Consider the following 144,179-nt stretch of genomic DNA (forward strand, 5'->3'; position numbering starts at 1 on the left):
GAAATCACAAGGGTAACTAGAAAATACTTTGAGAAGAATAAAAATAAAAACCATGAAAAAGTGTATATCAACAAAATAGATAACTTAGATGAAACGGACAAATTCCTAGAAAGATACAAATTACTGAAACTGACTCAAATAAAAACTGAAGATCTGAATAGATCTATAACAAGATATTGCATTAGTTATCAAAAAAATCCTCACAAAGAAAAGTATAGGGGCTTCCCTGGTGGTGCAGTGGTTAAGAATCCACCTGCCAATGCAGGGTACACAGGTTCGAGCCCTGGTCTGGGAAGATCCCACATGCTGTGGAGCAACTAAGCCTGTGTGCCACAACTACTGAGCCTGCATTCTGGAGCCCACGAGCCACAACTACTGAAGCCCGTGCAACCTAGAGCCTACCCACCACAACTACTGAGCCCATGTGCTGCAACTACTGAAGCCTGCACACCTAGAGCCCATGCTCCGTAACAAGAGAAGCCACTGCAATGAGAAGCTCATGCACCACAATGAAGGGTAGCCCCCACTCGCTGCAACTAGAGAAAGCCTGCATGCAACAATGAAGACCCAACATAGCCAAAAATAAATAAATAAATGAATAGAAAAGAAAAATCTAGAACCAGATAGCTTCTCTGGTGAATTCTACCAAATATTTAAAGAATTAATGATAATGCCTCATATACACTTCCAAAAAAAGAATACAAGGGAACTTGTTCCAAATCATTCTATGAGACCAATATTAACCTGATACCAAACTGAGATGAAGATATTTCACAAAAAGAAAACTACCTATCAATATCCCTTAAGAATATAAACACAAAAATCCTCAACAAAATATCAGCAAACCAAATCCAGTGACATATAAAAAGGATTACACTCCGTGACCAAGTTAGATTTATTCCAGGAATGGTTGGTTTAACATTTGAATATCAATTAGTGTAAAGCACAATAGCAATAGAGCAAAGGACAAAAATCAAACAATCATCTCATAGATGCAGAAAAAGCATTTGACAAAATCAACATCTTTTAATGATAAAACATTCAACAAACTTGTATTAGAAGGGAACTTCCTCAACTTGATAAAGGGCATCTAAAAATATCATACTAAGGTTAGGAAAAAGACAAGGTTGTCTACTCCTGCCACTTACATTAATCATTGTACTGGAGGTTCTAGACAAAACAATTAGGCAAGAAAAAGAAATCCACATTGGACAGGAAGAAGTAAAACTATCTCTTTTCTTTTTTTTTTATTAGTTTCTGCTTTATAACAAAGTGAATCAGTTATACATATACATCTGTTCCCATATCCCTTCCCTCTTGCGTCTCCCTCCCTCCCACAACTATTTCTATTTTCATATCACATGATATTAAATGTAGAAAATCTTATGGAATCCATTAAGAGACTCTTAGAATTAATAAGTTTAATAGGTATACTCTTCCAATACCCTGACATAAACTGAGTGTCCAAGAATTAAATTCAATGCTGACACTAACCACCCAGAGTTAGTACAGACCCCAAAAGTTACAGCTCCGTCCCACAAGACTGCCCCCACTTTAGACACCAGCTTCAAGTGGGATACCCTGGCTATCCACACTTCTGCCCAGCTGACTAAAAATTTGGGGGTTACTATGACTCCCTCAGATTTGGTAATTTGCTAGAACAACTCACATAACTCAGAAAAGCGCTATACTTACAATTATATTTTTAAAATAAAGTTTTAAATAAACTCAGGAACAGACGAATGGAAAACATGCATAGGACAAAGTATGGAAGTGGTGATGCAGAGCTTCCATGCTCTCTCCAGGAGCACAACATGCCCAGCACATCAATGTGTTCATGAATCCAGAAGCTGCCCAAACCTCATTGTTCAAGAGTTTTTATCAAGGCTTCATTATGTAGGCATGGTTGATTAAATCACTGGCCACATGACTGAACTCAATCTCCAGCCCCCTCCCCCCTCCAGAGGTCAGGGGCTATGGCTGAAGGTTCTAACCCTCTAATCACTGTGTGGCCAGCTCCTTCCTTGAAACTATCTGAGGGTCCACCATGAGTCACCTTGTTATCAAAACTCAGTTATGGTAATGAATAACAAAAGACACTCCTATCACTCAGGAAATTCCAAGCATTTTTGAGCTCTATGCCAGGAACTGGGGGAAAGGACTATACATAGTCCTTATTATTATTGTTTTTTTTTTCAATTATACTACAGGTAAGGAATCCGCTAAAAGACTACTAGACTTAATAGACAAGTTTAGTGGAGTTGAAGGATACAAGATTAATATTCAAAAGTTAATTGTATTTTATATGGTATAAATAAGCAATCTGAAAATGAAATTAAGAAAAGAATTCCATGTACAATAACATTCATAACAATAAAATAGGTAAAAATTTAACAAAATTAAGTACTCGTACACTGAAAACTACAAAACATTGTTGAAAGAAATTAAAGAATATCTTAATAAATGTAGACACCTCATTTTCATGGATTGTAAAAAATATTATTGTTAAAATTGCACTACTGGGCTTCCATGGTGGCGCAGTGGTTGAGAATCCATCTGCCAAGGCAGGGGACACACGTTCGAGCTCTGGTCTGGGAAGATCACACATGCCACAGAGCAACTAAACCCATGTGCCACAGCTACTGAGCCTGCGCTCCAGAGCCCATGAGCCACAACTACTGAGCCCATGTGCCACAACTACTAAAGCCTGTGCACCTAGAGCCTGTACTCCACAACAAGAGAAGCCACCGCAATGAGAAGCCCACGCACCACAACGAAGAGTAACCCCCACTCACCACAACTAGAGAAAGCCCATGTGCAGCAACGAAGACCCAACACAGCCAAAAATAAATAAATAAATAAATAAAATTTTTTTTAAAAAATTGCACTACTTTCCAAATTATCTACAGATTCAATGCAACCCCTATCAAAATCCCAACTAGATTTCATGGAGAAATTGACAGGCTGACTCTAAAATTCATATGGAAATTCAAGAGACCCCAGAATAATCAAAGCAGTTTTGAGAAGGAGGGACAAAGTTAGAGGACATAATACAAAGCTGCAGTAATCAAGACAGTGTGGCATTAAGTTAGAAATATAGATCATTGGAATAGAAGTGAGAGTCCAGAAATTAAATTATTGTCAATTTATTTTTGACAAGCATGCCAAGACAATTCAATGGGGAAAGAATAATCTTTTCAACAAATGGTGTTAGGACAACTGGATATCCACAAATAAAAGAAAGAAGTTGGACTCTTACCTCACAATTATATACAAAAATTAACTCAAAATGGACCAACAAACTAAATTAAGTGCTAAAACTATAAAACTCTTACAAAAAACACAGGAATAAATCTTAGTGACCTTGAATTTGGCAATGATTTCTTATATATGACTCCAAAAGCACAAGCAACAAAACATAAAATAGATAAGTTGTATCTTATCAAAACTAAAATCTTTTGTACATGAAAAGATACTGTCAAGTAAGTGAAAAGATAACCCACAGAATGGAAGAAAATATTTGCAAATCATATACATGATAAGGATTATATCCAGAATATATTAAAAAAAAACCTCTGAAAATGCAACAAAAAGAAGACAAATAATCCAATTTAAAAATGAACAAAGGACCTGAATAGACATTTCTCCAGTGAAGATACAAAAATGATCAATAAGTACATGAAAACATGCTCGATATTATTAGTCGTAGGAAATGCAAATCAAAGCCACAGTGAAATACCTTTTAGACCCACTAGTATGGTGTCATAGGTAAAATTGTATCTCCCAAAATTCATATGTTAAAGTCTTAACTCCAGAATGTGACCTTATTTGGAAATAGAGACATTGTACATGTAATTAGTTAAGATGAGGTCATATTGGAATAAGGTGGGCCTCCTAATCCAATATAGCTGATGTCCTTACAGAAAGGGGAAATTTGGACACAGACTGCACAGAGGGAGAACACCATGTGAAGACTGAAGTTATGCTGCCACAGCCAAGGAATTATCAGAAGCTGAAAGAAAGGTGTGGAACAGATAACACCCTAGGATCTTCAAAGGAAACATGGTCCTGCAGACAACTTGATTTGGACTTCTAGCCTCCAGAACTGTGCGACAATAAATTTCTGTTGTTTAAACCACTCAGTTTATGATACTTTGTTACAGCAGCCTCAGCAAAACAGTACACATGGGTGTAATTAAAAAGATGGACAATAATAACTGTCAGTGAGAATGCAGAGCAATTGGAACACCCAGACATTGCTGATGGGAATGTGAAGTGCAGTCCTTTAGAAAATAGACTGCAGTTCCTCAAAATGTTAAACATATAGTTGCCATATGACTTGGCAATTACACTCTTAGGTATATACCCAAGGGAATTGAAAACAGGTATTTAAATAAACACTTGTACTTGAATGTTTATAGACTCATTATTCAAAATAAGCCAAAGGTGGAAACAACCCAAATGTTCATCAAATGCTGGGCAAATTTTAAAAATGTGGTATATCCACATAATGGAATATTATTCAGCAGTAGAAATAAAATATTGATACATGCTACAACATGGATTAACCTTCAAAACATTACGCTAAATGAAAGAAGCCAGTCACAAAAGGCCACATATTGTATGATTCCGTTTATATGACATGCCAAAATAGGCAAACCTATAGAAACAGGAAGTAGATTAGTGGCTTCCCAGGACACAGTAGTGCATGGTAGGTAGGGTTGAGGGCATGGAAAAGGTAGGGAGGAATGGGGTGTGACTCAGCAGATACGGAGTTCCTTTTTGAGATGATAAAAATGTTATAAACTTAGATTGTGGTGATTCTTACACAACTTTGTGGATACACTAAAAACTATTAATTGTACACTTTAAATGAGTGAATTTTATGATGTGTGAATAAAGATATTTTTTAAAAAGCAAACCCTGATCCTGAACTACCCACTTGAGCTTTTCCTGGCATCCTGACCTAAGAAACCAAGAGAAAGAATAAAATCATGTTGATTTTAAAAAAGAAAGCTAATTAGAAAATTCCCACATTATACTAGTTATAGGAGCTCTGAATTAAGTAGATATATATGTGGCAATGGCAGTCTTTTAAAACAGGACATTATTGTCTTGCCTTGATATTTTTAGAAATGCTCCTCATCCACCAGAGGGCAGACAGCAAAAGCACGAAGAACTACAATCCTGCAGCCTGTGGAATGAAAACCACATTCACAGAAAGATAGACAACATGAAAAGGCAGAGGGCTATGTACCAGATGAAGGAATAAGATAAAACCCCAGAAAAACAACAAAATGAAATGCAGATAGGCACCTGTACAGAAAAAGAATTCAGAATAATGATAGTGAAGATGATCCAAGACCTCAGAAAAAGAATGGGGGCAAAGATCAAGAAGATGCAAGAAATGTTTAACAAAGACCTAGAAGAATTAAAAAACAAATGAACAGAGATGAACAATACAATAACTGAAATGAAAACTACACTAGAAGGAACCAATAGCAGAATAACTGAGACAGAAGAACAGATACGTGACCTGGAAGACAGAATGGTGGAATTCACTGCTGTGGAACAGAATAAAGAAAAATAAATGAAGGCAGCCTAAGAGACCTCTAGGACAACATTAAACGCAACAACATTTGCATTATACGGGTCCCAGAAGGAAAAGAGACAGAGAAAGGACCCGAGAAAATATTTGAAGCGATTATAGTCGAAAATTTCCCTCACATGGGAAATGAAATAACCACCCAAGTCCAGGAGGCGCAGAGAGTCCCATACAGGATAAACCCAAGGAGAAACACGCCAACACACATAGTAATCAAGTTGGCAAAAATTAAAGACAAAGGAAAATTATTGAAAGCAGCAAGGGAAAAATGACAAATAATATACAAGGGAACTCCCGTAAGGTTAACAGCTGATTTCTCAGCAGAAACTCTACAAGCCAGAAGGGAGTGTCATGATGTATTTAAAGGGATGAAAGGGAAGAACCTACAACCAAGATTACTCTACCCAGCAAGGATCTCATTCAGATAAGATGGAGAAATCAAAAGCTTTACAGACAAGCAAAAGCTAAGAGAATTCACCACCACCTAAACAGCTCTACAACAAATGCTAAAGGAGCTTCTCTAAGTGGGAAACACAAGAGAAGAAAAAGACCTACAAAAACAAACCCGAAACAATTAAGAAAACAAACCCAAAAACAATTCATAGGAACATACATATCAATAATTACCTTAAACGTGAATGGGTTAAATGCTCCAACCAAAAGACACAGGCTTGCTGAATGGATACAAAAACAAGACCCATATATATGCTGTCTGCAAGAGACCCACTTCAGACCTAGGGACACATACAGACTGAAAGTGAGGGGATGGAAAAAGATATTCCATGAAAATGGAAATCACAAGAAAGCTGGAGTAGCAATACTCATATCAGATAAAATAGACTTTAAAATAAAGAATGTTATAAGACAAGGAAGGACACTCTATAATGATTAAGGGATCAATCCAAGAAGAAGATATAACAATTATAAATATATATGCACCCAACACAGGAGCACCTCAATACATAAAGCAACTGCTAACAGCTATAAAAGAGGAAATCGACAGTAACACAATAATACTAGGGGACTTTAACACCTCACTTACACCAATGGACAGATTATTGAGACAGAAAATTAATAAGGAAACACAAGCTTTAAATGACACAATAAACCAGATATATTTAATTGATATTTATAGGACATTCCATCCAAAAACTGCAGATTACACTTTCCTCTCAAGTGTGCATGGAAAATTCTCCAGGATAGATCACACCTTGGGTCACAAATGAAGCCTTGGTAAATTTAAGAAAATTGAAATCATATCAAGCATGTTTTCTGACCACAATGCTATGAGATTAGATATCAATTACAGGGGAAAAAAGTAAGAAACACAAACACATGGAGGCTAAGCAATACATTACTAAATAACCAAGAGATCACTGAAGAAATCAAAGAGGAAATCAAAAAATACCTAGAGACAAATGACAATGAAAACACGATGATCCAAAACCTATGGGATGCAGCAAAAGCAGTTCTAAGAGGGAATTTTAAGGCTATACAAGCCTACCTCAAGAAACAAGAAAAAACTCAAATAAACAATCTAACTTTACATGAAAAGGAACTAGAGAAAGAAGAAGGACCAAAATCCAAAGTTAGTAGAAGGAAAGAAATCATAAAGATCAGAGCAGAAATAAATGAAATAGAAAAAAAGAAAACAATAGCAAAGATCAATAAAACTAAAAGCTGATTCTGTGAGAAGATAAACAAAATTGGTAAACCATTAGCCAGACTCATCAAGAAAAAGAGGGAGAGGACTCAAATCAATAAAACTAGAAATGAAAAAGGAGAAGTTACAACAGACACTGCAGAAATACAAAGCATCCTAAGAGACTACTACAAGCAACTCTATGCCAATAAAATGGACAAATTCTTAGAAAGGTATAACCTTCCAAGACTGAACCAGGAAGAAATAGAAAATATGAACAGACCAATCACAAGTAATGACATTAAACTGTGATTAAAAATCTTCCAACCAACAAAATCCAGGATCAGATGGCTTCACAGGTGAATTCTATCAAACATTTAGAGAAGAGCTAACACCCATCCTTCTCAACCTCTTCCAAAAATTGCAGAGGAAGGAACACTCCCAAACTCATTCTATGAGGCCACCATCACCCTGATACCAAAACCAGACAAAGATACTACCAAAAAAGAAAATTACAGGCCAATATCACTGTTGAATATAGATGCGAAAATCCTCAACAAAACACTAGCAAACAGAATCCAACAACACATTAAAAGGATCATACGGAGAGGACTGCGGAATCTGTGAGAATTGGCTGCGCTTCCTCGTTTGTGACCTGCAGTTAGATACATCAGAAATTCATCTACACGTGGAACAACTCCAACAGAACACCTACTGAACGCTGACAGAAGACCTCAGACCCCCCAAAAGGCAAGAAACTCCCCACATACCTGGGTAGGTCAAAAGAAAAAAAGAATAAACAGAGACAATAGGATATGGACGGGACCTGCACCAGTGGGAGGGAGCCGTGAAGGAGGGAAGCTTTCTACACACTACAAGCCCCTTCGAGGGCGGAGACTGCAGGTGGCGGAGGGGGAAAGCTTCGGAGTAGCGGAGGAGAGCACAGCAACAGGGGTGTGGAGGGCAAAGCAGAGAGATTTTGGCACAGAGGATCGGTGCCCTCAGGCACACACCAGCCCGAGAGACTTGTCTGCTCGGCCGCCAGGGCGGGCGGGGCTGGGAGCTGAGGCTCGGGTATCGGCTTTCAGTCGGAGCGCAGGGAGAGGTCTGGGGCTGGCGGCAGGAAGAGAGCCTGAAGGGGTTAGTGCTAGCCCGGAGGGAGTCCGGGGAAAGGGTCTGGAGCTACCGGAGAGGCAAGAGACTTTTTTCCCTTTTGTTGCCTGGTGCGCGAGGAGAGGGCATTCCCCTCCCTCCCCTCTGCCTGAGTGAGCCAGAGCCCCCGAATCAGCGGCTCCTTTAAACCCGTCCTGTCTGAGCGAAGAACGGACGCCCTCCGGCGACCTACGCGCAGAGGCGGGGCCAGGTCCAAGGCTGAGACCCGGGAGCTGTGAGAGCAGAGACAGGGAAATCTCTCTGTGCAGCCTCCGAGGCAGCGGATTAAAGCTCCACGGTCCATTTGATGTGCCCTGCGTCTGTGGAGTGCATGAATGGACAGCGAATCATCCCAAATTGAGGAAGTGGACCTTGAGGACAAGATTTAAGACTTTCCCCCCCTTTTTTTTTCCTCTTTTTACAACGAATTATCTCAAATTAAGGAGGTGGACTTAGCAAGATTTCAGACTTTTCGCCCTTTTCCTCTTTTTACAACGAATTATCCCAAATCGAGGAGGTGGACTTGGAGAGCAAGATTTTTGATTTTTCCCCCTGCTCTCTTTTTGTGAATGTGTATGTGTAATCTTCTGTGTAAGATTCTCTCTGTATAGCTTTGCTTCCACCATATGTCCCAGGGTTCTTTCGGTCCGTGTTTTTTTTCAATAATTACTTTTTAATTTTAATAACGCTACTATATTTCATACTTTATTCTATTTTACTTTACCTGCTCTTTCTTTTTTTCCTCCCTTCCCTTCCTCCCTCCCTCCCTCCGCTCCTCCTTTCCTTCTTTCTTTTTCTTTCCTCCATCCCTCCCTCCCTCCCACCCTTCTTCTTTCCACTTTCTTTTTCTTTCCTTCCTCCCTCCCTCCCTCCCTCCTGTCTTTCTTTCTTTCTTTCCTTCCTCCCTCCCTCCCTCTCTTCTTCCATTCACTCTTCCTTTTGCTTTCATTCCTCCCTCCCTCCCTCCTTTCTTTCCTTTCTTTCCATCCTTCCTCCCTCCCTCCTTTCTTTCTTTCTTCCTTCCTTCCTTCCTTACTTCCCTTCTTCCTTTCTTTCAATCTCTCTTTCTTTCTTCTACTAATTATTTCTTTCTACTTTTTCTCACTGTTATTCTGAGCCGGGTGGATGAAAGGCTCTTGGTGCTGCAGCCAGGAGTTAGTGCTGTGCCTCTGAAGTGGGAGAGCCAACTTCAGGACACGGGTCCACAAGAGACCTCCCAGCTCCACATAATATCAAGCAGCGAAAATCTCCCAGGGATCTCCATCTCAACACCAGCACCCAGCTTCAGTCAACGACCAGCAAGCTACAGTGCTGGTCACCCTATGCCAAGCAACTAGCAAGGCAGGAACACAACCCCACCCATTAGCAGAGAGGCTACCTAAAAACATAATAAGGCCATAGGCACCCCAAAACACACCACCAGACGTGGACCTGTCCACCAGAAAGACAAGATCGAGCTTCAACCACCAGAACACAGGCATTAGTCCCCCCCACCAGGAAGCCTACACAACCTACTGAAACAACCTTAGCCACGGGGACAGACACCAAAAACAACGGGAACTACGAATCTGCAGCCTGCAAAAAGGAGACCCCAAACACAGTAACATAAGCAAAATGAGAAGACAGAAAAACACACAGCAGGAGAAGGAGCAAGATTAAAAACCCACCAGACCTAACAAATGAAGAGGTAATAGGCAGTCTACCTAAAAAAGAATTCAGAATAATGATAGTAAAGCTGATCCAAGATTCTATCTCCCAGATCCAAAATCTTGGAAATAGAATAGACAATATGCAAGAAACAGTTAACAAGGACCTAGAAGAACTAAAGATGAATCAAGCATCGATTAAAAACACAATAAATGAAATGAAAAATACTCTAGATGGGATCAATAGCAGAATAACTGAGGCAGAAGAACGGATAAGTGAGGTGGAAGATAAAATAGTGGAAATAACTGCTGCAGAGAAAAATAAAGAAAAAAGAATGAAAAGAACAGAGGACAGTCTCAGAGACCTCTGGGACAACATTAAACGCACCAACAATCGAATTATAGGGGTTCCAGAGGAAGAAGAGAAAAAGAAAGGGACTGAGAAAATATTTGAAGAGATTATAGTTGAAAACTTCCCTAATATGGGAAAGGAAATAGTTAATCAAGTCCAGGAGGCACAGAGAGTCCCATACAGAATAAATCCAAGAAGAAATACGCCAAGACACATATTAATCAAACTGTCAAAAATTAAACACAAAGAAATCATATTAAAAGCAGCAAGGGAAAAACAACAAATAACACACAAGGGAATCCCCATCAGGTTAACAGCTGATCTCTCAGCAGAAACTCTACAAGCCAGAAGGGAGTGGCAGGACATAATTAAAGTGATGAAGGAGAGAAACCTGCAACCAAGATTACTCTACCCAGCAAGGATCTCATTCAGATTTGATGGAGAAATTAAAACGTTTACAGACAAGCAAAAGCTGAGAGAGTTCAGCACCACCAAACCAGCTTTACAACAAATGCTAAAGGAACTTCTCTAGGCAAGAAACACAACAGAAGGACTATACCTACAATAACGAACCCAAAGCCATTAAGGAAATGGGAATAGGAACATACATATCAATAATTACCTTAAATGTAAATGGACTAAATGCTCCCACCAAAAGACACAGAGTGGCTGAATGGATACAAAAACAAGACCCATATATATGCTGTCTACAAGAGACCCACTTCAGACCTAGAGACACATACAGATTGAAAGTAAGGGGATGGAAAAAGATATTCCATGCAAATGGAAATCAAAAGAAAGCTGGAGTAGCAATTCTTATATCAGACAAAATAGACTTTAAAATAAGACTATTAGAAGAGACAAAGAAGGACACTACATAACGATAAAGGGATCGATCCAAGAAGAAGATATAACAATTGTAAATATTTATGCACCCAACGTAGGAGCACCTCAATACATAAGGCAAATACTAACAGCCATAAAAGGGGAAATCGACAGTAACACAATCATAGTAGGGGACTTTAACACCCCACTTTCACCAATGGACAGATCATCCAAAATGAAAATAAAGAAGGAAACACAAGCTTTAAATGATACATTAAACAAGATGGACTTAATTGATATTTATAGGACATTCCACCCAAAAACAACAGAATACACATTTTTCTCAAGTGCTCATGGAACATTCTCCAGGATAGATCATATCTTGAGTCACAAATCAAGCCTTGCTAAATTTAAGAAAATTGAAATTGTATCAAGTATCTTTTCCGACCACAATGCTATGAGACTAGACATCAATTACAGGAAAAGATCTGTAAAAAATACAAACACATGGAGGCTAAACAATACACTACTCAATAACGAAGTGATCACTGAAGAAATAAAGAGGAAATTAAGAAATACCTAGAAACAAATGACAATGGAGACACGATGACCCAAAACCTATGGGATGCAGCAAAAGCAGTTCTAAGGGGGAAGTTTATAGCAATACAATCCCACCTTAAGAAACAGGAAACATTTCGAGTAAACAACCTGACCCTGCACCTAAAGCAATTAGAGAAAGAAGAACAAAAAAACCCCAAAGTTAGCAGAAGGAAAGAAATCATAAAGATCAGATCAGAAATAAATGAAAAAGAAATGAAGGAAACGATAGCAAAGATCAACCAAACTAAAAGCTGGTTCTTTGAGAAGATAAACAAAATTGACAAACCATTAGCCAGACTCATCAAGAAAAGAAGGGAGAAGACTCAAATCAGTAGAATTAGAAATGAAAAAGGAGAAGTAACAACTGACACTGCAGAAATACAAAAGATCATGAGAGATTACTATAAGCAACTCTATGCCAATAAAATGGACAACCTGGAAGAAATGGACAAATTCTTAGAAATGCACAACCTACCAAGACTGACTCAGGAAGAAATAGAAAATATGAATAGACCAATCACAAGCACTGAAATTGAAACTGTGATTAAAAATCTTCCATCAAACAAAAGCCCAGGACCAGATGGCTTCACAGGCGAATTCTATCAAACATTTAGAGAAGAGCTAACACCCATCCTTCTCAAACTCTTCCAAACAATATCAGAGGAAGGAACACTCCCAAACTCATTCTACGAGGCCACCATCACCTTGATACCAAAACCAGGCAAGGATGTCACAAAGAAAGAAAACTACAGGCCAATATCACTGATGAACATAGATGCAAAAATCCTCAACAAAATACTAGCAAACAGAATCCAACAGCACATTAAAAGGATCATACACCATGATCAAGTGGGGTTTATTCCAGGAATGCAAGGATTCTTCAATATACGCAAATCAATCAATGTGATACACCATATTAACAAGTTGAAGGAGAAAAACCATATGATCATCTCAATAGATGCAGAGAAAGCTTTCGACAAAATTCAACACCCATTATGATAAAAACCCTGCAGAAAGTAGGCATAGAGGGAACTTTCCTCAACATAATAAAGGCCATATATGACAAACCCACAGCCAACATTGTCCTCAATGGTGAAAAACTGAAACCATTTCCACTAAGATCAGGAACAAGACAAGGCTGCCCACTCTCACCACTCTTATTCAACCTAGTTTTGGAAGTTTTAGCCACAGCAATCAGAGAAGAAAAGGAAATAAAAGGAATCCAAATTGGAAAAGAAGAAGTAAAGCTGTCACTGTTTGCAGATGACATGATACTATACATAGAGAATCCTAAAGATGCTACCGAAAAACTACTAGAGCTAATCAATGAATTTGGTAAAGTAGCAGGATACAAAATTAATGCACAGAAATCTCTGGCATTCCTGTACACTAATGATGAAAAATCTGAAAATGAAATCAAGAAAACACTCCCATTTACCATTGCAACAAAAAGAATAAAATATCTAGGAATAAACCTACCTAAGGAGACAAAAGACCTGTATGCAGAAAATTATAAGACACTGATGAAAGAAATTAAAGATGATATAAATAGATGGAGAGATATACCATGCTCCTGGATTGGAAGAATCAATATTGTGAAAATGACTCTACTACCCAAAGCAATCTACAGATTCAATGCAATCCCTATCAAACTACCACTGGCATTTTTCACAGAAGTAGAACAAAAAATTTCAAAATTTGTTTGGAAAAACAAAAGACCCCGAATAGCCAAAGCAATCTTGAGAATGAAAAACGGAGCTGGAGGAATCAGGCTGCCTGACTTCAGACTATACTACAAAGCTACAGTAATTAAGACAGTGTGGTACTGGCATAAAAACAGAAAGATAGATCAGTGGATCAGGATAGAAAGCCCAGAGATAAACCCACGCACATATGACCAACTTATCTTTGATAAAGGAGGCAGGAATGTACAGTGGAGAAAGGACAGCCTCTTCAATAAGTGGTGCTGGGAAAACTGGACAGGGACATGTAAAAGTATGAGATTAGATCATTCCCTAACACCATACACAAAAATAAGCTCAAAATGGATTAAAGACCTAAATGTAAGGCCAGAAACTATCAAACTCTTAGAGGAAAACATAGGTAGAACACTCTATGACATAAATCACAGCAAGATCCTTTTGGACCCACCTCCTAGAGAAATGGAACTAAAAACAAAGATAAACAAATGGGACCTAATGAAACTTAAAAGCTTTTGCACAGCAAAGGAAACCATAAACAAGACCAAAAGACAACCCTCAGAATGGGAGAAAATATTTGCAAATGAAGCAACTGACAAAGGATTAATCTCCAAAATTTATAAACAGCTCATGCAGCTCAATAGCAAAAAAACAAACAACCCAATCCAAAAATGGGCAGAAGACTTAAATAGGCATTTCTCCAAAGAAGATATACAGACTGCCAACAAACACATGAAAGAATGCTCAACATCATTAATCATTAGAGAAATGCAAATCAAAACTACAATGAGATATCATCTCACACCAGTCAGAATGGCCATCATCAAGAAATCTAGAAACAATAAATGCTGGAGAGGGTGTGGAGAAAAGGGAACACTCTTGCACTGCTGGTGGGAATGTGAATTGGTACAGCCACTATGGAGAACAGTATGGAGGTTCCTTAAAAAACTAAAAATAGAACTACCATATGACCCAGCAATCCCACTACTAGGCATATACCCTGAGAAAACCATAATTCAAAAAGAGACATGTACCAAAATGTTCATTGCAGCTCTATTCACAATAGCCCGGAGCTGGAAACAACCTAAGTGTCCATCATCGGATGAATGGATAAAGAAGATGTGGCACATATATACAATGGAATATTACTCAGCCATAAAAAGAAACGAAACTGAGCTATTTGTAATGAGGTGGATAGACCTAGAGTCTGTCATACAGAGTGAAGTAAGTCAGAAAGAGAAAGACAAATACCGTATGCTAACACATATATATGGAATTAAAAAAAAAAAAAATGTCATGAAGAACCTAGGGGTAAAACGGGAATAAAGACACAGACCTACTTGAGAATGGACTTGAGGATATGGGGAAGGGGAAGGGTAAGCTGTGACAAAGGGAAAGAGAGGCATGGACATATATACACTACCAAACGTAAGGTAGATAGATAGTGGGAAGCAGCCGCAGAGCACAGGGAGATCAGCTCGGTGCTTTGTGACCGCCTGGAGGGGTGGGATGGGGAGGGTGGGAGGGAGGGAGATGCATGAGGGAGGGGATGTGGGAACAGATGTATATGTATGACTGATTCACTTTGTTATAAAGCAGAAACTAATTAAAAAAAAAAAAAAGAAAAAAAGAAAGTGGGAAACAACAATACCAGATAATACTATACTCATGTTGGTTTCATCAAGGCTAATAACTTTATGAGTAGAAAAACTGAGTTTTTTTGCCAACTTTAGAAGCAGTTTCCTGAAATAAAAAATCTGACATAAAAAAAAAAAAATAAAAAAATAAAGGATCATACACCATGATCAAGTGGGATTTATCCCAGGGATGCAAGGATTCTTCAATATACACAAGTTAATCAATGTGATACGCCATATTAACAAATTGAAGAAGAAAAATCATATGATCATCTCAATAGATGCAGAAAAAGCTTTTGACAAAATTCAGCACTGATTTATGATAAAATTTATGATAAAAACTCTCCAGAAACACCATATTAACAAAATGAAGAAGAAAAACCATATGATCATCTCAATAGATGCAGAAAAAGCTTTTGACAAAATTCAGCACCGATTTATGATAAAAACTCGCCATTATAATTCAACATAGTTTTGGAAGTCCTAGCCATACCAATCAGAGAAGAAAAAGAAATAAAAGGAATACAAATTTGAAAAGAAGAAGTAAAACTGTCACTGTTTGCAGATGACATGATGCTATACATAGAAAATCCTAAAGATGCCACCAGAAAACTACTAAAGCTAATCAGTGAATCTGGTAATGTTGCAGGATACAAAATTAATGCACAGAAATCTCTTGCATTCCTATATACTAATGATGAAAAATCCTAAAGAGAAATTAAGGAAACACTCCCATTTACCACTGCAACAAAAAGAATAAAATACCTAGGAATAAACCTACCTAGGGAAACAAAAGACCTGAATGCAGAAAACTATAAGACACTGTTGAAAGAAATTAAAGATGATACCAACAGATGGAGAGATATTCCATGTTCTTGGATTAGAAGAATCAATATTGTGAAAATGACTATACTATCCAAAGCAATCTACAGATTCAATGCAATCCCTATCATATTACCCATGGCAGTTTTTACAGAAGTAGAACAAAAAATCTTAAAATTTGTATGGAGACACAAAAGACCCTGAATAGCCAAAACAGTCTCGAGGGAAAAAAGCGGAGTTGGAGGAATCAGACTTCCTGACTTCAGACTATAGTACAAAGCTACAGTAATCAAGACAATATGGTAGTGGCACAAAAACAGAAATATAGATCAATGGAACAGGATAGAATGCCCAGAGATAAACCCACACACCTACGGTCAACTAGTCTATGACAAAGGAAGCAAGGATATACAATGGAGAAAAGGCAGTATCTTCAATACGTGGTGCTGGGAAAACTGGACAGCTACACGTAAAAGAATGAAATTAGAACACTTCCTAACACCATATACAAAAATAAACTCAAAATGGATTCGAGACCTAAATGTAAGACCAGACACTGTAAAACTCCTAAAGGAAAACACAGGAAGAACACTGTTTGACATAAATCACAGCAAGATCTTTTTTGATCCACCTCCTAGAGTAATGGAAATAAAAACAAAAATAAACAAATGGGACCTAATGAAACTTCAAAGCTTTTGCACAGCAACGGAAACCTCAAACAAGATGAAAAGACAGCCCTCAGAATGGGAGAAAATATTTGCAAACGTATCAATGGACAAAGGATTAATCTCCAAAATATATAAACAGCTCATGCAGCTCAATATTAGAAAAACAAACAACCCAATCCAAAAATGGGCAGAAGACCTAAATAGACATTTCTCCAAAAAAGACATACAAATGGCCAAGAAGCACTTGAAAAGCTGCTCAACATCACTAAATATTAGAGAAATGCAAATCAAAACTACAATGAGGTGTCACCTCACACCAGTTAGAATGGGCATCATCAGAAAATCTACAAATAATAAATGCTGGAGAGGGTGTGGAGAAAAGGGAACCCTCTTGCACTGTTGGTGGGAATGTAAATTGATACAGCCACTATGGAGAACAGTATGGAGGTTCCCTAAAAGACTAAAAATAGAAATACCATATGATCCAGCAATCCCACTACTGGGCATATACCCAGAGAAACCATAATTCAGAAAGACACATGCACCCCAATGTTCATTGCAGCACTATTTACAATAGCAGGGTCATGGAAGCAACCTCAATGCTCATTGACAGATGAATGGATAAAGAAGATGTGGTACATATATACAATGGAATATTACTCAGCCCTAAAAAGGAACGAAATTGGGTCATTTGTAGAGATGTGGATGGATCTAGAGACTGTCATACAGAGTGAAGTAAGTCAGAAAGAGAAAAACAAATATCGTATATTAACGCGTATATGTGGAACCTAGAAAAATGGTACAGATGAACCGGTTTGCTGGGTAGAAATTGAGACACAGATGTAGAGAACAAATGTATGGACACCAAGTGGGGAAAGCTGTGGGGGGTGGGGGTGGGGGTGTGATGAATTGGACGATTGGGATTGACATGTATACACTGGTGTGTATAAAATGGATGACTAATAAGAATCTGCTGTATAAGAAAATAAATAAAATTCAAAAAAAAGAATCGATAAACAACAAGGTCTTACTGTAGAGCACAGGGAACTATATTCAGTATCTTGTGATACACCATAATGGAAAATAATGTGAAAAAAATAATGTATATATAGGTATAACTGAATCACCTTGCTGTATACCTGAAACTAACACAACTGTATGTCAGTAAAATAAAAAAATTTTTAAGTAAGAAAAAAAGAAAGAAATGCTGTGTATGTTAGAAAAACAAATACTTTGCAGTTTAAGCACATTTTGTGGGTGAGAAATTCCTTAGCTCTTGGAACCCCTCAGAAGTGCTAACATATCGAATCTGAGTGACGGTTTCTTCTTCTAGGGATCTCCTTGTCCTGTGTATGAAGGGGAGGTACCCTAGATAATATCTAGGGCTGCCTCTCATCCCAAATATCTGCAGCCAACATCTTGTGTCCTATACATCACTCTGAGAAATGAGCCAGCAGAAGGAGAGCTGGGGGCATTAGAATGACCTTTGGGGAACATGTTAGAAATGGAGATGCTAGGTCCTACTGAAACCATGCACCTCAGATTGGGACTTGAAACCACATGCCGGGAGTCGAACCCAGCCTAAACCCAGATTGGGTCTTGAACCTACATGGTTGGGACTTGAGCCCGTCCAAAACCCAGATTGGGACTTGAACCCATGCACTGGGACTTGAACCCAGCCAAAACCCACAGTCTTCCAGCTGAGATCACACACCTGGTTTCAGGACTTAATGAAGCTCAGGTTCTTGATGTCTCATGGCAGAAAGTACTCAGTGAGAGACAAAGTGATAGGTAAGAAGTGGATTTATTTAGAGAGAAACACACTCCACAAACAGAGTGTGGGCCATCTCAGAAGGTGAGAAAGGCACCAGGGTATGGGGTTGTCAGTTTTTATAGGAGTGGGTAATTTCATAGGGTAATGAGTGGGAGGAGTATTCCAGCTATTTCAGGAAGGGGAGGGGATTTCCAGGAATTGGGCCACCGCCCACTTTTTTTTTTTTTTTTTTTTGCGGTTCGCGGGCCTCTCACTGCTGTGGCCTCTCCCATTGTGGAGCACAGGCTCCGGACGCACAGGCCCAGCGGCCATGGCTCATGGGCCCGGCCACTCCATGGCATGTGGAATCTTCCCGGACCAGGGCACGAACCCATGTCCCCTGCATCGGCAGGCGGACTCGCAACCACTGCGCCACCAGGGAAGCCCCACTGCCCACTTTTTGATCCTTATGGTTGGTCTTGGAACTGTCACGGCACCTGTGGGTGTGTCATTTAGCTTGCTGATGTGTTACAGTGAGCATATACTGAGGCTCAAGGTCTAGTGGAAAGTCGACTTGTCCGCCATCTTGGACCCATTTGGTTCTAATCAGTTTATGTCATGTCCTTGGGCTATGTCATTCTTTCAAAGGTTGTACCCTGCCTCCTTCCCTCCTGTTCTACCACCCCAGAATCCTATTTGCTTGGGTGAACTCTAGGAATCGGCATTTTATAGAAGCATGCCAAACAATTGATAAACATTAGTGGGAGGCTTTGCCTCTATTTGCCTCCACAAATCAGAGGCCGTCTTTATCTCCTGTGCTTAATGAGGTAAGATAGACATCTCAGTTGCCATGTGTTACCTCTATCTCCAACTCTTGGACTAACCCTCTTTCTTTTATTTAATCTTTTTGAAATTAGTTAATATCACCATTAATTTGCTTCCCTTTATATGCCAAACACATGGAGTGCATGGTTGAGGTGTTAAAAGATCCTGTTAATTCCACTTAAGCCATGTAGGCATTACTAATCAAGAAATAGCTACAATTTCACTTTTCCCCTTTGAATGGGAGTCACAGGAGATCAAAGAGGGGATATGTTATATAAAATTATAGTCAGTTATACAAAATATAACTGCTTCCTCTGAAATTTGACCCTGAGGGGAGCATAGCACTTTGAACACAGATGGTACAGAAAGAGTTAAAAGGAAGTAGGAAGAGATACCAGAAATAAGACTTCCATTTGCTGAAATAGCTTTCAGGCCTTAGCGGTAGCTTTGTTCAGATGTCAGGAAAGGTAGCCACTTACCTACCTTAAAATGAGATTAATGTTCATTTGAATCATTCCTCATATTCAGAGAGAAGGGATTCAAGTTCTTACTGTCTATCCCTATATCCTTAACAATAACTCACATGATGTTTACTATGTTCCAGGCACTGTTCCAAGAGCTTTAGCTACATAAACTCACTTAATCTTCGCCACAGGCCAACAGGCAATTATTATCTCCATTTTAAACATGAGGAAATTGAGACAGAGAGGCTAACTAGATTACAAAGATTCCAAACTAGAAGACCAGAGAGCAGGATGTGAATCTAGGCCACAAGGCACCAGAGTTCATGAAGCGTAAACACTAAACTTTAGCCTTGTTCACCAGAGTTAGCTATGCAACAGAATACAATGTGCTTCTCGTTCCTGGATTAGCAAAATCTTTAACCACAACAGGATAATATTGTGCAAATTTGTATTTAATGAAAAGAGCTTAAGGTTTAGCTGGAGAAGCATAATGCTAAGTTTGATCTGTTAATTGAAACATTATTCTCTGCGAAATAAACGTATAACTGAAGTTCTATTAGAAGTCAGTGACTTTAAAGAACTTATAGTTAAACAATTATTCTCATCATGTATCAGGAAACGACCCTTAGTAAGTATGGATTTTTAGCAGAATGCAATTAACACTAACCTGAACACTCCCAGTTTTAATTATATATTCTTCCCTCCCTGTTCAGGGGCTCAGAGATTCAGAACTGACCTGATTCCAAAAAGTGAATCCAAAGTGCTAGAAATTTGTTGGCATTGAAATTACTACACATCCATTGTAAGACACCTTTTTCACCTGGTGCTTTTCATTCAAGGACTCTTAGGAATGAGCAAGTTTTTGGACTAAAGGTTTAGTCTATCAAAAAAATTTTTTGTTGCTTTCCTATATTTAGTTTTTGGATATACGCAACCATTTAGCAGTGTGTTTTAAGCACGTACTATACAGAAAGCAATATGGTAGGTATTATGAGGATATGAAGATGAATCTTGTCCCCAAAGTGTCTAGTATGGGAGATGAGATTAAAAATTGTAAAACAAGACACAGAGTAGATGATGGTACACGAGTAATGTAACTAGTGACTCCGGTTGTTCAGAGGAAGAGGAGTTAGGTGGTAAAGGGAAGCTTCTGGCTGATAGTTCCATTTGAGAGGACACTGAATGCAGGGTAGGATTTAGATGCATGGAATTAGAGAGAAAAACTGAACTTTTTAAACTGAATCCTCAGAGTGGGTTGGAAGCTCTAGCAATAAGTGATATAAAGCAGGGACCTTGTCTCTTACGTGATCATGGATCCCTATGCCAGGCACGGACTAAAATGAGAAAGGAAGGAAGGATGTAAAGAAGTAAGAAGCCAGTCAGTCTGATCTCTAGGGAAAGAGAAAACACGTACCACTTGACCTGATGGACCACTCTGGTCCATCAAGCTCTTAAGCTTTGTACTTCATTCAGGATGAAATATGGTCACATCTAATGAATGCCAAAAGAATGCATGCAAGTGATGAACAATCACCTTTCCCTTGTGAATTGACACTACCATTCTCAACTAAGAGCAAAGTGTCAAATATATAGAGGTGTAAAATTAAACCATAAGATTGTTGAAATGACAAAGGTAGTATCTGAAAACATCAAATTGTTAAATAATGTTCAAATGATGAGATGTTGAAAAAGTAATGGTATCAATGATGGAAACAGAAGTATATTTAGTTTTTCTAGTAAATATTGCCATAGTATCTCAAAATTTGTCTCTCTGTGCTCTTCTTAGAAGACTGTATCATGTTGTGTTTACAGATTTGTCCTAGGAAGCCATAAAATCCAATATCCGAATCCAATATGGCCACCCAAAAGAACAAGAGCCGCCTCTTATTCTTCACCCTTCAGTGAAAGCACTGAAATGAACTAGTAACTCATTTTTCCTCTTTAACTAGGAACATTGCCTTTAAAATTTTTTTTATTGCAAATGATGAACACTTTGAAATTGGATGTCAGTTCTCACTAATGATTTTTTTAAGCTACAGAAATCAGTCACTGCTATATATATATTTTTTACTTTTGTTGCTTGTTTCTATCAAATGCTTTCCCTTGGCCAGTGTGACAAATTTGTCCCCAATCCTCTGTGCAGACATTTTTCAGCTCTCTGCAAGCTGAGACAAGATCAGTCCTTTGACTTAACCCCTTCCTTGGTAAATAGAACCAGAAAACTATCTTTTTACACATGCCATTCTGGTCTCAGCATTTCTATTGTTAGCATGGAAGGAAAGGAGGTCAGAAGTAATCTAATGACAATATGAATTTTTTGGACGGTTTACCACAGATTAGAATACCTTTACACACTGAGCGCCACCATAGACGCAATCAGGCATTTGTCTGTTGACCTGTACATTGACTTGCACCTTCTTCTGGGAGAGAAGTTGTTTGTTGGCCAGCATGGATGCTTCAAGTAAAATGGATGGCCATTCAATTGGTGTGATTTAAGAAACTATGAGATGTTTCCTCCACCAAAAATTATTTTCCCTGCCTTCCCCCCACCCCTTATACTTCCTGAGGTTGCATCCTTATAGACTTGTTCCTATGAATTAACAAGCATCTGGGCCAAATCCCATAAGACACATTGTGATGGTGTCAGTCAGTACTCTATGGCTTGACTTTAGCTGATTAGATCTTAGTTCTTCCCTGCTAACTCACTGAGGTGCAGGCACTTTGGAAATTAGAGTTTTGTTGGGTGGGTACTTGAGACACTGCCCACGACTGCAAGTCTAGGTGGGGCACCATACAAGGGCACTCAGTGACTAGGAAAAAGGGAAGAGAGCCTACAGTTTGTATTAGTTTTCTAATGCTGCCATAACAAAACTATCTACAAACTGGGTAACTTAGGACAAAAGAAATTTGTCTCACAGGTCTAGAGGCCAGAGTCCAAAATTAAGGTGTCAGCAGGACATCCTCAAAGATGCGCTAGGAAAGCATCAGTTCCAAGCCTCTCTTTTAGCTTCCGGTAGCCTCAGGTGTTCCTTGACATGGATGGCTATCTTCTCCCTATGTCCCTTCACATTGTCTTCCTTCTGTGTGTATCTCTGTGTCCAAATTTCAGATTTTTATAAGGACACCAGTCATATTGAGTTAGGGCCTCACTTAAGCTTGATTACTTCTGTAAACCCCTATCTCCAAATAACGTCACAGGTAATGAACGTTAAGACTACGTTATGTGGGAGCTGCCAAAGAGGCAAGAGACTTTTTCTTCCCTTTTGTTTCCTGGTGCGCGAGGAGAGGGCATTAAGAACGCTGCTTAAAGAAGCTCCAGAGACGGGCGCGAGCCGCGGCTAAAGGCGCGGACCCCGGAGACGGGCGTGGGACACTGGGGCTGCTGCTGCCGCTGCCACAAGGCCTGTGTACAAGCGCAGGTCACTGTCCAACCCCCCTTCTGGGGAGCCTGTGCAGCCCGCCACTGCCGGGGTCCTGGGACCCAGGGACGGCTTCCCCGGGAAAGCACACAGAGCGCCTCGGGCTGGTGCAACGTCATGCCGGCCTCTGCCGCCGCAGGCCCGCCCTGCACTGCGTGCCCCTCCCTCCCCTCAGCCTGAGTGAGCCAGAGCCCCCGAATCAGCGGCTCCTTTAAACCCGTCCTGTCTGAGCGAAGAACGGACGCCCTCCGGCGACCTACGCTCAGAGGCGGGGCCAGGTGCCAAGGCTGAGACCCGGGAGCTGTGAGAGCAGAGAAGAGACAGGGAAATTTCTCTGTGCAGCCTCGGAGGCAGCGGATTAAAGCTCCATGGTCCGCTTGATGTGCCCTGCGTCTGTGGAGTGCATGAATGGACAGCGAATCATCCCAAATTGAGGAGGTGGACTTTGAGGACAAGATTTAAGATATTTTCCCCTTTTCCTCTTCTTACAGCGAATTATCCCAAATTAAGGAGGTGGACTTTGAGAGCAAGATTTCAGACTTTTTCCTCTTTTCCTCTTTTTACAACGAATTATCCCAAATTGAGGAGGTGGATTTTGAGAGCAAGATTTTCCATTTTTTCCCCCCTGTTCTCTTTTTGTGAATGTGTATGTGTATGCTTCTGTGTGAGATTTTTTCTGTATAGCTTTTCTTCCACCATAGGTCCCAGGGTTCTATCCGTCTGTTTTTGTTTTTCAATATTTACTTTTTTATTTTTAATAATGCTACTATATTTTATACTTTATTCTATTGTACTTTATCTCCTTTCTTTCTTTTTTTCCTACCTTCCCTTCCTCCCTCCCTCCCTCCTGCCTGTCTTTCTTTCTTTCTTTCCTTCCTCCCTCCCTCCCTCCCTCCCTTCTTCCTTTCACTCTTTCTTTTTCTTTCCTTCCTCCCTCCCTCCCTCCTTTCTTTCTTTCTTTCTTTCTTCCTACCTTCCTTCCTTCCTTTCTTTCCTTCTTCCTTTCTTTCTCTCTCTCTTTCTTTCTTCTACTAATTCTTTCTTTCTACTTTTTCTCCCCTTTATTCTGAGCCGGGTAGATGAAAGGCTCTTGGTGCTGCAGCCAGGAGTCAGTGCTGTGCCTCTGAAGTGGGAGAGCCAACTTCAGGACACGGGTCCACAAGAGACCTCCCAGCTCCACATAATATCAAGCAGCGAAAATCTCCCAGAGATCTCCATCTCAACACCAGCACCCAGCGTCAGTCAACGACCAGCAAGCTACAGTGCTGGTCACCCTATGCCAAGCAACTAGCAAGACAGGAACACAACCCCACCCATTAGCAGAGAGGCTGCCTAAAAACATAATAAGGCCACAGGCACCCCAAAACACACCACCAGATGTGGACCTGTCCACCAGAAAGACAAGATCGAGCCTCAACCACCAGAACACAGGCACTAGTCCCCCCCACCAGGAAGCCTACAAAACCTACTGAAACAACCTTAGCCACTGGGGACAGACACCAAAAACAACGGGAACTACGAACCTGCAGCCTGCAAAAAGGAGACCCCAAACACAGTAAGATAAGCAAAATGAGAAGACAGAAAAACACACAGCAGGAGAAGGAGCAAGATAAAAACCCACCAGACCTAACAAATGAAGAGGTAATAGGCAGTCTACCTGAAAAAGAATTCAGAATAATGATAGTAAAGCTGATCCAAGATTCTATTTCCCAGATCCAAAATCTTGGAAATAGAATACACAAAATGCAAGAAACAGTTAACAAGGACCTTGAAGAACTAAAGATGAATCAAGCATCGATTAAAAACACAATAAATGAAATGAAAAATACTCTAGATGGGATCAATAGCAGAATAACTGAGGCAGAAGAACGGATAAGTGAGGTGGAAGATAAAATAGTGGAAATAACTGCTGCAGAGCAAAATAAAGAAAAAAGAATGAAAAGAACAGAGGACCGTCTCAGAGACCTCTGGGACAACATTAAACGCACCAACATTCAAATTATAGGGGTTCCAGAAGAAGAAGAGAAAAAGAAAGGGACTGAGAAAATATTTGAAGAGATTATAGTTGAAAACTTCCCTAATATGGGAAAGGAAATAGTTAATCAAGTCCAGGAGGCACAGAGAGTCCCATACAGAATAAATCCAAGGAGAAATATGCCAAGACACATATTAATCAAACAGTCAAAGATTAAACACAAAGAAATCATATTAAAAGCAGCAAGGGACAAACAACAAATAACACACAAGGGAATCCCCATCAGGTTAACAGCTAATCTCTCAGCAGAAACTCTACAAGCCAGAAGGGAGTGGCAGGACATAATTAAAGTGATGAAGGAGAAAAACCTGCAACCAAGATTACTCTACACAGCAAGGATCTCATTCAGATTTCATGGAGAAATTAAAACCTTTAGAGACAAGCAAAAGCTGAGAGAGTTCAGCACCACCAAACCAGCTTTACAACAAATGCTAAAGGAACTTCTCTAGGCAAGAAACACAACAGAAGGACTATACCTACAATAACGAACCCAAAGCCATTAAGGAAATGGGAATAGGAACATACATATCAATAATTACCTTAAATGTAAATGGACTAAATGCTCCCACCAAAAGACACAGAGTGGCTGAATGGATACAAAAACAAGACCCATATATATGCTGTCTACAAGAGACCCACTTCAGACCTAGAGACACATACAGATTGAAAGTAAGGGGATGGAAAAAGATATTCCATGCAAATGGAAATCAAAAGAAAGCTGGAGTAGCAATTCTTATATCAGACAAAATAGACTTTAAAATAAAGACTATTCGAAGAGACAAAGAAGGACACTACATAACGATAAAGGGATCGATCCAAGAAGAAGATATAACAATTGTAAATATTTATGCACCCAACGTAGGAGCACCTCAATACATAAGGCAAATACTAACAGCCATAAAAGGGGAAATCGACAGTAACACAATCATAGTAGGGGACTTTAACACCCCACTTTCACCAATGGACAGATCATCCAAAATGAAAATAAAGAAGGAAACACAAGCTTTAAATGATACATTAAACAAGATGGACTTAATTGATATTTATAGGACATTCCACCCAAAAACAACAGAATACACATTTTTCTCAAGTGCTCATGGAACATTCTCCAGGATAGATCATATCTTGAGTCACAAATCAAGCCTTGCTAAATTTAAGAAAGTTGAAATTGTATCAAGTATCTTTTCCGACCACAATGCTATGAGACTAGACATCAGTTACAGGAAAAGATCTGTAAAAAAATACAAACACATGGAGGCTAAACAATACACTACTCAATAACGAAGTGATCACTGAAGAAATCAAAGAGGAAATCAAAAAATACCTAGAAACAAATGACAATGGAGACACGACGACCCAAAACCTATGGGATGCAGCAAAAGCAGTTCTAAGAGGGAAGTTTATAGCAATACGATCCCACCTTAAGAAACAGGAAACATCTCGAGTAAACAACCTGACCCTGCACCTAAAACAATTAGAGAAAGAAGAACAAAAAACCCCAAAGTTAGCAGAAGGAAAGAAATCATAAAGATCAGATCAGAAATAAATGAAAAAGAAATGAAGGAAACGATAGCAAAGATCAATAAAACTAAAACCTGGTTCTTTGAGAAGATAAACAAAATTGATAAACCATTAGTCAGACTCATCAAGAAAAAAAGGGAGAAGACTCAAATCAATAGAATTAGAAATGAAGAAGGAGAAGTAACAACTGACACTGCAGAAATACAAAAGATCATGAGAGATTACTACAAGCAACTCTATGCCAATAAAATGGACAACCTGGAAGAAATGGACAAATTCTTAGAAATGCACAACCTGCCAAGACTGAATCAGGAAGAAATAGAAAATATGAATAGACCAATCACAAGCACTGAAATTGAAACTGTGATTAAAAATCTTCCAACAAACAAAACCCCAGGACCAGATGGCTTCACAGGCGAATTCTATCAAACATTTAGAGAAGAGCTAACACCTATCCTTCTCAAACTCTTCCAAAATATGGCAGAGGGAGGAGCACTCCCAAACTCATTCTACGAGGCCACCATCACCTTGATACCAAAACCAGGCAAGGATGTCACAAAGAAAGAAAACTACAGGCCAATATCACTGATGAAAATAGATGCAAAAATCCTCAACAAAATACTAGCAAACAGAATCCAACAGCACATTAAAAGGATCATACACCATGATCAAGTGGGGTTTATTCCAGGAATGCAAGGATTCTTCAATATACGCAAATCAATCAATGTGATACACCATATTAACAAATTGAAGGAGAAAAACCATATGATCATCTCAATAGATGCAGAGAAAGCTTTTGACAAAATTCAACACCCATTTATGATAAAAAACCCTGCAGAAAGTAGGCATAGAGGGAACTTTCCTCAACATAATAAAGGCCATATATGACAAACCCACAGCCAACATCGTCCTCAATGGTGAAAAACTGAAACCATTTCCACTAAGATCAGGAACAAGACAAGGCTGCCCTCTCTCACCACTCTTATTCAACTTAGTTTTGGAAGTTTTAGCCACAGCAATCAGAGAAGAAAAGGAAATAAAAGGAATCCAAATTGGAAAAGAAGAAGTAAAGCTGTCACTGTTTGCAGATGACATGATAGTATACATAGAGAATCCTAAAGATGCTACCAGAAAACTACTAGAGCTAATCAATGAATTTGGTAAAGTAGCAGGATACAAAATTAATGCACAGAAATCTCTGGCATTCCTGTACACTAATGATGAAAAATCTGAAAGTGAAATCAAGAAAACGCTCCCATTTACCATTGCAACAAAAAGAATAAAATATCTAGGAATAAACCTACCTAAGGAGACAAAAGACCTGTATGCAGAAAATTATAAGACACTGATGAAAGAAATTAAAGATGATATAAATAGATGGAGAGATATACCATGCTCCTGGATTGGAAGAATCAATATTGTGAAAATGACTCTACTACCCAAAGCAATCTACAGATTCAATGCAATCCCTATCAAACTACCACTGGCATTTTTAACAGAACTAGAACAAAAAATTTCAAAATTTGTTTGGGAAAAGCAAAAGACCCCGAATAGCCAAAGCAATCCTGAGAACGAAAAACGGAGTTGGAGGAATCAGGCTCCCTGACTTCCGACTATACTACAAAGCTACAGTAATCAAGACAGTGTGGTACTCACACAAAAACCAAAAGATAGATCAATGGAACAGGATAGAAAGCCCAGAGATAAACCCACGCACATATGGTCAACTTATCTTTGATAAAGGAGGCAGGAAGGTACAGTGGAGAAAGGACAGCCTCTTCAATAAGTGGTGCTGGGAAAACTGGACAGGGACATGTAAAAGTATGAGATTAGCACTCTCCCTAACACCATACACAAAAAGAAGCTCAAAATGGATTAAAGACCTAAATATAAGGCCAGAAACTATCAAACATAGGCAGAACACTCTATGACATAAATCACAGCAAGGTCCTTTCAGACCCACCTCCTAGAGAAATGAAAATAAAAACAAAGATAAACAAATGGGACCTAATGAAACTTAAAAGCTTTTGCACAGCAAAGGAAACCATAAACAAGACCAAAAGACAACCCTCAGAATGGGAGAAAATATTTGCAAATGAAGCAACTGACAAAGGATTAATCTCCAAAATTTATAAGCAGCTCATGCAGCTCAATAGCAAAAAAACAAACAACCCAATCCAAAAATGGGCAGAAGACTTAAATAGGCATTTCTCCAAAGAAGATATACAGACTGCCAACAAACACATGAAAGATGCTCAACATCATTAATCATTAGAGAAATGCAAATCAAAACTACAATGAGATATCATCTCACACCATTCTGAATGGCCATCATCAAGAAATCTAGAAACGATAAATGCTGGAGAGGGTGTGGAGAAAAGGGAAAACTCTTGCACTGCTGGTGGGAATATGAATTGGTACAGCCACTATGGAGAACAGAATAGAGGTTCCTTAAAAAACTAAAAATAGAACTACCATATGACCCAGCAATCCCACTACTAGGCATATACCCTGAGAAAACCATAATTCAAAAAGAGACATGTACCAAAATGTTCATTGCAGCTCTATTCACAATAATCTAGAGATGGAAACAACCTAAGTGTCCATCATCGGATGAATGGATAAAGAAGATGTGGCCATATATACAATGGAATATTACTCAGCCATAAAAAGAAACAAAACTGAGCTATTTGTAATGAGGTGGATGGACCTAGAGTCTGTCATACAGAGTGAAGTAAGTCAGAAAGAGAAAGACAAATACCATATCCTAACACATATATATGGAATTTAAGGGAAAAAATGTCATGAAGAACCTAGGGGTAAAACAGGAATAAAGACACAGACCTACTTGAGAATGGACTTGAGGATATGGGGAGGGGGAAGGGTAAGCTGTGACAAAGCGAAAGAGAGGCATGGACATATATACAGTACCAAACGTAAGGTAGATAGATAGTGGGAAGCGGCCGCATAGCACAGGGAGATCAGCTCGGTGCTTTGTGACCACCTGGAGGGGTGGGATAGGGAGGGTGGGAGGGAGGGAGACACAAGAGGGAAGGGATGTGGGAACAGATGTATATGTATGACTGATTCACTTTGTTATAAAGCAGAAACTAATAAAAAAAAGAATACATTATGTGAATTTGGGAGAGGACACAATTCAATCTGTAATAAAAGTATGTGTATGTGTTGGGCAGGGTCTGAGGGAGAAAGTATGTGAAGATACTGGAATACAGAACTTAACTAATTCACATTATGCCTTTGGTTGGCCCTGCCTGTTCAGTGACCTTGTGCATGAAGAAGCTTAGCTAGTTTAGGTGTGACTCGTGAAATCAAGAAAGTTAGCTGATCCGGAGGATCAGGTGAATGTCAGAACTAAGAGAGTCAGGCAGCAGTCACATTCAGAGCAGTCAGGAGGTCAGGAATCCAAGCAGATAAGACAAGGGTAGAGAAACAGAGCTTTTAGAAGACATGAGAAGGCAAGAGATAAGATATCTAAAGAAGCATTTTTTCTCATCTTTTATTATGAAAATATTCAGACATATAAAAAAACTTAAAAGAATTGCACAGGAAACACCCATACACCCAGCACCTAGATTCTACAGTTAATATGTTTCTATATTTGTTTTATCACCTCTCTATGCATCCCTGTATCTATACTAAACGTGCCTTTTTATTTTCTGTATTTCTGATGCTTTGACTAACAAATTCCTAGAGATAGTAAGTGACTAGTCTGCAAACTTGCCTTTCGTTTGCTAACTAACCAATCCAGAGCCCACATCCCCACCACCTCCTCTGTGGGTCTTTCACCCTCAGGGCTGCTATTTCCCTGTCATAATCACCCCAGGTCCAGGTACCAGGCAATTAGAGCCCCTACATCTCAGAGGATGCTGAAATTAATCAAACCAGCAATCCTAAACCTGCTTACCCTTCCTTGCAATTCTTTTCTGTGGAAACCACAATCAAGGCTCTTGCCCACGTTTTCCCTGGCTCTGTCTGCCACCTAACCAGCCCTGGTACTTCTCCTTGTGGCCTGTGTGGCATGTCATGTCCCCCCCTCTTAGGAACTGTAAGGAGCAAACTATTTTTTCAGTGGCAGTTATCTCTTGGTGTATTGGCCTCACCATACCTGAATAATAATAAAACTTACATTTTAAAACACTATTCATTAATCTTACTCATTTGATGCATTTGCTTGTTTTTTTAAGTCATCTTTATTGAAGTATAATTTACCTTCAATAAAATTCACCTATTTAAAGCATACAATTGAGTTTTGTTAAAAACAAAACCAAAACCAGAAACACTGTCCAAAACTACCACCACAATCACAATATAGAACATTTATGTTACCTAAAAAATGTACTCATATTCCTTTAGAGCCAATCTCATCTTCCCCATCAGCCCCTGAAAACCACTCATCAACTTTCTGTCATTTATAGTTTTGCATTTTCTAGAATTTTGTATCAATGGTGTGTGTGCTCTTTTCTGTCCAGCTTCTTTAAATGAGCACAATAACACTTTTTTTTTTTTTTTTTTTTTTTGCGGTACGCGGGCCTCTCACTGTTGTGGCCTCTCCCATTGTGGAGCACAGGCTCCGGACGCGCAGGCCCAGCGGCCATGGCTCATGGGACCAGCCGCTCCACGGCATGTGGGATCTTCCCGGACCGGGGCACGAACCCGTGTCCCCTGCATCGGCAGGCGGACTCTCAACCACTGAGCCGCCAGGGAAGCCCCCAATAACACTTTTGAGATTCATCCATTTTGTTGCTTGTATCAACAATTTATTCCTTTTTATTGCTATGTAGTATTCCTTTGTACGGATATACCATAATTTATCCATTCACCAGTTGATGGACATTTGGATTGTTTCCAATTTTGGGTTATTATGAATAAAGTTATAAACACTAAGTACAAATCTTTGTATGGACATAGTTTTTTCTTTTCTCGTGAGTATATAAGAGTAAGATTGCTGGCTCATATAGTAAATGCATGTTTAATGTTACATGAAACTGTAAAACTATTTTCCAAAGTAGCTGTACCATTTTGCGTTTCCACAGAAATATATGAGTTCCAAAGACTCTGCATTATTGACAAGATTTGGTATTATTTGTCTTTGTAACTTGGGCCTTCTGATGCATGTGTAGTGCTGTCCTGTTGTGGTTTTATTGCATTTCCCTAATGACTAATGACGTTGAGCATCTTTTAGATGTACTTATTTTCCATTAGAATACTTTTTTGTGTGAAATATGTCCATTTCTTTTTCCATTTTTCATTTTTTTTTAAAGAGAGGCATCTTTTTTAAATTAATTCATTAATTTATTTATTTATTTATTTTTGGCTGTGTTGGGTCTTCGTTTCTGTGCAAGGGCTTTCTCTAGTTGCGGCAAGTGGGGGCCACTCTTCATCATGGTGCGCGGGCCTCTCACTGTCGCAGCCTCTCTTGTTGCGGAGCACAAGATCCAGACGCGCAGGCTCAGTAGTTGTGGCTCATGGGCCTAGTTGCTCCGCGGCATGTGGGATCTTCCCAGACCAGGGCTCGAACCCGTGTCCCCTGCATTGGCAGGCAGGCTCTCAACCACTGCGCCACCAGGGAAGCCCTCCATTTTTAAATTTGGCTCTTTGCCTTATTAAGCTGTAAGAGTGCTTTGTATATCCTGGGTAAAAATCCTTTATCAGATATATGTTTTGCAAAAATTTTTTCCCAGTAAAGAAGCAATTCTGAAGTAGGAAATATCTGAGTTCAGAGGCGACAAAGTGTCCCAAGTCCAGTCAGTTGGGTGACTGAGGTCAACAAGTCAGCAATGAGAGTGCTGAATTATGAATCTCATTCAGAGGCAGAAGGTCTGGCCCTGCCATGGTTCTTTTACATACTTCTGGTTAGGAAGAGCCACTTGCAGTGTATGAACAGCCCATTGTACATAGTTTGGGGTGACTCTGTCTGGAAGGAAAGAAATTATATGGAAAGGAAGGTAATGTCCATTTGCAGCAACATGAGTGGACTTAGAGATTATCATACTAAGTGAAGTAAGTCAGAAGGAGAAAGACAAATACCATATGATATCACTTATATATGGAATCTAAACTATGACACAGATGAACCTATCTACGAAACAGAAACAGACTCACAGACATAGAGAACAGACTTGTGGTTGCCAAGGGGGAGGAGAGGTGGAGGAGGTATGGATAGGGAGTTTTGGGTTAACAGATGCAAACTATTATGTATGGAATGAATGGGCAACAAGGTCCTACAGTATAGCACAGGGAACTATATTCAGTGTCCTGTGATGAACCATAATGGAAAAGAATATAAAAAAGAACGTATATATACATACTGCTGAATCACCCTGCTGTGCAGTAGAAGTTAACACAACGTTGTAAATCAGCTATACTTCAATAAAAAATAAATAAATAAATAAGGAAGGCAATGTCAATTCTGGCCACCAGCAAGGATTAGAATACCCTTTTATGGCGTTTGCTGCAGGGCATTTGGGGAGCAAGGAGAAAGAAGAAGTCAGGAAAAAGAGGGGATTGGTAAGAAACTAACAGGAACTTTGGGGGAAATGGGAATGCTGGCCACAGTATCCATGGAGAAGGTTAGCTTTCAGAGAGCAAGTCCTAATAAGAGAAAAGCAAATTCAGACCCATTCTGGGCAAACGTTGGTAGTCCAAGGAAAGGCTAAGTCCAAGGTTAATGGAATGGTAAGATGAGGGAACATATTCAGAAGTCTAGAGCAGAGAGGGTAGAAGGATCAAGGAAGACAGGATACTTCCAGGAAATCTGTGGGGAAACAGAGCAGGAAGGAAGAAGAGGAAGACTTAGCTTCAAGGCACTAAAACACTGGTAGAAGGAAGAAGTGTTAGTCAGGTGGCTCAGAAAAGAAAGGGCCCCTCCTCGGGTACCTGTGATCTTGAGAAATACAGAGAAACCCCTGGCAGAAGATCCTAGAGAGGTAGCTTTACCTTCCCACAGTGGTATTAGCCTGCTTCTCAGTTAAGTGACTTCTCAGTTAAGTCACTGCCTATTATGACTGTTTCCAAACCCCACTACTTTGTGGGATTAAAGAGGACTATCGGGCTTCCCTGGTGGCGCAGTGGTTGAGAGTCCGCCTGCCGATGCAGGGGACGCGGGTTCGTGCCCCGGTCCGGGAGGATCCCACATGCCGCGGAGCCACTGGGCCCGTGAGCCATGGCCGCTGGGCCTGCGCATCCGGAGCCTGTGCTCCGCAATGGGAGAGGCCACAACAGTGAGAGGCCCGCGTACGGCAAAAAAAAAAAAAAAAAGAGGACTATCAGTGTGCAAATTTACTGACTTTTTAATTCCAGGAGAGGGGCAGTGACAGGCTAACTATTTGCCTGTTAGAAACGTCAAGAATGAGGCCAGGGTCTGGGGCAGAAACTGAATGGCAGGTTGGGACAAGGGGAGCAAATCCATGACAGTGTGCTGGCCAACCTGGTCTTTTATTACGACGTCAAGGAAGGATGGACCCTGAGGGGTCATAGCTCTGTGACTAGCATTCGTATGCTACTTGTATGTTTTGATTCACCTTCCAGAAATGTTTTAATAGAAAACTTAGTGAGTTTTGTAGACAGAGCCTTAGCAAACATCCTACTCTGCAGTGTCTTAGGGCTGACTTTGTACACATGGAAGTCAGCCAGATCTCATGGGTGGGTCATTAAACTAGAATTATTTTCTTGGCACACTAGTACCTTAATGTGTGACCTTGACCTAAGGCAAGCCATCCACCTGTCAAGAGGAATGACCCCAGGGGTAAGGCCTTGCTGCCTCCACTTAAAAGGCTATTCTTCAAGAAAGAGGCAATATAATCCCTTCTGGTTTCTACTTGTTTAAAGAGAATATTATGAGGATTCTAAAGATAATATCTGTGGAGGACTTTGAGCTGTTTCAATAAAAATGTTGTATAAGTATAACTGAAGGAATTGTGGTAGACAAACATTGCGATATTGTAGATCAGCTTTGTATCTATATTCAGATTTTTTTTAACTTGGTTTGTGTTCAGAGGTCTGCACAGGTATAGATAGCAATTGCGTATTTAACTCAATCCCATCCTTTAAAACAAGGGCATGGAGCAGATTTTCATCAAAGCTCAGGGACCTGAACTGTAGGCTTCCCTCGCAGTGAGAAGTAAAGCTAAGTGATTCCTGTGTGACAAATATTCTAATGAGAACTTTATATGTAGTTTGAATTATTATAATACATCTTTCAGTGAAATGATTGTCAACCAATATTATTTCAAGTGTTATTTCAATGTTACTTCAAGTTCTATAGGTTTTACATAATTATCAATATAAAGGGCTTGGAATTTTCATGAAACATTCTAAGACATGATTTTGGTTCTAACAGTCTATCCTTGACATTAGTATTTAACTCAGAGAATGAGATCAAAGTGCTAAAACGGGATGTTCATGAACTTTGAAGGAGAAAAGATCATTGGGATTTCGAGTGTATGTGTGTGTGTGTTTCCTTTAAATTTTAAACATGAGGTGGTTATATAAAGGGGATTTCTAAAAGAGGAAAGGATGAAAATGGGCTGAACATTTCAAACAAAGTTCAGTGTGAAATCAGTAGTATATTCAGTGGGGCTGACAGGGCACAAAGTTGTGGAGGAGAAAGGAGAACAAGAAAATCAGGAAGCAGTAAAAATAATGATTGGGGTCAGGCGGTAACAATAAAATCAAAAAACTTGAATCTGACGGAAGAAACCATAGGTAGCTATAAAAGGGGCATTTGAAATAGGAAATGATGTGAGAGAAGAAGATAATTTTAGTATAGTTAAATGAGGTAGCAGCTATTGGTGTGAAGAGAGAGGATTAATTTTAAATGTGTCTCAGAAGTAAGAGAAAAAATGTTTTGAGGGGTGGGGGAGGATTGATGAGAAAAACCTGGTTGACTGTTGTATGGTTATTTCAAGCAAAAGTCTTCCTAGAGTGTTATGGCCATTTTTGGACACGGGGCTCTCATAGGAGCATTGATGAACTGGAGGTCATTCAAGACACCAGTGTGGTGAAAAATGCGTCAATGGTGCCTCCACCTAGGGAGTTAAGGTGACATGGCAGCTCTTCTTGAACATCTGCCAATGGGAGAAAGATCACACTTGGCTCTAAATTGTTCAAAAGAAAGAAATAGACCCATGGAAAGTTAGAGGGAAGCAGATCTTGCTGAATGTAATGTTCTGCCAATTAGATGTGCCCCTGTAACAGAATGGGCTATTATAAAGTAATGTTTCCCATCTTTGCAAGTATTCAAGCAGAGGATATTCAATAACCTGACTAACTAATAATAGAATGGTTTCTTTTATCTTAAAATGTCCTTTCTGACTGGAGGAACATGTGGTTTGTGGACAGTGAATTCCGGTCCTAACAGCCGTGATGCTGTGCTCTGATCTTCTTCCCCGGGGACTACTTTCCCAGCACCCCACCCCCACCCCCGGCCAGGAGGAAAGGAAGACAGACATGCTTGTGATGACTGTCATTTTGTCACATTCCACTGGCTGGTGCGTTCAGTGTCAGCTACTGCTTTTTATTTCTCCTTACCTATTATTAATTCTGGGCCCCCAGCAAAAGTTTCTGAAGGCCTTTTCTCCTCCTTATTAATTATAACATGATATCAGTCAGGGTCCAAGCAGAAACAGACAAGCAGTCAAACTGGGTAATTTGAGGAGAGTTTAATAAAGGAGCTGCTTACAAAAGTGTGGGCAGGGTTTACAGAAACTAGCAAGGTATGGTGCAGTCCCCCAGGACTTGTGTAATGGGAGCCTTTACCACCCCAGGCCTGAAGATCAAGGGGTGGAGCTGTTTCAGACCCTGGAGAGGGTGGTTATATGGAGAGGACTGCCTGAAAGGAAAGTTTGCAGCCAATGCACAGCAAGAGAGCCAAGGGAAGAAATAGCCCAACCTCACTCTTCTGCTGCTGCCTCCCACTGCCAAACCTGACGATGAGCTGGGCAGGAAGGGAGTAGGCTGACATCTGTATGGGTTAGCCTCCTGGGGCACAGAGCAGGGTGGAGCTGAGGAGAGACTGAGTCTGGAGGGGCTAATGGAAGAAACCACAGAAAGTAAATTCTTTTTTAAAGTATGGCTGGTGCTTGAGCAGTATTTGTACTGTTAGGAATGCAGCAATGTGTCTTGGAAGAGCTCAGGACCTCAACCCTCTGCTAACCACCATGAGCCCATGCCTGCCAAGGTTACAGCTCTCTGCAGGGATTTTCCTGATGGTCAGTGTTTAGTGCCCTCCACCTTCAAGCAAAGGGCACATAGTGATTTTATAGAAAGGAGGACATGCATGTAGAAGTCCTTCATTTTAGTTAAGTATTGGTTTCCCCATCTTGGAGCAGAAGAGAAATGCCTAGACAGAAAGGCAGGCTTTCTATGAAGTAATTGAAGCCAAAGCTTGAGACCTCTTGCTTGCTTGGATCTCTGTGAGCATTGGGGGTTGAGAATGTTCTAAGTGGAGAGAGAAGTCAGATTGCGTTTCTATGTAAACTTTTCTGGTAAATTGCCTAGAGAAGTCGGAAAAAAGGGATCTGGACTTCCAAGCCTCCTGTAATTTGTCAAGAATCCTTTTCTTATCCTATGAATATTCAATTTTGTACCTAACTTTCTATTTGTAATTTTATATTCTTTTTCTTAAAAAGGATCAACCAAATAATATCAGCTTTAGCCCCCAGAAGACCGGGATCCACTTTACCTGCGTGGAATTTTAATTATACTCAAACTAGGTCAGATGTCAGTTTATAATGTAGGGATGTGGGTGGCTTCGGTATGGAGAGTCAAAGGGACTTTGTATGGAAGCACGTGGAAAGTATATGCACAAGAGAGAACGAGCATATGTGCAGGTGGTACCTGTGGATAAAAGAATGGCTCCCAGCTACTAGCAAATGAGCATCGAGGAATCAAAGTTTACCCTTTGCCACCTTTTCACTGCTGCTCCATCTCCCCCTTTCACGTTAGTGTTCCTTGAACACACATTTTACCTGAGACATCCATCTCTTAACCACATCTAGGGCTTTGAGTCTCTTTACAACTTTGTTCCCCTTCCCCTTGCACCACTTCCATCCCTAGAAGCTGCCATTCTCAACTAGGGAGGGCAAGTAAATTGCCCAAGTTTATAGATTGGTAAGGGTCTCAGCAGTGTTTGAACTCAGGTGTCTCTATCTTGGAATCTGTATTCTTAACCACTGTGCTAGTGCTTCTCAGAACATGGCCCATTGACCAGCTGCATCAGGGCCACCTGGGGGTGCCTGTTAAAGTGCAGATTCCTGGGTCCCACTTCATATCTGCTTAAATGATGAAAAACAGCCTGTTTTATGAAGATCTAGTGAAGGAATATTCTAAGCAGAGAGAACAGCACCTGATGAGATGGGAATCAGCAAGGACCAGAATGAAGGCCAGTGAGGCTGGAGCACAAGGAGACCAGAGAGACAGAGAGGGCCAGATCATGGGGATCCAGAGGCTTTGGATATTTCATTTAGTTAAACAGGAAGCTCCAGGTCAGTTGTAAGAAGAGATGAGTAATAATCCCTGCCTTACATTTTAACAGATGGCAGCTGCCCACTAAAGAGCTGTAGAGTTGTGGAGTTGTTGCAGGGAAGCAGCTGCCCAGCCAGAGCATCTCTCTGCATCAAGAGAGGCCATGGATGAATTCTTGTCATTGAAATGGGAGCAGGAGCAATTTATGCATCACTCTTGGGCAAAAGTATCAAAGGAGTAGATGTGCCTGCTTCATTTTCTCCTCCCCCTTCTACCAGCTAGATGGATGTTAACTTCATGTATTGAAGATAATTGTGCTTTGCCCTGTCCCCACCTGGCACTGACAAGGAACTCTTATATGGGACTATTAGGTGAGCTAGAAATAAAACGCATGTTACTCAGATTTGGGGGTTTCCTTGTTACAGTAGCTACTGTTAGCTTAAACAATGCAAGTCACATGACTTACGCTTTGCCAGGATCATGTTGGCTGCTGTATGGAGAACAGCTTGGAAGTGCTAGGGGGTGGCAGCAAAGGTGGGGGCAGGGAGACCAGTTAAGTAGTCCTAATGGGACTGATGATGACTTAGATTTGTTTGGCGGCATCGGAGTGGTGTAAAGTGGAGATACTAGGTATATTTTGGAAGAATTTTCTCTGAAACCAGCAAGGTATATGGATGGATTGGATGTTAGGTGTACCAGTAGAGCAAAACCAAGAATTGTGTGGTTTGCAGCTTGAACTCACTGAAAAAACAGATTCCATTTTTTCAGATGGAGACCAGAACTCTCAAAAATCTCCTCTGCTTACAGTTCTCTTAGTCAACTCAGTTCGCTCTGAACGATCCAGCTGTGGCCCTTAGACCACATTATTTATCACTTGTGGTCTCATCCATACTCTAAAGACCCCACGTATATTTCATGTGTTGATGCTAAAAGAAAAACTTGGCCTACACTCTCTCAGCCTGAACAACTGACAACTTGATTAAAAGAAACTTGTAAACATGAAAAATGACAATTTTAACCTCACATGGGTTTGATTTACTTTTCTCATTCTTATCATGCTGGAGGACAGATAGAGAAGGATTGTGTGTTTCATGTCTGCAGTTGGGAAATAAGGTAATGGTGCTAATCATAGGGTTTCTGTTAATTCTGGGCTGACCTTGAGTGGAGCATGGTTACAACACACTTTATGACCATAACAGCTCTGACAGGATTTATGTTTATTGCTTCCTTTCCCCTCTGTGTCCTCTGAATGTGAGTCTACTCAGTGTCACAGTGTCTCAGGGCAGGACTCTGTCTATCTCATTCTGCAATGGGCTTCACTTGCCATGGTGCCTTTGACAGAGCTGAGTAACTAGGACCTTTGAAAAAAAAATGCCCTGTGAAAGAGAGACAAGGTACAGGAAAGAGAAGTAATATGAATGAAAGAGAGAGATGAGTAGGTGTGAAAAAAGGGGGAAAAAGATATGATAGTTGGTCATTTATTTATCAGTTAACCAAAGACAGTATATATCAGGGTTTTACTTTAAGACCTTTGCTTCACTGTTATACGAGTTCAGTTGGGAAGCATTAGATACGGCCCTTAATCTTAGGAGGTTTGCAGTCCAATCATGGATACTCAATGCAGATGGAACAATGATTCTCTAACAGGATTAGACCACACTAGTAATGCTTTAGGGCTTGGAGATGAAGCTGCTTTGTCAGCCCGGAGTGGTCAGCCTATGATAGTTTTCCCCATGGGCCCCAGGAGGGGTGGCTATTTCATTTGGAACATGGTCATGGGAGGAGCCCTGTGTCTACCTGGGGACAGTAAAAGAGAACCCCTAGAAAGGTCAGATACCTGGAGCTGGTCCCAAAAGACAGGATTTGCATGTGAATACATATTATGTTTTAGGGGAAGTCCTGTAGTTTGTTCCTTCACTTCCGACTGCCATTATTAGCACTTGAGTCCTCTGTGATCATCACTGCCATCCATAAGCATGTGTAAGTGGAACTAAGCCAAATCCCTAGCTGTGAGATAGTTTGTCCCTTCAGTCATAGGGAAGAAGAAGATTGAGGGTGAAAGGAGAAGGTAAAGAAAGGGGAAGCTCATTAAATATCCCTTGAAAAGCTATTTCTGCTGATCCATCACTTCCTATTCTCCCATCCATGCCCTTGTCTCTTCCTTTCTCATATACTCTATAATTCTCTGTTTCTAGCCCAGTCACTGAGAATTGAATATGAGTGGTTCTGTAACCAACCAAGTGAGAGAAATGAGCAGTAGTATTGACTATATAAAGACTTTTGTTCATTCATTCATTCACTCATGGTGTCTAATCAAAAGATGAAGAAGACACAATCCTTGTCGTCAAACTGCTCTCCCTGTTAAAACCATAATAGTTAATGAGGTAGCAGAAGTGTGAGAACAAGGTACTCTGGATGCGACAAGGAGTGACCAATTAGTCCTATGGGTGTGTCTTTTCGTCTGTGTGTCTGTGTGTTGTATGCAAGCAGACTATGACAAAAGGCAAGTTTCACAAAGGACATGATATTAGAGGACTTTTGAAAGACGGGTCAGAATTCATCGTGCAGAGGAGGAAAGTCGGAGGAGAGGAAGGATAGGAAATAGCTTGTGAAAAGGCATTATAGTCTATTAAGTCAAGGAATTCTGTCCTTAAGATATTCTTGGCTGAAGAAATCAGGATGTATCATCATACCATAATATAATGATCTACCAATAGCAGTAATGACCTATATTGTAACTGTGGAATCTCCCATTGGTGTCATTAGTGATGTGAGCTGGAAACCTGAACATATCCTGTCATAAAGTTATTTGTAACATAAGGCAGGGTTTACACTTTGTTTTATCTGCTTTAGTTTTATTTTCAACCAATAATTTGTTAAATGTACCATTTACCAGGTATAATGTAGTTGATTTGCTACAAATGAAAAGTTGGAAAAATTGATGGTAAATAATCTACACAAAACTCAGATAAAACCATTTGAGTCTCCCACTAGATGGCATAGGAAGAACTTAGAATAGCATAATACCTAATTCTCATACTAGGCTCAATAAAAAGTTTTTATTTCTATGGTTGCATAATTCTGAGCATTTACTCCTAAAAGCAAATACTCTATAAATAATATCTCTATAATTATATTTCTTTATTAACAATGATTTAAAGTAGGTAATAAATGTATGTGGTTTAAAATTCATAGCAAATAGGAGAATATGGTGAAAGTTTATTAAACTCTTTTTTGAAATAGATTAAGACCATCCTTTTTTCATCAAACTGCTTTTTTTAATTCATTCTTAGTTTTTGTAGGCTAGCATTTTTCCAGATGGGTTCTTGGGAAGCCCAAGTCAGAGTTTATCTGAGTGGCATCACTCTCAGAGATTCCTGACTTGGGAAAGAAAATAAAAGTTAATAATTCTGTAGTATTGTGACCCTGGAAGACAAGGCACTATCATCCATGACCTACAGACTTTTTAGAGCCATCAAGAGTGAAGCAATACATATTTACTGATTAGGAGTAAGGGATAATTATCATGTGACCTGTGTAAGTCAGTCCACATTACTTTAAGAACACTAATAATTATTGCCCAAGGTAAAAAGAAACCCTACCAACACTATTCTCTAACACTTGGCCATTAATAACAGTACCTGTCTAATCCCCATACAATTACTCAAAACATGGAGTCCTAATAAATTTCCTCTTCACATGAACCTCACCCAAACCCTAGTCTAACTCTACGAATGTTGATGGAATGTGATGTTTGGTAAGCTACCATAAGTGAATTGTGTGTAGCCAAAGCTGTATCTGGAAAATACACATCAGGGCACAAACTTCCCCAAACTCCTAGTCCTGAGTTACCTGGAGTAGAGCTACATTGGATGGGAACCCAAGTCTTGGAATGACTTCTTAGTCATGACTACAAAGACAAATAAATTTATCTTCCAATTAAACTCCAATTAAACTAATCAATTGATATAACTGGTAGTATAGCACCACAAGGATTCCATTCAATACATATTTATTGAATGCCTTCTTTGTGCAACACTGTGCTGACTCCCGAGCTAACTTCAACAATCTGGCTCTATAACGTTGGGGCAGCAGATAAGGAGGAAGGAATAGTGTCCCCTTCAATAGTGGTCTTTTACTGCAGCAAGAGCCTCATAAATCACTGTGGTTTGTCACACCAGAATCAAAAGGACACTTAACTTGAACCACAGTGCCCCCTGGCCATTATAAGTGATATTCTGCTTAACCAGTGAAGAGTTCTCACTGAATGTAGAGTACTGCTCAATTCTATTCCAGTAGTTACAGCAAGTGGGAGCAGAACAACTGATTTCTGCTGGATCTCAGGGCAGTGCTCCTAATGCAAGATTTTTTTCACACTGTGTTAAAAAATGGATCCCTTATCGAATCAAGTATCTTTTCCAACCACAACGCTATAAGACTAGATATCAATTACAGGAGAAAAAACTGTAAAAAATACAAACACATAGAGGCTAAACAATACACTACTAAATAACCAAGAGATCACTGAAGAAATCAAAAAGGAAGTCAAAAAATACCTAGGAACAAATGACAATGAAAACATGATGACCCAAAACCTATGGGATGCAGCAAAAGCAGTTCTAAGAGGGAAATTTATAGCAATACAATCCTACCTCAAGAAACAAGAAAAATCTCAAATAAACAACCTAACCTTACACCTCAAGCAATTAGAGAAAGAAGAACAAAAAACCCCCAAAGTTAGCAGAAGGAAATAAATCATAAAGATCAGATCAGAAATAAATGAAAAAGAAATGAAGGAAATGATAACAAAGATCAATAAAACTAAAAGCTAGTTCTTTGAGAAGATAAACAAAATTAATAAACCATTAGCCAGGGTCATCAAGAAAAAAAGGAAAAAGACTCAAATCAACAGAATTACAAACGAAAAAGGAGAAGTAACAACTGACACTACAGAAGAAGTACAAAGGGTCATGAGAGATTACTACAAGCAACTATATGCCAATAAAATGAACAACCTGGAAGAAATGGACAAATTCTTAGAAAAGTATAACCTTCCAAGACTGAAACAGGAAGAAAGAGAAAATATAAACAGACCAATCACAAGCACTGAAATTGAAACTGTGATTAAAAATCTTCCAACAAACAAAAGCCCAGGACCAGATGGCTTCATTGGTGAATTCTATCAAACATTTAGACAAGCGCTAACACCTGTCCTTCTCAAACTCTTCCAAAATATAGCAGAGGGAGGAACACTCCAAAACTCATTCTACAAGGCCACCATCACTGATACCAAAACCAGACAAAGATGTCACAAAAAAAGAAAACTACAGGCCAATATCACTGATGAACATAGATGCAGAAATCCTCAACAAAATACTAGGAAACAGAATCCAACAGCACATTAAAAGGATCCTGGGCTTCCCTGGTGGCGCAGTGGTAGCGAGTCCGCCTGCCGATGCAGGGGACACGGGTTCGTGCCCCGGTCCGGGAAGATCCCACGTGCCGCGGAGCTGCTGGGCCCGTGAGCCATGGCCGCTGAGCCTGCACGTCCGGAGCCTGTGCTCCGCAACGGGAGAGACCACAACAGTGAGAGGCCCGCGTACCGCAAAAAAAAAAAAAAAAGAAAAAAAAAAAGGATCCTACACCATGATCAATTGGGGTTTATCCCAGGAATGCACAGATTCTTCAATATATGCAAATCAATCAATGTGATAAACCATATTCACAAATTGAAGGATAAAAACCATATGATCATCTCAATAGATGCAGAAAAAGCTTTTGACAAAATTCAACACCTATTTATGATAAAAACCCTCCAGAAAGTAGGCACAGTGGGAACTTACCTCAACATAATAAAGGCCATATATGACAAACCCACAGCCAACATCATTCTCAATGGTGAAAAACTGAAAGCATTTCCACTAAGATCAGGAAGAAGACAAGGTTGCCCACTGTCACCACTATTATTCAGCATACTTTTGGAAGTTTTAACCACAGCAATCAGAGAAAAAAAAGAAATAAAAGGAATCCAAATCAGGAAAGAAGAAGTAAAACTGTCACTGTTTGCAGATGATGTGATACTATACATGGAGAATCCTTAAGATGCTACCAGAAAACTACTAGAGCTAATCAATTAATTTGGCAAAGTAGCAGGATACAAAATTAATGCACAGAAATCTCTTGCATTCCTATACACTAATGATGAAAAATCTGAAAGAGAAATTAAGGAAACACTCCCATTTACCATTGCAACCAAAAGAATAAAATATCTAGGAATAAACCTACCTAAGGAGACATAAGACCTGTATGCAGAAAACTATAAGACACTGATGACAGAAGTTAAAGATGATACAAACAGATGGAGAGATATACCACCTTCTTGGATTGGAAGAATCAACATTGTGAAAGTGACTATACTACCCAAAGCAATCTACAGATTCAATGCAATCCCTATCAAACTACCACTGGCATTTTTCACAGAACTAGAACAAAAAATCTTAAAATTTCTATGGAAACACAAAAGACCCCGAATAGCCAAAGCAATCTTGAGAAAGAAAAACAGAGCTGGAGGAATCAGGCTCCCTGACTTCCGACTATACTACAAAGCTACAGTAATCAAGAAAGTATGGTACTGGCACAAAAACAGAAATACAGATCAGTGGAACAGGATAGAAATCCCAGAGATAAACCTATGCACACATGGTCACCTTATCTTTGATAAAGGAGGCAAGAATGTACAATGGAGAAAAGACAGCCTCTTCAATAAGTGGTGCTGGGAAAAATGGACAGCTACATGTAAAAGAATGAAATTAGAATACTCCCTAACACCATGCACAAAAATAACTCAAAATGGATTAAAGACCTAAATGTAAGGCCAGACACTGTAAAACTCTTAGAGGAAAACATAGGAAGAACACTCTTTGACATAAATCACAGCAAGATCTTTTTTGACTCACCTCCTAGAGAAAGGGAAATAAAAACAAAAATAAATAAATGGGACCTAATAAAGCTTAAAAGCTTTTGCACAGCAAAGGAAAACATAAACAAGATGAAAAGACAACCTTCAGAATGGGAAAAAATATTTTCAAACGAAGCAACTGACAAAGGATCAATTTCCAAAATATACAAGCAGCTCATGCAGCTCAATATGAAAAAAAAAACCAACCCAATCCAAAAATGGCAGAAGACCTAAATAGACATTTCTCCAAAGAAGATATACAGATTGCCAACAAACACATGAAAGGATGCTCAACATCAGTAATCATTAGAAAAGTGCAAATCAAAATTACAGTGGGGTATCACCTCACACCAGTCAGAATGGCCATCATTAAAAAATCTACAAACAATAAATGCTGGAGAGGGTGTGGAGAAAAGGGAACCCTCTTGCACTGTTGGTAAGAATGTAAATTGATACAGCCACTGTGGAGAACAGTATGGAGGTTCCCTAAAAGACTAAAAATAGAACTACCATATGACCCAGCATTCCCACTACTGAGAAAACCATAATTCAAAAAGAGTCATGTACCACAATGTTCATTTCAGCGCTATTTACAATAGCCAGGACATGGAAGCAACCTAAATGTCCATCAACAGATGAATGGATAAAGAAGATGTGACACATATATACAATGGAATATTACTCAACCATAAAAAGAAATGAAATTGAGTTATTTGTAGTTATGTGGATGGACCTAGAGTCTGTCATACAGAGTGAAGTAAGTCAGAAAGAGAAAAAAAAATACCGTATGCTAACACATATATATGGAATCTAAAAAAAAAAAAAAAGTGCTTCTGAAGAACCTAGGGGCAGGACAGGAATAAAGACGCAGATGTAGAGAATGGACTTGAGGACATGGGTAGGGGAAAGGGTAAGCTGGGACGAAGTGAGAGAGTGGCATGGACATATATACACTACCAAATGTAAAATAGATAGCTAGTGGGAAGCAGTCGCATAGCACAGGGAGATCAGCTTGGTGCTTTGTGACCACCTAGAGGGGTGAGATAGGGAGGGTGGAAGGGAGATGCAAGAGGGAGGGGATATGGGGATATATGTATACATATAGCTGATTCACTGTTATACAGCAGAAACTAACACACCACTGTAAAGCAATTATACTCCAATAAAGATGTTAAAAAAAAAAAGATGCCTTTCTTCAGAATCTCCTGGAGTACTTGTTTTAATGCAGATCCCCGGGCCCAACAGGAGATCACTGAATCACAACACTGGATTGCTTGACCAGGAAGCCAGAGCCGAAAACATGAGTGAACCCATTTCCAAGCACACTTGAGACCACCACGGACACTCCACGAAATCACAGGGAGATTTGAAGAACTCAAGATGTGAGTTCCTAAGCATGTCCAGAAACATCACAATTTGGGCCTTGTCATTAATGTGATCTCATTTTCTGTTGTTTATCTTAGACAAGGATCAATTTATAAGTGTCTTCTCTGAGAATGAACAGAGGGAATTAATTGACTGAAGGCACTGAGTATGGTTTCTACTTAAACAATTTTTTTACAGGAAAGTATTTAGCTGAGATGCTTCATTTAATCATTAAGGTTTTTTTTGTTGTTTTTATTTTTATGGGAGTAGTGGCTCTGTATTAGTTATGTTCTGCTGCATAAAAATATTATTCCAGAACAAAGGTGAGATACTCAGAAACTGTGAGATAGGAACCTGGAAGCAGACTGGCTAGGTGGTTCTGTCCCAGGGTCTCTCCTGAGGTTGCAGTCAGATGACAGCCAGGGCTGGGGGCATCTAAAGGCTTGAGCAGGGCTGGAGGCTGTCCAAGATGACTTCCTCACATGGTGACTGGCAGGTGGGCTCAGTTCTCTGCCATGTGGACTTCACAGAGCAGTTTACAACATAGCAGCTGACTTCTCTCAAAGTGAATGATGAGGGGGGAGAGAGAAGGAGGGGGCACCATCCAGACAAAATTCCCTATGTGTTTTAGGCCTAGTATCAGAAGTGACACACCCTCACATACCCACACCTCCATTGGTCATACAGATGGACCAGGTTCAGTGTGGCCATAGGGCTACACCAGCCCTAGGAGGCCGTCTTGGAAGCTGGCTACCACAGGCTCTGAGAAAAAAATAAATTCAAGATGGCCTGATGCTTTTAAAGTACCAATTCATATTTCCATTGCAGGGTTTGGTAATAAGGAATGGATACAGAGAAAATAAACCAAACCCAAAACATGAGGCAGTTATCAAGTGCAGGAAAAATAAGAGGTTGTACAAAAAAGGAGAGGTAATCACATTACATTACTCAGCTATGAGTAGTATGTGCAAAAAAAGAATAACGCAGACATTGAATTCTGATTCAATGAAAATGAGAAGATGGGTGGAAGGAAAGTGTATGAGAGGCTGTGTGAGAGGGAACAAACTCTCAAGCCCCATGATAGAAAGTCAATGGATAATTTCTAAATCTGCGGGCTCTTCTGAGAGTCCCTGGGGGCACGGCTTTGGCCTCTGTGCTTTCTTGCTCCTTTCGGCCGCAAGGCAGGGGCCCCTTGGACTCCCAGGGTCCTGCGGATGTAGTCTGGGGAGCGGATGTCAGCCTGGTGCAGGGGCTCCAGGATCTGAAACTTGCAGCAGCCATGGGTCAGGCGCACGGCTGCCTCCAGGCTCATTTTGTGCCCCACAGAGACATAGAGGGGCTTGGTGCTGTGGTCGTGGCTCTTTAGCACCATGCCCAGGATGGTCCCGGAACCTCCCATCAGAGGAAATGAGTCTCCTCCAGCCTTCAGGAGCCGTATCTTCTCCTTGTGCAGAGCGTTGTTCTCCAGCCCGTCCACCTGCAGGAGTTTCTTGGCCACCCCGATGCTGGACAGGTATGTGAGGACACCAAGGTGGCAGGCCACCCCAAAGCCTCGGTGGTGGAGCACCCCATTTCCATCCACAAAAAGGACCTGGGGCATGAGGCGGGACTCCTTCTGCCGCAGGCACTGTACCACGTCCACCAGGAAGGGCACCTCTTGGAAGGCCAGGAAGCCTGACACATAGGGGTCTGTCAGGCTCACCATGTGACAGTCCTCATACATCACCTCAAGCTCAGGGTAGCTGAGCACCACCAGGGAGGCACAGGTGCTGACACCGTCGCCCTTCACAAAGGACACGTCCACGCCCCGGACCCTCTGCAGGCCCAAAAAGGCGGGGTCCCGTTGCCACGCCTCCGTGTCCCGGTCCACGACAAGGGTCTTCAACAGGGCTTGCTCCCGTTTCCAGAGCGACAGTGTTTCCTCTGGCAGCCTCCCAGCTGCCTTTCAGGCCGTGGCGCGGCCCTCCATCATTATGTTTTAATACCAGCAAAGGGTGATGAGGCTCTTCCACTGCCTGGTTTTCCCTAACTCATTAAAGCATAGAACTATCAGAAGTCAAAATGCAGAGAAACACCAACATGGAGTCCCCACATGTGCTGGTAAATGTTGTTCCTTCAAAGCAGAATTACGTTTAGGGAACTTGTATAGAAAGAAGGTCAGAAACTGAGTTTTTTTCTTTTATGTTTGTTGGTGTGTGTGTGTGTGTGTGTAAAGGACATAGTTTCTGCAATAAGTCCAACATTATGCTGGAAATTTAAATGTTTTATTTCCTAATTGTCATAATAGCTCTGCTGGGTAGTAATTATTGTGTTACCCCATTATACAGTGTAGGAACCTGAAGCTTGAGTAACTTGCCCAAGGTCATATAGCAAGGAAGGTCACAAGACAAAGAAAGATCTTGAACCTCCAAAGTTCATGATGTTTCCATTATACCATGCTTATAAAGAAACATGGAAAGAAATTAATACATAAAAGAAAGATATTAAATATTAAAACTCCCATGACAATTTTTTCCTTTGCAATCTCAGAATTATCCAGTAGGCTGTACCCCTGAATCAGTTTTCTACTGAAACCCCAAGCCATTAAACAGTGATTTTCTTAAGTGCTTCAGTTTTTTTTTTGTTTTTTTTTTAATTTTATTTAGTTTTGGCTGTGTTGGGTCTTTGTCGCTGCGTGCGGGCTTTCTCTAGTTGCGGCTAGCCGGAGCTACTCTTCTTTGTGGCGTGCAGGCTTCTCACTGCGGTGGCTTCTCTTGTTGCGGAGCAGGGGCTCTAGGCACATGGGCTTCAGTAGTTGCAGCACACTGGCTCAGTAGTTGTGGCTCGCGGGCTCTAGAGCGCAGGCTCAGTAGTTGTGGCGCGTGGGCTTAGTTGCTCTGCGACATGTGGGGTCTTCCCAGACCAGGGCTCAAACCAGTGTCCCCTGCGTTGGCAGGCGGATTCTTAACCACTGCACCACCAGGGAAGTCCCCCGTTGTTTTTTTTATATATAAATTATTTTAAATGAAGTCTGTAACAATAATTTACAAATTTTTATATGTACACCTGAAAGTCAAAAGAAAATATTGTTTTTCATGCATTGGTTTTAGGTCCTTAACTGATATTTTAGATTAAAATAGTACCCTATTAAAATTGTTTGTGAAAATTATTGATGCTTCCACAGCCAGGGACAAAGGTTTATTTTATTCCACCCCTGTGAAAGCCAAGCCCTTTTATCACAGGCTGCCATACAGGCTTAACTTGATTTGCAGAATTGTGATTAGTTTATCAGTATGGCTCCAAATGTAGCCAAGGCACAGTTATTTTAGAATCACGTAAGACTGTGGTTCTCAAAACATGGTCCCCAACCAGCAGCATCAGCATCACCTGGGATCTTGTTAGGTAAACTCTCAGGCCCCACTCCAGACCTATGAATCAGAAACTCTAGATTCTGAGGTCCAGAAATCTGTATTTTAACAAGCCCTCAGAGTGATTCTGATACACACTAAAGTCTGAGGACCACCAAACTAGGATAGTTATTGAAAGTAGAGATTTCTGCTTCTCACCCAGACTGAATCAGAATTTCTGGGGTCTAGAAATTTATATTTTAAAACAAATATACTAGTGATTCTTAGACACAAAAAAGTTTGAGAACCACACTGGTCCATTTGGTGTGATTTGAGAGAACAAGAAAGGATCCTTCCCTTAACATCTCTCTCCACTTATTGATCAAAAGTTAATTAATTTGTAGAATTAAGCAAGGATATCTTCATTAGTTTCTAAATTCATTAAGTCATAAATATTTTAGAGTGAATTTATGTTATTATCTTAATGGGAGAACTAGGAGAGTGGGCAATTAAAAGGGAGGATGGGGGCTTCCCTGGTGGCGCAGTGGTTGAGAGTCCGCCTGCCGATGCAGGGGACGTGGGTTCGTGCCCCGGCCCGGGAGGATCCCGCATGACGCGGAGCGGCTGGGCCCGTGAGCCGTGGCCGCTGGGCCTGCACGTCCGGAGCCTGTGCTCCGCGACGGCAGAGGCCACGGCAGTGGGAGGCCCGCGTACCGCAAAAAAAAAAAAAGGGAGGATGTTACAAAGAGAGGCTATAAAAGCATAACTTGAATACTTTGCCTTATAGTCACCTAAGATCTGAATTCAGATACAGTACCTCATATTTTTCATTAGGGGGATGTCAGTTTCTGTGTAACATCTTCAGCATCACATCCTTTGGCCAACTCCCACCCCCGAAAAAGAGAACCTAAGTCTACTTGGCAGTAATCAAGCAATACTTATATTCTGAGTATAGGTAATAATGTATTGTGGTGTTTATTTGGTGTGGGGGTTTTTTGTTTTTTGTTTTTTAGTGTAAATAGAACCTATATATTCAAGGGCAAAAAAAAAACAAAACATAAGCACATAGGAAAATTAATCTCATTTACTTTGTAATATCACTTAAACTCTTTTCAAACAGTATATACTCAGCCAACTGACCAGACTAGGTTCTATTTGACTTCCTGTTGCTTCAAAACAAATACAGATACAACATGGATGATCCTCAAAAACATTACATGTGAGAGAATACAGACACAAAAGGACACATGTTGTACGGTTCCGTTTATGTGAAATATCCAGAATAGGCAAATCCATAGAGATGGCAGATTAGCTGTTGTCAGGGGCTAGGGGAGGGGGTAATGTGGAGTGACTGCTTTTTGAGCAGGGGTGATGAAAATGTTCTAGAACTAGATCGGTAGTAATGGTTGCACAACATTGTGAAGGCACTAAATTGTACACTTTAAAATGACAAATTTTATGTTATGTGTGTTTTCCACAATAAGAAACAAATACATACACAAAATAAAATCTTCCCTCAAAGGATGAAGATTGATAGTACTCAGGATATAGAAAAAGATGAGCCGTTGGAGTAGAAGGGAATTCCAATAATATACGCCAAAGTGTTTTAAGCAGTGACAGTAAATTTGGGAAGAGTCAGGTTACAATGTTAAAAGCCAGCTCTCACTTAGATATATCCTTTGGCTTGCCAAAATCTAAAGCAAAAGCAAACAAAGCTAAAAATCCCTTAAAATCTCCCCACAAACAGCTACAGCACAGCATATGTTGATATAATTGTGATTAACACATTCATAGGCCAATCAGAGCCCCAAGAGGTCTTCTTACTGGGTGGGGCTTCCTAGGCAGCAGCCCACAACTGGTTTCTCACGTATCTCCACGGAAGGACATGGAGTGGGTTTCATGACTTATCCCTACCCTGACCCCTTTGCCACCAAGCCCCCAGGGCAAATATGGTCCCTCCTATGAAGAAATGTAAGAATGAAATCTTACACTGGCATTAATATAATGCCTATCAGTGTCTATGTAACTAAAAATAAAGGCTATTCTCACTTTAATTTACTCCTTCAGAGAACTCAGAGATATTTACAGCTGTGACCTCAATTCTTGCCCTTTTCTATTCTCCCTCCTACTGTCTAGAAATCAAATTGCCCTCCTAAAAATTCATCATGTCCCATCAGGTTAAGATTAAAAACTTTGTGTCTGAACGCTTCAACTGAAAAACTGGAGAAGGTTGTGAACTGCTTTGGAATGAGACAAAATGGTGTCTGCTGTGCCTTCTGAAGAAGGGCTGCTCTTTGTGTGGGCGATTTTGTGAAATTCTGTGTCACCCACGCTACCCATTACAATGCTCAAAACATTCACATATCTGATGCAGAGGAAATGTAGCTGGTGCTGTATTTATTCCTGTTACCTCCTGTCTTGAAGCAAAATGCCAGTGCTTCATGCAGCCCGGAGTGGTAAACATCAGCTGGGAAGAAGCCTTTATTTAGGGAATTTATCACAAAATGAATTTCTGAAGACCAATATTAAGAAAGTGGAAGCACTGTTTACAAAGTATACCATTGGTGAAAATAGATATTTTTTTTTTTTTTTTTTTTTTTTTTGCTGTAGGCGGGCCTCTCACTGTTGTGGCCTCTCCCCTTGCGGAGCACAGGCTCCGGACGCGCAGGCTCAGCGGCCATGGCTCACGGGCCCAGCCGCTCCGCGGCATGTGGGATCTTCCCAGACCGGGGCACGAACCCGCGTCCCCTGCATCGGCAGGCGGACTCTCAACCACTGCGCCACCAGGGAAGCCCGAAAATAGATATTTTTAATGGTGAATTTCTGATGCATTCATGAGCAGTATCACTTCTATTGTGGTCTCCTATATTCGTAAATGATACACAGATTATTCCACTTTGGATGCCCACCAACTGTGTGCATTCATAAAACAGATTTTTGTGCTGTTAAGGAGACATAATACAGGCTGAGGATTTGATACAGTGCTAATAAAATTAAATTTTTAAAAAGACCTGCCAGATGGGTAAGATGTTTGCCCTATATTAGTGACTATCATTTTGATGTGAAATCCACTTTAATGAACACCTGACAAAGAAACCTTTTAAAGGAATGATTATCTTTGACATGAATATATTCAGCTACTGTTTATACAATGAAATCTTAACTAGCTGGTAAAAATGGCACAATATTACGATGAGTATAGATAACACTATATAAAGAAAATGTAAAGGCTGCCTGAAGAGTTAATGACTAATTCTCTTGTCTGAGCTGGTGCTTCAGTGACGATTTGCTCTGAGAAAAGCTTATGTTTATGGTATTTTGGGTGCAGTCTGTACATTTGAATTATACCTAGGGCCTCATCAATGCTGTGTATAAATTACAGAAATTACCAAAGCAAGAAAGCTTTATGTTTGCATTCTATTTTCAAATACAAGGTAAGATAATTATAATTTATTACCCAGTAACTGTATTTTATGTCTTAAAATTGAAAAATAAGGTATAAAATGGAAAGTATTTGAGTATGAAGGTAATGATACTTAAAAATGTTGACCTCATTGCATTTTTCACCTTTAGATGACATGCTAAAGCAAAGGTAAATAACTATTTTATTATACAGTGCTCTAATTATGTTCAGAGAGAAGGAATGAAAACTATAAATGGTTATAAAATATAGGCCATAATGACAGGTTAAGTTATTATTAGCCTGAAGAAAAGAAGGCTAAGTTTTGAATTTGTGAGTCCACAACTAAAGAAAAGATATGTAAACAGGCAATCTATTCATTGTTCTTCATTTCCACAGAAGACAGCAGTTACATTAAATCGGTTAAGTAAAGAACATTCTCAGCAGTGTGGCAAAGAATAACAAAAGAAAATAAAAAATACTTCTCCTTGATGATTTTGAACAAAGAGGACATGTACTATAGGTAAAAATTTCCCTAGTGGCTGAGATTTGAATGATATGCTTCTTGCTGATCATGTGATTCTATGGAAACCTATTCTCTAAAATAATGCAATACTGTGTTGTCCCAAGCAGGTGGAAATGTCTTTTGTGTTTAATGTAAATTAAATGGTTTTAGCATTGAACTACACTAATTTAGGAAGGTCCCACTGGTCATCAGTGAAATCCAAATGAGGACTGTGCATTCTCAGTGTCTCCCAGTTAATCATAGAGGAGGACATCCGGGAGAAGTTGGGAAATGTAAACAAAAGGATTGGAAAATGGATAAGGACATTAAATAAAACTATTTTAGAACAATGATTTTCAATCTTGGTTGCAATTATAAACATTTGGGGAAGGTTTTTCAAAAATACCAATGCCTGAGTCCTGCTGGCTTGGGCTACGACCCTGGCATAGGTCTTTTTAGAGCCAGGTATGATAATCACTGTTTAGGACTTTTAAGGATCTTCAGTGCTCAAAAAATCAAGCAAAATATGATGTAAAAAAATCTCAACACCATCTATTGTTTCAGAGTATTTTTTAAACATAAAATACAAATAAATACTATCAACTGCCCATCTAGCCACGGACCCATGATTGGTATGATTTAGTAGAAGTGTATGATGTAGTACTAAGAAGAAGAGCAATGAATCAGAACAGGTGCAACCTAGCCCTGGCTCCACCATTGGTGAGATGTGTGACTCTGGACAAGTTACTTTTTCACTCCGGACTTTAATTTCTTCATTCATAAAGTGAGGGAACTAAATGGCCTTCAGGTCTCTTCTGGTTTCCTGATTCTCTGGCAATATGTGATGATTGTGCAGCTTTTTGCAGGAATCTGTGCTTAAAACATATTTTCCAGTTTGAAAGTTATAGCAACAGCCTTACAATAGACGGTATCAAGGTATCTTACTAATTCTATTTCAGTATATTTCTAATAACCAGTTTTTTTAATTGAGGTATTGTTGGTTTACAATATTATATTAGTTTCAGGTGTACAACATAGTGATTCAGAATTTTTATAGGTTATACTCCATTTAAAGTTATTATAAAATATTGGCTATATTCCCTGTGCTGTACAATGTATCCTTTTTCTTATTTATTTTATACATAGTAGTTTGTACCTCTTAAAACCCTACCCTTATCTTGCCCCTCCCCACTTCCCTCTCACCACTGGTAACCACTAGTTTGTACTCTATATCTGTGAGTCTGTTTCTGTTTTGTTATATTCATTCATTTGTTTTATTTTTTAGATTCCACATACAAGTGATAACATACAGTATTTGTCTATCTCTATCTGACTTATTTCACTAGGCATAGTACCCTCCAGGTCCATCCATGTTGTTGCAAATGGCAAACTTTCATTCTTTTTTTATGGCTGAGTAGTATTTCATTCCGTTTTGGGTGTGTGTGTGTGTGTGTGTGTGTGTGTGTGTGTGTATCACATCTTCTTTATCCATTCATCTGTTGATGGATACTTAAGTTGCTTCCATATCCTGGCTATTGTAAATAATGCTGCTATGAACATTGGGGTGCATGTATCTTTTTAAATTGCTTTTGTTTTCTTTGGATATATACCTTGGAATGAAATTGCTGGATCATCTGGTAGTTCTACTTTTAGTGTTTTTGAGGAACTTCTGTACTGTTTTCCATAGGAACTGCACTAATTTGTATTCCTACCAACAGTGTACAAGGGTTCCCTTTTCTCCACATCCTTGCCAACATTTGTTATTTATGGTCTTTTAGACATTCTGACAGGTGTGAGGTGATATCTCATTGTGGTTTTGATTTGCATTTCTCTAGTGATTAGCAGTGTTGAGCATCTTTTCACATGTGTGTTGGCCATCTGTATGTCTTCTTTGGAAAAATGTCTATTCAGGTCTTATGCCCATTTTTTAATAGGGTTGTTTGAGGTTTTTTGATATTGAGTTGTATGAGCTGTTTGTATATTTTGGATATTAACCTCTTATTGGTCATCATTTGCAAATATTTTCTTCCATCCAGTAGGTTGTGTTTTCATTTTGCTGATGGTTTCCTTTGCTGTGCAAAAGCTTTTAAGTTTAATCAGGTCCCACTTGTTTATTTTTGCTTTTGTTTCCTTTGCCTTAGGAAACAGATCCAAAAAATATTGCTACGATTTATGTCAAAGAGTGTTCTGCCTATGTTTTCTTCTAGGAGTTTTTTGGTTTCCAGTTTCACAACCAGTTTTAAATGACTATTGACCTAAGTCAACTCATCAAGTTGAAGACAATATTATGACAGACTTTATGCATGTGTAACTCAGCAAATATTTTTGAGCACCTATTGTGTTCCAGACACTGTTCTAGAAACTGTGATGATGCAAAGATAATAGAGACACAGTCCTTATTGTCAATAAGTTGATGGTTCTGTAGAAAAGACAAAATGAAGAATGGAGTCCAAGTTTTTTGACCTTTAAAAAGCACATACTTTTCTATCAATGTTCCCACAAACAATAGCAATAGCCCTTGGGGAGAATTGTGGGAAATCTGTTCTTTTACTGGATTTGCTTCCCAAATAAGTTCTATAAATCTCCAAGGAACACTTCCATGTTCCACAATCTGTCCCGATGATCACTGACCAATTGACTAGCCATCTTGATCTGGACGTTATAGCTCCATATTCCACAGTTTATTTTTTGATGTCCTGTAAGTGCCTTTTAGTGCTGCTGCTGCTCTTCTTTGCTTCACACTAGATGTGTGCACAAAGTTCTCCCTTAATTCCGCAGAGCACAGCCAAGCCTACTGAAATACTTAACGCTTAACTGAAGGCTTAGGGATAATTCAAGCACAACATAGAAAGTACCTTTTAACTCAGCTGCCATTAAAAGAGACCTGCTACTCTTAGGATCTTCCATCAATATTAAATATAAATAAATTGATATTGTATGTCAGAGACTGTTCCATGTGGCAGGTCACCCCAGGCATCTACACATTGTGGAGTTTCTACACTTACCTCTCCTTTGTCTATTAACTGGGAAGAAGTCTGCCCTCTCCCAGTCCATGCCCAGGCCTACTTCATCTCCCACCCAAGGATGATTGACAGTGGAAACACCCAATTCCTTCATCCTCACCCAGCAGGTACTCTTTAGCCTCAGGGGAATAGACAAGACAATGCCACAGTTTAGAAGACATACTTCAAAGTCTGGGTTATTCAATAAAAAAACCCATGGGTGCATTGCCAAGAGTTCAGCCATGGTAAAGCTGTTCCAAGGCCATCCCAGATCTTCACTCTAACACGACGTTAAGTGAAAGCCCGAAATGGACTGTTCCAAACCAGTCTGTGAGAAAAAAATTCTTTTATAAAAGATATACATATCTCCTGGGTCAGGGGTGGGAGGTGGGTTCAGAGGCAAGATTAAATACTTAGGAAAAAACTTAACATTATCTGTCTCTGTCTCTGCAAGGGTGTATTTATGCTAAAGACAACAGAATGTACAATGATCAGTGGCTTGTTTCACATCTCTGTCTGAAGTACTAGCTTTCAGATTAAAGATGACTTAATATTTTTCTCCAAGAACAATGGTGGTTATTATGTTTATAAAAGTATTCTAGTGATTTTCCTAAAGCAAAAGAATCTGCTTCAAAGGTGAATGATTGTTTCCACTACTAACATGTTTTAAATGATCTTTCCAGTTAAGAAAAAACAAACTTGATTTCATTTTAATACCCTACTATAAGGGTGAGAAAGGCCCCTATTTAGACTGGGGACAGTAGGAGTGAGAACAGAGGAGCCATCCAGGACAGAGAATGACTGAAGAGAGTGCTGAAGTTTGGGTAGGAGCCAATGACCTGAGGTAGGGAGTCAGGAGAGCATGATTCAGACAGGTGGAGCAGCATTTGTGAAATCTTAGAGACCAGAGAGGAGGGTGCCTTCAAGAGGAGGTGACATTTTGGGTGCGAGTTCGCAGAGGGAGTGACATTTTAGTTGGGCAGTTTTGACATTTGCACCTATTTCGTGACTCTAAAAGTACCAAGCCATTAAACTTTGATTTTTGAAAATCACTAGGTAATTTGTATTGTAAAGTGTAAAACAGACACTCTCACTCCCTCTCTTATGCAAAGTTGGGAGGGCGGCACTAGGGAGGGATGGTTAGGTTGAAACTACAATGAATTGTTGCAGACTCTATCAAAGACTACGTAGTTTGTAAACTATGTCCAAATGGACATATAAAGTCCTCTTTCCTAAGGTTTTATCATGGAAGATTCTCTGTACCTAATACTGTACCTGTAGGTATTCTATATACTTTTAATGAATGAATGAATGAATCATTATGGGGAGGTTATGAAGGATTTTAATACAGTTCCTTAAATAAGTGTCTCATTTCTAATCCTCCCAACCCCAAATAAGAGATTCAACTACCTTAATGAGATAATCTCACTTACATTATCTCATTTAATCATCATAACAACCCCATGAAGTACATAATGTGATTTTCATTTTATGGATGTAGAAACCTAAGCTCAAGGTAAGTGATCCACGGTCACAGGTTAGAAATGAAAGAAAGTGGGTTTTGAATCCAGGTCTGTTGCTTCTGGTTCATTAATTCAATAAACATCCACTGAAGTATGTCCACAATTTCTCCTATTGAATCCTCAGTCGAAGCAACCGACTGTTGAAACTCTAAGCCACATGAGGACAAGTACTTAGAAATAGACCCCATTATTGACTAGAACCATTTTGTGAACTATATTAAAACCTCCCAATATCTGTCACAAATAAAGAATTTGGAGGGATTCTGATTGATCAATTGTATTCTATGTCAAACTGTTCTACTCTGAGATATAAAGAAGGGTTGATTGCCTTTAGCGGCCTCAACCTCTGTAAAGGTTATGATGCCTCCCCGTCTCCTCAACCTCTCAAACATATTTCAAAAAAATGTTTTAATCTGATTTATAAAATCAGTGTAATGTAGTTTATTAAAGTATACTTCTCTCTCCTAATGACAGCTTACATGCTATTTTAACTTTTTGTGGTACCCTAAGCACATACTTAAATTTGCTCTTTGCTTAATCCAGTCTGGGATACCAGATGCATTTGTACATTTTCTTTGGCATTGTGCTCTACTTGTATACTTGTTGATTAATTTGGAAACCAGAGATCAGTTGATAAACTAACCTACTGGATAAAGGCTATAATTTTATTCTCAAGTGGAAAGAGATTATGGTCTCCTGGGCTTCGAAGGGAGTAATACAAGCTACAGAAGCTTCTTTGCTTCTGCTCCAGGTGGGTGGAATGGTTGATGTGGTGTGGTGTGGTATGTAACTTGTGTGCCATAGACATCTTGTTCAAAAATTGTGGCCTGTGTATTTTGGTATAGGAAATTTTGACGCTTTTGAACATAAAATGTCTGAAGAGGTTCTTGCTTCCTCCAGTGAACTAGAAATCAACATTTTTGAAATAATGCCCTTGCCATCTTGAAACTTGAGCCTTGTTGGTAGATGGAGGGAATGAAAGTGTCCACAGAACTGAGAAGTCATTGTGAGACCAAAAATTGAGGCAGACAGCTCCATATAATCAATGGATCAGTTTATCATAGGGTAACTTACTCACAGGGTAGGATCTGGATTGGGTGGACAACAATCTGGAAGCATTCGCAGCTGCACTCCTCACCACTGAGGGGCCATTGGATAATTTTATAGTTAACCTGGGGTATGAAAGTAGGTGCTTGGAAGCAGGACATGCATTCCTAAATCAAGATTTATGAGTGGGTAACTAGTCTCGTGCTCACCAGGAATATGTCAGCAAGGGTTTCCATCATTGTTTTGGGACTAACAGAGCATAGAGGCCACCTGGTCCTAATGATTACTAAACAATACCTGTTAACTGCAAAGCCCTTGATGACAGAGAAGTGATTTACCACACAGTACAGTCCTGGGTAGGGTCAGTGAAAGGACAGGAGGAACTGTAAAACACAAGGTTGTGTCAGTTATGCTAACAGCCATATAAGCCTTCATTAATTATTTTTAAATCAGTGGTGGGAACTGTATAATCTTATAATTGTAACCTACGAATAAAGCTGTCTATACTCTTCTTAAAGAAACATACTACAAGCAATCTGAAATATATAATTAATTAGCAATTAACTAGAAAAATTATTAGACAACTAATACTCTATTGTATCGATAAAGACAGATAAATCTTGAGTTACAAATTAAGTCTTGTGTTAAATTTCTTTTCTTTCTTGAGGGTAAGGGGAAATCAGAACACAGAAATATTTTAAAATATCAGAACCATTATATTATGGAGGCAAGGAATCCAGATATTTTCCTGACATTGAGCAGTGCAAAATTTGGTTTGAAATATCCTGAACTCTGTGGATGTCCTGGCTCTGCCATTTTCTAATTGTGTGACCTTAGGTAAGTCACTTCTTTAAACTTCAGTTACTTTATCTATAAACCAAGTATAATAATAGTACCTACTTCTAGGGCTCTTTTAAGGGTAAAATAAGAAATGCAGTCAAGTATATAGCATAATGCTAGAATCTTGGACATTGTGTATGTTCAATAAATTAAATACTATTATAATTATTTTATTAAAAACATTTTACAATTTGTAGCACTAGCTGTTCTAATCAGAACCATCTGTCAAAACTGAGAGTCAAGTGAGATCTGTATTTTCCTCCACAGTACCAGAGGTAACGACCTCCCTCCACAGATTCCCCACACAGCACTTCACTCATACTTAAAGACTAGCATCTGATGTCTATAGTCAGAAATGACTATGGCTAGCTAGAAATGTCTGAGCCTGTCTTTCCCACTAGATTATAAATTCTGAAGGATACGGACCATATATTTTGAATTGAATTTTAATTGCATCCCCAACTGCAATTACACTGCCTGCATATAGTTTAATGACCAGCAAAGATAAAATTTTAGTCAACAGTCCATCTCTGCAATCTTGAGTTGTACAATGGAACAACTGGGAGGGAACCTCCACCTGACCTGTCTCTAGTCGGGGACCCAGCACTCTAGGATGAATGCTAATGGGGGTCCTATATGGAGCTGCAGGGTGAGAACCTTCAAAGGGTGGGAAGAGGACCTGGGCTTTGCTGGTCTCCAGGAGGAAAGGAGTAACCAGAACTCCTGATGTTAGCATGGTTGCTGGCACCCTGTGTCTTCCTAGGGGCCAGCCACCAGACCCCACTTTGCCCCAGTCACTGTCTGCTCTTTGCAAAGAATATTTGTGATGTATTATGAGACCTGAAGTCCTATTTCTGCTAATAAATCTGCTTCCCTTCTAAACATACATACTCATGCACAGGTACACACACAACCACATGCAACCACATGCACCATCCTCCTCATTCAATGTTAGTCCTGACCTGAACTATAATTGGGCTCTTTATAATACCACTTGAATTGTGTAAAACTCCATGGAAATAAAATTAGAAAAGCCCATCATGTGGTGTGTTTATTGTAATGCATAGGTATATCCATTTTAGAAGTGAGTGGTATTTTACATGGCTTTTTGGTATTACTTGAGGATAATGATTACTTCAGACCTTTTTGCTGATTTCTCCGTAGTGTTCTGGAGAGAAATTTTAGACATAAGTTATATAAAGATCTGAACACAATTCTGTCAATTCAATTCACCATATCTCTTTTGAGCTTCTGTTACAAAGAATTGAACTAGGCAATATTGGGGATACATAAACAAGTAATAGGGCATAGTCCCTCGTCTCTAGAGAGGCCATAATTTAACATCATCACCATTGTCGAAGTGTATTTCTTAATGATTCCATCATACACAGTAAGCTGGATGGGGTATGAAGCTGGTTAAGCAAACATCAAAGCCTCCTCAAATCCTCTTTTTTTTTTTTTTTTTTTTTGCGGTACGCGGGCCTCTCACTGTTGTGGCCTCTCCCGTTGCAGAGCACAGGCTCCGGACGCGCAGGCCCAGTGGCCATGGCTCACGGGCCCAGCCGCTCCGCGGCATGTGGGATCTTCCCGGACCAGGGCACGAACCCATGTCCCCTGCCTCGGCAGGCGGACTCGCAACCACTGTGCCACCAGGGAAGCCCCTCAAATCCTCTTTTGAAAAAGAAAATGTATATAAATAAATAAATAATAATATGCAAGTTCCCAAGACTTACTCTTGACAAGCAACACAAACACCAAAAATATGAAATACGTTCAGTTAAAAATTATAGTGAAGCCTAATTTATCCAGTATTATCAAAGAATGAAAATATTTATGTTTTAATTTTTCTGATAATGGAAATGTTATTCCTTTTAAAGCACCAAATCTTTTAAAATATTAACCAATGAAAGGTGTTTTTCTTTCTAAAATGTATGATCTATTTCCCCTGTGTTGTAAAATTATATATCCTGAACTAAATCTAACATTTTCTTAGTGAGACTGGAATATCATTGTGAGCATAGTATGCTGTACTGTAAATAGGGAACTTTTCAGGAACAATATTGAGGTGTGCAGAGCTATTTTTCCATACTAAATGGACTCAGACTATACTTTTTTGGTTCATCTTTTTACTTATTATAAGTATTTTTAAAAATCTTGTTCCCTTAGTGGTTTAACTGTCCCACTAAGTTACTATTGCTCTGCAGTAAACCACCCCAAATTTAGTGGCATAAAAAATTATTTTATTATGCTCTCAGATACTGTAGATCAAGAATTAAGAAAGGGTGTGTGGAGACAGTTCTCTGCTCTACCACACCTGGCCCCTGAGCTAGGAAGACTCAGGTGACTAGCAGTGACTTTAATAGAGCTAGGAAGACTCAGGTGACTAGCAGTGACTTTAATAGCTGGAATCTGGAACAGCTGGGACTGGAGGATCTCTCTCCATGATCACTCACTCACCTGTCTGGCACCTGGGCTGGGACATCTAAAGGCTGGTCTCAGCTGCAACTATTGACTGGAACACCTCTACACATGGCCTCTTAACATGGTTTAAGATTTGCACAGCATGGTGACTGAGTTCTGAGAGGGAAAGCCCCAAAATGGGGCTTCCAGAGGGTGAGAAACAGGTGGAAGCTTCACGGCCTTTCCTCATGGCCTCAGAAATCATACAGCACCATTCTTTAGCAACAAATGAGTCATGAGTTCAGCCCCAAATTCAAGGAAACAAGATTTAGAGTTTACTTACTAATGGTGCAGTGGCAAGGTTACAGTGCAGGAGAGCATGAGGGATGGGAGAGATTGCTGGGACCATCTTTGAAAAATACAATCTGTCAGCAGCCATTTCTTATGGTTATTGACATATCTCCCCTGTAGGCTTCCCAAACGCTTAAGGTTTCAGTTCTAAACTTCTGAAATGGCAAAACAAACTAGCTTTCCAAAATTGAATGTAAAATCAAATATGCAGTCATTTAGCTGAGGCAGTCATAAGGGTTCTCTTATGAATGAGGTGACTGAGTTTTAATATATGCACCTGATGGTAGCCACTCTGGCTGCCCTGAGGCTTTTCCTCACTGTTTTCCAAATAGTGCAGCCAGTGACAGAGGCCTCAGGAGAAACCAAACCTGCCAACTCCTTGATCTTGGACTTCCAGCCTCCAGAACTGTGTGAGGAAATAAATTTTTTTTTTTTTTAATATAATAGTGTTTATTTTTACTTGTTGACAGTTTTGCTTTATCTATTTATTTATTTTTGGCTGTGTTGGGTCTTCGTTTCTGTGCGAGGGCTTTTTCTAGTTGTGGAGAGCGGGGGCCGCTCTTCATCGCGGTGCGCGGGCCTCTCACTATCGCGGCCTCTCTTGTTGCGGAGCACAGGCTCCAGACGCGCAGGCTCAGTAATTTTGGCTCACGGGCCCAGTTGCTCCGCGGCATGTGGGATCTTCCCAGACCGGGGCACGAACCCGTGTCCCCTGCATTGGCAGGCAGACTCTCAACCGCTGAGCCACCAGGGAAGCCCCAGGAAATAAATTTTTATTGTTTAAGCCAGCAGTCCCCAAACTTTTTGGCACCAGGAACCGGTTTCGTGGGAGACAGTTTTTCCACGGACCTGGGGGCGGGGCGGGGGGCGGTTCAGGCGGTATTGGGAGCGATGGGGAGCAGCAGATGAAACTTCGCTCACTCTCCCGCCTGGTGCTGACCTCCTGCTGGTTCCTAACCGGTAATGGTCCTCAGCCCGGAGGTTGGGGACCCCTGGTTTAAGCCATCCAGTTGTTGGATTTCTATATGGCAGCTCCAGATGACTTACACTGAATGACTGACTTCTCAGAGGACGTGGTCCTTGTCCTACTGCTCTACTGCTCCTCTCATCTGTGCTCTTCTTTCTCTGCCCATGTATTCTCATGCTCCTATGCCATTGCTTATGCTATTCCTTCTATGTAGAAGGTTCTTTCCTCTGTGTCTGGGCCTATTGACTCATCTCTCAAGACTCAACTCAGATGTCATCTTTTCTGTGTTTTACTTAACCATAATCACTACATCTCTGTGCACATACCTTGATTTCATCATTTTTGATATTGAATGATAATTAGCCATCTCCGAGCCCCTCCCCCTTGCTATAGAACAAGGTGTTTGAGGGGAGGGACTGCATTCTGGTTCCCCCAGTTTCTTATACAGAGCCTGGCATTAGTAGGTGCTCAATACGTTTGTTGATTTAATACATTATACTAGAAACCTATAAAATTTAAGACCTGGACGACACCTTGCTGATGATCTAATCCAGACTCTCATTTTACAAGTGAAGAAAATGCAGTCTGAAAAGGTTATTCAGACAGATATTCTAAAGGAAATTACCATCATGCTTCTAGTTAGTACCAAAAAGCATCCTGAAAGGTAATAATTTGGGGGGATGATTGAACAATTGAAAAGGCACGAGCTCATACAGCTGAGAATGGGAATGTGTTCCAGACACTGGGTAGGGCATCCAGGAAGGTTTGGAGACAGAGATGGATGACTGAGCCAATGTCTGCACATTAAAAATTTGTTACTGTGATTTGGAAGGTCTGTTCACAAATCTTCAAAAAAACCTACACATTAAATTTTATTATTATTATTATCTATATCCCCCAATTTTTCCTACCTAGTTTTCGATGAATAGGTTGTAGGAGACACAAGCTATAGCTTTATTTAAACATAAATTCCTTTATTTTCTGAACAAACCATTGAGAATTGTGCTGCATGTATATCCTGGTAAGTGCAGATAAGTTAAAATAATAAAAGCACATTTCCTCTCTTATCTCAGTATTCCCACCCAATTAAACCTTGAGTAAGAGCAAAGATATCAAGCATCACCTTACAGTTTATTTTTCCTGACAAAATTCCAAGGATAGGTGGGGCTACCATTTTTGGTCCCTCATCCATCTTCCCACAGAAATACTTTACATTCAATCCATAGGGGAAAAATGCTAAGAGCTGTGAGAGTATGATTAGTCTCTTGTCTCCTAAAACCTATTGACTATTTGGACTCCAAAAAATAATATGTGAGAAAAACCCATTTGTCTTCTGTTCTTTGAATGGTCTTTATGTCTAAAGAGATAAACAAAACAAAAAAATAAACATAACAAACAGCAGAAAAGGCACAAAAGAAGTCTAAAATTCCATGTTTTCATTATGAAGATGATATTATCAATACATAAACATCACAAGGGGCTGTTGTGAGACTTTAGTCAGGTGACATAGTAATGAGCTTATTTCAATGCGTGGCACTTCCTGTGTGAGTGCTCACAAAGCTGTAAAATGCTTGCTGCAAACATTTGCTAGAAATTCCATGTGGCAGTATCACTTTCCAAGTGGGTGAACTTGTGATAATTACTTAGGTTTATGACCCTCAGTTTTCTTACCTGTTAAGTGGGGAAAATGATGCCTTTCTGTGGCGTGGTTGTGAAGATTTGGTGAAATGATAAAAGAGAAGGGTACACTGCCAGGCACTTCACAAAGGTAGGCTTCCTTTTTTTTTTTGAATTTTTGAATTTTATTTTATTTTTTTATACAGCAGGTTCTTATTAGTTATTCACTTTATACATATTAGTGTATACATGTCAATCCCAATCTCCCAATTTGTCACACCACCACCACCCCCCGCCACTTTCCCCCCTTGGTGTCCATACATTTGTTCTCTACATCTGTGTCTCAATTTCTGCCCAGCAAACCGGTTCATCTGTACCATTTTTCTAGGTTCCACATATATGCGTTAATATACGATATTTGTTTTTCTCTTTCTGACTTACTTCACTCTGTATGACAGTCTCTAGATTCATCCACGTCTCTACAAATGACCCAATTTCATTCCTTTTTAGGGCTGAGTAATATTCCATTGTATATATGTACCACATCTTCTTTATCCATTCGTCTGTCGATGGGCATTTAGGTTGCTTCCATGACCTGGCTATTGTAAATAGTGCTGCAATGAACATTGGGGTGCATGTGTCTTTTTGAATTATGGTTTTTTCTGGGTATATGCCCAGTAGTGGGATTGCTGGGTCATATGGTAATACTATTTTTAGTTTTTTAAGGAACCTCCATACTGTTCTCCATAGAGGCTGTATCAATTTACATTCCCACCAACAGTGCAAGAGGGTTTCCTTTTCTCCACACCCTCTCCAGCATTTGTTGTTTGTAGATTTTCTGATGATGCCCATTCTAGCTGGTGTGAGATGATACCTCATTGTAGTTTTGATTTGCATTTCTCTAATAATTAGTGATGTTGAGCAGCTTTTCATGTACTTCTTGGCCATCTGTATGTCTTCTTTGGGGAAATGTCTATTTAGGTCTTCTGCCCATTTTTGGACAGGGTTGTTTGTTTTTTTAATATTGAGCTGCATGAGATATTTATATATTTTGGAAGTTATCCTTTGTCCGTTGATTCATTTGCAAATATTTTTGCCCATTCTGAGGGTTACCTTTTCGTCTTGCTTGTAGTTTCCTTTGCTGTGCAAAAGCTTTGAAGTTTCATTAGGTCCCATTTGTTTATTTTTGTTTTTATTTCCATTACTCTAGGAGGTGGATCAAAAAAGATCTTGCTGTGATTTATGTCGAAGAGTGTTCTTCCTATGTTTTCCTCTAACAGTTTTATAGTGTCCGGTCTTACATTTAGGTCTCTAATCCATTTGAGTTTATTTTTGTGTATGGTGTTAGGGAGTGTTCTAATTTCATTCTTTTACATGTAGCTGTCCAGTTGTCCTGGCACCACGTATTGAAGATACTGTCTTTTCTCCATTGTATATCCTTGCCTCTTTTGTCATAGAGTAGCTGACCATAGGTGTGTGGGTTTATCTCTGGGTTTTCTATCCTGTTTTATTGATGTATATTTCTGTTTTTGTGCCAGTACCATATTGTCTTAATTACTGTAGCTTTGTAGTATAGTCTGAAGTCAGGGAGTCTGATTCCTCCAGCTCCGTTTTTTTCCCTCAAGACCACTTTGGCTATTCGGATTCTTTGGTGTCTCCATACAAATTTTAAGATTTTTTTGTTCTAGTTCTGTAAAAACTGCCACTGGTAATTTGATAGGGATTGCATTGAGTCTGTAGATTGCTTTGGGTAGTATAGTCACTTTCACAATGTTGATTCTTCCAATCCAAGAACATGGTATATCTCTCCATCTGTTGGTATCATCTTTAATTTCTTTCAACAGTGTGTCTTATAGTTTTCTGCATACAGGTCTTTTGTCTCCCTAGGTAGGTTTAGTTCTAGGTATTTTATTCTTTTTGCTGCAGTGGTAAATAGGAGTGTTTCCTTAATTTCTCTTTCAGATTTTTCATCATTAGTGTATAAGAATGCAAGAAATTTCTGTGCATTAATTTTGTATCCTGCAACTTTACCAAATTCATTGCTTAGCTCTAGTAGTTTTCTGGTGGCATCTTTAGGATTCTCTATGTATAGTATCATGTCATCTGCAAACAGTTACAGTTTTACTTCTTCTTTTCCAATTTGTATTCCTTTCATTTCTTTTTCTTCTCTGATTGCCGTGGCTAGGACTTCCAAAACTATGTCAAATAATAGTGGCGAGGGTGGACATCCTTATCTTGTTCCTGATCTGAGAGGAAATGCTTTCAGTTTTTCACCATTGAGAATGATGTTTGCTGTGGGTTTATCGTGTAAGGCCTTTATTATGTTGAGGTAGGTTCCCTCTATGCCCACTTTCTGGAGAGTTTTTATCATAAATGGGTGTTGAATTTTGTCAAAAGCTTTTTCTGAATCTATTGAGATGATCATATGGTTTTTCTTCTTCAGTTTGTTAATATGGTGTATCACATTGATTGATTTGCATATACTGAAGAATCCTTGCATCCCTGGGATAAATCCCACATGTTCATGGTGTATGATCCTTTTAATGTGTTTGCTAGTATATTGTTGAGGTATTTTGCATCTATATTTTCGGTGACATTGGTCTGTAATTTTCTTTTTTTGTAGTATCTTTGTCTGGTTTTGGTATCAGGGTGATGGTGGCCTCATAGAATGAATTTGGGAGTGCTCCTTCCTCTGCAACTTTTTGGAGGAGTTTGAGAAGGATGGGTATTAGCTGTTCTCTAAATGTTTGATAGAATACACCTTTGAAACCATCTGGTCCTGGACTTTTGTTTGTTGGAAGGTTTTTAATCCCAGTTTCAATTTCATTACTTCTGATTGGTCTGTTCATATTTTCTATTTCTTCCTGGTTCAGTCTTGGAAAGTTATACCTCTCTAAGTATTTGTCTGTTTCTTCCAGGTTTTCCATTTTATTGGCATAGTGTTGCTTGTAGTAGTCTCTTAGGATGCTTTGTATTTCTGTGGTGTCTGTTATAACTTCTGTTTTTCATTTCTAATTTTATTGATTTGAGTCCTGTCCCTCTTTTTCTTGATGAGTCTCGCTAATGGTTTATCAGTTTTCTTTATCTTCTCAAAGAACCAGCTTTTAGTTTTATTGATCTTTGCTTGTTTTCTTTGTTTCTATTTCATTTATTTCTGCTCTGATCTTTATGATTTCTTTCCCTCTACTAACTTTGGGTTTTGTGTGTCCTTCTTTCTCTAGTTCCTTTAGGTGTAAGGTTAGATTGTTTATTTGAGATATTTGTTATTTCTTGAGGTAGGATGGTATTGCTATAATCTTCCCTCTTAAAACTCTTTTTGCTGCATCCCATAGGTTTTGGATCGTTGTGTTTTCATTGTCATTTCTCTCTTGGTATTTTTTGATTTCCTCTTTGATTTCTTCAGTTATCTCTTGGTTATTTAGTAACATATTGCTTAGCCTCCATGTGTTTTTTTTTTACATTTTTTTCCCTGTAATTGATTCCTAATCTCATAGCATTGTGATCAGAAAAGGTGCTTTATATGATTTCAATTTTCTTAAATTTAACGAGGCTTGATTTGTGACCCAAGATGTGATCTATCCTAGAGAATGTTCCATGCACACTTGAGAAGAAAGTGTAATCTGCGGTTTTTGGATGGAATGTCCTATAAACATCAATTAAATCTATCTGGTCTATTATGTCATTTAAAGCTTGTGTTTCCTTATTAATTTTCTGTTTGGGTGATCTGTCCATTGGTGTAAGTGAGGTGTTAAAGTCCCCCAGTATTATTGTGTTACTGTCGATTTCCTCTTTTATAGCTGTTAGCAGTTGCCTTATGTATTGAGGTGCTCCTATATTGGGTGCATATATATTTATAATTGTTATATCTTCTTCTTGGATTGATCCCTTGATCATTATGTAGTGTCCTTCCTTTTCTCTTATAACATTCTTTATTTTAAAGTCTATTTTATCTGATATGAGTATTGCTACTCCAGCTATCTTTTGGTTTCCATTTGTATGGAATATCTTTTTCCATCCCTTCACTTTCAGTCTGTATGTGTCCCTAGGTCTGAAGTGGGTCTCTTGTAGACAGCATATATATGGGTCTTGTTTTTGTATCCATTCAGCAAGCTTGTGTCTTTTGGTTGGAGCATTTAACCCATTCACGTTTAAGGTAATTATCGATATGTATGTTCCTGTGACCATTTTCTTAACTGTTTTGGGTTTGTACTCTGTGTTTCCCACTTAGAGTAGTTCCTTTAGCCTTTATTGTAGGGCTGTTTTGGTGGTGGTGAATTCTCTTAGCTTTTGCTTGTCTGTAAAGCTTTTGATTTCTCCATTCAATCTGAATGAGATCCTTGCTGGGTAGAGTAATCTTGGTTGTAGGTTCTTCCCTTTCATCACTTTAAATATGGCATGCCACTCCCTTCTGGCTTGTAGAGTTTCTGCTGAGAAATCAGCTGTTAACCTTACGGGAGTTCCCTTGTATGTTATTTGTCATTTTTCCCTTGCTGCTTTCAATAATTTTTCTTTGTTTTTAATTTTTGCCAGTTTGATTACTATGTGTCTCAGTGTATTTCTCCTTGGGTTTGTCCTGTATGGGACTCTCTGTGCTTCCTGGACTTGGGTGGCTATTTCCTTTCCCATGTTAGGGAAGTTTTTGACTATAATCTCATCAAATATTTTTTCAGGTCCTTTCTCTCTCTCTTCTTCTGGGATCCCTATAATGCAAATGTTGTTACATTTAATGTTGTCCCAGACATCTCTTAGGCTGTCTTCATTTCTTTTCATTCTTTTTTCTTTATTCTGTTCCACAGCAGTGAATTCCACCATTCTGTCTTCCAGGTCACTTATCCGTTCTTCTGCCTCAGTTATTCTGCTATTGATTCCTTCTAGTGTAGTTTTCATTTCAGTTATTGTATTGTTCATCTCTGTTTGTTTGTCCTTTAATTCTTCTAGGTCTTTGTTAAACATTTCTTGCATTTTCTTGATCTTTGCCTACATTCTTTTTCCGAGGTCCCAGATCATCTTCACTATCATTATTCTGAATTCTTTTTCTGGAAGGTTTTCTATCTCCACTTCATTTAGTTGTTTTTGTGGGGTTTTATCTTGTTCCTCTGCCTTTTCATCTTGTCTATCTTTCTGTGAATGTGGTTTTCATTCCACAGGCTGCAGAATTGTAGTTCTTCTTGCATCTGCTGTCTGCCCTCTGGTGGATGAGGCTATCTAAGAGGCTTGTGCAAGTTTCCTAATGGGAAGGACTGGTGGTGTGTAGAGCTGTCTGTTGCTCTGGTGGGCAGAGCTCAGTAAAACTTTAACCAGCCTGTCTGCTGGTGGGTGGGGCTGGGTTCCCTCCCTGTTGGTTGTTTGGCCTGAGGCAACCCAGCACTGGAGCCCACCCAGGCTCTTTGGTGGGGCTAATGAGGACTCTGGGAGGGCTCATACCAAGGAGTACTTCCCAGATCTTCTGCTGCCAGTGTCCTTGTCCTCATGGTGAGACACAGCCACCCCCCGCCTCTGCAGGAGACCCTCCAGCACTAGCAGGTAGGTCTGGTTCAGTCTCCTATGGGGTCACTGCTTCTTCCCCTGGGTCCCAATGAGCACACTACTTTGTGTGTGCCCTCCAAGAGTGGAGTCTCTGTTTCCCCCAGTCCTGTTGAAGTCCTGCAGTCAAATCCTGCTAGCCTTCAAAGACTGATTCTCTAGGAATTCCTCCTCCCATTGCCAGACCCCCAGTTTGGGAAGCCTGACGTGGGGCTCAGAACCTTCACTCCAGTGGGTGGACTTCTGTGGTATAAGTGTTCTCCAGTTTGTGAGTCATCCACCCAGCATTTATCGCATTTTATTTTATTGTGATTGTGCCCCTCCTATCTCATTGTGGCTTCTCCTTTGCCTTTGGATGTGAGGTATCTTTTTTGGTGAGTTCCAGTGTCTTCCTGTCGATGATTGTTCAGCAGTTAGTTTTGATTCCGGTGCTCTCGCAAGAGGGAGTGAGAGCACGTCCTTCTACTCCGCCATCTTGAACCTGGTATCTAGGCTTCCTTTTGTCTAGTGGACAAACTTGGGTTCTACTCTTAGCTTTTTTTTTGTCAACTAATTCCCTAATGACTTTGGGTAAGTCATATCAGGCCTTTCGAGCTCATTTTTCTCACACAAAGTGAAGAGTTGGACCAAGTGTATCTCTTTTAATTGTAAACTTCTTAGCAAAAGGTGACCCCCTCAATGGGGCCATCAGTGATCATTTGAACTTGCCTTCCTCTTTTCTCCCATTGCTTGTTGGGGTCGCTGTGAGACCTGTGTTAGGAATCTTTGTGAGATGATGATGAGTGACTTGTCTACAGATAGGGAGAAATTTATCTACATGCATGGATACTTCCAGAAAATGTTGAGATCATTTTAAGTCAATAACACATAAAGATAAAATGTTCAGTTGTATCTTCATGGCCTAGCCTGGTAGCAGCACAATATTTCTCTTGGTTGGTCAGATTCAGATACCTTCAAGTACCCAACCCTAAAACCCCCAACTTCCCACACTTTGTAGGAGCCATTGGGTCAGCATTTATGCCTGAGAAAAATGGAGATTCGAGAGTTAACTTGAAAGGACTTAACTGTAACATTAAAAAAAAAAATCAACGAGAACAGAATGTTGAAAGCAGGAATTTCAACCTCTAGGTTGACTGTTTAAATTGCCCAGGCTTGGGATTTCCTGTGTCTCTGCCAAGGTGGAAACTTATGAAAATGACTCCATTTTCTCCTTTGTATTTTGGAGGGAAGGTGATAAAATGTCCAGGGTATCAAATCCTACTTTTCCCTAAAGTATGCAAGAATTAATGGATAGCTAATGAATACAGATTCTATGATATATTGAACACGAGTTGTCTTCAATGATGGGAAGAAAATTCCTTAAGAGTTTTCGTTTTCTAGAATATAAAGGGGACATAATACAGAATGAAGAAAAAACTTCCAAAAAGTAAGAATGTCCCTCTACAAAGAACACTGAAGTGAAAAGGAAACGGCAGTGAGAAAGGATGGGGGTGGAAGATGATTCAGCCAGAGGGGGCTGGGTGAGTACTGTGGGCTGGCCTGCCGAGGTGTGAAGTAGGCGGGCAGCTATGACTAGCATTGAATGGAAGATAATTAAGAACAAGTTGGTACCAGTAACTGCCAGGGAAGGGAAGAGAATATATCTAGAAAAAGCAGCTCTTTATTTCAATGCTGAATTAAAACACCTACCCATTAGAGGCTTGAGAATTTCATTTTGAAATGAAAAAATATTTGCTGTAAACAGAATGCAGATGATTGTGAAATTGTACATGCTTGCTTCTAATGTTGTGATGGAAAAGTTTTTAAATGGCATAAGTGTGCTGTATACTTCCTTAGAAAGAAACATATACGTTAAAATATCAATCATTTTTTCAAAGGAAAAAGCATTGCTGTTCAAAGCCATTCATCACACAAGCTATCAAGTTTCAGTTTGGGATCAGCTACACATATATATTTCTGAATCTTTTTCAAGAGAAAGGACTGCAAATTTAGCTTCCATTGTCCTTTAAATAGCTTTCTGGATTGAAGAGCATTATAATTAAACTGCACCAAGTGTCACTGCAGAGAAGCTTCTAAATTATGGGTCTGAGTGGGGGTGAGAAATGCTATTTGATTGCTTGACAATCAAAATCAGAAGATGTTCAGATATGTACAACCCACATTTACTGTAGTTATATCAGATGGAGAAGAAGTGGGAGGAATAGGTGTAGCCTTGAATTCAGTAATCACTTGTTTATCTCTCTTTTGAAAAAAATTTTAAAGAAAAACTATTCATAAATACTCAAACTGCATAGTCACAAATAGTTGGTTTTTTTTTTTTCTGTACGCGGGCCTCTCACTGTTGTGGCCTCTCCCGTTGTGGAGCACAGGCTCCAGATGCACAGGCTCAGCGGCCATGGCTCACGGGCCCAGCCGCTGCGCGTCATGTGGGATCTTCCCGGACTGGGGTACGAACCCGCGTCCCCTGCATTGGCAGGCGGACTCTCAACCACTGCGCCACCAGGGAAGCACATGAATAGTTTTGTGAAACAAAAGACATATTAGCAAGTAATCAGTCCTTTCAGTGTGTCCCAGAAATAGGTTGTGAAATAAATGGACATGGATATCCTCAAAGTACTCTCAAAGTTTTAAATCTAGTACATTTAACTCTCCAACAATTACTTTATTTCAAATATAATGTCAGAAGGGATATTCATAAGAGCTCTGAAATCTACTTGTCACACTATTTTGCACTGTATTTCGCCCAGCTCTTGGTTCCCCTGAAACTCTCCTTTCTCTTAAAATGGGAAGGAATGTGTAGGAGATGCTCTCAGGACACTGCTCAGACATTTCAGAACCATTTTTGCCTCTTAAAGAAGCCCAAAAGTTGCCTCTTGGAAAGAAGCTGAGAATTTAATACTATACCAGCACGCTTACACAGTGTGTGACACCCTGTTAGGTAGTATATACGAGAACAAACGTTAAACATTTGACTGGGAAATGTAGAAGCCTGAAAACTGTCAGGCTGAAAATGAAGACATAGTACATTTTTCGTGATCCTTTCCCAAGTGAAAAACTAAAACCATAAATTTTCCATATAATACATATATTATATGTGTAAACAAAATGATCCCATGTCCTTTGGATTGATCCTTTTTTTAACCTTTAACTAAAAATGGCTCTAGTTTCCATCTCACATAAAAGGGAAAGTCCAGTCTCCTCCTACACCCCCCAGATTTCTGGGGGTTTTCCTTCTCCTGGGCATTTTTCATTCCAGATTCTCATTAGTGGCTTTGTGTACCAGTTGACAATTTTCTTCCTAAATAAGGTGAGTGAAATGTTGGATTTATTCAAAGACAATTAAGCAGTTTAAGAATTGGATTGAATGATTCTTTCTAAAAAGGGAGATTTCTAGACAGGTTTACACGACAGTATATGGTCCCATAGAGTGAAGCTTTAGATGCCATAGAAAGACACTTTCATCTCAGTAAAGGGAAGATATTTCTGTGGGTCAGAGATTTCTCAAGATATTCTCTAGGGTTTAGGAATGCAGTAAGTCCCTCATCTCTGGCGTTATTCAAGTATTCACTGGCTTCATTAACTTGAAATCAACTCTCAGAAGCAGACCCTGAGATGAAGATTCACATACAAGTAGCTTATCTGGCAGGTGGTCTCAGGAAAGAGTGGTAGGAGATGAAGAAGTAAAACAAAAAAGGATGTTGGAAATAAAGGATATACTGTCACACAAGAGTCCACTGTGATAAAAGGAACTCTAATTTCACTTGGGAATTCTGGTGGCCAGTGTAAAATACTCACCTTAGTTAATCCCCCAACGAGCTGAGAGAGCTGGGATATTTATACACGAATTTCCATCAATGGTCGTTGAAAGCTACTCCAGGAGGGTATCATTCTCCTGCCACTTCCGGCCTGCCTGGTGGGAGGGGGGCAAAGCCGGCACTGGGGTTTCAAGAAATCCTACAGCAATTAAATGCTATGCTGGCAATTGAAAGCCAGACTGGCCCATACTGAACTGGTAAGAGTGAAAGGATGTGGGTCAGGGTCTCAGGAGTATCTATTATACTAGCTAAAAACTTGGGAAGGCTATTATAGAAGAGACTGCAATGTGACCACCCAAGGACTAAAGCAAGCCCAGATATATGTACTTACTGTTTTTTCAGTGTTTGCTTTTAAATTGAATTTGAGTGGCTGTGGGTACTACCATGCTCTCTCCAGTTTGCCTCAGGCCCCATCAGTCTCTCCTGGCTAGTTTCATACATTTACATTTCTCGTCCACTCTTGGAGTTTGCCACCCCTGGAGGAAATTCAAATCTAAGATGATAAGCAGGTGTGAAGGTCACTGCCAACTGTGAAAATCTGTGATGCTATGACTAGATGATCCCTTAAACTCTTTGCAACAATGAAAGTCTATAATTTAAGTATATGCTATCTTTTAAATTATCTCTGCAAGGTCCTTGAGGGCAGTAGCACAGGCCTGTAAATACTCTTGATTGATTAAAATGCAATTATGCATTTCTAAATGCTAATAAACAGAGATATTCATGTATAAATTCATTGTACCACTATTACTGTTTGCACCATAAAAGTGTAGCTTGAGGGTTTCCCTGATGGTGCAGTGGTTGAACGTCCGCCTGCCGATGCAGGGGACACGGGTTCATGCCCCGGTCCGGGAAGATCCCACATGCCGCGGTACGGCTGGGCCCGTGAGCCATGGCCTCTGGGCCTGTGCGTCCGGAGCCTGTGCTCCGCAACGGGAGAGGCCACAACAGTGAGAGGCCCACCGCAAAAAAAAAAAAAAAGAAAAAGAAAAAAAAAACGCTCTTTGCTTCTCAAATATGATAAAATAGGTCAATAAATGAAATAAGACTCGTTCTGTTGCTGCTCTCGACTTCCTGCAACAGTCTCTGCCTTAGTCCTTTTACCTCCAGTGTTTTTCTCTAGGTCCTATTTCAGAATTCACATTTTATTATTTCGACATATTTGTTCTTTTACTTGTTTAAAGGAGATTTACAGAAGCTTTCTAATTTCCAAGTGAAATCCTAGGCTATAAGAACCGTAAGTCAGGAGGAGAGTTAACATGGTTTGACAAAGCCTGTAGGCCTCAAGATTCTACTTCAAAAACTGAAGGGCTTGTCTTCTCTGTCAAATCCACTTCTCTTTTCTTGAATTCCCTACGCACAGCACATTCTTAAAGGACCTTGACCTAGATTCTCCCTTGGGTAAGCCTCTCTCTGGATGTGCTTACATCTGGGGCAGCTTCCAAAGGCACTAATCCGGGGAGCAGGCCGCAGGACAGAGTGGCAGGTGCCGTTTGCATTTCCCTTTGTGACAAGGGAGAGCACTCATTCTGCTCTATTGAAGGGGGTGGGGGTGATTCAGGACGATTATAAGAACCTGGGGTGGGCACCAAGTGCTCTAGGTCTCTGTTTCCCTGTAGCATCTAGCACATTCCTCAGCCTCACGTTAGCTATTTTGGTGATTGTCAGTTATTTGACTGATCGACCTCCACTCTCTGTGCCAGAACTTCCCTCCCCTACTGCTCTTGAGTGAGCCTCATACTCATCCCTCATAGTTCTGCTCCTCCTCTTAAAGCTCCGGAGCCAGCCCTCCCCTCCTGGACAGCCCTGAAGTCTACACTAGGCGTCCCTTCTTTGAGCTTCCCTAAGACCTTCTGCTTATACTTATCATAGCCTAACCATTCTGTATTTTAATTGTATCCTGACTTCCCCACCTTGTTCCCCACCACCTCTCCCCCTACACTAGGCTATGAGCCTATAGAAGGCAAAGATTTTTTTATTTCTGGTGTCTGGAACATTATAGATTCCTTATAAATGTTTGCCAGTGAATAAATAAGAATATACTCGTGCTGGTTTTGGAAGTCTGCTTTATCAGGTGGAAATATCAACTACAAGTAAAAGAAAAGCTAGCTAATTTGTATTGGCTTGTATAAATAGACGTTTCTTTTTCTGGTGTAAAAAATTTTTTGGAGAAAAGCAGCTGCTGACTGTGGTTTAGAGGTGCAAGTGGTCAGGGTCAGGGGCTCTGTCATTCACTTGGTCTTTCCTTTATGGTCACAAGATAGTTCTTTTTCTTTTTTTCTTTTCTTTTCTTTTTTTTTTTTTTTTTTTTGCAGTATGTGGGCCTCTCACTGTTGTGACCTCTCCCGTTGCAGAGCACAGGCTCCGGACGTGCAGGCTCAGCATCCATGGCTCATGGGCCCAGCCGCTCCGTGGCATATGGGATCTTCCTGGACCGTGGCACAAACCCCTGTCCCCTGCATTGGCAGGTGGACTCTCAACCACTGCGCCACCAGGGAAGCCCTAAGTGCCCAGCTTTTGAGATTAAGTGGAAAGAGGTTGTATTCGTTTTCTATTGCTGCCTAACAAATTACCACAAACATAGCAACCTAACACCAGTTTATCTTGCAACTTCTATATGTCAGGAGTCTGGTCACTGGTTAACTGAGTTTTCTGCTCGAGAAATCGCCAGGTTGCAATCAAGGTGTCAACTGGGACTGCGTGTCATCTGAGGCGTAGGGTCCTCTTTCAAGCTCACTGGTTGTTGGTAGAATGCATTTCCTAGGGCTGAGGTCTTCGGCTTCTGGAGGCTGCTCCAAGGCAGTTCACAACATGGCTCTTTGCTTTCCTCTAAGAAGCCAACAGGAAATTGTCTCTCTTTTGAAAGATTCATCTGATTATGTCAGGCGCACACAGGATAATCTCCCTTTGATTGACTCAAAGCCAACTTATTAGTAACCTAATCATGGGGACAATATCTCTTGATTCTGCCCATACTCCAAGGGAGGGGATTATACAGGGCATGTATATCAGGAGGCCATCTGAGAAGTCTGCCTTCCACAGGAGTGATGTCAACTGTGCCTTTCTCTTTCATCTGGAAAGCAATGGCTTCCCAGAATTCCCTTTTAATAGAGTTCTGCTTACATCTCATTGGTTAGAACTATATCACATGGCCACTTCTAGCTGTAAGAAAGGCTGGCAAGGAGGATATCTGGTTCTTCCAACTTCTATAGAGAAGGCAAGGAAAGGAGAGGGGATGGGAATGGGTATTGGATTAGTCTATTAATAGACAAAATCACCCCGTCAGATCTCCTAGAGACCTTAATTATACAATGTTAGATCTAGAAAACTAGAATCTTCAGAAACTAAAGGTCATTCAGTACAACTTTCTATTGATATTTTCTAGGTAATGAAGCCAAGGTCCCGAGAACTCATGCGACTTCCTTGAAGTCGTGTATTATTTCCTTTGAAGCACCAACCAAAATTTAGTAACCCTAGCATATTCAGCTTCTTAGGAGTTTAGTTTATCAAATCTCCAGGAAAAAAGTTATACAAATTAACTGATGATGGAATAATCTCTCTTGAAGTCGATCACTGAGCCACTTTCCTGTCACATAAAACTGGTTTCTATATTCTAATCATGATTGTGGAGCAACCAGCTTGGACAGGAGGGATGGCTGGTAAAGCATAGGTGCAGAGGATAAGTCTGCATGAATTCAGAGAAAGAAGACATATTCCTGGCCTGGGAAGTCAGGGAAAACATCAAAGAAGACTGGCATTTGAGATAGGCCTTAAAGGACAGGTAAAGTATAGCATGGGGAGATCAGAGGAGGGTATTCCAGGTAGAGAGAAACATAGAAACAGGAACAGATGTGTTAAACTACAAAATGTGCAAGGAGAAAAGAGATCAACTTCATTTGACCAGGCTAGCTTCAGAGAAATCTATAAAAGGCTGATTTATTAGCCTAGGAAAGAGGTAATGCTGACCTGAACTTGGAGGGTGACAGTGGGAATGAAAAGGATTGACAGTGGAATGGAAGGAGAGTTGTATGCAGTGATTGGACAGGACTTTTCATTGAGTCTGTAAATAGAGTGTAGAAAGTGAGTCTTGTTGATCTCCCAGTCCCATGGCCAGTGCCTGCATATGATTTGGGACAGAAGATAAAGGAAAGGATGGTATCAAGGACCATTTGAAGCTGGGTTGGAGGTTGGGAGGAGGTACAGAATTGAAAAGAATGTGTGGAATTCAGTTTTAGACATGTTGATCTCCAAGTGCCTCCTGAAACCCAGGGGTGCCTCTCTGATGTCTAGAGAGACACTCAAGAAGCAGATGTGCCTGGTTGTGTATACTGCAGTTTGCAGCTATGAGCGCAGAAAAAGAAGGTAGTGGAAAACTTTGGTGGAATACCTACATTGAAGAGGGAAGAAGATAAGCCAGAACACGAGAATAAGGAGCTGTAGAACTGACTGGAGGAAAAAGATTGTGGCTCCAAGAAGACAAGGGGCAAAGGTATTTAAGGATGGTAGCCAACAGTTTCTGAACAAGGAGTTTTCAGAGAGAATGGAGAGAGAAACAGCAAGAGTTTTAGGAATGATCAGGGAGGAAAAGAGGACAGCTAGTATAACGCACTTTCAGAAGTTTAATGAAAAGAGGAAAATCAGAGATGACAGAGCCTGGGGAAGCTGGTTTGGTTTATTTGCATTTTAGAATGAGAGTGACTTAGGCAGAGCTTCTGTCTGGGAGAATGTGTTAGAGGAAAAGGGGAGGGTAAGTATAAAAGAGATCATGCTAATAGGGGAGTCATAGCATCTGGAGGGTGCTGAAGGCTGGATTGAGAGAGGAATTGTCTTTTGAAGCATGAGGAAGACAAGAGGTGAGAAAAGGAAAGGAAGGCTTTCTCCATTGACCACCATGTTACCTCCCTGAATCTCAGTCTCCTCATCCATAAAGTCAAGTCGTTGGCCTAAGTGGACACAGAGTATGACAAACTCTATAATTTTTTGCTCTAGACATTTTATTTGGTGTTCTCTGCCCTCCCTTGCTGTCTTCAACCAGTCATTGCCAATAATGGTGATAATAGCAATAATGGCAGACACTATTTATTGCATGCCTCAAAGATCAGATCCAGTTAGGATAAATTCTGAAAAGCTACATGGTGAAGAAATCATTTGACTGTAACTTGAAGGATGGCATGGATATATATGTATATATTTAAAATGTCTTAGTATGTATTATCTAAAATCTTACAGGTAATGCAGTATAATGTTTATTTTATTGTTTCTTCTATTTCTTTCCTGAGTTCAATCAACTCTCATTTTATTTCTTCCTTGGTTTTGTGTGTGTGTGTGTGTGTGTGTGCATTTCTGTACTTAGCTTCTGAATTTGTCATTCAAAGTGTTTTTCATTATTCTCAAAAGCTTGTTTGAGGATGTATAATTCAGTTTAGAGAGTTGCGTTACAGTTAGGGAGTTTTCTTCTATTGTACTCTGCCATTAGTGGGGGCAGAAATTTGTATCAGTTGAACTGGATTCTTTCCTATTTTAGTAATTAGATGGAGACTAATCTGCATTTCTATGGACAGAGCTGGAGGTGTGGGGTTGTAGGATTCCTAGATCAAGAGCGCCCTCTTCTGTCAGTGTAGCAAAGTATGATTTCTTTTTTCTTTTTAAAATTTTGTTTGTTTGTACGGTTTTTTCTTGTGGAAAAGAAATAATAGGGGTAGGGATTGGGTTTACCTCCATTTTGGAGGGAGAGAGGGTCTGACAGGTTCCTTAGTTCCCCCCTCAAGTTTTCCCCCCCACCCTTCATGATTTCCAGAGGAACCCTCTAGACCCTTTTCCTTTGGACCCTTTTCACTTGGAAGCTTTATTTTTCCAAGACTGTCTCCTTGCACCCTGCACACACAGTTAAGTGCCTTCCACGTAGTAAGTGCTCTACTTAGATGCAGACTTTCTCTTTCTGGTAGTTTTAAATCAATCCTAAGTCCACCACCATGGTTTTTCCCAAACTGACTTTGTTTACCTGAGAGGATTCATCAGCAGTATGGAAGGCAGCTTTCTGGGATTTAATGTTTGTTTTTCTATTTATAGTTAATTTGAAATTTGGACATTCTCTGTTTTCTAGTTATGCTGAAGACATGGGTTTTATGTAGTTTTATTTGATCTCTTGTTCTCTGTGTGTGTGTGATTGTGTGTTTTTACAGGGGAGGGCAGTATGTTGGGAGATTTAGATTTACGCCACCACCATTATCTTGCCTACCTAGAATTCCTCCACAATGTTCACTGTAAGTCTCTCTAATTTGCCAAAAAAATACATAGGAGTCCACTGACTCAGATTATCTCATTGAGCTTTTTAAGCTTTTATCAGTTAAGAATTAAATTGGGCTGCTGGTTAAGAGACCCAGAAAACAGTGGTTTAAACTAAATAGGGGTTTTTCTTGTGAAACAAGAGGTAGGTGGTAGTGGGCCTTGGTTGAGCAGCACAGTGATGTCAATGTTGATATCTCTGTGACATCTTAACCTTTCCCTCATGGTGGCCATAGTTATGAGGGCTACTACACGTTCATCATACATCTAGAAGACAGCTGGGAAGAGGCAGAGTGCAAAGGGCAAAAGGCATTTGTCAACTATCAACTCCATTTTAAAGATCTTTCCTGAAAGCCCCAGGCAAAAATTTTTCCTTATGCCTGATTGTCCAGAGCTGGGCTAATGACAATCTCTAGCTGAAAGGAGAATGGGAAATGTACGGTGCTGTATTTTTTTGGTTTTTGTTTTGTTTTGTTTTGTTTTTCCTAAGCACATTATTGCCCACAACAAAATTGGGGAAGTAGGGGAAGTGAGGGGGATATTGGGTAGGCAATTAGCAATTCTCCTATACAGCTCCCAAATTCCAGAGTCAGAGAGTTGCTGATCTCCCACCATTGACTCAGAGACAATTACTAGACTGATGGTTACTGACCATCTTTGAGAGGTCCTGGGAGACGCCTATGTCAGGAAAAGGAAGAGAATGACAGAGGGACTGACCAGCTATGAAAAAGGGCCAAAATAAAGCAACACTAAACCTCTGTCTCAGGCTGATTGACCCTTACCTCGGGAGGGAGCAAAAAAGAACCCAATAAGCAATTATTTTTTTTAAAAAGCACATTAAGGAATGTCCCAGTTTGTAAACAAGGACACAGTTCTTTTCTCTTTTCTCCACTCTTTCTCTTAATGGAAGTAATTCTATAATGAAATTAGTTTTTTAGGAGGTAAAGCCTAGTGGAGGGTCATCTGCTGTCAGTGAGGAAAGATCTAATGGGCTAAATTTATTTCCAAAATGACACTCCTGGAAACTCCCATATATGATGCCCTCATAGATACATATCTCCAGATAATCCATTTAAATTATCCATTTGAATTTGCTGAAATATGTACACCTTTGTGTACATATTGGCTACTTTTGTAAGTATACCAATCCTCTGTGTATCCCAAGATTCATTTGAATCCTAAATGAGCCTTAAGGTTCATTTAAATGTATACAAAACCAGATACTGAAAAAATCTCCATACCCAAAGACAAGCATCCAAGTTTATAAACACACTCATTTATTTACTCCAGCAGACAGAATCTTGGCTTATAATGACTACATTTTGATCCACAGGAAAATCTTAGGAGATGTGAACTTCTGGTTCACATAGCTAACTGCTATGTGGCACAATCCAAACAGAATTGTTATCTTCTCTGAACATTGTTACCTCATCTTTAGAAGAATAGAATTGGTATGAGTGTTTCCTCAAAGTTCTAAGAGCCTATGATTTTAGAGATCCTTTTATTCAATTAGCATTTGCTCAATGTCTGCTATGTGCTAGGCACTATTTTACGCACTATGGGCACATTATAGTCTAGTAATTGCAGTGGAGGATTTCAAGTCAATTAAAACGAGAGGATAAAAAAATACCTAGGAATATTAACCAAAAAGGTGAAAGACTTATATACTGAAAACTACAAAACATTGCTGAAAGAAATTAAAGACCTAAATAAATGAAAAGACATCCCATGTTCATGGGTGGCAAGACTTAACGTTGTGAGGATGGCAATCATACTCAAAGCAATCTACAGATTCAACAAAATCTCTATCAAAACTCCAACGGCCCTTTTTGCAGAACTGGAAAAGCCAATCTTAAATTTCATATAGAATTTCAAGGGGCCCTGAAGAACCAAAACAATTTTAAAAAGAACAAAGTCAGAAGACCCACATTTTCTGATTTCAAAACTTACTACAAGCCCACAGTAATCAAAACAGTGTGATTCTGGCATAAAGATAGACATACAAATCAATAAATAAGATTGATAGTTCAGAAATAAACCCATACATCTACAGTCAGTATTTGACAAGGGTGCCAAGTCCATTTAATGGGAAAAGAGCAGTCTCTTCAGTAAATAGTTCTGGGATTTCCACATGCAAAAGAATGAAGTTGGACCCCTACCTCACACAATATACAAAACTTAACTCAAAATGAATCAGTGACATAAATATAAGAGCTGAAAACATAAATATCTTGGGAGAAAACATAGTAGAAAATCTTCATGACCTTGGATTTGGCAATAGATTCTTAGATATGACACCAGAAGCATGAGCAACAAAAGAAAAAAATAGATAAATTGGATTTCATCAAAATTAAAAACTTTTGTGCCTCAAAGGACATTATCAAGAAAGTGAGAAGTCAGCCTAAAGACTGGGAGAATATATTTGCAAATCATATATATGATAAAGAATTAATATCCGGAATATATAAAGAATTCCTCTAACTCAACAACAAAAAACAGACAACCCAATTAAAAACTGGGCAAAGGACTTGAATAGACATGTCTCCAGAGATATACAGATGGCCAATAGGCACATGAAAAGATGCTCAACATCACTAATCATTAAAGAAATGCAAGTCTAAATCACAATGAGATACCACCTCAAGCCCATTAGCATGGTTATTATCAAAGAAGAAGAAGGAGGTGGGGGGAAGGGTGGGGGGTAAAGAGGAGGGGAAGGAGGGGGAGGAAAATAACAAATGTTGGCAAGGATGTAGAGAAATTGGAACCCTCATCCATCACTGATGGTAATGTAAAATGGTGCAGCCAAAGAGGAAACAGTTCAGTGGTTCTTCAAAAAGCTAAACATAAAACTACTATATGACCTAGCAAATTCAACTCATAGTTATATACCCAAAAGAATTAAAAACAGGAACTTGAACAGATACTCGTATGCAAATGCTAATTTCAGAATTATTCACAATAGCTAAAGGGTAGAAACAACCCAAGTGTCCATTACAAATAAACAGAAATAAAATGTGGTATATACATGTAATGGAATATTATTCAGCCACATAAAGGAATAAAGTTCTGATATATGCTCCAACAAGGATGAACCTTGAAAACCTATGCTAAGTGAAATAAGCCAGACATAAGAAGGACAATTATTATATGATTCCACTTATATGAAATATCTAGAATAGGCAAATTCGTAGAGATAGCAAGTAGATTAGAGGGTACCAGGGGTTGAGAGAAGGGGAACAGGGAGTTACTGCTTAATGAATACAGAGTTTCATTTTGGGTGATGAAAAATTTTGGAAACAGATAGTGGTGATTGTTTGTCCAACATTGTGAATGTAATTAATGCCACTGAATTATACATTTAAAATTGGTTAAAATGGTAAATTTTATGTTGCATGTATTTTACCACAATAAAAATAAAAAATTTTTAAACCCAGGAGGATAGCACTGCTAGATAGGGAAATTTGGAGGCAGATGGTCATACTTTATAGGAAGCTATTGGCTGCGCCTTAAAACACACATACAGATGAATACAGATGTGGACTTATACATACATAAACAGAACCCAGGTACCTAAACACAGATACCCAGATAAACACAAGAGTTTATACCTCTTGGTATGCACATACCTACAAACATACAGTTTGCACTTTGTATATACAGAAGGTTGATTTAAACCATCATCAGGATTTAACCTTCTGCTCAGTAGAGGTGCACACACCTACACATTATGTCATGAAGCAATATAGCCACACAGGTTAACCAAAGAACCTGTTCAACTAAAGAAAATCATGTTTTAGAGGTGAAAGGAAACAAATGCCTACACATACAGAAAGATATTCCACAGAATACCCTGATGCATGATGTAACAGTAAAAGGGTTCAAGGGCATGTAAATGGGTTCACTGATTGGTAGGTGGGAGAAGCAGGGTAGTAAGCAAAAAGCTGAGTGTTGTGTGGAAGGGAGGATGACTGATATGGGTGAGCAGGAAAATGAGTGGGGATCATAAGAAAGCATTATGCAGCTTCTTTGTCAAAGAGATTCAAGACGATAAGCTTGAGTTGCCAAATTTTACTCTTTTATTTCTTACTATCCGATCTCTGGCTGTCAGAGAACAAGCTGTACGCTTACTTACCTTTATAATTGCACTAGTCCCTTCAACTGGTCCCAACAACATTCCAGGATAGCTCTTAGGTGAAATCAGTGAGCTGCTTAGTATTCTTTCTGCCACGTACAGTAGACCCTCCTCACACATTGTCTGAGCTCGGCAGTGGAAAATCGCCATGCCCATTGGCAGCCAGTCAGGGACCCAGAGTGAGGAGGGACTATCCAGACTGACCAAGGTCTTTTTAATGATGGTCCAGCTGAGGAAGTGAGATGCTGGGAATGGTGAGTCAGGAGCGAATGATCAGCATTTACAGCTGGTGCTCAAAGCGGGTAGCCAATAAGGGGAGACAGACAAGATCCTCCAGAGGAGCAGTAACATTGAGGTATAAGCGCAAGGCCTCCCCCAGAACACACCTTTTATGTTGATCCTGTTGTCCTTTGTGGTAACAAAAGCTGTACCTTAGAAAGAGACTTACTTATGGCAATACTAGCTAGAGTCTTGCAGGAAATCATGAAGGAGGCAAAGGGTCCTGCCACTAGTCTTTTCCCGGCCTTTTCACCTCAGCACTGACACTTTATCTCCTTACCCCTCAGGGGATAATTCCCTTCTACCTCCTATTAAAATCCTGAGTGACTATGATAATTAACATCTTATCCTTCTCTGTTAGGAAAGAGATTTCTTAACTTACTGCTAAGCAGTAAAATCAGAATGAGTTACATACAGTTATCAGTATTTCCTCTTTTTCAACCTGCTTCTGAAAACCAAAAAACAGCCTAGGCTAGTATAGGCTAGTTATAATTATAATTCAGCAAACAAAGTGACATCTTGGTGTGTTCTGTTTTTTTTTTTCTGAGTGTCATAATTTTTGGAAGAGAGTATACTGGTTAATAAAAGTTGGTCTTTAATAGAAAAGCAAGACTGGCTTTGATTTTTGAGTGTAGGTGTTATCTTTTTTAAAAGTATACTACTTTGAATTAATTTTTAAATGAATATAGCTGCTATAATTTTAACAAATATTAATAAAATTTGGGATGTGTGTTTGTATGTGTAAGTGACAGAGATATATGATTTTGCTGAGTGAAGTCTACAGGTCATAAAATCACTATTCTTAATATTGAAAGCAATTAAAAAATGTTTTCATCATTGGGCTGTTATAAATCCATATTACATTATTTGAACTGTAAAGGATGTTGATTCTTGGATAAAATTATCATGTTCTGGCTCTTCACTTACTTTGAATTCAATTGTGGTGGAATTTCTTTGAAAATAATTTAACTTTTGTAAGCATGCATGCATGGATAACTCCAAAAACAAATATGAACTTGAAAAGCTGAACCTCTTCTGACAGCAGCTTGACTTATTCTGGAATAAATTAAGTAAGAGAAATATCAGAAGCATGTGGTCTCTTTTAGGTGTAACAAACTGGAGACAAATATTCTTGACTTGTGCCATATGAGAAACGATTCTTCGTATCTTTGCATATAACTCACATGCCTACACAAAATATCACAAGCCAGCTGCCTCTGCAGGTTTCCTACTCAGAGGAAAGAAAGCAGACCATTGTCAGAGTGAGGGAGGTGAGGAATGAAGAGCAGCAGCTATGTATGGACTCCACAGTTAGCTTAAGCCGGGCGCTGAGACGAGGGCCTACCCGGAACTTGGCTTCCCCCACCTCCCCACCACCCCCACCACGATGTCTGGGGCTCCATCAGGTGCTCAGGCAAGGGGGCTGTCTGGAAGACAGAGCCAGTGTGGGTAGCCAGGTGGTATTTTGTTTTGTTTTTTCTTTGAGATGCCTATGGATTAAAACTCTGTGTTTTTGCTTTAAACATTAGGGGTTTTCGTTTTTTGCTTTAAAATAAAAAAATAAATTTCTTTTTTTAGAAAAATATCACTTGTTTACATAGAAAAATTTTAAAACACAGGTAAATAAAAAATAGTATATGTAAAATATCAGTTTACAAACCTTCCATGTCTAGAATATTCCCATTTTGATTTTGATTTGATATATATTATGTATATAATCTTTCTTAAAATAAAAATGGGAATATTTTAGACATAGAGATTTGTAAACTGATGTTTTTACTTAATGTATAAGGAACATTGTTCAGCATTACTGAATAGACATCTAGGCATCGTTCACGACCACATGATATTTTATTAGAAGTAACATTATTATTATTATTTTATTTATTTATTTTTTGGCTGCCTTGGGTCTTCGTTGCTGCGCACGGGCTTTCTCTAGTTGTGGGGGGCTACTCTTCGCCATGGTGTGCGGGCTTCTCATTGCCGTGGCTTCTCTTGTTGCAGAACACGGGCTCTAGGTACACAGGCTCAGTGGTTGTGGCTCACAGGCTCTAGAGCACAGGCTCAGTAGTTGTGGCGCACGGGCTTAGTTGCTCCGCGGCATGTGGGATCTTCCCGGACCAGGGATCGAACTCGTGTCCCCTACATTGTCAGGCGGATTCTTAACCACTGTGTCACCAGGGAAGCCCTAGAAGTAACATTATTAATTTACCTTCAATTGCTGGGCATGTATCTCATGAAAGTGTTTCCCCATTATTAGCAATACAATGATAAACATACTTGTACATGCATCTGTTTATATTACCTGTTTATTTCCTCAGGATAAAATTCTAGAAGTAGAATTGTTGGCTATACTCTTAAGATTTTTGATTCATATAGACAAATTTCCCTTCAGTAAAGTTCTTTCAGTTTACATTCCAACCAGATGAGTGGCATCATGTTCATTTCTGTATACCCTCAAGAAAGTGGGGTATTCTTAAAATCTCATTTTAAAAGAAAATAAAAGGAAGAACTTGCACAGAAGCAATATATAAGTATAAATGAAGGAAATAAGAACAAGGCAATAGAAATAATGCTCTTTTTCTCCGACATATCCAACTCTGGTCAGATTCCTCTTTTATTTACTTATTTACTTAGGTCATGTTAGGGACACTGTGGTAGAGACAGTCACCAAACCTGTTTTCTTTTCCTCCTGTGCACACAGCTGGACTACGTTTCCCAGGAACCCTTTGGGGGAAGTGTGATCATGAGTTCCAGCCAACAGAATGTGGGTGGAAATGATATATGCTGTTTCCAAGCCTGGCCCCTGATCCTCCCAGCTGTTCTCTTCCTTTGTCTGTCTGAGGCAGGGGAACCTGCAGAGGACTCTAAAACCCTGGAAGATGTCGGTCTCAGGAAGGAGGAGCCCAGTTCCCTGAATCGCCTTATGGAAGGCCACTCATCAAATATGTACACAAAACTGTCACATATGCAATTAATAAATTCTATTGTCTTAACCAGTGAGATTATAGAAAAACTATAAAATTCAGGTATACAAAAGAAAAAAAGTACCCAGAATTCCAAAGACCAGAGATAGCTAATTGTTACAGAAATTACTCTACCCTGACAAATCCAAGCCTGTTGCTGCTTTTAGTCAACCCAAATTGGAATCAGTGGTTAAAAATGAGGGTTTGGTAATGTGTTCTCTTTCACAATCATCTCCCTCCTTCTCGAATACCTGTTATGGAAAATAAAAATCTATTATGTATTAGTAATTATCTTATGTATAAAAAACTGTTTATGTGTAAAGTATAATATATTCTTCTTTACATTATTCTCACACTCAAATATTCATGTCAAAGGAGTAAAAAATTGACATAAGTAGGGGCTTCCGTGGTGGCGCAGTGGTTGAGAGTCCACGTGCCAATGCAGGGGATGCGGGTTCGTGCCCCGGTCCGGGAGGATCCCACACGCCACGTAGGGGCTGGGCCCGTGGGCCATGGCCGCTGGGCCTGTGCTTCCGCGGCCTGTGCTCTGCAGCAGGAGAAGCCACAGCGGTGAGAAAACCCCCAAAAATTTGACATAAGTAAATATCACTTATCTGATTTTGGATGATGTCAGCCTGTGTCAAAAATGCATAAGGGAGAGACTAACTAATCATTCCGTCTGTTCCCCAAATTCCTCAGCTTTGAAGTTAGGAAGACCATGTGATTAGCTGTGGCCAATGAAATGTGAGCAGAAGCCGCAGGTGGTCCTTCTGGGCAGAGGCAGTGAAAAACCCATCTGAGATTCTCCTCTCTCTCTATCCCTGCTGCAGTGACCAAGGAGCTGTTGTAGCCACAGGATGGCAGAAACTCCATCATCATGGTCCTTGAATAATATGGCCTCCCCATCTGCAATAGGTATGTAGCAAGAGCAAGAAGTAAACCTTTCTTGTGTTAAGCCACTGGGATTTCAGATTAGTTGGGTAACTGCAACATTAGCCTATCTTGTCCTGACTTACACAAGGCTCACACATTCTATGTATCTTGTTCAATCTCCACATCAAAAATTCCAAACGTTGTGGAAGCTCAAAGCTACTACTAATCATTCTCAGACTGGTTACATGGGATTTGACTTCCTAGCTATAAAGGTAAAGAATCAGGACTTTAGAGCAGGGACAGGTGAGAGCTCCCTTCTTGTGAGTGCAGGAGTGATATTAATGCGAATAAGAGGCAAGTATAGTTTTGGATATTTCCAGGCCTAAAGTTACTTATGAAAAAAAGTATATTATGCTTACAGTATGTGAGAACCAATAATGGTATATGGGCATATTGCTCTACTAGGCAAGTGCATTGTATCACTTACTCTCCACCAGTTAATCATGAAAAGCGATGTATGGCAAGGAGTGGAGAAGTTAGTTTACAAAAAGGGAATATGAGATGAAGCACAGACCCTTTATACTCCTTCGGTATCTAATGGCTTTAAATGAATTCTCCTTAACTCATTGAATGATGCTTTTCCCTTGTATCTGAATTTTTTATAATGAGTGTGTATTTTTTTTTATATATTTTAAAATTTATTTATTTTTATTTATTATTTATTTTTGGCTGTGTTGGGTCTTTGTTGCTGCACGTGGGCTTTCTCTAGTTGCGGCGAGCAGGGGCTATTCTTTACTGCGGCACGTGTGCTTCTCATTGCGGTGGCTTCTCTTGTTGTGGAGAATGGGCTCTAGGCGCGCAGGCTTCAGTAGTCGTGGCACGCGGGCTTAGTAGTTGTGGCTCGCGGGTTCTAGAGCACAGGCTCAGTAGTTGTGGCTCACGGGGGGCTTAGTTGCTCCGCGGCATGTGGGATCTTCCCGGACCAGGGATCGAACCCGTGTCCCCTGCATTGGCTGGTGGATTCTTAACCACTGCTCCACCAGGGAAGTCCCTATTATTTTTATAATTAGAAAAAGGTATTTCTATTTTGGAAAAAAAAATCACTGTTGGTGAATGAAGAATTAATAATTGTTTCCGGGGCTTCCCTGGTGGTACAATGGTTAAGAATCCGCCTGCCAATGCAGGGGAAACAGGTTCGATCCCTGGCCTGGGAAGATCCCACATGCTGGAGCAACTAAGCCCGTGTGCCACAACTAGTAAGCCTGCACTCTAGAGCCCATGTGCCACAACTACTGAAGCCCACGCACCTAGAGCCTGCGCTCTGAAACAAGAGAAGCCGTGACAATGAGAAGCCCGCGCACCACAACAAAGGGTAGCCCCTCTCGCCGCAACTGGAGAAACTGGAGAAAGCCCGCGTGCAGCAACGAAGACCCAATACAGCCAAAAATAAAAACAAATAAATAAATAAATTTATTTTTTAAAAAAAGAATTGTTTCCTCCATTGACCTGGCAAAAACAGTGCTTATCAGCTTCCTTAACTATAATTCAAGGGCTAAGTTCCTTGACGGCAGATGCAGGTTGTAATTCTAGAAGGAAGCACAGCAGGGAGGCACATCATAGAGGCTCAAATATGGGAGTTGCATATTGAATGACTACCTACCCTGTGCCTATTGATCCATCATCTCTGTCATTCTGGGATTATTTCATTTAGTTTCAAATGATAATCTTAGTAGCTTTTGTGGGCTCTGGACTTGCTCATGAATTCACACTTGCCAGGGTCTAGAGATGCAATCATGGAATTGCCCAAAACAGTGAAAATCTGTGAATTTCTTGTTAAGTAAAATCTCTGTGCATAGACTTCACTTCACCATCATCATTATTCTCCCAGGTTAAACAAGACAAGCAATTACATTGCCAATTCCCTATCTTTTTACATCTTTGTATTGCCTATTTACTGCATGTAGATAAGTATATCAGAAATTATCTTGTTATAGCTGTAAATAAAATTCTTCTTATCCTATTACCCATTTAGCTCCTTTTTCTGTGGCAAGTTATTTGCTGTCATTTCTTGGTCTATGAACAGCTGAAGGTCACTTTTTAGATAAGAAATGCAGCCAAAGTATCTCAATTTTCCCATTTTTAAAAAGTTTTGACTATCAGGAATGTAAGATAGGGTTTAATTTGTGATAATTACCAAATTTCAAGTAAGTGGTAAATGAAAATTGCCTGGTATTATGTAAGGAGGGGGTAATTTAGAGTCTTTGTGGGAAGCAATTGGTATTTTAAATAAGCCTGTCTGTAGACATCATGTGTCTAAAACTATTTTAAAGGGCTCTATGAAGCTCTATGCCTTTAAATTTATCTTACTATTATAGTCATTTTACTAGCTAAGGAACTGCAGCCATCTATCTCTGGCTGTCTCTTTCTGACACCCACAGATGTATATACACCCACACACTCACCCACGCAAACCTACACTCTGACTCACATTCAAAACGATTGTCAAAAAATCCCCACTCCTTGTCTAACTAAAGTGTTCCTTTCAAACACATGCTATTTGTCTGATCTATTTCCATGTATCTGTGAGTCAACTGAGTCTTGTCCGATCTACCCAGTAGACTAGAGCCTACATGTATGTTTTTTCATATGGATTTGGCAAACCCGATTCATATTCTAGCATATGGAAATCATAAAAGCCTGGTGAGCTATTTTTTTTTACTGACAACACTTCTGACACCAAATGTATGGGGTTTTTCCTCACACCAACCAATTTTCAAACTCTCCAGACACCAACTAAGTGACCCACAATTCATTTCTGACACTAGCTACCAGTTAGTGCAGACCCCATAGGTTAAGGACTCATTCCTACAAGACTGTCCCCACTTCAGACAACCGTCTCAAGTCCCAGGCCACCTGTACTTCTGATCGACAGGCTATAAATTGGGTGTTCCCATGACCCGCCTCTTCCCATGACCCGCCTCAGGTTCCATAATTTGATAGAACAGCTGACAGAACTCCGAAATAGTTTACTTGCTATTACCAGTTTATTACAAATGATGCAACTCAGGAGCAGCCAACTGGAAGGAGTGCACTGGACAAAGTATAAGGTGGTTGGGGGGAAGGGGTGGCACAGAGCCCTCTGGGCATACTACCCTCCCAACACCTTGATGTGTTCACCAATTAGGAAGCTCTCTGAAGTTTATCATTTAGGGGTTTTTAATGGAGGTTCCATACATGGGCATGATTGATTAAATCATTGAACATTTGTAATTAAATCAATCTCCAGCCCCTCTCTTTCTCCTTTGGAGGTCAGTGGGGTGGGCTTGAAAGTTCTCTCTCTCTAATCATAAGGTTGGTTCCACAACCAGCCCTCATCCTGAAGCTATCTAGGGGCCTACCAAGAGTCACCTCGTTAGCATATACAATTCAGGTACGATTGAAAGGGGCCGCTATTGGTTTCTTGGATGCAAGACAAAATTCTAAAGTGCTGCTACTTAGTTCAATGAGTTCAATCATCAATGCTTGGCTGACTCAATGTCCTTTTTAAAATATGCCAACAAACCTAGGAACCCTAGTAGGGGTCATAGGAATAGGGCAGGCAGTTTGGTTTAGCAGGAGGGCTGGCCTCTTGACCTGATTACCTCCTGATCACCTGGTTCCCTTTCAAATAAGGACCAAATAGAAAAACACCAACCTTCCACCATTACCATCACCTTGTCTTCAGAGACAACTTCTAACAGAGCTGACTCCCTTCCCATGGGCCCCAAATCATCTGAGTCATGGGCTCTAGGGCCTGATAAGTCTAACAGGAGCCTGATGTGTATCAAAAATATCTATCAGAATGAAAACAACTTTTTTATTAGATTGAGGGATAAAGAAGGGCATTTAAAACAATAGTCAACATCACGGTGCAGAATTTAAATATATGCTTACACCATTTGAGGTAAATGCTTGCTCAGCAAGAAACAGATTTCCATTTTTAACCACTCTTTTCTTGTGACCTTTGTGTAGATTGCAATTGAGAAACCTATCTATAGGAACCTTAACATTTTCAGAAGTAGCACATGAATTTTCAGTGCATTCAAAATACAGATTAGTCTGAGGTTATCAAAATAGAGTCATATTTCAAAATAAGAAGTACTGTGAGTCAGGACAGCCCTACCAATTATAGCAACCCTGTTTCTGAAAGGCTTAAGGCCTGGGCCAGCCTGCATGGTAGCAAAGCAATGTTTTATCAAAATGGTATAATTAGGAATGTGTGGCAGTATTTAAACCCCTCCTCCCAAGAGCTCCACCACACTTTTTTAACATGTTTATAAATATTTGCTTTTGTGCCATTTTAGGGGGAGCTTTCCATACAAACATTTGACTTCCAGTGAGTCATCCCCAGTCTGGTTCACACCCAAAAGCTGCCTGCTTGGCTATCAATGAATATTGGGCTCAATAACTTGCCTTATTTTATAATTGACTTGAATGAAGATGGAGAAGGTGGTAGAAGGAGAAAGACATATTCAGCTAAATATAAGAACACTCTTGTTTCCTTACAAGAGTTTGACAACTATGCACCATAACCTAACTACCATTTAAGCTTACCTCGATGCCAGATTGTGATGAATTTGTATTTGGCCTTTAAAAAAACATCTGGATAATTTTACCTAATAGTGTTACATTTTTCTAGTCATCATGTGTATTTTCTAGCTAAGGACATCCCAGAATTCAAATTACTAAAGAGAAATTTTACTTTTACTGTTATAATTACAGTTATTGGATCCTAAAGCCATCAACTTAAAAAGCAACTGGAAGAATAAATCACCTTTCCGCCCATATTAAAATTGAAGAAAATAAGTGTCCTTAGATGAGATTTTAATTCTTTTCTGAACTGGAATTGTAAAACTTTTTCTTTTTGTAAATAAGGAAGCAACAGTTATTAAGCATATGAACTGGCAATGATTTCTATTTCCATTCCCAAAGGGCAAAATTTGGGAGTTGAAGTGGGACAGTATATATCCTGGAGGGAGGATATCGACATGGAAAGAAAAGAAACTAAAATTGCTTTGCATAATAATGTGAATTATGGAATTTCTTTTAAAGAGAAATAAGTACCTTGCAAATTAAGTGGAATATACTATTTATTCTTCTTTATTGGATTAAAAAGGATTGCAAACTCAGGCTCCCTATATCTTGAATTGCACACTATGTTCCCAGTCATATTTTGTTTGCATATTATGTATTAAATGCTTAGGAATGATCTTTGTGCTCTCTTACCTTCCAAAAACATTCTTCCCATTTTCTTGAAACGTATACTTCTCTCTGTCTACATTTCATTCTTCCCAGTGTTTATATGGACTTGGATATAAAACTATACCACTTTCTTCTTTACTTTAAGAAAAATGATCTTATTCATACACTGATGAATGGCAACTCTCACTTAGCCTTAGTGTGAAAGAGACAATAAGGAGTGGTGAGGACTGTGATAAAATAGAAAAGCATATGCCCATCTGAAATGAGTATCTACTTCTAAGCACCAGAAAAAAATGGCAATAGCCAGATCTTCCAATTTGTCAAAAGAAGTCTGAAAGTATTTCAATGTTTTGTTGTTGTTTTGGTTTTTTTTTGCGGTATGCGGGCTTCTCACTGTTGTGGCCTCTCCCGTTGCGGAGCACGGGCTCCAGACGCGCAGGCTCAGCGGCCATGGCTCACTGGCATAGCCGCTCCGCGGCATGTGGGATCTTCCCGGACCGGGGCATGAACCCGTGTCCCCTGCATCGGCAGGCGGACTCTCAACCACTGCGCCACCAGGGAAGCCGCAATGTTTTATGAATAATTCAGTGCTTTAAAAACAAGCAACTCCATTCTAAGAGGCTCAGAATGTACTGTGGGATAAAAGCTACATTAGTGGGGAAGACCAAGTGGAATATCTGAAACATTTCCTCCCTTACCAAGATAGTAAATTAAAAATAATACCACATCCTGGGGGAAATGGCAGAGATTAATGCTACCCTTTAAGACCTAAAGAATGTAGGGTGATAATGCTCATTTATCCCCATTTAATTCACCAGTCTTGCCCTGACAAAAATGTCTGATCCTGGGGAATACGAAACTCAACCAAATAGTTGCCCTAATTGCAGTTGCTATGCCAGATGTATCAATAATATCTCTGCTGGAACACATTAATATGGCCTCAGGTACCTTGTGTTGATTAGCAGATGCCTTCATTTCCATTCCTATCAAGGAGAGGGAACAGATGCATGTGAATAACACAGACATTTACAGTCTTTTTTTTTTTTTTACAACTTTATTGGAGTATAATTGCTTAACAATGGTGTATTAGTTTCTGTTTTATAACAAAGTGAATCAGTTATACATATACATCTGTTCCCATATCCCTTCCCTCTTGTGTCTCCCTCCCTCCCACCCTCCCTATCCCACCCCTCCAGGCAGTCACAAAGCACTGAGCTGATCTTCCTGTGCTATGCAGCTGCTTCCCACTAGCTATCTACCTTACGTTTGGTAGTGTATATATGTCCATGTCTCTCTCTCGCTTTGTCACAGCTTACCCTTCCCCTTCCCCATATCCTCCAGTCCATTCTCAACTAGGTCTGTGTCTTTATTCCTGTTTTACCCCTAGGTTCTTCATGACATTTTTTTTCTTAAATTCCATATATATGTGTTAGCATACGGTATTTGTCTTTCTCTTTCTGACTTACTTCACTCTGTATGACAGACTCTAGGTCTATCCACCTCATTACAAATAGCTCAGTTTCGTTTCTTTTTATGGCTGAGTAATATTCCATTGTATATATGTGCCACATCTTCTTTATCCATTCATCGGATGATGGACACTTAGGTTGCCTCCATCTCTGGGCTATTGTAAATAGAGCTGCAATGAACATTTTGGTACATGACTCTTTTTGAATTCTGGTTTTCTCAGGGTATATGCCCAGTAGTGGGATTGCTGGGTCATATGGTAGTTCTATTTGTAGTTTTTTAAGGAACCTCCATACTGTTCTCCATAGTGGCTGTACCAATTCACGTTCCCACCAACAGTGCAACAGGGTTCCCTTTACTCCACACCCTCTCCAGCATTTATTGTTTCTAGATTTTTTGATGATGGCCATTCTGACTGGTGTGAGATGATATCTCATTGTAGTTTTGATTTGCATTTCTCTAATGATTAATGATGTTGAGCATTCTTTCATGTGTTTGTTGACCAGGGTTAATTCTTTTGCCTTTGGTCATGATATAACCCTAAGGAACCTGGACTGCCTGGACATTCTGCATATCATCACAGTGATCCACTATATTGGTGATATCATGTGTGGTGATTTTCAAGTATGCCCACAAATCCTTTGGTATTTCTTCCTTCAAGAGGTGGAGCTTAATTTCTCTCCCCCTGAGTGTGGACTGGACTTAGTGACTTGCTTCTAACAAATAGATTAGTGCAGAAGTATGATGTGTGACTTCTGAGACATTACAGCTTCATTCCTTGCTCTCTCTTGGGTCACTTGCTATTAGGGAAGTCAGGTACCATGTGATAAGGACACTGAAATAGCTCTACAGAGAGGGTCATGTGGAAAGGAACTGAGGCCTCCTGCCAAAAGCCATTTAAGCCATCATAAAAGCAGATCCTCTAGCCCAGTCAAGCCTTCAGATGACTGCAGCCTTGGACAGCATCTTGCCTATAACCTCATGGGAGACCCTGAGCCAGAATCACTCAGGTATACGACTCCTGAATTCCTGACCTACAAAAACTGTGAGATAATAAACATTTACTGTTTTAAACTGCTATGTAATTTCAAAGAGAGCAGCAGATAACTACTATATCAGGTTAATCAGAGCAGGTGATTAAGCAGTGTCAAGAATGTTAGAGGCCTTGGCAAGAAACATGTGCTCTAGAGGGTAAAAGATATATCCTAAGAAGATTCAGAGGTTCTCTACCTCACTGTCTAGTGGACTGGGACATGCCAGGTGTCCCAGCACTAAGAAGAAGCATAGTGCCCAGTGGGCTTTTGGGGTTCTGGAGTCAGCATATTCAACCCTTGGAAATATTGCATTTAACCATTTCCTGTGTGATATGGAAGTCTGCCAGCTTTGAGTGGGGTCCAGAGGAAAAGCTCTGAAGAAGTCTCAGGCTATGGTACGAGGAGCACTGCTACTTGGGCCATACTACCTAGCAGACCTATTAGAGGTATCTGTGGTGGGAGAAGAAATTTTTTGGCGCTTTCAGCAAGCCCTAGTAAGAGAATCACCATGTAAACTGTAGAGTTCTGGAACAATGTCATGCCATCTGCAGCAGCGACCATTCAAAAAATAGTCCCTGATGTGCTGCTGTGCCCTGGTAGAGACAGAGTACCTGACCTTGGAATATCCAGTAAACATGCAGCCAGAACTATTCATTGTAAGGTGTGTTCTGTCAGATCCACTAAGTCATAGTCATGTGAGCCCCAGCAGAAGTCCAGTAAGACAGAAGTGATATATCTAGGATTGGTCCTGAGCAGGGCCAGAGGACAAGTAAGCTGCATAAGTAGATGGCTCAGATTTCTGTGTCACCCACCACTATGGCATTGTTGCCCGTTCCTCAGTTTACACATATGGTTGTTTTGGGGGGCAGGCAGGGGGATTCCCTTATGACCAGCCCTTGTAAGAGAAAAAATCTGTGCTTGGTACACAGATGGGTCAGCTTCATATGTGGTAAAGTCAGAAATGGACTCTTACACTATAACCCCATTCAAACATGGCCCTAGAAGACAGTAGTGAAAGGAAACTCTTCCAATAGGAAGAGATTTATGGTACACCTAGTCATCTACTTTGTGTGGAAAGAAAAGTAGCCTGAAAAAAAATATATGGGACTCATCTCAGTGATGAATAGTGTGGCTGCTTGCTTCAGGGTTTGGAAGGAGAAAGCTTAGAAAATTGAGAAGCAGATCTAGGGAAGAGGCATGTGGATGGACCTGTAGGAGTCCATTTCTCCAGCTTCTGGAAGTATTAAAGGACTCCCATCTAGAAGATATTTTTAAAAACCTTCACATCTCAATTATAAGGAAAGAATCCAATTTTTAAATGGATTTGAACAAACACTATCAAAGAGTATACATGAATGACAAGCACATGAAAAGATGTTTAATGTCATTAGTCACTAGGGAAATGCAAATTAAACCCCAAATTTAAAACACTATTTCACAGTTATGAGGATAGCTGAAATTAAAGACTGAGCACACTGTACACTTAAAACCAATACAATGTTGTTTATCAATTATATCTCAATATATTTGTGTGTGTGTGTGTGTGGTACGCGGGCCTCTCACTGTTGTGGCCTCTCCCGTTGCGGAGCACAGGCTCCAGACGCGCAGTCCCAACGGCCATGGCTCACGGGCCTAGCCGCTCCGCGGCATGTGGGATCTTCCTGGACCGGGGCACGAACCCGTGTCCCCTGCATCGGCAGACAGACTCTCAACCACTGCGCCACCAGGGAAGCCCTATATCTCAATTTTAAAAAAAATTTTTAAAAGATTGAGTGCATCAAGTGTTTGTGAAGATATAGAGGAACTGGAACTCTCATACACTTCTGGTGAGAATGTAAAATACTTTGGAAAATAATTTGGCCATTTCTTTCAAAATTAAACCATTACCTACTATATGTAATCCAGCCATTTCACCTTTAGTTATCTACCCAAGAGAAAAGGAAACGTATGTCTACATAAAGACCCATGTATATAGTGATTTCATAGAAGTTTTATTTGTAGCAGCCCAAAACTGGAAACAACCCAAATGTCCATTAATGGGTAAATAAATAAACAAATTTTGGTATACCGATACAATGGAATATTACTCAGCAGTGAAAATAAATGAACTCTAGAGTCATACAGCAACATGTATGAATCTCAAATAAATTATGCTGAGTGAAAGTGGCCAGATGAAAAAAGAGAACATACTGTATGATTTATTTATCTAAAATTCTAGAAAATGTAAATTAACCTACAGTGACAGAAAGCAGATTAGTAGTTACCAAGGTGGTGGGTGAGAGGGAAAGAAGAGGGTATTACAAAGGGACATAAGGAGTCTTTTGGGAATATTAATTACCAAATTGTACACTTGAAATATGTAGAGTTATTGTATTGTATGTCATTATGCTTCAATTAAGCTATTAAAAGAAAAAAAGATTAAATCTCATGTCAATGACATCCAGTACGTCACCCTTGGTATGATCAAATACCATGATCTGGGAATGCTATTCCCACTATAACTCACAGGGAAGTGACCTAAGTCAAGCCAGGGAGCTTAGATTCCCTGGAGTCAGTCAGGTCAGTGTTGCAGATTGTTGAGAGTTTTAAGTCAAGAGATAAGCAGATGGTATTCACTCATTCATCTAAAAAAGTTGTGTGTGTGTGTATGTGTGTGTAAAATCTGTGTGGGGCCAGGCATTATGCTAGGATCTGGAGACACAGAGCTGAATCAGATATAAATCCTATCCTTAAGGAAGTCAAGGTTATGAACCAGGTAAATGGAGCTTCTTAAGTTTGAGACCATCCAGAAGTATGTGAGGGTCTGATAGGATGAGCTGTGAGCATGGAAGTGTCAGACCGAGATCAGGCAGAACTAGGGTTGGGCACCGAGGTAGAGCTACATTGATCCAAGGGGATCTCTAAGGATCCAGTTTCTGGCCTTTTGACATCTAATCTTGAGCCACTCAGCAAGGGTTGTGGGCAGCGACAGACTCCCTGACAAGGAGTGGGTAGCGTAGGTTCCCCCAAATATGTCTATACAATGAGCCAAAGAATGTAAGGGCACATGTATGGTAATGGTCAAAGTGAAGAATACTGAAGAAACTGGCTGGCCTAGAGTAGAAAGTTCATAGTAGAGAAGAGAGAAAAATAATGCTCCAGGAAACAGTTTGGGGATTGGAGGAGTAGACTCAAATTGGAATCGAAGGGGCTCTTAAAATCCAGTCTGAACAAGTGGAGCTCAGTGGGTACCAGACAGGGATTAGCACAATGGAGAGCAGAGAAGCAGAGTCTTCCTCAGTGTAGTTAGGGTTGTAGCCAGATCAAAGGATGAATGAGAAGACTTTCTTGTGGCTATGAACTCAGAAAGAATAGCCAAGGACTCACAGCCAATCAGGGGAATACATTAAAAAGAGTCAGGGCCACTGTTTAACCAAATGATAGGGGGAGGAGCCAGTCCTTGCTCATTAGGCAGGGAATGCATAGATGACCTTTGATGAAGGAAGTCAAGGGGCTTTTGACCAGGAGCCTAGGAGAAGAAGGTATTCAGATCAGGGCAGAAATAGGTGCCTGTGGGGTACTGATGGGAGATGCTCAGGTGTGGCGGGGGAGGCCAAACTAAGAGGGATAAAAGCCAAAGATTACAGCCAATTTTTAAAAAGAAGTTAGGATACACAGGGACTAGAGTGGGATAAGTGGCCCTGTGAATCTGGGTTGGCCATGCAACTTGATTTGGTCAATGGACATTAGCAAATATGACATATGCAGAGGCTTTAAAAGTGCTGGGCATTGGAACTTAGCATTTTGCTGATCTTGGGAACACTGTCAGCTACCATCATATAAATGATCTTGGGCTAGTCTGTTGGATGATGATAGACATGTGGCCCAGTTACACCCATCACTCCAGCCAACCACCAGGCGTGTTCATGGGACCATTGACTGTCAGCTGTCACAGATGAATGACTAAGCCCTGCTGAGGGCAGAAGAACTGCGCCGCTGAGTCCATCCCAAATTGGCAACCCAAAGAATTGTGAGCAAATAATTGACTGCTGTTTTAAGCCACTAAGTTTTGAGGAAATTTGCTGTGTAGCAAATGCTGGCTGGTACATTCTACTATGTATCCCTTTGACTTCATTCCAAGGGAGGTCTGCGCTAAGCATATCCTGTCTGTCTCTGACTGGTTCTGCAAATATTCAGGGAGAGGTCAGTGATATCTTGGGGATAGAGAAAGATGACATGGGATGGGGACAGTGTGACATAAGGAGAGGATGACATGGGGGTAGAGCCAGTGTGACATGAGGGCAAGGGCCCTCACACGATATGGGTCAGTGTGACATGGGGGAGGGCTCAGTGTGTTAGGTGAGGGGGTCTGTACCTCATAGAAGAGGGAGTTTATTTTTAAGCTGAGGGCTGGTAAATGTCACACAGAGAGGTAGAGATCAGCCACACTGAGTGAGGACAGGTGAGTAAACCTAAGGGAACCAGGGGGCTGAAGTATTACAAGAGACAGTAGACTAGGGCAGACAGGATTGGCCAGTTGAGATTTCTCTTTGCTAATAAAGGAGAACAAAGTTCTTGGTTTATAGTACATCCCCCTGGGGGTCAGGCATCTCACCCTGGATAAATTTCCCAGACTGCAGTGGGAAGGCAGACCCTCTAGAGAGATAGGGACTGTCTTTCCTCCCTCTGATGTCATCCTCCCTTAGTTCAGCGCCACTTGCTCCCTTGAACCTCCCCACCCCTTTTTGTAATTTCTCCCCTTGCAAAGCTTCCAGAGCATCAGGCTGGTTGGTAGTTCACTCCCTTCCCAGGTCTTCTCGCTGGAAGAGGGTGTGGAGACAGCAGACATGAAGAGCCTCCTCACTATTCTGACAGTGACTGGTGAGTGCAGGTTCCTATTTTGGCTTAAAATTTTGAAAAGGTCATATTGGAAGAAAGTGTAGGATCTCTTCACCCCAAGATAACAGGGGTGAAGAGATCATCAGAAAGATAAGAATTCAGGACCCCAGGGATTGGTAGTTTTGTAGAACATTCAGAGATAACTAGAGTCCACTGATTTTTCCCCTGGCTCCATCAGCACAGGAGAAGATTCAGACCAAGATGAAACTTTACACAAATAGGTGGTGGATATTGGCAAAAAATGTGATTTTGCTGTATAGCTGGGAAGGAAGCTTGGAGAAAAGAAGGAAGAATCAAAAGGAAGAAAGGAAGGGAGAGGAGGAGTGAGTAAGAAGGAGGACACAAATGCAGAAGGAAGTCCAAGGAGAAATTAACAGAAAGATTCTGAAATAGTTTAATAGTACTTTAAGTACCAAAAACACATTGACCATTTCAAAGCACTTCCACATAAAACATCTCAGACGTCCATGCTCTGGAACGTCTGCCCCTGTCTCTAAGATTCTGCCTTCCTTCCCCATCTGACAGCAGTAACAACAACAACCATAACACCAACACCAGAACAAGCAAAATCAGTCAGGCAATTCAGTCAGGCGAACAGCAAAATTGTGTCAACTTTTCTGGTTTTCCTGAACTCAGAAAATGAGGCTTGTTTGGGGACCCTGATCCACAAACAGTGGGTTCCCACTGCAGTGCACTGCTTCTTACCGTGAGTGATGGGGCTCCTGGAGGGAGAGGTGTTCCCCCTTAGTCACTGGGATTGCTCAGCCCTGAAGAGACTTGCCCAGGGGACTCTCAAGCCTAAGAAGTGGTTGGAAGGAGGAAGGAAATAGCTCTAGGTGGTTATGAGTTAGATTTCTGGGTAGGATGATGTAGACGGAGGGGATTGGGGAAGCTGAGGACCAGGGAATGAACCAATAGGGAAGAAAAGACTATATGCAATGTGGTACAGATCAAAGAATTATAGAACAGCAATGGAAATTGTCATTTGCCAGGCAAGGAGATGGGGGTCTTGGCAAGTTTAGGAAGGAACTTGTGTAAAGTCACAAAGCAAGTTAGGGTGAGAAAGGATGCAAATTGAACAATAGAATAATATCTATTTCCTCTACTAATCCTTCATGGCCTGTTCTAGATTTCTTGAGATAGAGATTGCTACTTTAAAAGGGAGTTTCCAAAACAAGATGAAGAACCTAAGACCCATGCTTACTATCCAACATCCAAGTTTCACCTGGGATTCTGCTGAGCATGACATCATGCTCATCAAGCTGACAGATCCCCTAAAGCTCAATGATCAGGTGAAGCTGGTGGTTCTGCCCCATACCACGACTGACAGAAGACAATTGCACAGTCTTTGGCTGGGGCTGGTCATGGAAGAATTCCAGTGAGTGACCCTCAGGACAGACGCTTAGTGCTCCTTGAATGTCCGCTCAGTGAGGATTATCAGATACTTTTTACTATAGATCAAGAAAGCTGTTAGGGTCCTGAGAACTTATATATCTTAACTTCTAATTTTATTCATGTGGAAACTGAGGCCCAAATTGGTGATAAGATATACCTAGGGGTAACATGACTATTTATGGCTGGAGGTCTCTGGAATCCAGTATTCTTGACTCATTTACCACTCAGATGTGGGTGAAGGGGTGTATGGGTGAGGAAGGGGTTGGAGGGTCACCCTGCTGGTAATGCTGAATGTGGCTCATTCATTAGAAACTTACAGACATGCATTTACAAGTAAAAGCATGCACGGTTACAAGCCCAAGGCATGTAGTTTACAACACTGGAACCAGATGTTAGTTTTCTCATTTTGTCTCTTTTCTTCTTCTCTGGTTCCTTTTCATTTTGGTTTTTTCTTTCATTGCATGATAGAGAGGTCAGTTACAGGTAAGAGGGAGGGAAGGAGAGAAGAAAGGGAGATGGATATGTGAAGGATCAAAGGAAAACAAAGTCCCTCTCTCTCTCTCCCCTCCCCCCCACCCCATGTATGTGCATGTGCTCAGATGTAAAACCTGATGTCGAGATAAACCAGACTGTCTTTTGCTTCCCTAATGAATATTGCCAAGATTCCCCTATAGGAAAAATGCCTGTTAAAATCACAGAGAACATGTTCTGTGCAGGATCATCTCTGGATAGCACACACTCATGTAAGGTAACTCTTTTCCCTTAGCCCCTCCTAAGTTTGCTCTGTGACACTGTTTTGGGGTCCACATATCTCCCTCAACCCAATCCAGTTTCCTGTCTACATCCAAGAAGAGATGAAGGTAATTACAGTCCAGGAAGGAATGTGTCCTCCTTCCAATCATGAATGAACTTAGATGTCAAGGTGGAAACAGCTGAGTGTTCTCATTTCTCCATGGCTTCCTCTGATGTAGCCTAGGGTGAGTGATGGGATGGGCCCAAGATAGCCACCAGACATTTCTTCCAACCTTTATCACCTAAATCTTTCTGTTCTGGGCTCCTCAGATGGGGACTTGGTACTAGGTCATCTTTGTTCTGGCTACTCTTCCTGACCCATCTCTCCTCTTTCTAACAGGAAGTAGCTGCTGCCCCAATTCTGTGCCAATATCAGCTCCAAGGGATCTTATCCTGGTCAGAAGGGTATATTCTGAGAGGTGATGTTGGCTACTACGCCAAGGTTTCTCACTATACAGACTGGATCCTCAAAGTCATCAACACCTACTGAGCTCTCTCTATTCCTTCTCCCAACAACCTCAGAATTGGGTCTACCATCCTTGACCCTTTTTTCCCTCTAGCCTCAGAACAAGATGGGAATAGACTTTTTGGCTATAAGAAGTTTTCTGTTCCTTCTTTTCTCTTGACTGCTCTTCTCCTTTCTCAGTCCCAGCCTGAATGATCATCAAAGGATTTGAGCTGAATAATGTTCTAATAAATGGGATGACTTCTCACCACTCCTTTCCTCTCTTCCTACTTTCTACTTACCTGCTATGTTTCCTCAGACTTTTCTGGAGCCGTTCTCCCCACCACAACCCTCCAGAGGACATATGGGCTTTAGGAATGTGACAGTGAGATTGTGAGCACCTCTAGGGTGACTCCTTTGTCTGACATCACTTAGTGTTGAGTCAGTGTTCTCTCACTCTGTCATATCCAATAAGGTGGTAGCAAATTCTGGGATGTTAAATAGGCTGCTGTCAATATTATTCTTAGAAATGGAGGCTAGAATTTTATGGCAGTGAGAATTATAAAGGCTTCAAAAGAATTAGGAGATGAAGCATAAGGGGGTGAGGGAGGAGTTAAATGGGTGAGACCACCAATAGGAAAAGATGAATAATCTCCTGAGAGATCTTTCCTAATGTAAGCACAGAAAAATCTAAGGTAGATGGCTAGAAAGAGGATAGTAGAAACAACAAGGAAATACTGAAACCTAGGTGGCTATAATTGTGTTCGTGTGTGTGCATGTGTGCGTGAGTGTGCATATGTACATATGCATGTGTAGATTAGAGGGGGTGTGCACAGGATGATCTCACTGAACTAAAATCTTTCCTATACCAATTGCCAGTTCAGCTGATTTTCTTCAAACTCTGCTTTCACCTGCTCTTATTCCTACCTTTATAAATTATTAAATTTTTTAAAAACTAAAATATGTCCTATACTGTCATTATAACAGTTTGTTCTGGAAATGTTTAAGACAAGAAGTTGCAAAAAATATTACAAGAGAGTTTCTGTGTACCTAATATTGCCCCAATGATAGTATCTCCTATAACCACAGTAACATGTCAAAACCAGGAAATTCATAGTGGTATTGTACAATGCTATTCACTCAGATACAGACCTTATTTGGATTTTACCAGTCTTTCTTTATATACACTCTTCTTAGGGGCTAAAATTTGAAATCTTACCATGATTGTGAATTCCTGTAACCATCACCACAATCAGAATCCAGAACTGTTCCATCACAAGAAGGAAACTTCTTTGTGTTACACTTAAAAAATCACACCCTCTTCCAATCCTAACGCTTTGCAACCACTGATCAATTCTCCAATCACTATAATTTTGTCACTTTGAGAGTGTTATACAATATGTAATCCATATGACTCCATTGCTCTTTTTTTCACTCGTGGTGTTCCAAGTGTCCTTTCCTTATCATTTCCTTTCTGTCTGAAGAATTTCATTTAACCATTCTTGTAGAACAGGTCTGCTGGTGACAAATTCTCTTAGTGTTTCTTCACCTTCCTTCCTGAAGGATATATTTTACTGGATAAAGAATTCTGGATTGACAATGCTTTTATTTCAGGACTTGAAAAATCTTTGCCTCTTCCTTCTGTCCTTCAAGTTTCTGAGGAGAAATCTGCTGCTGTTTGAATCATTGTTCCTCAGTCGGTAATGCATTGTTTCTCTCTGGCTGTGGTTGCTTACAAAAGTTTTTCTTTGTCCTTCATTTTCAGAAGTTTGATTATGATGTATCTGGGTGTGAATCCCTTAAAATTTATTCTATTTGAGGTACACTCAATTTCTCAAATCTGGAGGTTTATATCTTTCACCGAATTTGAGCCGTCGTTTCTTCAAATGTTTTTCTGCTCAGTGTTCTTTTCCTTCTTCTGAAACTGATAACATGAATGTTAGATCTTCTGTTACTACCCCACAGGTCCCCAAGGATCTATTCATTTTTTATAAATCTCTTTTCTTTCTGTTGTTTGTATTGATAATTTCTATTGCTCTATCTTTAAGTTCACTTGATTCTTCTGGCATCCCATTTCACTATTGAGCCATTGTTTTAATTATGTTTTTTATTTTTCATACTTTATGATGCTTTCACATCTTGGGGGCCATGCCAAGCAGAGAGAGACTGGCCCTCCCAGAACTAACTAATTCCTTGAGATAACAAATGACTCCCCTACCTTGTGCTTTTTATAAGCAAGCCAACCAATCCAGAGCCCATACACCCAACAACCTCTTTTACCTAGCATTCACATATCAAGCCAATATTTCCCCTGCCCTAAATCAACCCCAGGGCCAAGTACTGGACAAGTAGAGACCACCACTGTAACCCTGAGCCCCCTGAAGTCGTTAAAACTATCCAATCCTAAGGTTGCTCAAACTTGCCTACCCATTCCTTCTTTTGGAAGCTAAAATGGCTTGTGCCCATGCTTTCCCCTCACACCTCCTGCCTCCTACCTGACCCTGGCACTTCTTCATCTAGCCCTGCATGGCACAGCATGCCCCTTAAATAAACTCTTCCTTCAATAGCATTGACCTCTCAGTGTCCTCACTCAGTTTCCTCTATAAATTAAATCCTGGGTACTATCAAAACACCCACCAATGAGTTTTTATTTCAGTTTTTATATTTTTAAATTCTAAAATTCCCATTTGGTTCTTCTTTATATATTCTATAAATATTTTCTAAGATTTTCTGTGTTTTTCATTTAATTCAAGAGTATTTGTAATTGCTTATTACAACCTTTTTGTAATAGCTGCTTTAAAATCCCTGTCTGATAATTCTGACGTCTGTTGTCATCTTGGTGTTGGTAACTCTTGATTGTCTTTTCTTATTTGAGTGAAAATTTTCCAGATATGGTGAGAAATTTTGGACTATATCCTGAACATTTTATATGATAAGACTCTGGTTCTTATTTACATTTCCTAGTTTAGTATGTAGTTAAGCTGCTTATATCCAGAATGTATATCCTGGCCTGCTTTTGTGGGCTGTGGTTCAAATTTGGTTTATTAAGCCTCTACAGAGCTATTCCACATTTTAATCCTCAGAACCTATGAATATGTTACCTTACATGGTAAAAGAGACTTTCCAAATGTGGTTAAATTAAGGATCTTAATTATACCAGATTATCCAGGTGGGCCCAATGTCACCACAAGCGTCTTTATAAGAGGAAGATAAAAGGGTCAAAAAAGGGAGGGGGGATGTGATCACCGTAGTAGGGGTTGGAGTGATATACTTTAAAGATGGAGGAAGGGGGCTTCCCTGGTGGTGCAGTGGTTAAGAATCCACCTGCCAATGCAGGGGACACAGGTTCGAGCCCTGGTCCGGGAAGATCCCACATGCTGCGGAACAACTAAGCCCATGCGCCACAACTACTGAGCCTGTGCTCTAGAGCCTGTGAGCCACAACTAATGAGCCTATGTGCCACAACTACTGAAGCCCACATGCCTAGAGCCTGTGCTCCGCAACAAGAGAAGTCACCATAATGAGAAGCCCGTGCACCACAATGAGAAGCCCGTGCACCACAACGAAGAATAGCCCCCTCTCGCTGCAACTAGAGAAAGCCCATGCACAGCAACAAAGACCCAACACAGCCAAAAATAAATAAATTTATTAAAAAAAAAAAAAAAAAAGATGGAGCAAGGGACAATGAGCCAAAGAATGTAGGAAACTTCTAAAGGCTGGGGAAAAAAACAAGGAAACAGACTCTCCCCACAGCCTCCAGATAGAATGCAGCTCTGTGGACACCTTGGTTTTAGCCTTGGTTTTAGATCCATTTGGCTTTCTGATCTCCAAAACTATAAGATAATAAATTTATGTTGTTTTAAACTACCAAGATTGTGGTGATTTGTTATAGCAGCAACAGGAAACTAATACAGCAGTGGAAGTCAGAGTTCTGCCACCCAGCTCCACTACTGCAGCACCACCGGGGTGAAGGAGGGCATGGCTTTTTCATAGTGTTTGTCTCAAGAACGGCAAGTTACCAATAACTTAGTGGTTTAAAAGAACACAAATTTATTATCTCTTAGTTTCCCTGAGTCAAGAGTCCCATAGCTCAGGATCTCATAAGGCTAAAACCAAGATGTGGACAAGCTATATCTCCACCTGGAAGTTCAATTACGGAAAGACCCGCTTCCAACTCCTTCACATTGTTGGCAGAATTAATTTCCTTGTAATTCAATTAATTACATTGCAGTTGTAAGACTGAGGTCCCCATGTCTTGCTAGCTGTCAGCTGGGGACCATCCTGAGCTCCTAGAGACCACTCTCAGGTCCTTGCCATGTGGACCCCTGCATCTTAGCAAAAGAAAACCTCCTTCATGTTGAATCCCTCTCATGTTTTGAATCTCTCTGAATTCTCTTCTACCACCACCCAGAAAAAAATTCTTGACTTTTAAAAGACTCATGTGTAAGACCAGGACCACCTGGATAATCTCCATATCTTAAGATCAACCATACCGTATAACATAGACTAATCACAGAGGTAAAGTCCATCAAATTCCCAGTTCCAGGTCAGGGCATCACTGGCAGGAAATTTGTGGGGGGATGGCTTAGAATTCTGCCTACCACATACAGCTAAAAGATTTCTGTTTTACTGGGCTGCCCCTTTCCTGGTCCTTTGGCTGGAGAGGGCAGAATTTTCTTGGGGATGTTTTTGTCCTTTCCCACTGGTATTTCCAGATTGCAAACTTTTCTAACACACAGGCTTGGATATATAGAGGGCAAGAAAAAAACTCAGGAAACCTATTCCTCAGGTCTCACGTTTTCTAGCTAATTCATCTTCTTTTCTCCTCTTTTCAGATCTTCTGGTAAGAGATGTGTGTTTTGTTCAGGGTTTGTTTGCTGGGTTTTTTTGTTGTTGTTAGTGTAGTTAATTTACAATGTTGTGTTAGTTTCAAGTGTACAGCAAAGTCATTCAGTTTTACATACACACACACCCATAAATATATACATATATATGTATTCTTTTTCAGATTCTTTTCCACTGTAGGTCATTACAAGATATTGAGTATAGTTCCCTGTATACAGTAGGTCCTATTGTTTACCTATTTTATATATAGTAATGTGTATATGTTAATCCCAAACTCTTAACTTATCTCTCCCCCTGTTCAGGGTTTTTTGTTATTATTATTGTTGTTGTTAGCAGGAGGTATGCACTTATTCCATCTTGTCTGGAACAAAGCCTGCCTTACACTTTAGTTCCATTAGATATTAGAAAGATGAAAAGCAGTAAGTTCAGAGGAAACACCCCTGAAGTCAGGAGACCTGGGTTCTGGCCCAGATTCTCTCACTGACGGGTACAGTGGTTTAATGTTGTATGTGTATGAGCCCCAGGAGAATGTGAGAAGTGAATATTAGAACTTTTATTTACAATTATTTTAGCTCATCCTTTAAATTTTTCTGTTTTGCTTTATGTTTTGTGACATGACACGTCAGTTCATATCTATGTTAGTACATACATATATAGATAAATAAATATACATATATAGGTGGTGCATGCTCTACAATATTTTATAGGATTGGTGACAATACCAGATACCTAAAATTAGACTGCCTCAGAAAATCTGGGGCAGAAAATCTGGGGCAGTCTAATTGCCTTAAATATGTTTTATTGATTTAGGACAAGTCCTTTCAACATTGAACAGACTGTAAGTATATTTATCAATTCTTTAGCTGAAAATATAATTCTTAACTCAAATAATACTTCCTACATTCCTTAGAACTTTCATATGGAGAAATGACAAAATCAGGTTAATCATTCCTAGAAATTAACTCTTTAAGAATAAACCCATGTTCATGAGAGGGGAATGTAAGAGCATCAAGATGGTGGTTCAAGATGGTTCAAGATAGTCCAAGATCGTGATGTAAGAGTATGCTGAACTCACCTCCTTCCATATACACACCAAATCTAAAGCTATATTTGGAACAACGTTCTCTGCGAAAAAAAGAAACCAACAAACAAACCCTGAAAACTGGCTGAGTGACTCCTATGCATCAGGCAAATGAGAGAAGGCCCACATCTAAGTGGGGGACACAATCCACTTTAAGCCTCACCCCCAGCATAGCTACCCACAGTCTGGAGGGAACTCAAAACCCAGAGCTTCTCACTGAGGAGCAAAAAGTTTGAACCCCGCATCGGCACCCCAACTTTTAAGACCTGCACCTGAGAGACAGCCCCAAAACATCTAGCTTTGAAAACCAACGAGACCCACAGAATAGCAGTCTGAGGAATGGCTCTTAAAGGGCTCACCTGCCCCCAGGGCCCAGCACAGCAGTCATCCATTCTGTATGGGAGAAGCTCATTTGCTTGTCTGGGAGCACTGACCTGAGGGGCAGGCATCTGATTTGACACATATTTGGGGCCTGCTTAGGTGCTCTCCAGGGATGGAGACTGGTGAGCATCATTTTGCACTTAACCCTTGGCCTTTCTCCAGTCGGTGGATGCCATCTTTTTTTTTTTTTTTTTTTAATTTAAGGCTTTTTCTTTTCTCCTTTAGCCAGTGGGTGCCATCTCTATCCTCTCTGTCTGCCTCACTTCAGCCAGTGGGCGCCATCTCTGAACCCTCTCTTTGCTGTTCTCCGTAGTGCCAGTATCTCCCAGAGGGGAGTTTTTATACATGTCTGGTGCCCTGGCTTTACATCTGGTGCCCCAGTTTTTATGTCTGCCACCAGGGGATACCTCTACATAACTTGGCTCTGTTGGCTAGTGGGGCTTATAATGGAGGAAGAATTCTTAAAAGGCTACCTCCTTCAGGGCACAGCAAGAAGCAATAGACCCAGGCATTCAGTCTTTCTGTGAAAGAGGCCTATTAGCTTATCATCATAGCTGCAGCCTGAGAGGGGCAGGCTTCTAGTTAAACAGTCTAAGGGCTGACTGTAATCCTTTCTAGAGACTTTGAAAGACAGGTGCTATCTTCATGCTCTCCCGCTGCCTTGCTCCAGAGTGCCAGTATCTCCGGGAGGGGAGTTTTTACACATATCTGGTGCCCTGGTTTTTACTTCCAGTGCCCAGGTCTTTTCAGCTGCTACCCAGAGGATGTCCCTTGATTACCTGGCTCTGGTGGCCAGGGGGGCTTGCATTCCCAGGTCCAACAGGTCTGTAACAATTAAAGAGACAGTTCTTGATAGGCTAACAACCCCCAGGGCACTGCACAGACAGCCCACTGAAACACACCCACCCCCGTCTCTCTGTATCACATTCCTAAAAGGAAGCTGTTTGCCCTTCAAATCTTCTTGCGGCTTCCCAAGAGCTGGAACACAGTTGCGACGGTGGTTAGCCAGCTTCAACCATGCCTATGAGGAAAACAAGGAAAAGGTGGTAGAATAAAAGAGAAGGAAGCTGCATGATTTACAGGAGCGGAGCTACCTTCCTACCAAAACTGCCCAGAGGCTCCAGACTGCTCTGTGAGAGAGAAATGAACGTGTATCTTGTTTGAGCCAGTATATGTTGGGGTCTCTTTGTTGCAACAGCTTATCCTATAACCTAACTAATATACCTAACACCTCTTTGTTCAACACACATTAAATTTCTACTATATATTAGATACTATCCTAGGTTCTAGAGATTTTTTTTAAAAAGAAGAAGAATCAGGCATACTTCCTAGTCTAAAGAACTCTCAACCTAAGAAAGGAAAATTTGACTCAAAGGGTATTCTTTAACCACCTATACTTTCACATGCATTGGTTTATTAATCCTCACCAAAAAAATGAGCTGTAAGTGGTATGATTGTCATTGTACAGCCAAGGTTCACCCATTTATTAGGCAGATATGCCACTGATCATCAGTTTCCTTGGCTATATAGTGGGTTCACTCTGCATTTTTATCATCACCTTTGATCTATGACAACTTGTTAATTGGTCCTGACCAAACCAGTAAAACCATATCTCCATGGCCACGACTGAGTTTTCCCCCTATAACAGATTACCCCATAAATGTGTGTTTTGTATTCCAGAATCCCATCTACTCTCCATCTTCCAGCAACTGCTCCCCATTTTCATACTGAATTTTACCCTTTCCTCACTCTTCCCCAATTTAGTCCATGTGCTTGACGAAGACCACACCTTTGTCCTCACTCAGATGTAAAACATACTTCTTAGGCCTACAACAGTCAGTACATCACATTCTCTTAGCCATGGTGATTGGCTCAGGAATGAGCACAAGACTCAAGTCAGTAACTCTGAGTTCCTGGGGAAGCTGACTTGCTCTTGCTTTTTGGTCTTGAACTTGAGAGGATGGTAAGACTGGAGCACAACTGTGTGGAGCATGATACTGAAGCCACAAAGAAGGCAGAGTTAAAAGATGGAGAGCAACCAAGCACTTGTGAATTGTTTAGCCTGAATCCAGCTATGCTTGAAGTCTGGAACCTACATTTGGGCCTTTCAGTTACAGGAGACAATAAACTTCCTCTTAAGCCAGTTTGGGTCAGGTTTTCTGCTACTTGTAAACAAAAGAAGTCCATTCATTCCCTAGAGTCTTAGCCTGTGCTGAAGGTGAGCTATTTCTACTCATTAGTGGAGGAAATATACACCTTTCTAGTCCGTTTTTCACAATTTTATTGGTTTCCAGAACCTTTAAGATTCTTGATAAACAAAAATTTGTCATGTAAAGTACAAGATGCTTTGTCAGCAGGAGTAATATACAGTCAATGGCCACCACTTTTAGAGAGATTTTATAACATTCATCTTATTTGATAATTTTGAATTTGCCACAGTTCCTGGCTTGTGTATTTTTAGCAATAGCATTGTTGACTTTCCATATTTATGTGCTTTGAAATCTAATATTTGACCTAATTTTATCCTCCTAAACCTAAATGTAGTAGAGAATCAGAAAAACTTCAGGCTTTGGGGCAAAACCCCTAATGCATTCAATTTAAAGTCTTCCTGCACCATCATAAAAAGATAAAACTATTATTTTCCTTAGAGCTAATTTAATAGTACTGTTTTAAACCCCTTTCTCAGGAAACCATCAATTTATTATATTTGTTCAGATATATTGTTATAAAAATGGAGTGGATGAAACTGAATCACAATCTTCCCATCTAGGCTCATGAATTTGGTCTGGAGGAGCTAGCTATATTTTCATTGATTCTACTGAAAATTAATTTTTCTGAAATAAATTAAAGTTTATTTCACTGAAAGCTTTTCTCCACAGGCTTTGTGTAGTACGCACATTTATACATTATGCATCTGTGCTCATGTCTTTCATTTCATTTCTCCTTCGTGCTATCTCCCATAGATGAAGAAGGTGGAACAAAGACGTCAGAACTGTGTGTGAGGGACATGTGATGGCTGAAAGTGTAGGTGTGCACGTGGGGGCATGTGTTTTAGACTGCATCTGTTGGTGTGTGGGAGCAAAGGTCAAAGAGCAAGGATATGTGTTAGAATTCAGTGGCTGCCCAAAACTCTGCATAATGGCTTTATTTTTTATATCAGTCTTAAATTAAAACTCTGCTTTTCTGTTTTTGAGTGTGTGTGTGTGTGCACTGTTACAGATCTCAAATTAACATAAAGCAGATCTAATAGAATCCAGGAAATTTTAGGAAAGGGCTACATAGACCTTGATGTAAAGTGTCATCTGTCACCCTTAAAATGTAGCTGACATTTTACAACTCTATATTACTGTTCTCTAATGTGTTTATTTTCAAATTATTTATATCTTTTTTCCACATATTGGAACTAGAAAATGTCCTTAATACTATCACACATTCACCTCAAATACCCCTATTCTTGTAGCAGTTTTTTTAACATAAATTCTGATGCTATAATTTTTGGAAAGACTGATTTTTATAAACATAATGGGAGTATATTTTTTACTGTGATTTTTTTCACAAAAATACAATACATCAAGGGCACCTGTACAAGAATCAGTATTCTTGGATTCTACTTCTAGTCCTGACACTAACTTGGCACATAATCCTGAGTAAATAATCTTGTGATCCAAGACTCAGATTTCTCATCTAAACTGAGGTGGTTTAATTACATAATCTCCAAGGTCCTTTCAAGGTCCATGACTTCCTAAAAGAGATGTAATTTGTAAATCACAAATATTACCTGGGTGATTAATAGGAAAGAATATGAAGTACTTTAGAAGCCTTACCCAATTATTTAATCTTAATTCTGGATAACGGATTTTTACGTTTAGTTGGGAATAAAAATGTTTGAAGTTATCCGTGAATCTTGTCCTTCTTGTCTTAATTTGAGATAGTCTTAGAGTAAAAAGGATATTAAATAATTACGATGCAATAAGCTTTGCAAAGGAAAGGATTTTGTTTTGGTCACTGCTAAATCCCCAGTTCCCAGAACAATGCCTGACATATGGAAGGACTTCAAACTTGTTAAATGAATAAACAAGAAAATGCCAAGATGGAGGGACTTTAAAACCCAATGGGAAAACAGAGTGAAGGCTTTGCAGGAAGGATGATAACTGAGCTAAGCCTATAGGGGTGAACTAGAGCTTGCCAAGCAGAGAAGGAGGAAAAGACATTCTGTGCAGAGCCAAATGTGTTGTGGCAGAAACTGTGAGTTGTCTTCAATATTCATCCTTCTTCCTTTCCCAGGAACAGAATTCCTATGCCCATGACCACTGGAGTGAAGACTATATTTCCCATCTCCCTGACTAGGTTTTAGCCCACAGGGTTAAGTATCCCTTTGAAGTAGTGTCTTTAAATGGAGGAGGATGAGCTTTTCTTCATTTCCTTCCTCCTCCTCACTGGCTGGACTGCAGTGGATTATGGTGACTTAGAATGTGCCAATTTAACCAGTATGAATTACTTTCCACAGAATTCCCTTTCCTGCATGTTTCCATTTAGGGCAGGCCACAGCGAGATTTTTGTGGGAGATCTAGAGTGCTTCAGCCATTTTGTAGCTCTCACACCTGTTGCTGATCTGCTGACTCACCTCATTGGTATGAGGCAGCAGCTGGGTGTAAGGCAGCAACAGCTCCATCTTCCCCTGGATTCTCCTTGAGTGGCTGACTCCTGGGCCAGGTGTGAGTGTTTATCTCTGTGACAATGAGCCTTGGCTTCTGCAGGATATTCACACCACCAAGGTTAGAGGCAATAAGAATTGGCAGGGGTTTCAGTCTGTCCTCATGGGGCTCAGACCTCATGCTTTTGGGTTTTAGCTTGTTCTTGATCTCCATCATCCCCTCCAGACTCTGCCTGTTAGACTTCAAGCTCCAGGTTCAGATGTGAAGACAACAGGCTTAAGAGACTTCTTAACCAGCTCCCACAATTCAGGAAGATCAAACCCCTGTGTATACATACATGCATACATATATCCATCCTAGTGGTTCTTCTTGTCTGATTGAACCCTGTGCTGAGAGTGGTGTGCTGCCATAACAAATGCCTAAAAGTGTGGGAATAGCTTTGGAACCAAGCAATGGGTGGTGGAGGCTAGAAGGATTTTGAGAAGCATATTAAAGAAAACCTAAATTGCTTTGAGTAGACTGTTAGTAGAAAGCTGAACTTTGAGAATGCTGGTGGTGAAGGCTCGAAGGGAAGTGAGGAACAGTGGAGGAAGGGAGATGCTAGTTATATTGTGGCAGAAATCTTAGCAACACTGTTGTCTTCAGTTAAGTGGAAAGCAGAGAATATGCCTAATGAACTTGATGATCTAGTTAAGAAGCTTTCCAAGCAAAGTGTTGAAGATACAGCCTGCTTATAGTAAAATGTGAAAGGAAAGAGATAAATTGAGAGAAGGACTGTTAAACTGATGATTTAAAGAATTCTCAGCCTCTTCAGACAGCAAAAGTTGATAAAATCAGGAAATGTTTTTTTACATCGTTATTGTAGTATAATTGCTTTACAATGGTGTATTAGTTTCTGCTTTATAACAAAATGAATCAGTTATACATATACATATGTTCCCATATCTCTTCCTTCTTGCGTCTCCCTCCCTCCCACCCTCCCTATCCCACCCCTCTAGGTGGTCACAAAGCACCAAGCTGATCTCCCTGTGCTATGCGGCTGCTTCCCACTAGCTATCTACCTTACGTTTGGTAGTGTATATATGTCCATGCCACTCTCTCACTTTGTCACAGCTTACCCTTCCTCCTCCCCATATCCTCAAGTCCATTCTCAACTAGGTCTGTGTCTTTATTCCCGTCTTATCCCTAGGTTCTTCATGACATTTTTTTCCTTAAATTCCATATATATGTGTTAGCATACGGTATTTGTCTTTCTCTTTCTGACTTACTTCACTCTGTATGACAGACTCTAGGTCCATGCACCTCATTACAAATAGCTCAATTTCATTTCTTTTAATGGCTGAGTAATATTCCATTGTATATATGTGCCACATATTCTTTATCCATTCATCTGCTGATGGACACTTAGGTTGCTTCCATCTCTGGGCTATTGTAAATAGAGCTGCAATGAACATTTTGGTACATGACTCTTTTTGATTTATGGTTTTCTCAGGGTATATGCCCAGTAGTGGGATTGCTGGGTCATATGGTAGTTCTATTTGTAGTTTTTTAAGGAACCTCCATACTGTTCTCCACAGTGGCTGTACCAATTCACATTCCCACCAACAATGCAAGAGGGTTCCCTTTTCTCCACACCCTCTCCAGCATTTATTGTTTGTAGATTTTTTGATGATGGCCATTCTGACTGGTGTGAGATGATATCTCATTGTAGTTTTGATTTGCATTTCTCTAATGATTAATGATGTTGAGCATTCTTTCATGTGTTTGTTGGCAGTCTGTATATCTTCTTTGGAGAAATGTCTATTTAGGTCTTCTGCCCATTTTTGGATTGGGTTGTTTGTTTTTTTGTTATTGAGCTGCACGAGCTGCTTGTAAATTTTGGAGATTAATCCTTTGTCAGTTGCTTCATTTGCAAATATTTTCTCCCATTCTGAGGGTTGTCTTTTCATCTTGTTTATGGTTTCCTTTGCTGTGCAAAAGCTTTGAAGTTTCATTAGGTCCAATTTGTTTACTTTTGTTTTTATTTCCATTTCTTTAGGAGGTGGATCCAAAAGGATCTTGCTGTGATTTATGTCATAGAGTGTTCTGCCTATGTTTTCCTCTAAAAGTTTGATAGTTTCTGGTCTTACATTTAGGTCTTTAATCCATTTTGAGCTTATTTTTGTGTATGGTGTTAGGGAGTGTTCTAATCTCATACTTTTACATGTACCTGTCCAGTTTTCCCAGCACCACTTATTGAAGAGGTTGTCCTTTCTCCACTGTACATTCCTGCCTCCTTTATCAAAGATAAGAAGACCGTATGTGCGTGGATTTATCTCTGGGCTTTCTATCCTGTTCCATTGATCTATATTTCTGTTTTTGTGCCAGTACCATACTGCCTTGATTACTGTAGCTTTGTAGTATAGTCTGAAGTCAGGGAGCCTGATTCCTCCAGCTCTGTTTTTCGTTCCCAAGATTGCTTTGGCTATTCAGGGTTTTTTGTGTTTCCATACAAATTGTGAAATTTTTTGTTCTAGTTCTGTGAAAAATGCCAGTGGTAGTTTGATAGGGATTGCATTGAATCTGTAGATTGCTTTGGGTAGTAGAGTCATTTTCACAATATTGATTCTTCCAATCCAGGAACATGGTATATCTCTCCATCTATTTGTATCATCTTTAATTTCTTTCATCAGTGTCTTATAATTTTCTGCATACAGGTCTTTTGTCTCCTTAGGTAGGTTTATTCCTAGATATTTTATTCTTTTTGTTGCAATGGTAAATGGGAGTGTTTTCTTGATTTCACTTTCAGATTTTTCATCATTAGTATATAGGAATGCCAGGGATTTCTGTGCATTAATTTTATATCCTGCTACTTTACCAAATTCATTGATTAGCTCTAGTAGTTTTCTGGTAGCATCTTTAGGATTCTCTACGTATAGTATCATGTCATCTGCAAACAGTGACAGCTTTACTTCTTCTTTTCCAATTTGGATTCCTTTTATTTCCTTTTCTTCTCTGATTGCTGTGGCTAAAACTTCCAAAACTATGTTGACTAAGAGTGGTGAGACTGGGCAACCTTGTCTTCTTCCTGATCTTAGTGGAAATGCTTTCAGTTTTTCACCATTGAGGACGATGTTGGCTGTGGGTTTGTCGTATATGGCCTTTATTATGTTGAGGAAAGTTCCCTCTCTGCCTACTTTCTGCAGGGTTTTTATCATAAATGGGTGTCGAATTTTGTCGAAAGCTTTCTCTGCATCTATTGAGATGATCATATCGTTTTTCTCCTTTAGTTTGTTAATATGGTATATCACATTGATTGATTTGCGTATATTGAAGAATCCTTACATTCCTGGAATAAACCCCACTTGATCATGGTGTATGATCCTTTTAATGTGCTGTTGGATTCTGGTTGCTAGTATTTTGTTGAGGATTTTTGCATCTATGTTCATCAGTGATATTGGCCTGTAGTTTTCTTTCTTTGTGACATCCTTGTCTGGTTTTGGTATCAGGGTGCTGGTGACCTCATAGCATGAGTTTGGGAGTGTTCCTCCCTCTGCTATATTTTGGAAGATTTTGAGAAGGATAGGTGTTAGCTGTTCTCTAAATGAGGAAATGGTTTTTGAGTAAAGTTCAGATCCAAGGCACTTCCAGGAGAAAAAGTCTAAAGATAAAGCCACAAGTATGACTATAAAACCCTTTGTTAAGATTTTCAAAGGTCAAAAGTGGATCCTCATAGTACTATGCAATCACACAATGGCCTTTAAAAAGATGAAAAGTGTGCCTCACAGATCCTCTTAATCAAACACTACGGCCTCCAAGAAGTTTAAGAACTTGTCCCTCAGAAGTCTCTGCAGGACAAAAGGTAGAGAAGGGATTTTGTAGGTATTGCTTTTGTCTAATGGATGAACTGCAGTGAGATTCACAAGAGTCTCACAAATTTTTTGAGAGCATTTTATCTACTAAAACACTGCCAGCTTGGACTGAAAGGGACAAAAACAGTATAAAATGGTGTTGTTTTGATAGTAAAGTATTGGATGGCATGTTCCCCCAAATATCCAGAACTAATGCTTATTTTAAAAATAACTCACAATGAATATTAAAACCTAACAAACCCAAGCCCACTTTATTAATTTTACCTTAATTTTTAATAAGGGAATTGACAGTAGTTGCTGTAACAATTAAACAAAAACAGTTGTCCAATATAAAACGCTTTCTATGCAAATAATAGTCACTCAAGTCCCAAACTACTCTACCCGTCCACTCCTGAATTTACTAAAATGGTTCTGGGAAACCTTGAATTGGGAGTCAAGAAACTAGTGTTCCAGGCCTAGAGACATCCATCAGCACTGTGACTTTGGGCACACCTATGTACCTTTCTCATCAAATGATTATCAGTCCCAATCCAGGGACCATCATCTGCCTTTGCAATACAGCCTGAAATATAATTTCAAGATGAAAAATTATAAAGCTGCGTGTAGTGAGCTGCTTCATAAATATGCCCATATATTAACATTTTAGTGGCTAAAAAGCAGTGTTACTCTCTCATTGATGTTTTTCAATTCAATTAATTGGGTAATGTAAGTTCTAAGACTTTACATTTCTCCATGAAACCTTAAAAAACTGTTTTCAGCTTGGAAGGGGAAAACTGAAACCTATAAACACTTTTATATTCCTTGATTCCAGGTAAAGTTTGCTCACGTCTGGATTGGATGCTCTCTCTCTCAATGATGCCTTTGAATTCTAATGTTACATGGCTCTATCCCAATTTTGGCCCAAGACTAGGTCATCTTTCCTCACAGTCTAAGGCTATAGGAACTATTCTTGTCTCACCTGAACAGTTACCTTATGCTTAAACAACTTTCTGCACCTCCTACATTTACCCTTGATGTCAGCACATTCCTGGGCAATCCGGCTAATGGCTAAGTCAGGTTATCACAGTTGAACTAACCTGTCAAACTCAGTGAATCTAAGCTGATAGTTAAGGAGTTCAAAGATGGATAGGGCTACTGGTAGTGAGGCAAACCCTCTCCCCTCTTCCTATCTTTCATCACCCAGTACACATAAGCACACATACTACATAAAATGCAAAAAACACCCTTTACTCATAAGTCCACCATGCAAATTACCATTGGTCTTTGGGAATTTTTAACCCTTTTAAAGAAGTCTTTGGTCATGTAGGTATACAATAGAAACCATTGGCTTTCTGAAGTGGTGTCAGATTAAGACAGATATAAATACAGAGAGGGTATATGTACATTTAACTTATGCAACTTTAGATATACATGAGAGAGGGAAAGAAAGAAAGAACAATTTACAGAGTGAGAGTGATTCTGCTCTCCATTCTACTCCATACGCTTAGGCACTGAAGTGATCATCATACGAGAAATGGCTTTCATTCCATCCTCGAGATCCTCATCTTTGTGCTCTCGAGATGGTTGCCAGAGCTGCTCATTGGGTCTTCATACTTTTAACCAGGAGCAGAGGGAAAAGCAAAGAGAAAAAGTACACCTACCAACTGATTTTGCCCTCCCCCTAAAACCGATGCTCTCCTAAATGTTCCTCCCAATCACTCTGCTGACTTCTTATTGCCTAGAACGGGATCCCATCACTCTGCTTATATGAGAGATCCAGGGATTTTTGCTGTTTTGTCTTGTTTTTTCAAACTGGGATCATTGCTACCCCAATAAAATAAGGGTTCCTGGAGCAAAAAAGAGAATATTGCAAGGGATAATTAGTAAAAAGCAGTCTCTGTTGTGCACGACTTTTTTTTTTTTTTTTTTTTTTTTTGGCGTTACGCGGGCCTCTCACCGTTGTGGCCTCTCCCGTTGCGGAGCACAGGCTCCGGACGCGCAGGCCCAGCGGCCATGGCTCACGGGCCCAGCCGCTCCACGGCATGTGGGATCTTCCCGGACCGGGGCACGAACCCGTGTTCCCTGCATTGGCAGGCGGACTCTCAACCACTGCGCCACCAGGGAAGCCCCGTGCACCACTTTTGTTTATTCTCACAGCTAGCTACAACTTAGTCATCCCTATATTTGCTTTTGACCCATGAGCAATAGGGAAAAAAAGGATTACGCATTCTCTTTCTCACTTTCATAATATACAAAAATGAATAGAATATAAGCAGCTAAATTAATCATAGTCCATTCATATAATGGAATATTATATAGCTATAGAAATGTGGAGAAAAACCTTTACTAACATATAAAGTACTCATTTTATATTAAGCTGAAATAAATAAGCTTCCAAAACAAAATGGGTAGTATAATCTTATTTTGAAAAAAAAAAGTGTCACAAATGTATATGTGTTACAAAGGTGTTTTGTACACACACACACACACACACAGGAAAAAATGACTGAAAATACACACCAAAATCTTGATAGTGATTAGCTTTAGAATGTAGGATAATAAGAAATTTTAATTTTCCAATTAAATTGAAAAATTTTTTAATTTTCCAATTAATTTTCCAGTTAATTTTCCAAGAGCCCATAAAAGGGCTCTTCTGTATTTTCCAGTGTTTTAATAATAAACTTATTACTTTTGTTTTGAGTAAGTAAATGCCTTAAACTATATTTAAAAATTATTAGCTCCCTTTCAATTAGAAAATATTCTGAGATAAAACCCAGCTATCTTTTTTTGCAGCAAACCAATATGAAGTTTCTGTGTATTCTTTAAGATTGTGTTTGTTTGGTTATTTGTCACCAAATCTATTGCAAGGCATTTTTATTTATGAATTATCAAACACAATCCTAAGTCTTTGAAGGAGATAGAAGAATCATGAGATTCAGTAAGAGTTACTGCTGGTTTCCTCTTTCAAAAATTGGCATTCTTCAAATTATCTCATTATTTGTGCAATTAGTGAGCTCCTGGTATACTGTGAAAGGCTATCAAATGCTTTATGAATTTCATTCTGCCCATTGAAGATAACTGATGGTATTAGTTATCTATTGCTGAGGAAGAAATTAGCTCAAAACTTAAAGCAGCAAATATTATCTCGCTATTTCTCTGGTTAGGAATCTGGGTACAGCTCAGCTAATGTCCTCTGGCTCAGGGTTCCCTGTAATCAAGGTGTTGACAAGGGCTGCAATGTAATAAACTATAGTCATTTTGAGGTTCAGCTGGGGAAGATCTGCTTCCAAACTCACACACAATTGTTGGCAGGATTCATTTCCTCCAGGCTGTTAGACTAAGGACCTCAGTTCTTCTCTGGCTGTTGGCTGGAGACCGCCCTCAGTTTCTTGCAATGAGGGCCTCCTTATAAGGCCGTTCATAACATGGCAACTGGCTTCAAATAGAGTGAGCAAGTGAGAGACCAAGAGAAGGTAAGCAAGATGCAAGCCTTTTGTTGCCTAATCTTGGTGGTAACATCTTATCACTGCTTCTATTCTATTCATGAGAAGCAAGTCACTAAGTCCAACCCACACTCATGGGCATGAATACCTAGAGGAAAGATCCTCAGGAGCCACCTCAGAGCTGCCAACCACACTAACCAAAGCATAGTTTTCCAGCATTCTTATTTCAAAGTTGTATGCAAAGTTCTGCTACAGAAATACAGAAATCTGTTCAGCATCTTTGTCAACATACACCTCTGTATATTGGGGATAGGTATAGATTTTTACAAATCAGTGAAAAGAGTTCCAAGCAGAACTAAACTCAAACTCTTAAAACCCACAGCAAGAAAAACCATGTGGTTCTTCCTGGTCTTCAGGGTAGAGCTGCCCACAAGTGGATGTTATTGTATTCTAGATACTGATTCCCTAGTGGAATGGGGTGTGACGGTGTGCCCCAAGATTCCTGCAAATGACAAACAGAGCAATGTCCTTTACTTCTACTCTGTCAAGATGCAAGAATTGCAGTCCAGGAGGTGCTTTACCACCTGGCACCTCCTTCAGCAGGCCGCTTAGAGCACACCAACACGGACTCAACATGAATGATGAGGCTATGGTCCTGCTGGGGGAGTATGTGCTCTGGGTGCCCAAATTGCAGAGAGGGTGGGATTGGGGAGCTTGAATGGAGGCTTCTGACCTGTGTAGCTCCTGACCCAACATTAGCCCTAAATCTCTATTTTTTTTTTTAATTAATTTTTTTTTTATTTTTGCGGTACGCGGGCCTCTCACTGCTGTGGCCTCTCCTGTTGTGGAGCACAGCCTCCGGACGCGCAGGCTCAGTGGCCATGGCTCATGGGCCCAGCCGCTCCGCAGCATGTGGGATCTTCCCGGACCGGGGCACGAACCCGCGTCCCCTGCATCGGCAGGCGGACTCTCAACCACTGCGCCACCAGGGAAGCCCCCTAAATCTCTATTTTCGTGTTTATTCAATGTTCCCATCCATTTGCAGTCAATATGGTTTTTTTTAGGGATATCTAAGCTAGCTGCACGGTAACTACACTACAGTGCATGCATGATAGTAACACACTAAGTGAATTTGTAAATTTTTAATAAAATTCAAAACCATTCATAGTATCACAACAAATGTCAACATTATATTTGTCAGTGAAAGAAAGGAAGAACTATTAGTCTTTAAATATGTTTTCAACTGCAGTGAATTTTTGAATTGCTATTTTTAAAAGGTTTTACTTTTTCTCTCACCTATTTGTGAACAGTTTCTCGTTAATAGAGACTATCAAAAATCAGAAGAGCTCTTAATTGAAGAGCATTGATAAGAATTACATGTAGCCATCTCAAGCATAAATTGCAACAAAAAATGAGTCATGTTTATGGAAGCAAGATCAAATTTATCATTAAAATTTCAAAATATTTTATTTGGAAATTTCAGATAAATTCAAGATCTAATAGCTTCCCTTATACTTTGTATTGTACTTCTTTATCATAATTATAGTATAAATAAAATGTGATAGGTGGTTTTACCAAGTCCAACATAGAGGTCCCCAAATCTCCTCTGGTTTATCCCAATTTTAATATATGCTATGACCTTAAAAAAAGTTTGCTTCTCAGCTTTTTACTTAACATTTTATAATCTGCTCTGTGTTGCTTAGATCTGGAGGTCTGCAAATTACATTTCTCAGGCTCTTTGCCAGTGGCTTCCTGTTAGTATCTGCCAATGGCAGGCATTGGGAAAGATCAGAAGGTTGGAGCAAGGGAGAAATGTTCTACTTCAAAATTCAACAGCAGCAGCTACTATGGCAGCAGAGGGGCTGTTCAGCTACAGACTCCAGCAGCCAGGCAGCAGCAGAATCTCTTTGTTGATTACAGCCCTAGCCCTTAATTGATTACAGGGGCAACTGTGACAATTCCAGTCCCAGAAGTGGCAGCATACTGAGCTGCCCAGTGGCTGGAACAGGTTCATGGGGTCCAAACAAGAAGAACCAGGAGCTTTCAGATCTCTGTGTATCACATTTTCCTCCTTTTGCTCCTTCAGCCCTTCTGATACTTTGTATTAAATCCCTCATGTTTGAAATACCTACCATGGTTTCCATTTTCCTGACTGAATGCAGAACAGTATATTGAGTTTTATGTGAAGAGGAATTACTTTTCTACTCTGAAAGGCCCTGACAGCTCCTTGGAAAGGAGACACGAAGGTTGGGTTAAATCTGGGTCCATGGGGCGTGTTTGAAGACATGTCACTCCAGGTTGTCCCCTTTTTCCTAAAGCATGGAGAGAGGGCACTGAGGATAGGCAGTGGACAAAGAAAGAAGGATGGTAGCAGCAAATGACTTACAAATCTACTGAGTGGTCTCTTAAGAGCCACTGGCAAGTTCTGGTTATCTGGATGGGGACTCCTCCTTCAAAACTGACCTTGGTGTCAAAAAAATATTCCTGTACTGCTGGTCTCTCATAGTTGCAATCTCATCTGTTAGTTACAGTCTATACTTTTCTTTGGTGTTTTCTTACTTGGTATTATTAGCAGCTTTGCATCCCATTAGAAAATTATTACCTCTAAAGAGCATGTTGAATCAATTTATCCAGATGGCCTGAATTACAAATGTCAAATATTATTATTTCCCCAGAATTAGAGAAAAACATATATATTGGTGTGGCCCTTCTCTTGGCTCACCAGCTATTGAATAAGTGAGGTGCTTTCTTCATTCCTTAATTGATCTAAGGTCAACAGAATAAAAGTTCTTAAAATACACACTATAACTCTAGAGAGAGATAAAAATCACTTCATTTTTATTTATTTATTACTTTTTTTGGGTTTTGCTTTTATTTATTTATTTGTTTGTTTATTTTTGGCTGCGCTGGGTCTTCGTTGCTGCGTGCAGACTTTCTCTAGTTGCAGCGAGCGAGGGACACTCTTCGTTGCGGTGTGCGGGCTTCTCAATGTGGTGGCTTCTCTTGTGGAGCATGGGCTCTAGGTGCACAGGCTTCAGTAGTTGTGGCGCACGGGCTTAGTTGCCCCACCAGCATGTGGGATCTTCCCAGACCAGGGATCAAACCTTTGTCCCCTCCATTGGCAGGTGGATTCTTAACCACTGGACCACCAAGGAAGTCCCAAAATCACTTCATTTTTAGACTCTTTCTGTATCAACTGATTAGTTGCATTCCAAGATATTTTGTAGCATTTCCAGAAATGTCAGCTATTGGTTAAGATTTCATGTGAATTATATTTCACTCTTAAATTCCTCATATAGGGACTTCCCTGGTGGTGCAATAGATAGGACTCCATGCTCCCCATGCTGGGGCCTGGGTTCTATCCCTGGTCAGGGAACTAGATCCCACATGCATGCCGCAACTAAGAGTTTGCATTGTCACAGATGGGGAGCCCATGTGCCGCAACAAAGGAGCCCGTGAGCTGTGACTAAGGAGCTTGCGAGCCGCGACCAGGGAACCCACCTGCCGCAACTAAGACCCAGCACAAACAAATAAATAAATATTTAAAATTATTTTTTAATTCCTCAAATACTTGCAGAAACGGCAAATATGCCTATATTAATTACCTTCACAACTTAATGTACATTTGCTTATGTGCAAACAAGGTTTGCTGTGCAAGAACACGACAACACAGCAGACTCAAACTGCAGCCTCATGCTCTGTATCTGCTTCATAATGCCCTGGAGTGATTGTTAGAGAGTATCAGAGGTTTTCTCCACTTCCCCTTTGCCTCTACCTCCCCTGGAGCCATGTGAGAATGGAGAAGTGTTCAAGGTAAAGGCTCATTCCTGGCGAACCTGGGTAGGCATAAAATATACCAGCATGACTGAGAAGAAGAAAGCAATTAATTATATATCTTTTCTGCCCCATTTATTTTGACTTTCATTGAAATGAAATTTCCACAGGGAAAAGTGTATTTTGCTTTAAACCCCAAACTGTCCATTCCTAGTAGTGGGCTGGTGATTGGATATGAAACATTATACTCAGAGCTAGCATGTGAACTGCAGCCCTTCTTTACCTCTGTTGTGTGGGGTGTGTGGGATGTATGTGAAATAGCAATTAATGATGCTCAGCTTGCCTTTTGGAGTCATGGTATCTATATGTTTTTAATGGCTTTCAATGTAGTGATTTCCAGTAAGGCTTGTTTGCAGGAGTAGAAAGAGAATCCATTGTAAAGACAAAGGTCTCAGTTGATGTTAATCTTAATGCAATCATATTAAAGTTATGCAGGGAAATTTTACAGAATACTAGCCCAAAGATTTATTGTATAACATCAAATCTCCATCTTCCTGGGCTCTCTTTCTTTAATAATTCAAGTTCAAAGATCTTATTTAATCCAAAATTGTATAAATATCCTTTTGCAATATGCTTTCTTTCTGAGACTTACTCTGTGTCATATTCTTAAATTTATGCTTGATGCTAATATGCATTTGACCATATTTCCCGAAAATCTTTCTATAGTTATTTTTATGCCACCACCCACCACCTTCCTTTATGTATTTCTTGTACTCCTGTTTTTCTGCTTGGATTGCTCAAGAGTCTGTTGTGACAGCAGAAATGAGCTGAGAACTTCACGTACTTAAGGTCACTGCCACTGAAAGTTCTACATTATCAAACTGGATCTGTCATCACTAGGGGAAAAATATTTTGTCTCAACCTGCCTGCAGCCCAGCCCAGACTTTGAAATGTCTTTCTAATCATATATAGGATATCAGAAGGTGTGGTTTGAATGTACAACCATCAAATAATAACAAAAGTCTTCAGGGCCTATCTGAATATGCTGCCTTCTTTAATAAAAATGATTGATTCCCTTTGGAGAATCTCTAGGCTAGAGGGGCAGCTAAACTACCAGGATCTTGCCCTGCTCATGAAATTCACCTTTCCCATGAGAAAGATGACCTTTTTGCATTCTGATCACAAAGAAGTTAGTATTTCCTAGCTTTGCTCATAGCACAACTGAAAAAAGTCTTTTGATTCAAGGCAGGGAGATCACAAAGGGGAAACGAAAGGGAGAGCAAAGAGGGGAAACGAAACACACAGTCCTGAAAGGAGCTCACACACCTCAGTGTAAGGGGACTTGCTGGGGCATAGGATGAAAATATTAAGATGTTCTACCTCTGTTTTTTTATCTCATCCTTTGAACATCTTGTGTATGTTATGTGATGTACAGAAAATGTCAGCGTAATGTACATGTATGTAATATATACATTAGTACACTCAGAGTTGAAGATACGTGTTCAAATTTGTTTTGCGGTACATAATCCAGAACATTTGGAGACCACTGGTCCAGAGTATACAGCTTATAAACCATGGATGGTTTTCTATCCCATAAAGAGTAAAAATTCTTGCTTAAGAATTTCCTTTTGCTTAGTCAAATCTGTTGATCCAGGTCAAAGGAGAAAGGAGGGGAAGGCTTGTTATTATTTTTGGAGACACACATCAAAGGGAGGTAGGAGACACAGTTATCTACTTCTGCTGTAGAAAAGAAGGGGACAAAATTTTAGTTCTGCCTTGAGAGAGATTGGTAAGGTTTTATGGAAACGGATTCTCCAAAGAAGTTTGGCATTGAAAATGGTAATAGAATCTTGATAAGAGAAGATGAGTAAGGGACTTTTTGAGAGGGAATTAACAGTATAGACAAAGGAAAAAGGAGGTAAAAATGCAAGGCTTTTTCAGCGAGCAGTGTGAGGTTCCATATGGCTAAAAATTATAGTACAATAAGTGATAGAGAATCAGACAGGCACGTGGCTGAGTCCAGTTCATGGAGGCCTTGAAAGCCTTGCTGAGCAGTTTAACATTATTCTGAAATCAATGAGAAAAAAACTTGAAATTGTTTTGATTTTAAAAGTAGAAACTCATTTATTCCAAGATTTACGTTAGGAAGATGAAGTTGGCAGCACTGTGTATCAGTGTGACTGGGAAAAGAGCAGTTAGGGGAATGATTGTCCAAAGGAAAGTATGATGGCCTAAATTATAAAAATAATGGTGGTGAGAATGCAGAGCACACATTCAGGAGATGTTATAGAGATATGTTTGGAAGCACTATCAGCCAACTGGATGGGAGAATTTTGATTCTGAGATTATAAGATTAGGGGACTGGAAGAATGGTGGTACCATTGACTGAAATCGAGCTTCAAGGAAGAGTAGTTCTTGGGTTAGCAGTGAGGAGGGGGGTGACTTAGGTTTTCTGAATGATGGAGATTTGCATGCAGGATGTTTGGGAGATTTTGGTGATTTTCTAGGAGGACTAACAGGACTTGGTATATAGTTGTACTCACAGATATAATTAATCACAGTAAAAGGATATAAGGAAATATTAGCAAAGGGAAAAACGTACATGGGACAAAGCCTGGAGGAAATCAGGCACAAGTTTCCAAGAGCCTTCTCCCAGTGGAGTCACACAGGAGTTGTGAGGCAACAGGCATGCAATGTTGCCTACCAGGGAAGCTCATTAGAGATTCAATGCCCAGGGTTTTATTTGTGGCTGGTCACGTAGGTATTCTTGACCTAGCACATACAAAATTTCAGATTCCCAGAAGGAAAACAGGTGTTTAGCATAAACCACGTTGTTTTTACAAACAGTATGGGCACTGTGAGCTGCTCCTGTCAGTTCTGGGAATGGTATAAACCCAAGTTCCCAGATACCAGCCAAGGGCCAAACTTCTAAGCAGATGTTTTGAAGGATAGCAGCCTCAGGCTGCTATGCCAGCTCTTTTCTGCACAGGTGGAATATCACCTGTGTAGAGGAAAGGGAAGCAGGACTGGGAAGAGAGAAAATTTGAAACATGAAGCAGTTGCATCAAAGGCCTCAGCCAATCCCAAAGATAGCTTGAAGCTGGGTGACCCTTCAAATCTATCCTAAATCAAACCCAGGGGGCCAGAGTTTCCTATCCCAACATTGACCAGGCATTGTGAGCTCCCTCCAGCTGGGAGCAATTCTTAGAGAAGGAAGGAAGGAAGGGAGGAAGGGAGAGAGGAGGAAGGAAGGAAAAAATTGAGCCCCCTGTAGGCAATCTCCCAGAAAGCTGGGTCAGTGAGTGTTCTGTCCTATGGTCAGCACACACCAGCATCCACTTCAGAGGACATGATGAATTGAGTGCTCTTGGTTGTATAAATGGCACCATTCCTTTTTTGCTAATGGGATCCAACCACTTTGAAAATGTTAGAATTCTAATAGCAGAAACTGAGTTCCAGGGGGTCTAAATACAAGCATATAAGCTATATAGAACAGAATGTTTCTAAAACATCTTGGCACCTAAGGGCCCTCAGAACAACCCTGACTTTTCTCTAGAAAATTGTATGAGTAGCTTTACCGATCAGGTACTGGCATATGCCTAAATTCTATTACCAACCTCCCATTAGCCACTTAGAGGAATTCTGCATTAGAATGCTTTCCCCAGGACAAAGGAATCTGCTCCACTGGCAGACAGAAGTAGCATCCTATCCTTTTTTTTAAAAAATATATTTATTTATTTATTCATTTATTTATTTATTTATTTTTGGCTGCATTGGGTCTTCGTTGCTGCATGGGGGCTTTCTCTAGTTGCAGCAAGCAGGGGCTACTCTTCATTGTGGTGTGCAGTTTTCTCATTGCAGTGGCTTCTCTTGTTGCAGAGCACGGGCTCTACGCGCGCAGGCTTCAGTAGTGGTGGCTCGCGGGCTTCAGTAGTTGTGGCTTGTGGGCTTTAGAGCACAGGCTCAGTAGTTGTGGTGCATGGGCTTAGTTGCTCTGCGTCATGTGGGATCTTCCCAGGCCAGGGCTCGAACCCGTGTCGCCTGCATAGGCAGGCAGATTCTCAACAATTGCGCCACCAGTGAAGTCCCAGCATCCTATCCTTTAAATGAGAAAGAAAGAACCAAATTTCCAAGTAATTATACTCACGATGATAATCACACATCATTTTGCTTGACATCTTGGTTTTCACATCTCTTTTATAGATTTTAGGTCTTCTGATCTCATGTAAATATCAGCAGGCAGTGTTACAGTTCTTATAACTGAGGAAATTGAGACTTAGGGGTTACAGGATGAGCCCAACATTCCACTACCAGTAAGTAATAGATGCGGGCCTGAGATCTGATTAGCCTGATCTCCAGCATTCTTTCCACTACCCCACATCTCTGCATTATTGTCAGATCCCTGTCCTAGAAGACAGAACCAGGGTACTGCATGTGCTTTAAAAAAAAAAAAAAAAAGAAAAGAAAGAGGAAAAAAATTTTTAATTAAAAAAATTAACATTAAAAAATTCTACTTTGTTTTATTTGGGGCCAAATTGCCAGAATTACTAGCAAATGAGAGACTGACAGACATAATGAACAAGGAGATTGTGGAGGTCTGCAAAGAGCAATTCCTGCTTTGGGAATTCAAATATTCTGCTGTATGAGAAAGATTCTGTTGGTTTTGGAAAGACCATGAATCATTTCCTGAAAGAGCAAAATAATGGAAGCTTTTCATTCCAAGTTTCCAAGAAATGTTGTCTAAAAGCAAAAGACACTTGGAACACCATGCCATGTGTAGAGAGGCCTTAGCTGTGTCCTAATCAGGTTTGAACCCTTCCTCTTAAACCCTGGGCAACCACTTAAGAAGCATCTATGTACTGGCAGGGTCTTCTTCCTCCCAAGTGGTCGTGCAGTTAAGGGAGAAGATTGATGTCTCTTTGTTCTCACAGGTAATACTGGTTGGGAATGCATTACTTGGATAGTCAGTGGGAGGTATCAGAGCCTGGAGATCCAATTTTCAAAATGGTAGTACGTGTCTTTTTACCAGGGAATTTCCAGTGAAGTCAGCATGTCTGCTGTCTTCCTCACTGATAACCCCACAAGAAACTCAGAAGTGCAAGATTCATGTTTGCATCTGTGAGATTTAAGTGGAGTAGATGCTTGTTAACATCAATAAGCCAGAAAGCAGTCAGCATTTCCACTGTAAACCTCTCATGTTCCCCCTCAGTCTTTAGCCCTTTGTAAGTCAACCATAAAAATTCACCACAAGTTGAAACTTGAGAATATTTTTTTTAGGCTGGGAACCTTTTTTCTCAAATGATAGAGTGGAGATCACTCTGACCTTTCCCAGTGAGCTGCAGGGAAGGAGAGTGGCTGTGAGATGTACAACACAATAAAGGGTTCTGTCTCCAAGACTGAAGTTGGGTGTGAATTGTGTCCTACAGGAACCATCTTTTTGAGTTTCACCCAGAAGACAGAGAAAATTATGGGGATTCTGTAGATCCCAGAACAATCTTTTTCCCAGAAGCTCTGGAGCTGTGTAGAAGTGGGTAGCAGTTGACAAAGAGAGTCTCTGATTTGTTAAAGACAATCTCCAATTTCTGTCACATTGCCTTTGCTGATAATCAAAAATAGCTTCCTCAGTTTGACTCAAATGATCTATTTGTATTTTTGTGTTATTTTCTTACTGGGGAGAAGCAAAAGCTCAAGCTGTATTGATTACAATTGGCAAGTTAATTGAGCTTCTTAACATTGTTGAGATCTTTCTTGCTTTTTTGAACAAAAGAATAGCAGGATGTAATAGGTGATCACGTGACAAAAAGTCATGTGCTCCATAGGGTCAGTTGTTCAATGGCAAAAACATAGACTAAAGCGCTCAGATATGCTCTGTTTATGTAACCATGTTCAGCTGTGTCTTTTTATACTGATAGTTGTCTCCTGTGCCTCACACACCAAGAAGGTGCCTAAGGAGAGGAAGAATGGGACTGGTGGGAGCCTCTCAAGATTTCTACACCAAATACGCCTCTAAGTGGCTGGTAAGGCTTTAAGAGCCTTCTGGCTAAGCTGCTTGCCTGTATCCTTAAAGCTAGGTAGACCATTTGTTTCTTATGGTGATACATATACAAGCTTGATCAGTTGCCTGCAAACCAATGAAGTGGAGCTGTATGTTTTCATTGCACCAGGTTATGGGGCATTAGAGTCACAAACACTCTGTCCACACATCACAAAACTGAAATGCTTAATTTAGTACTATTACAAAAATCCCAGGCTTTGATCGTAACACCCTGGCAGTGTATTTGTGAAAGCTGAGTAAAATAGCAACTTTTAATTTGGCAACCAGCTTTTGTAAAATGACACTAAAGCATTTTACAAATTCACTCATTTCAAGAAAAGCTTGGTACTTAATAAATTATAGATTCTTAGAGTTGTAAGGAATCTATTTAGCCTAAAAATGTTGGGATGTTCTTCAAACCCTAATGACTTTCACCACCTGTTCATTTCAGCCAACACACCCAGGGTGACCCTATGCATCATCTCATCATCTGGAAGTGCTCCAACTCAGAAACCTTAAGAGTCCAAATCTTCTCTCAGAGAACAACCTTCAAACATTTCCGCTGGCCCACAGCTGCTTTTTCTTTGTTTTGTTTTTTTTTTACCATCTGGCTCATGGCCTTCCATGATATCTGCTACCTTATCAGCACTCCCTGCCTTGCCCTTTACATTCCATGCTGACATGCTTGGAATCCCCACCACACCCCAATCCCCCCAAAGCAATGTTGTGTCTTGACTAGATGACTTTGCCCATGCGGTCATTCAACTACTCAACGGGTATTTATTGAACTACCTCTCTGTGAGGTTGTTGGCCACTCTGTCTAGAACGTCAGCCTCTTCTCCCACCCCGATGGTGCTTCTTCCTTGTAATTCCTACACATCATTTAAGAAACAGTCTTGGAGACACATCCTCTAAGAAGCCTCTCCTGACCATCTCCTCCATTCTACTCTTCCCCTGTCATTATGCTAAATCATGTGCCCCCTAACAATTTGTGCATATCTGCATCAATGAATCAGTCTGTAATTGTTTGTTTCAACTTCCCCCACTAGACTAGCATACTTACCTTTGGGGTGAGTACAAGGCAGTGGTTAGAGTTAGACAACCTATTGTCACACCCTATCTCTACTGCTTATTAGCTGTTAAGATCTTAAGCAACTTCTATGCCTCAGTTTCCCCATCTATAAAACTGAATTACTAATAGGGATTGTATGTAAAGCACTTAGCACAGTAATGCAAAAATATTGGGTTGGCCAAAAAGTTCGTTCGGGTTTTTCCATAAGATGTTATATGTTGAATAAATAAATATCATAGGAACACCCTTAGAAGACTCACTAAAAGGAAAACAGTTATCCTTTAAACACTTGTAGTGACAAGGAGCTTGTTCCATTGCTAGGTAACTCTAATTATAGTGTAACTCAAACTATATGGCTTGACTCACACTAGTTTTATTGGCATCAATTAGCCCCTCACCCCGAGGGTCCCCTGCTATGCTTAAGAATTTTGACACTCAGGGTCCCCTGTCGTGTGTTTCAGCAGCCAGTCCCTCAAGTACTCCCATTTTGGCCACTACCTCTGATGTAATCGGCTACTGTGAGATGGTCACTCTTGGGCAAAGCTCTTCTCAGCTAGTGCCCAAGGCTGACCACTACCAACATCACTGCAGCCTCAGGACAGGAGTCAAGACCCTCCTCTGTACAGCTTTGCCCCACATGTAGTTGTGGACTTTTCTCTTTAATTCTCCCCAGTACATCAGAAGTCAAAATATACGACATGTTGATCAAATCTTAGGAAGGCTCAGAGACAATGAAAGGAAAGGGCACACAGAGAATGAGTTGATTCCCGAGCATAGGCTCAGTCACTCCCAGGAGGAAGCTCGCCATTCCTGGGGGCCCACATGCTCCGGGAAGCACCTCAGGGCCTCAGGAGGTGCCCTTCCTGGGAGATCTACTCAGACTGACTCCAGATCCCAGAGTTCTAATTTCCTGCCCCACTGCTGACCTCTTCTGAGGACAGCTGGCAGTGAGCAATTCCAGCCCCTTCAGGGGAAACCCCACCCACATTACAAAGTGATTCATCACCGGTGCATTTCCCCAAAGCTGTATCGTTCAGTCTTGCCTGCTGCCACTTTGTTGTTAATGAAAATAGTAGCTACCAAGTCTGGTGTGTCAATCAATCCTAGTGCACAGGAGAGTCAAACATGAAATGCTTTTACATTTCTGTAGTCACTGCCTTTAACTCTGCAATGTTAACAATCTCCTAGTTGTGCCCACCCCACCCCACCCCACCCCCCAAGAACATCTCAGGCAGATCTCTCAGAGGGTTCCCATCACTCTCAGGAATACAAAGCCCATCCAGCCTAATACGATTTAAAACGTCAACCTTGCTTCAATACAATGACCATATCCCCTCCCTCCCAGCCCTGGCCAGTCCCCGCACCAGAGAGACTTAGAGCGCAGAGGTGCTTACCAGCTCCTGGGCATTCCTCCTCTCTGTGTGGAGACAAGGAAGAGGGACAGGAGAGACAAACAAGTGTTTCTTATCTGCCTGGGGTGTTGAAGGCCTCTCTGGCCAGTGCTGGCTCCCCCTCTGTGGCAGACATCCAAATCTGACTCCTTTGTTGGTGCTTTTGTGAATTTTCCAGAGGCCGCATAGAAGACCTCCTACCCTTGGTGATTCACCCCACTGTTTCTTGTTACCAGGTCTACTTTCCTGGCAACCAGTTATCTTGGATGGTATGGTATACTGGTGAGACAGCCTCAAGCCTGGCTGCCTTCCACAGCATCCCTTTGATCTGCAATAAAATCCCATATTCGTCACCAAATGCTAAATGTGGGACATGAAGCGGCTTCACTCTACCCCTTCTCTCTGCCCTGCCTTCTCCTTCCAACTGTCTATTCCACTTACTAAATTGGACAGAGGTAAACCAGCCCATCTGTGGTATAAGCAGACACCCAATTGGTGAATGAGGAGGGAGCAGGAAAAGCGTCCCAATGCAGCCCCTCAAAGATGCAGATGACTTCCCGGAATTCTCTCCTCCTGATTCCTGTCTACTTATGTGGACTGGAAGCAGGTGGCAGATATGAAGGCTGGGGAAGCAAAGCAAGTTCAGCTACTTCTTTTTTTTTTTTTTTTTTTTTTTTTTTTTTTTGCGGTATGTGGGCCTCTCACTGTTGTGGCCTCTCCCGTTGCGGAGCACAGGCTCCGGACACGCAGGCTCAATGGCCATGGCTCATGGGCCAAGCCGCTCCGCGGCATGTGGGATCCTCCCAGACCGGGGCACGAACCCGTGTCCCCTGCATCGGCAGGCGAACTCCCAACCACTGCGCCACCAGGGAAGCCCCCAGCTACTTCTTGATAAGCCCTGAAAAGAATGTCTGATCCCTGGTCATTTATTATTTATTTTTTGGTCCTTGATACTTTGCTCTCAGTTTTGGATTCCAGTTGCTAATTCTGCAGCAACAGGAAACCTTTCCATGAACATTCCAGGCATTGTATTAGGGCCTTTATATATGTGATCTCATGTAAGCCTCAAAAGCCTGTATTATTACCTATATTTTATTGGTGAAGAAATAGTAACTCAGAGAGGATAAGTACATTTCTCAAGATCACACAGCTAATAGTGGTAGATCCAGAACTTAGACCCAGTGCATCAGACTCTAAAGCCCTGGTTCTTCTTCCTTTAGGCCAATGGCCCACAATCTCCTGGGAAGATTTTAAACTAAAATACCTGGGCTCACTCCCAGTTGATAATGATTTAATATGCCTGAGGTTGTCCCCAGGCAAAGATAGGGTTGTAAAGCTCCTCAAGTGAATCTAAGACGCACCCAGCATAGAGAACTACTGCTTTAGGTGAAGTGCAGCTTCTTAGCCTTGTTCCACCCACTGCTGTGTTGCATTGATGATGGTTATCTATTCTGCAAGCTCGTCTGCTCTTATAAATCACCACAGTGCATTTCAAACATTTTCTTTTTCAGCCCCCTCTTGAACTGCCCACTGTTTTCCAGTTGGAGAGAGATCCTAGTTCTCCATCAATTTTGAGGGAATTTTGATTGGCTTACTCTGAGTCCATGGAGTAATCAAGTTCTTCCTGACTTGGGTCACCAGCTTTGTTTACTCTCTCAGATTTTCTCTGGTGATCCTTTCAGGCAGCTATTTCCCCTGCCTCTGTTCTCTGGAAGGGTCTCTCTGAATGTCCTCATTAGTAATAAAACTAACATACCTAAAGCCCCAAAAGGCCAATTGGCAGTATTCACACCTCCATACTTCCCACAATCATTCTAGACAGTGCTAATCAATCAGGCAATGGATTCACCTGAGCTAAGGTATGGCCTTGGCATTCTCCTCAATGCAGTGCCACTCAATGCAGATGGCCACTACTAACCAACTGGAACTGGCATGGAAAATAAAACCTATCAGGCTTAAACTCACGGTGTAAATGGCTGTAATAATGTCCAATGAGGGAAGATGAAGGGCATCATTCTTAATAGCTCAGATCCTATTTTTTTACACCTTCCTTATAAGGGGCCCTCAAAACAGAGAGATAACATGCCTTGTGATAATTAAGTTCAGATGTGATGCAACCAGTGACTGTTTTCCATCACCCAGGTCATTCACTAGCCTTGCAATAACACTGACCCTCATATTACTTGATTAAACTTTTTGGACTCTGCTTATAGCATAAAAGTGGGGTTTTGCTCTATGTTAAACTATGGTTTGCCTATCGTTTTTGGCTGAACGTTTTTGTCCCCCACCAAATTCATATGTTGAACCCCTAACATCCAAGCAGTGGTATTTGAAAATGGAGTCTTTGAGAGGTAATTAGGTTTAGATGAGGCCATGAGGGTGGGGCCTCTATGATGAGATTAGTGCCCTTAAAAGAAAAGAAAGACAAAGCTCTCTTTCCATGTACATGCACAAGGAAAGGCCATGTGAGCACACGGTGAGACAGTGGAGGTCTGCCACCTAGGAAGTGTGCTCTCACCAGACACAGAATCAGCTGGCACCTTGATCTTGGACTTCCAGCCTCTAGAACTATGAGAAATAAATGTCTGTTGTTTAAGCCACTCAGTCTGTGGTATCTTGTTATAGCCGTCCAAGCTAACTAAGATATTTATGCCCACTTACACAATACTTGAGAATGGGTTAAGACCCCAAAATAAAATTTAACAAATTAAGGGCTGAAGGAAGCTTTTATCCATCCATTATGTTCTTCCTCTTTCTACCCATCTCTTTCTAGTCTTATTTTCTTTAACAGAAGAATTGATATTAAATTCTCAATTCTTGTATATTAAGGTTAAGAGGTGAAAAGGGATATTCTCTATTCACAATATATTCAGCTTTAAAAAATATGCATAAGAAAAAAAAACTATGAAATTTAAAAGTCACACCAGCATGCAAGCAGTTGCCTTTTTAAGCTGATGGAGTTAGAATTGATTTCTTTCATCTCTAGTTCCTACATTTTAAAAATATAATGTGGGTCTATTATTTGATAATGAGAAAATTGATGATTCATGTTTTGAAATGTCAAAAGTTTAAATTAATAAAATTAGTATTATCTTTTAAAAGAAGACAGATTAAGTTACTTTTTTATAGATGTTCTCTCCTTGTAGGGTTTTATATAAAATAATCTCTGTGTGATATTGAGACAACAGGAATATTTAATTTCAATTTACAAGGAATGATTAGATTAGTTTACCAGGGTTTCCTTTTTTTTTTGGTGGGGGTGGCTGCGTTGGGTCTTCATTGCTGCACACGAGCTTTCTCTAGTTGTAGCTAGTGGGGACTACTCTTCGTTGTGGTGCGCAGGCTTCCCATTGCAGTGGCTTCTCTTTTTGCGGAGCATGGGCTCTAGGCATGGGCTTCAGTAGTTGCAGCATGAGGGCTCAGTAGTTGCGGCATGCGGGCTCCAGAGTGCAGGCTCAGTTGTTGTGGCGCATGGGCTTAGTTGCTCCAGGGCCTGTGGGATCTTCCCAGACCAGGGCTCGAACCCGTGTCCCCTGCATTGGCAGGGAGATTCTTAACCACTGTACCACCAGGCAAGTCCCTACCAGGGTTTCATTTTGAGGATCCTGAAGATGCTGCTGAAGAGCTTAAAAAATAAGTAAATAAAAAGATTTTCTTTTAAAATAACATGAGTATAAAAGTTGAAGAAACAACTATTTCTCCCAGAATTTTTTCTTGGCTTTACAGTAGGCCAGATCTGGTTTAAATCTTTGCTTGGCCAATATCTGCTATATTTCACCACAGGCAGATTATACCTACTCTGGACTTCTATGTCTCCATTGCTAAAATAATCTCTATCTTGCAACCCTATTGCACAGTGGAAAAAAAATGTATTTAAAAGCACAAACTGTCTCATATAAAAATGTGCCTGAATATAGTTCATTACAGTTGAGATTCTTAGATTAAAATCTAATGTTTTTCTAATTTTCTAGCACAGTTCACTGATGAAAAATCCTTTTAGCATGTATCATGAAGAGCTGTCTGCTGTACTTCCTCATCAAATTTATTTATTTATTTATTTTAATTTATTTTAACTATTTATTTATTTATTTATTGGCTGCGTTTGATCTTCATTGTTGCGTGCGGGCTTTCTCTAGTTGCGGTGAGTGGGGGCTACTCTTTGTTGCGGTGCGCAGGCTTCTCATTGCGGTGGCTCCTCTTGTTGCAGAGCACGGGCTCTAGGCATGCGGGCTTCTGTAATGTGGCTTGTGGGCTCTAGAGCACAGGCTCAGTAGTTGTGGTGCACGGGCTTCACACAACTCCACGGCATGTGGGATCTTCCTGGACCACGGATTGAACCCGTGTCCCCTGCATTGGCAGGTGGATTCTTAACCACTGTACCACCAGGGAAGTCCCCTCATCAAATTTTTAAACCATCAGAATTGTACTGAAACATTTCTCAAAGGAATATACAAAATTTAGGTTGCAAAAACACATCATTGAAGGAAATGGCATTTACACATGAAGTTGATGAACATATCTTTTCTGAGAATCCTAACTTCAGTATAATTAAATCTTTAGTGTAGTAAAGATTGGCTTCTCTATAGTACTAGATGAAACAAGCAAGGAGGCTCTTCCCCATTCTGACTCCACCTCTAAAATGTCCTGGAGAATCTCCTTGCCCAAATTTTACCCAATATTGGTAGTTCCTGCCCAAGCTCTCAGTGACCCCCAGCATTCCCTTGGCTCATGATTTATTAGATTTCATACATTAGTCTCTCTCTGGTTATTATTATTCTAAAGGTACATTAGAGGACAGTTGAAACCAGAGGATTTCTGGGTTTGTTTTCATCTCTAAGACTTGATGACTTCTTGAGAAAATTGTGGTTGATTGAATAGCTGGAGAAATGGGCAGGTCTCATGTAAACTGGATTATAAGTCCTTGGGGAGGTGTTTTCCTAGATACACTTCTTGTCATTTTCTGTGTTTTTGAAATGAATGGTATTAAATTTAAAGCAAAGAAATGTAAATGAAAATGTCTATTCTGGGACTTCCCTGGTGGTCCAGTGGCTAAGACTCCACGTTCCCAATGCAGGGGACCCGGATTCTATCCCTGGTCAGGGAATTAGAGCCCACATGCTGCAACTAAGAGATCACGTGCCACAACTAAAAAATCCCACACGCAGCAACTAAGACCCAGTGCAGACAAATAAATAAATTAATTTTTTAAAAAGTATTTTCTGCCATAGTGCAAAAATTGTACTCCTATGGAAAGCTTATGTTATCAAAAATTTTGTCATAAACTTAATTGTTTCCATGTGAGGTGGGGTTAGGATCTAGAGAGTCTCTTATACACAATTCTTATCACTTTCATTGTTATTACAAGCTAAACGAAATTGGTGTAAGTGATCAACGAAAGAAAGCAGAGTTAAATGAGCAGCCAGCCACACAAAGCAGCAATGTATTCCTAGACTGTGTGAGCCACAGCATTTTCATTTTTCTTATTTTGGTGCCAGTTCTTGATTGAAATCGTTATAATCAAAGGAAATCTGTGTTAAGCAAAACATGTTCCCTAATCAGTCAATTGTCTTTCAAGCAATTCATGTTAACAAAACTTGCTCTGAGGAAGACATGTCTGTACTTAATACCCATGAGTGGAGTTATTGTCCGCCTCATTTCAATCTTTTAAAATAACCCAACCCATTCACTGAAGCCCTTCAGAATTCTTGATTTTGACTCTCTGCCCTATTTTGGTTCCACACCTTCACCCTCAGTCTCCCCTCAGGCCCCCATGCTGGCATCCCAGTTTTGGATTTAGCATGTCAGAAACCTCTTCCAGACAGAATTCTCAGCTACTACCACCTGGTCTCAACCATCCCAGCCATGGCTAAGAAGAGATGCTTTGTCCCAGAGCACTGGCCACAGTATGTGAGATCTGCCCAGTTGTGCCCAGTTCTCACCTCCTAGGGGAAGGATGCTGAAGAGGGGTGACCAGTAAGTAAGAAACACACAAGCAACCTCAATTCTTTTTTAGCGTATCCTGTGGATACTCATTGATGTGGATGAGCAGAGCAAGACAAGATTCTTGTACCTCTGGGAGGTTTGATATAATCTAGTTTGGAAGAAAAGGTTTGCACTAGACTAAGATTTCTTCTCATCTGGTGATTCCGTAACTTATTCTTATCAATGCTTGCAGCTACAGAACAGAGTTATTTTGAGCGAGAAGTTGTAGTTTACAGCTCAATTCCTTCAGTGTGAGCAAGCAGTGCTATTTATAGTTATCTCATTTTATTGCTTTAATTTATGTATCTGAAAGAATCTGCTCTAATTGTGGGCAATTATCAGGAGGGAAATGTGCTCTCATGCACCTCAGGAGATTTGTTTGTGGCCTATGGTTTTAAATAGGCCATTTATTCCTCAGTGGGTAGAAAATCAATTTTATGGATCTTCAAACATACATAATAACCATCATAAATTAAAAAATTAAATATTAAAGTGGCATTAGCACTTTATACATTTGCTTTAATGGCTTTTCTTTTTTATCTATAAAAGTTACCTATGTTTGTACTATGTACATACTTCCAAGGGTATTTCTAGTATAACACAATACAAAGAAGAGCTTTGACCCACTCTATGGATTACTAGGAGTAACCAACACTAGTTAATGGCACTGATGGGAGGCACAAGGCCTCAAGCAACAGAGAAGACCCTCTAAGGCATAAGAAATGGAAGAACTGAATTTCTTCTGACCTCAGATGACCTTAAGGAAGCATGATCTGTCTAAGCAAAGTTCACCAGCTCTATCAAGTATTTCATATGTATCTTTCCAATCCAGCTTTCTCACTGACATATAGTTATATTTCTCAACCAAAAGTTGAATGAGAATATCATCCTCTCAAAAACTGGAAGTGCATTTTTATTGCTTATAAAATAAAGTTAGAAATCCCTAGCTGGCTTCTTTACCCATATTGTTTTTCCAGCAATGCCATATTCTCTTACATTTTAGGCCTTGCTTATGTAATTTCATCTGACCCTAATGCATTGTCCGCCTATCAAAACCCTGCCTCACATTGAAGGATATTAAATGACACCAGTCCCAAGAAACCTTTTCTGATCAAAATCAACCTCCCCAATTAAAATCAACACCCCTCCAACCTATCAAAGTAGTTATTTGATATAGTATATCATGACTAGTTGCTGACATACTTATATCTCCCATTAACGTCTATACTCCTGGATTTCAGATTGTCTCATTTATCTGTGCATATCCCACAAATTCCACATGTATCTCCTATGCATAAGAAGAAGTTATGTAATTGCTATGTGAGCACAATACTGAGAGATGGAATAAACTAGAATATCCCCATCACTGTCCCAATCCTATCAAGGGGAAACGTGGAATCCAAAGAATCTGATCAAAGCCTGAGCCACCCCTTTTAGACAGCTGGTGTGGCGGCTCATATCTTCAGGCCAGGTCCAGTAAAGAAACAATTGTTCCTTGGCACAAAAAAACAGCGGGTTCCATTTTTTAAAAAAAAGAATAAGAAAAATAGTTGTAACAGGAGAAATATACTTTCTTCGGTGTGAGTTTAGATTATGTTGTCTCAGACAAAAAGTAATGCTTGCATTGGTGAGGTGTGATTACTTGCTGGCTAACCAGTGGGAAAATCTACTGCAGTTCTCATGGTCAGGAGACTGAACTGGGATTACAACAGCCACTTTCACTCTCATTTAGGGGTCTGGATCATCTCCCTTCCCTCCAGAGCTGACTGAATCAGAATTAGTACCACAAAGAACACCTTCTCAAAGTCTGAGGATGTCAAGTTTTCAAGATTTAAAAAAGTTTCTCTGGACAGAGCTTCCTCTTCCTCATTGGAAAGAATTTCTCCAGAGAGAGGATGGGGACTTTAATGGGGAGTAGGGGAAGATGAAGGGAAAAAGACATAAGGATGCACCTACAAATGATATCTTCCCTTTAAAACCCATGCTGGGAAGGGCCTTTGCTTGGATGGGACAAGGGAATGCCTTGGATAGAGCCACAATCAATATTTCTTTCACACTGACCTACTACACTGAGATCTGACACAACCATGGAAAACAACAACAATACACTTCACAGACTTGGACTGAGGCTCTGTTTGATCAGGTACAGACTGGCAGGCCAGGGGGTCAGGCAGAAACAGAGCTGGAGGGGACTTTGCCCCCTAGTGAGTTACTAGGAGTTGTCATACCTGGTTAATGGCAGTGATAAGGAGACCCACTGTCTCCAGAAACGGAGAACATAATGAAACATAGAGATGGTAACACTGGACTTCCAGGTGATTGTATCCACATGTCAGCAGGGAACATCCTAAAAACCAACAGGAGTGGCCTCACTCTGGTGATGAGTAATAGGGATTCTGATAAGGGAAAATTTCTTTTGGACTCTCATTGTTGGGGGCTTAGTACAGATGAGTAGAAATTTGGAGAACTATAGGTGGACTCTTTGCTGAAATAAATCATTTGCATAGAGAGAGAAGGCAAATAATACATGTGGAGGCCATACTTAAGAGAGCATTAAAGGCTATCTGATCTCCCTTTCCCAGCTGGTGAATGCCAGGGTTTTGCTTCCCAGCTGAGTCACGTTTGTCAGAGGACCTCATTGGCTGCACTATATGGAGCTAGATCCCAGAGGCACATTTTGGGAAGAAGCTCAGTTGAAAGCCAAGCAGGTATCCAAACTCACTATCAATAGAATGGGGTAGGGCAATGGGAAGTCTGGTGATAGGGCACAGGATAGGCTTCAAGTGCCAGGTAGAAGGGTCCTCTGAGCCAAAGCACATACTTTGCTTTTTCTAGTGAGCCAGGGGCACTGATATCTGGATAGGGAGAAAACTCTTAATGGTACTGACTGCCCCCCAAAAAATGTTTGCCTAAGGAATTTGGATTTTATGCTATTAGCAATAGAGAATCATGGAAATTTTTTGTAGTGCTATGTTTTGCTTTTCTTTAGCAGGGCAATGAATGAGAAAAGTAGTGTTGAGGGGAATTATTCTGGAAACAATATTCAGAATGAATTGGAGGATAGAAAAAAATAGAGGTTGAGACTGCATGAGATGATAAGGGACTGAACTAA

At 40.3% G+C, this 144,179-nt stretch overlaps 2 protein-coding genes across 2 annotated transcripts; one reads left to right on the plus strand and one right to left on the minus strand.

Annotated features, from left to right (window-relative positions):
- Positions 1 to 47,561: 47,561 nt before the first annotated feature.
- LOC307057494 (endonuclease V-like) lies at positions 47,562 to 85,359 on the minus strand (the record flags this gene model as incomplete). The annotated part of the gene is given in 3 exon segments (XM_079710688.1): positions 47,562 to 47,653; positions 47,656 to 48,415; positions 85,210 to 85,359. Coding segments are annotated over 3 exon segments (1,002 nt in total).
- LOC307057495 (serine protease 58-like) lies at positions 85,358 to 104,624 on the plus strand (the record flags this gene model as incomplete). Its single annotated transcript, XM_079710689.1, is given in 7 exon segments — positions 85,358 to 85,446; positions 101,817 to 101,929; positions 102,473 to 102,653; positions 103,077 to 103,280; positions 103,282 to 103,325; positions 103,942 to 104,090; positions 104,475 to 104,624. Coding segments are annotated over 7 exon segments (930 nt in total).
- Positions 104,625 to 144,179: the final 39,555 nt, after the last annotated feature.

Source organism: Hyperoodon ampullatus (assembly GCF_949752795.1).
Source record: "Hyperoodon ampullatus genome assembly, chromosome: 8".
Classification (NCBI taxonomy): domain Eukaryota; kingdom Metazoa; phylum Chordata; class Mammalia; order Artiodactyla; family Ziphiidae; genus Hyperoodon; species Hyperoodon ampullatus.